The 144,179-nt window shown below is 35.7% G+C and overlaps 1 protein-coding gene across 1 annotated transcript; it reads left to right on the forward strand.

Annotated features, from left to right (window-relative positions):
• The first annotated feature begins 8,258 nt into the window (after positions 1-8,258).
• On the forward strand, positions 8,259-106,246 carry SLCO6A1 (solute carrier organic anion transporter family member 6A1). The gene is made up of 13 exons (XM_004420526.2): positions 8,259-8,790; positions 19,576-19,836; positions 25,383-25,568; positions 30,222-30,318; positions 39,446-39,564; positions 40,407-40,495; positions 52,716-52,860; positions 58,561-58,756; positions 77,065-77,218; positions 83,167-83,354; positions 98,825-98,889; positions 100,925-101,062; positions 106,060-106,246. The coding sequence occupies exons 1-13, from the start codon at positions 8,469-8,471 to the stop codon at positions 106,200-106,202; spliced, it is 2,103 nt and encodes a 700-aa protein (XP_004420583.1). The 5' UTR covers positions 8,259-8,468; the 3' UTR covers positions 106,203-106,246.
• Positions 106,247-144,179: the final 37,933 nt, after the last annotated feature.

Genomic DNA, 144,179 nt, shown 5'->3' on the forward strand with positions numbered 1-144,179 from the left:
TTATTTTTTCTATTGTTTCTCTTGCCCGGTCAGATGTGGTGTTTGAAAAGATGTTGCTAAGACCGATGTCGAAGAGCGTACTGCCTATGTTTTCTTCTAGAAGTTTCATAGTTTCAGGTCTTACATTCAAGTCTTTAATCCATTTGGAGTTAATTTTTGTGTATGGTGTAAGGTAAGGGTCTACTTTCATTTTTTTTGCGTGTGGCTATCCAGTTTTCCCAACACCATTTGTTGAAGAGACTTTCTTTTCTCCATTGTATGTTCTTGGCTCCTTTGTCAAAGATTAGCTGTCCATAGATGTGTGGGTTTATTTCTGGGCTTTCGATTCTATTCCATTGATCTGTGTGTCTGCTTTTGTGCCAGTACCATGCTGTTTTGGTGACTATAGCTTTGTAGTATATTTTGAAATCAGGGAGTGTGATACCTCCAGCTTTGTTCTTTTTTCTCAGGACTCCTTTACCTATTCAGGGTCTTTTGTTGTTCCATATAAATTTTAGGATTCTTTGTTCTATTTCTGTGAAAAGTGTTGCTGGTTGGAACTTTGATAGGGATTGCATTGAATCTATAGATGGCTTTAGGAAGCATGGACATCTTAACTATGTTAATTCTTCCAATCGAAGAGCATGGAATATATTTCCATTTCTTTGTGTCTTCTTCAATTTCTTTCAGCAATGTTTTAGAGTTTTCTGTGTATAGCTCTTTCACCTCTTTGGTTAAGTTTATTCCTAGGTATTTTATTGTTTTTGTTGCCATTGTAAATGGGATGGTATTCTTAATTTCTCTTTCTGCTACTTCGTTGTTAGTGTATAGAAATGCAACTGATTTTTGTATGTTGATATTGTATCCTGCAACTTTACCATATTCGTTTATTACTTCTAAAAGTTTTCTGGTGAATTCTTTAGGGTTTTCCATATATAAAATCATGTCATCTGCAAATAGTGACAGTTTCACTTCTTCCTTTCCAATTTGGATCCCTTTTATTTCTTTCTCTTGCCTGATTGCTCTGGCTAGGACTTCCAGTACTATGTTAAATAGGAGTGGTGACAGTGGGCATCCTTGTCTGGTTCCTGTTCTTAGAGGGATAGCTTTCAGTTTTTCACCATTGAGGATGATATTAGCTGTGGGTTTCTCATATATGGTCTTTATTATGTTGAGGTACTTTCCTTCTATCCCCATTTTATTCAGAGTTTTTATCATAAATGGATGCTGTATCTTGTCAAATGCTTTCTCTGCATCTATTGAGATGATCATGTGATTTTTATTCTTCATTTTATTAATGTGGTGTATCACGTTGATTGATTTGCGAATGTTAAACCATCCCTGCATACCTGGAATAAATCCCACTTGATCATGGTGTATAATCTTTTTAACATATTGTTGTATGCGATTTGCTAGTATTTTGTTGAAGATTTTTGCATCGATGTTTATCAGTGATATTGGCCTGTAATTTTCTTTTTTTGTGTTGTCCTTGTCTGGTTTTGGTATGAGGGTAATGTCGGCTTCGTAGAATGAGTTAGGGAGCTTCCCCCCCTCCTCAATTTTTTGGAAGAGTTTGAGAAGGATAGGTATTAAGTCTTCTTTGAATGTTTGGTAGAATTCACCAGGGAAGCCGTCTGGTCCTGGACTTTTATTTTTGGGGAGGTTTTTGATTACTGTTTCGATCTCCTTACTGGTGATTGGTCTATTCAAATTCTCTACTTCTTCTTGATCCAGTTTTGGAAGGTTGTATGATTCTAAGAATTTATCCATTTCTTCCAGATTGTCGAATTGGTTGGCATATAGCTTTTCATAGTATTCTTTTATAATCTTTTGTATTTCTGAGGCGTCTGTTGTAATTTCTCCTGTTTCATTTCTGATTCTACTTATTTGTGCCTTCTCTCTTTTTTTCTTGGTGAGTCCAGCTAAAAGTTTGTCAATTTTGTTTATCTTTTCAAAGAACCAGCTCTTGATTTTATTAATTTTTTCTATTTTTTTTTGGTCTCTATTTCATTAATTTCTGCTCTGATTTTTATTATTGCCCTTCTTCTAGTGATTTTGGGCTTTGTTTGTTCTTCTTTTTCCAGTTCCTTTAGGTGCACTGTTAGATTGTTTATTTGAGATTTTTCTTGTTTGTTGAGATAGGCCTGTATTGCTATAGACTTCCCTCTTAGAACCGCTTTTGCTGTATCCCATAAATTCTAGTATGTCATATTTTCATTTTCATTTGTCTCCAGGTATTTTTTGATTTCTTCTTTGATTTCTTCATTGACCCAGTCATTGTTCAGTAGCATTTTGTTTAATCTCCACGTATTTGTGGCTTTTCTGATTTTCTTCCTATAGTTGATTTCTAGTTTCATACCGTTGTGGTCAGAAAAGCTGCTTGGTATTATTTCAATCTTCTTAAATTTATGGAGACTTGTTTTGTGGCCTAATATGTGATCAATCCTGGAGAATGTTCCATGTGCATTTGAAAAGAACGCGTATTCTTCGGTTTTTGGATGGAATGCTCTGTATATATCTACTAGGTCCATCTGTTCTAGTGTATCATTTAAGGCCAATGTTTCCTTGTTGATCTTCTGTTTGGATGATCTATCCGTTGGTGTAAGTGGAGTGTTAAAGTCCCCTACTATTATTGTGTTACTGTCTATTTCTGTTTTTATGTCTGTTAATAATTGCTTTATATATTTAGGTGCACCTACATTGGGTGAGTAGATATTTATAAGTGTTATATCCTCTTGTTGGATTGTTCCCTTGATCATTATGTAATGCCCTTCTTTGTCTCTTTTTACAGTTTTTGTTTTAAAGTCTATTTTGTCTGATATGAGTAGTGCTACCCCAGCTTTATTTCATTGCCATTTGCATGGAGTGTCTTTTTCCACCCCTTCACTTTCAGTTTGTGAGTGTCTTTAGGTCTGAAGTGTGTCTCTTGTATGCAGCATATATATGGGTCTCGTTTTTTTATCCAGCCACCCTATGCCTTTTAATTGGAGCATTTAGTCCATTGATGTTTAAAGTAGCTATTGATAAGTATGTACTTACTGCCATTTATTAACTTTTTTTCCCTCAGTGTTTTAGTAGTCCTTCTCTGTTCCTTTCTTCTTCTGTACAGAATTGATGGTCTCTTTAGTGTGACCTCTGTCTGAAAGCTCTATTCTTTAACTCCCCTCCTCCCTCCTTTTATGTTTTTGATATCATATCTAACCTCTTTTTTGTGCATTTGTATCCATTACCCTCTTATCATGGAAATAGATAATTTTTCCTATTTGTGGTCTTCTCTTTTCCCCTTAAATCAGTCCCTTTAACATTTCTTGTAGCACTGGTTTCTTGGTGACAAACTCCTTTAATTTTTGCTTGTATGGGAAATTTTTGGTCTCTCCTTCCGTTTTGAATGATAACCTTGCTGGGTAGAGTATTCTTGGCTGTAAGTTTTTTCCTTTTAGCACTTTAAATATATCATGCCATTCTCTTCTAGCCTGTAAGGTTTCTGCTGAGAAGTCAGCTGATAGCCTTATGGGGTTTCCTTTGTATGTAACTTGACTTTCTCTTGAGGCTTTTAGGATTCTCTCTTTAACTTTAATTCTTGACATTTTGATTATGATGTGTCTTGGTGTGGGTCTCTTTGGGTTTATCTTGTTTGGGGCTCTCTGTGCTTCCTGTACCTGGATGTCTGTTTCCTTCCTTAGGTTAGGGAAGTTTTCATCTATTATTTCTTGGAATAGATTCTCTCCCCCTTTGTCTCGTTCTTCTCCTTCTGGGACACCTATAACATGGATGTTAGTGCGCTTGATGTTGCCCCAGAGGTCCCTTAGACTGTCCTCACTCTTTTTAATTCTTTTCTCTTTTACCTGTTCAGCTTGGGTAATTTCTTCTAGTCTTTCGTCCAGCTCACAGATCTGTTCTTCTGTATCCTCTACACTGCTTTTGAGTCCCTCTAGTGAATTTTTCATTTTCAGTATTGTATTCTTCATTTCTTTGTTGACATTCTCACTGAGTTCATCTATTCTTCTCCCCAGATCAGTGAGCATCCTTAACACTCTTAGTTTGAACTCTCTGTCAGGTAGGTTGCTCATTTCTGTTTCACTTAGTTCCTTTTCTGGGGTTTTGTCCTATTCCCTTACTTGGAATGTATTCCTTTGCCTCCTCATTTTGCCTCTTTCCCTGTGCTTGTGTCTATGTATTAGGTAGGTCAGCTATGTCTCCTGCTCTTGGATAGGTGACCTTATGTAAGTGATGGCTTAGGAGGCCTGCAGTGTACTTCCCTCAGTTCTCAATGTTCCAGGGGTGACCCCTATGTGGGTTACATGTGTTCTTCTGTTGTGGCCTGTTTGCTCTCCCTGTAGGCGCCCAGGGACGACGAGTTATGCTCCTGGCCAGCTGTTGTAATGCTCAGCTGCTTGTAGTTGCTGTGGGCCCTTCAGTCTCTTTATCAGGTGTGGGGATCCCCAGCACAGTTGGCTGCAAGTTCTAATACCATATTTGTGTTGCAGTATTTCTTTTAAGTGAGTAGGCCCCCAGCGTGGCAGGTTGTTAGGCTCAGGGCCTTATAATTGCTATAAGCCTCTAGCCTATTAGGTCTCTTGTCAGCTCTCTGAGGATTGCAGCTGGGTGGGGCTGGCCTCAGGCACAGGATCACCCAATTGTTTCAGGCTTTGGAAGGTAGGGGAAACCCCCTATGTGGGTCTTTGAGAAGCACAAGTCTTCTGCAGCTCACAAGCCCTGCTGCCCACAGGTCCACACACACAGTCAACACATTCCTGCCCCGTGTGTGTGCCCTGACCTCCCGAAGCAGACCCAGTCTCTCCACGGCGGGAGCCCCACACACTCCACTACTGCCCCACACTCTCCACCTGCTCCTTGTGCATGCCCTACCCCACTGAAGTCAGCTCAGTTGCCAGGCTGCAGAGAATCCAGTCACCAATCTATGCAGGCCCACAAGTTGCCTGAGGGCTTGTTGTTGGGTGCGGCCAGTCTCTAGGGTGGGCTGCCTGCCCTGGCTGAGCTGGATTAAATCGGTGCTCTAGCGGGTGGGGCAGACCCTGGGCTAGCAGGCCTCAGGGAGAACGCCAATGGTATCTGTGTCAGCATGCCCACACCAGGCCACAACAATGGCCGCCGCCAATGTCCCAGTCCCTGGAGAGGTCTCACCTCTCACCGACATGCACTCAGGGCCTATTACGTGAGTCTCTTTTCACCAAAGCACTATGCATCTTTCTTTCTGGTCATTTTAGGTTGCTTTCTGAAACGGGTGAGTTTGCGTGTGGGCCCCTTAAGAGCCGGTTTTTAATTTCTTTGTGAACCAGCTTTTCTGGGGGTACTCCCCAATGTTTTAGTAGCAGGCAAAGTCAGTTATTCTGCCACTTGTCTCGGTTTTGCTGGGTCCACAAAATGCCCCCAGCGGGGGCACTCCCTGGCTCAGTGCCCCGCTCCTCCAGGGAGGCTGTGTACCTTTGGGCAGCTCCCGGACGGCCGTGAGGCTGGCAGCTTGTGAAGGCAGCGTTTTTCCTCTCCAGAAGGGAGTTTCTGCCTCTTCTACCTCAGTTAGGATTGTCTGTTGTTGCAGGAGTTCCTCTTATCTAGTTTTCAGTTCTGTCTCAGGGGTAATTTTTCCACGAGTAGTTGTAAATTGGCTGCGTCCGTGGGAGGAGGTGAGTTCAGAGTCTGCCTATGCCGCCATCTTGACTTCCTCCTGCTGAATTAGTCTATGATATGTTTAGGTGTGTTTTTCTTTGTATTTTTCTCGCTTGGGGTTTTCTGAGATTATTGTATACATGGTTCTAAATCTTCCATTACTTTTATAAAATTTGTGACCATTATATCTTCAAACAATTCTTCTACCTCATTGTCTTTCTCTGGTACCTCAATTATACATATGTTAGACCATTGAATACTAATTTCCAGACATTGTATGTAAAAGAATATTAGAGACTGATGTATTTACACCCGGAAGCAATGATTCTTCTTTTGTCTGGCTATTAGTGTAGGTTTGTCAATGTTGACAGAAGTAGAGTTGGATTTTGGTTTTGTTTTTGCTATATTTATTGTCAGTGCACCACAGGCTTAAAATTCTTCTAATGGGACTGCAGCTAGCTACCTTGTGCTTTATAGCACAAGGGGTGCTTGAGGGTTTTTTGTCAGTGTTCCTTCTACGCCCTTAGCTTTCAGCAGGTCCGGTATGCCTGTGCCACAGATGAGGTCTCCCTCTGCTCTTTTGATCCACTTATATTGGTGGAGTGCTATTGCTTTTTACTCAAGCAAAGCTCATGATGGAAGCAGAGGATAGATTCCCCTGGTCCAGCCTCAATCTTAGGCCCTAAGTGCCTGAGCCTCAAGGGTGAGACTCTGCCTTGTTTTGGTGGTGGTTCTTGGGAAGGAAGGATGTTCTTGCCCTTCCATCTTTGGCAAATAGTTTTTATTTCTACCCTTCCCTCTGGTGGTAGCCAACTTTTGGGTGGACTATAAGACACGACGGTTTCCTTCCCCTCCCTCAGTGGCAAGTGGCTTGTGCTCTGTCCCTCTCCTTGTAACAGCAAACCTTTTCCAGGGATTCGAGGGCAAGAGAGTTTCCCGCCTCAATCCCAGAAGCAGAACTGCTTTTGCTTTGCATGCCAAAAGAGTCAGAAATATAGCCCTGGAGGGTAGGAGGGTGAGCCAGCATTCCTGCTTCTCCCTCAGTGTAGCCTACCACCACCAAATGCTTTCTTCATTGAGGAGAGCTCTCTCACCCTGTCAAATGGTAAAGATCTGGTAAGTGGGTATGGGTTTCCCTTGTTTCTGAGGTTCCTAGGGTTTCTAAACCATTATGCTAGCCCTCACTTAGTCTTTAAGAATTCAGTAAAATTTTGAGTGTTTTCTTCCTGCCTTTTATGGTTGCTACCTCTTCCTCCTGTGCTCTGCCAAAGATGAAACAGTTTGTGTGTCTCATCCTTCTTCCAAAGGGTTTCTTAAACTTTCGAATCAATTCACCTGGTTGCTTTGCAAATGTAGCTCTCCAATGGGCTCAAAAAAGTGAAAATTCTTTATATTACCCAGCTTTTTTTTTCTTATTTATTTATTTTTGGTTATTGTTGTTAGAATGGGGGTAACGTTTTGTTTGGCTCTCTATATTCTGAGTAGAAGCGAAAGTCCTAGTACCATTTATTTTGAACACAGTTCAAAGTAATGCCTTTGCTCTCAGGCAGTGCCCAGTCTGGTACCAAAGCACAAGAATAAGAGTCCCTCCCCTTTCTGACCTCCTAGGAATCCTGTTTCCTTTACGCTTGTTTATGTCATGAGCAATGTAAGGGGACATCCTAGTTGAGTATGATGAACATGGGAAAACTAGGGCATTGATCCTATTTATGTAGTGACCATATATTTGTCAAGCTAGGTCTCTTCATATGGGAAAAATAAGATTTCCACTTGCCAATGGCATATGGCTCTGTTGAGGCAAGTTCAGGCCTCAGGTCAGTGGTGGGGTCTGTGGTACCCTCCTTTCCAGCTCTTCTCAGTGGTTTTTCTCCCTCTTCTACCAGCCTAGCACTTGCTAGCAGCACAAAAACTTGTTGAAGAGCTAGACTGTTTTTGGTAACACAATGTCTGATCCATGGGAGGGAAGATAGTTTCATTTCTCCTGGAAAGTCACCTTCCCCATATGTATGGCCTAAATAACTTATATTTCTGCCTAAGGAAAGAAAACCAATAATGAGTTGCATTTTCATATTAAAAAAACACAAGTTTCATATCCTACTACTATTCTCCTACATTCTTTCTTTTCAGTAAGATTTTTGCACCTGAGAAAGTAAATCACACTTCAGGTCCCATCCTCCTACTTAGGGAGGAAAATATTAATCCTTTCTGTTCTTGGCTAGGGATAGAGTTTCTAGGACAATAATTTCTATGTGTAAAACACCTCAGTTTGGAGCATTCATTGGGACATTGTTTTATAATCTTTGCTGGTTTTTCCAAATGTGGTAGAAGTGCCTTTTTCATGTCTTCTGATTTCCCCTGGTCCTTCAACAATTTTCAAGTTGTTTCTAGTGAGACTATCCAGTTCAAAAAACACTATATTAAAATAAGTCTGGGGGAATTGAGAGACAGTTCCACTGTCCCATCATTGCATAGTTCTCTTCCCTGGCTTCCCAATGAAAAAGTATTAAACAAGCACTAGGATCCTTTGACTTCCATTCGAGTTACTCGCGCGCTTCCTGCCTGCGTTAGCAGTTATCCGAATCTAGTAGTACTACTAGCTTTTTTTTTTTTTTTTTTTTTGTGCCCATCCTCACGTGGAAGCAAAGACACAGCCTTGGAAGTTCTTCCAGGGCAACTGTCATCCTCCGAACGTTCCCTCTGGAGGCTTGGGCTGCAGGCGCCTCTGGTGGCCACCAGTTTCCCCAGGTCGACGCCCAGCTGGCTTTTCGGTTGGAGCCGGCGGAGCAGCCGCCACCGCGCCTGGGGACGACAGGCGCCCAGCGTGCGCTGCGACCCGAGCCTCGGCAGGCCACCGGCGGGCCATGGAGGAAGCCCTGGTGGAAGTGGAGCCCAAGGCCGCGCAGGCCCAGCCTCCTGAGAGCACCGCGCCCGGGAAGGCCTGGAAGGCCAAGAAAAGACCCCTGTATCTGACGGCGGTTCCAGCCGGCCTGATTAAGTTGCGCAATTTACCAAAGACAAGACACCGGGCTGGGGCCACACCCCCAGCTACCAAGAAACCTCGAGAACGGAATGAAAATTTGGAGGGGTCCTGCGGCTGGGGCTGTGTACTTATTCCCAGCTGTCAGCGTTTTAACAACATGCGCTGCTTCCTGATTTTCTACGGCATCCTGGTGACCTCTCAAGGTGAGCCTGGGCCGGGAGGGGCCGTTCGGGTGAGGCCGCAGCGCCGCAGGGGGCTGCCTGCGTGAGGGAGGCGGGAGACGTGTGGGGGGAGTGCCGTGTGGAGGCGCGGCTGGAGGCGGCCGTCCTCCCTAGTGTTCTCAAGGCATGTGTGAAATCAAAGTAGGTGAAGCTGGCCGCCAACTTGGGTTTGGGCTCCTGTCATTGCTTTGCTTCATCAGGCACCGCCTGACACAGTCCGCCCTCGCAGTGTGGGTGATGGGGGTCTGGCCTCCAGAGAGCCCGCTGGAGGGAAGTTGATGTTGAGTCATCTTCTCGCCAATCCTGAGAAGTTCAGAGTTGAATGGCTCGGGGAGTTAAAATAAAGTTGAAACAGTGTCTGTGACTACCATGTTGGTTCTGCTTCTGCCCACAATTTTGAGACACACTTGCCAAGTCACTTCCTCTCTGGATCTTGTTTCCTTATGTGTGAACTGAGGAGGTGGGGTGGAACCTCAAACAATCTACATAACAGAAGCCAAACTGGAAGGTAGTTATCTTTGCCCACACAGTTTGAAGAAGAATGTGAATTTGAATGCCTTTAGAGAGGGCGTGCACTGTCTACTTGGCCACAGCCCTCACCACTTCCATTACACCTAGATTCTTTACTAGCCTGTTTAGACTGATGGCATCGGGGTTTGCCAAACATGATCTTTTTTTTTGCTCTAAAATGCTATGTCTGAATAAGTGCAATAAAGAGGCTATATGTGATGAGAACCTATGAGAAGAACAAATAAATAATCGATTTGTCTTGAGATTATCAAAGAAGTTTTTTAGAAGAAGACTCATTTGAATTATACCTTGATAAATAGGTACAGTTCTGATAGCTGGGGATGTAGTTAAGGAGAATTTATTGAGTAAAGAAGTGAATGAATGAGTGTTTTGATAAATAAACAGATACAGAACAACCTGCTTTCAGAATGGTGAGTGACAAGTTTGGATGATGGTTTCACCTAAGCACCGAAAGGGATAATTGTATTTGTTTTATTCATTGTGTCTTCCCAGGATCTAATATAGTGACTGAGGCAGAAAACACACCCAATAAATATGTATTGAATGCATAAATGAATCAAAAAGGAAGGAAAAGACAAATTGGCAGCCACAGTTTGAAGGTCTTTAAGTACCAGACTGAGAATTTTGAAAGGATACTAAAAGGTGTTTACTTCCCACTAATGTACTGGGTGAAGAGTAAGGTGCTTTACAGGCATTATCTCACTTAATATAATCTCCTTCTTAGGTGCATAATGAGGAGCCATTGAAAGTTTCTGAACAAGTGGTTGACAGTGAATGGTTTTAGCTCTACTAGTTATTAACTGACTTCATACAAGTCAGTAGCTCAGTTCAGGTATAATATTAAGTCTTCAATTCATAAATATGGTGTATCTCTTCATTTATCTATTTATCAATTGATCTATTTATTACTTATTGTTACATTTTAAACAATTTTGAAATAATTTCAAACATACAGAAAGGGTGCAAAGGCAGTACAGAGAACTCCCCTCTGCCCAGATTCGCCACTTGTTTACATTTTACACGTTTGTTCCCTCACATTTTCTTTCCCTATACATACAAACTTTTAGACATGGTGCCCCATTACTGCTAAACACTCCAGTGTGCATCTTCCCAAAGTTAGGACGCTCTCCTACATGATGACCATACACCCCTCCCAGTCAGGAATATCCATGCACTTTAGTTTACACTACCATCAAATTATGAATTGGTGGCCCCACTCAGATGTTGCTAAGGGTCTCAATATTGTCTCTTTTTCCTTTTTGACCCAAAATTCTATCCAGGAAAACATGTTGCATTTAGTTGTCATATTTTAGAGTTCTTCTTTAGTCTGCAACAATTCCTCATTTTTCCCGTGTGTCTTAAGTCTACGCAAGTCTTAAAGTATATGGGTCTTTCGTTCCGTATGTTGAACTTCAACCTGAATATGTTTGATATTTCCTTATGACCAGACTCAGGCCATGCCTGTCTGCCTGCCTCCCTCACTTTATCCCTCCCTCCCCCAATCTGTGGTTTGGCTTTTCATTTTCTTACCTGTGTCTTTTTGATTAAAAAAAAGTTCAGTTTTGATAAGTCCAATTTATTAAATTTTTTTATGATTCATTCTTCTTGGTTCCTATTCAGGAACTGTGTAACTTATGGTCATGAAGATTTTCTGCTTTGTTGTCTTCTAGAAATAATATGGTTTAGTTGTTATGTTTAGGTCTCTGATCCATTTTGAATGAATTTTTTTGTATATGGAAAGGGTCAAGGTTCATTTTTTTGTATAGAACCTTTATTCCAGCATGATTTATTGAAAAGTCTGTCTTTTAACCCATTGAATTACCTTGGCACTTTTGTTGAAATTCTGATCTCTTTCTGAGTCTATTTCTAGCTTCTCTGTTCTGTTCTATTGACCTAATATGTCTATACTTATGCAAGTATTATATCACGTTGGTTACTGTGGCTTTATTGTATGTATTGAAATCAGATATTCTTCTGACTTTGTTCTTTTTAAAAGTTGTTTTGGCTATTCTAGATACTTTGCTTTTCTGTATTTGTTCATTTCCATAAAAAACTTACTGGGATTTTAATTGAAATTTCTTTGATTCTATAGATTTGGAGAAAATTGAATTCTTAATAATATTGAGTGTCTGATGCCTGACCATGGTATATTTCTTTATTTATTTAGGTCTTCTATCCCACAACTTAGCTAAATTAATTTATTAGTTAAAGGAGCCTTTTGGCAGATTCCTTAGGATTTTTTATATACATGATCATGTCTGTGAATTGGGACAGTTTTACTTTTTTCTTCCCAATCTGTATGCTTTTTATATCTGTTTCTTGCTTTGTTGCACTGGCTAGGCCTTCCAGTACAATGTTTAATAGAAGTTCTGAAAAGAGATGTTCATTTATTTTTCCTGATTTTAGGTAGAAATCATTTAGCCTTTCACAATTAAATATGTTAACTGTAGATTTTTTGTAGATACCCTTTATCAGTTTGTGGATATTCCTTTTATTCTTAGTTGGTTGAGAATTTTTATCATGAATGTGTCTTGAATTTTATCAAGTGTTTTTTCCTATATCTATTGAGACCATCATATGGCTTTTCTTATTTATTCTATTAACATTTATTCTATCACCATTATATATTGCATTTTTTTGATTTTTGGGTATTTAACCAACCTTACATTCCTGGGATAAACCCTTATTACTGGCTTATTATCCTTTTTATATATTGCTGGATTCAGTTTGCCAAAATTTTGTTGAGAATTTTTTTTTTATGAGACTGTTGGTCTGTAGTTTTCTTGGAATGTTTTTGTCTGTCTTTAGTTAACAGGTAATACTGGCCTCATTAAATTAATTGGGATATGTTCCTTTCTTTTCTCTTTCCTGAAAGAGTTTATGTAGGATTGAGCGCCTACACAAACTCAGAATCAATTTATCAGTTTATTGCCTCTCTATATCAGTATCAGTATCAGTTTATTGCCTCTCAGCTCCAAACTCATCCTTTTTGCCTGCTCAGTGATAACAGACTAGGGCCCTTTAAATATCCTTCTTTGCCAGCTGTCACAATGTTAAACTTCGTCAGTAGAGGGTATTTGAAAGTCACTGTGCAAGAAATTTTACTCCTTGGTTCGAGTGTGCTTGCTTGGCGAGCTCCTGCAGTGTGTGCAGCTTTCTCTGGCAGCAGGCTTTTGTAGTGCTTACATCTTCGCCAGTATCTGCCTCCTACAGTGCATGGTGGCCGGCAGCTTCCTCTGGCATCTCCTGTGAAGAGCTTTCCCCAGCACATAGGAGGAGAATTATCACAACGTTTCAGAGTATAGATTTCCAGCAAGCTTTGTGAGCATGGCACCCCAGGGACTTCTTGGTCATTCAGTAAACCATGGCTGTGCTGTCTTCAACAAGGTCTGGATTTTAGCCCTTGAGGGCTCTATCTCAGCTGAAGGGGGAAGTGGCTGTTCCGTAAATTGGCTATTTCTATATTCTTTAGCATTCTCTTTACTTCTTACTGGCTAATGCCTTGTCACTCTAACCCCCTATTATATATTAATGTAAAGATTATAATAATTCTTTACATTAAAATTTCCATGTTCGAATCATTGTGTGTTCTCTCTCTCCTGATTGGATTCAGACTGTTATGGAATTGATATCAGGAGTGGGCCCAGAAGATATACTAATGAAGATAGGATTTTAGGATTGGTTTTGTTATGCCTTTAGTCTTGAGTAAAACGCTGAGCTCTTTGCCAATGGGAGATGAGTAGTAATTCTTGGCATGCAGTGGCATCATAATTAAAGAAGCTATCACCTGTGCTTGATTGGGATGAAGTGCCAATTGAAGCATATACCTTGAAAGCCCAAGTGGCTGCTACACTTTACCTTATGATAGTAATGATGACTGTAAGGACTTTGGTGTTGGATGTAAACTTTTGAATGCCCTTAAGCACTTATGAAGAGAAAATGACAAACTCAGATCTGTTAACTCTCAGCTCAAGTCATGGTCTGAGAATTCAAGAGCTCCCATCAAAGCCCTAAAACAAGCTCTTATTTCTTTTAACCATAGAGCTGATATCGCTGTATATAAAAAAAAAATTTAAATTTATGGGTTGATGAGTTATAATGACAGTTGAATTCACAATCTCATCGAGTTTTCCTATATTTTTCCTTCTCTTATGTATCCAAGAAGAGTTGTTAATTTTTCAGTCTGTTCAGTTTGTTATGTGTTAAGACAGAATGGTAACTTCCAAGCTTTTTACATGTGAAATTGAAACTGTGTATAAGTTTTTGTGTGGATGTATATTTTCATTTCTCTGGTATTTATACCCAGGAGTGGAATTGCTGGGTCATATGGTAATTCTGTGATTAACTTTTTAAGTATGATGTAGGTTTTTCATATATGTACTTTGTCAGTCTGAAGAAGTTGCCTAGTTCATTGAGTGTTTTTGTTATGAAAGTGTGTTGGATTTTGTCAAATGCCTTTTCTGCATTTTGATGTTCATGTGGTTTCTGTCCTTTACTATATTAATATAGTGAATTACATTGCTTCATTTTCATATATTCGAATGAAGAAGGAGGCCTACAGCTTTGCACATATAATTTTTTTTTTTTTTGTGAGGAAGATTGGCCCTGAGCTAACATCTGCCAATCCTCCTCTTTTTGCTGAGGAAGACCGGCCCTGGGCTAACATCCATGCCCATCTTCCTCTACTTTATATGGGACGCCGCCACAGCATGGCTTGCCAAGTGGTGCGTTGGTGCATTCCCAGGATCCGAACCGGTGAACCCCGGGCAGCCGCACTTAACTGCTTGTGCCACCGGGCTGCCCTGTACATTTAAATTTTGTAAAACAGTCAAAATAAACATAAATAGAGGCAACTTATTTGAAGAGTTTTGCCTTGTGAAGTATTTGTCAAAGAAAGATTCTCTGAATGGAATATTTTGGCTGAAATATTTCAGTACAAAAATAGAACTGAAAATATTATTTAGTAGTGTTTGAGCTTACTAGATGCTTACATACTTCTAAAGACTGTTTTCTTGATTAAAATATTATGATCTACAGCGAAGAGTCATTTGGAGGCCTTAACAGCTTCAAATTTAACTATAGTCGTGTGCCGCATAGCAATGTTTTGGTCAATGATGGACTGCATATACGACGGTAGTCCCATAAGATTAGTACGATATAGCCTAGGTGTGTAGTAGATTATACCATCTAGATTTGTGTAAGTACACTCTATGATGTTTGCACAACGATGAAATCACCTAATGACGCACTTCTCGGAACATATCCCTGTCGTTAAAACAACGCATGACTATATTACATTGGAGGCCCCTAAGACCTCACTCAGGCTGAATGATTCATTAGAACGCCTCAGGACTCAGAGAAAGATGTTATACTCAAGGTTATGATTTATTACAGTGGAAGGATACAGATTAAAATCAGCAAAGGGAAAAGACACATGGGACAAAATCCAGAAGAAACTAAGCCCAAGCTTCTGTGTGTCTTTTCCCAGTGGAGTCAATGCACATGCTTAATTCTTCCAGCAGTAATGTGTGATAACACATGTAAAGAGTTGCCAGCCAGGGAAGCTCACATGAGCCTTGATGTCCAGGGATTGTTTTGGGGTCAATCATGTAGGCATGCAGCATCTGTGTAGCTGAGTGACTGAGTCAGCTACTCAGACTCCTTTACCCCACTCCCACATACACCACAAAAAGGGCATTCACCATAAATCATGTTTTTAGCATAAACTATCTGATCAACTGATACTGTGTGGCTCAAGGCCTCAGGCACGTAAAAGAACTCCTATCAGGCAGACTATTCTGAGGGCTCAGAGTTATCTCCCAGGAGCCAACCAAAGGCCAGTCTTGAAGACAGGCCTTTTTTGAGCAACTAAGGCCTGCTGAATTAACCCTTTACTGCAAAACTATAAAAAGCTACTTTAATGTATTGGAGCTAATTTCATGAGAACAATTAGAAATAAGACCATACTAAGAATATATTCTTCAGGAAAAAATATGAATAGCAATTTATCGGAGATAAGTATGGCTAGAAATTGGTTCAAGTATGTGAGTATGTATCAAGAATAATATTCCTTTATTTTTTAAATGCTGTGATATGTAATATAAAGATGTTTGAAAAGTTTTTGACTAAACTGTTAGCTTCACCAATGTAATAAAACTAATTTGTCTGTAAATTATAAAAATCATATGATTTTTTTACATAATACACCATACCAGATGTTGAACCAGGAAAAAAACAAACCCTTAAAGATGGGAATCTAGAATTGGTTATTTGACCTGATTGGGCTTGAAAGCAATGAAAACAGCAATATTTGTGCCTGTGGAAAATGGTACATTGGAAGTCCATGGCATATAGTGATTAAACAGTTATTTAAGTGTTGCCTGGGGTAAAGTTCTTATTGAAGGCAAGACTTTGGGAGACCAATAGCTTCTGCAGAATAGCTTCTGCAGTTGACTACTATGGTGAAACTTTTCACTACAGAATTCTGGGGTTGACTGACTGCTTCTGACTGCACTGGAAAGTTTACAGAAAGAAAATGAGAAAGTTAGGGCAAGATTAGAAAATATATGAGCTTCTCTGATGGTTCTGTGAGAATCTCATTAGTTTTAGCCACATACTGCATATTTTGAACAGTACCAATCCTTAGTCATGATTGCAGAATTACAACATAAGTTGAATTCATAGATTCACCGGATCACTTATGTGAGAGTTGGGGGCACTGATTGGAGAGAAGTGAAATCCTGAAATTTGGGATAAAGGCATTTTGGTGGAATTCAGTGAATCTGAGAACCATACACCCTGAAATCTTGAATGTTCTTTCCCAGCAGGAGCACCTGTTACTCCTGTGTCTGAAGAAAAAGCAATTCCTTGCTTGAAGACACTGAATTTACCTCACTTGAGTTAGGGAAATGCTGATTGCCCTCAGGACTTCCTCCCCCACTCTCCTGCCCCGTTGCTGCCAGACTTATAACTAGAATTAGATCTCAGCCTTCCCAGAACGACTAACATAGAGTCTATCCTGGGAAATGATATCTTATACACCAAAAATTTGCCTGACACTTCACTGGTGTCTCTAGGGACTGATTGGTTTGGAGTGTGAAGGGCTACCTCTTCTAAAATGAAGGAAAAGTTTCTTCATTTGTACCACCAACTATTAAGAAAGAAACATAATCTTCGGTGAACTTGTGGGTTTTTGAATGTATGCTATGGTAGCATTATAGCTTTACTCAGGGGAAGCCCTGAAAAATAGAGGAAAAAGGAAATCCTCCCAGAGGGCTGAATGTTGATCAGTACATCTGATTGTCCGTATTGCCTAGATACCACGCAGCCATTGCCTAATGGTTTGACTGTTTTGTGACTAGGAAGGTTAGGTAAGTGGTATGTCTCTCTGAGTGGGCAGAGTTATCCTAAGTGAATGTTCACCAGAAGAAATCCATTGCAGAGGAAGCTCTCAATAATGAAGTAGATAGATAACCATATGATGAATATTGGCCAGCCTCTTTCCCCAGCCATTGTATGTCTTGTTCAATAGATTCATGTTTATAGTGACAGTTGCGTCAAAGACAGAGCTTATACAAGAGCTGAATGCATGAATTTATCTTCACCAGAGCTGATCTGGCTATTGCACTGCTGAGTGTCTCATCTGACTTGCCACCAGGAAAAGTCAACACAATCCAGGAAATTACTCCATTCCATAGTGAAACCCACCAGCTACCTGGAGGCAGGTTGATTACATTGTCTGCTTCTATTATGAAGTGGGCAATAATTTTTCCTCACTGAAATAGATATTTATGTTGGATATGGGTTCTTTTTTTTATCACCATAGTTCTGCCAGAATGACTATAATTGAACTTAATGAATGCCTTATACACCATCATGATCATCTTATTTATTATCACATTGCTTTTAATGAAGGAACACATTTTATAGCAAAAGAAGTACAGCAGGAAGTTCATGTTCGTGGAATTCACTGATCTTGCTACATATCTCAATAACCAGAAACTCTTGGCCTTACAGATAATTATAATGTCCTACTGAAGATTCAGATAAGGCTCCAGCTGGGAGACAACAATCAAAATATTTAGGGTGCTTTCTTATAGAGTGAGGCATATGCTTTGAGATAGCAACCTATATATGTTAACTGAGGTCAAGAGGTAGAAGAGGAGGTGAATAGTGGAAGAAGAAAGTTACACATATCACCTGTAGTCTCATAACCATTTAGAGAAATAGAAACTTCATAAACGCATAAAATGCCTAGTAGCAACTATGCATTTTTCTCTCTTTATGCACTCACCCATACAAACATATACACATTTTTGTGTGTGTGTATATGTGTGTGTTCCAATTTTTATATTTTTTCTCTTTCTCTTTCCCTTACTATTTTACAGTGGGAGATAACTTTACAATTTGTCTCTAGGTTACAGAATATTCCTGAATTTGAAGGGGAATTAATACCCCAACCCCAGAGATGGACACAGTTACTGACAGGACATTTCTTACTTTGGCCAGTAGCCTCCTTCAGCACATCTAAAATAGAGTTGAAGAAAATTCTTCTCTTGGATGCAGCAAAGTTTTTATATCCTTTTCCCTGCTGGTCTTGGTCTGTCAAACTGTTGTGGTTCTAAGTCCAATTTATGGGTTTTTTTTTTGCAATATAATTCCCTCACAAATTTAGTTAGGCCCACTATATGTTTGCTTAATTATTTATTTATACATTTTATAGCTTTTTATACCATTTATACCTTTGCAATTTAGTTTCTATGTTAAAGAAAATCCATTCAGATTTGTGATTGAACCAGAAGGATTAACATTACCTTGAGATGGGTATGGTGACTGATTGGAATCTGTGTCTCCCTTTTTTGGGAAAGAGTGAGGACATCTTTGTTTATAAGAGTGATAATTGCAAAATGTTTGGCAGAAGCATGATGATGTTGCTATTAATTTAGTGTGGAAGTTAAATGTGGGAAGAAGGGTGAAAATGTATCCTGAGTTGTCCAAAGGGTGAACTCTGCAAGTTATTTGTCTGTTGGCCATAAACTCCATTGTTTCCCTATTGGACTCGCCTTTGCAAGGGAACTGGCTGCCTGTAAACTACATTTCCCAGACTTCCTTGCCAGCTGGCTTCCACTAGTTGTTGCCAGTGAGAGGCTGTGGCAGTAGGTTTGAAAAAGGGGCAAAGGAAAGCCTCCTTTTTTTTCCCTCTCTGTTTCTGGTGATGTCTTTGGCAGCAGCAGCAGTCCTGGGTGAGTGAAGGCTCCTGGATTTATGCTCAGGAATTAATGCAGCTCTATTAGCAGCAACAGTGGATGATTCAGTGGCACAGTGCTCAAGGGCTCAGGTTCTGGCTCTGGCAACTGCAATCGCAGCAGAAGCAGCAGGTGACTGTGAGCTGGCTCTCGTATTGTTAGCAGGACTGTGGGTCCTTGCTTCCTGCAAAAGAGGTAGGGATGGCAATTCCAACAGCAGCAGCAGCAGCAGCAGCCAATGCTCCAGCAACTTTGAGTGGCATAGATATCATGAATTTTGATAAGTAACTATTTTCCCTTTTCACTCCAACAAGTGTATTACTTTTGTAACCAGGTCTATATCAATTTCTTTTTGTTTCAAACATTTGGTATGATTATTTTTTCCTAGTTGGATGCTGAATGATAGAAGTGCACATATATTATACCATTTATTTAATGTTCAAGAACATGACAAACAATATTCTATATTGTTCAAAGATGTACCATTGTCAAAAAAGTGTTTAAAAGTCTCAGAAATGGTAAACTTCAAATACAGGATATGGCTTATGGAAGGAGAGAGAAGAGTGTGTTTGGGGCGTACATGTTGGGCTTCAACTATTTTGATGTTTTATTTTCTATTCTGGGTGGTAGATAAACAAATATTCATTAGATTGTTATTTATTCATTTTTTTAATAATTGAAATATAATATGTTAAAGTAAAAATCAATACTAAGTGAGCTGATTAAAAAGATCAGTATTCTTCAGTGAATTACTCATAAACATAGTTTAAAAATATCTACAGAAATTCAATTAGCAAATATTTCATAAAGGTTAAGGCCTATTAGCGTTTTAGAAAAGGAATCATTATGTGCTTATAGATCTCTAACATTCAGAATAACAAAATAAATTTAAATCAGTGTAAATTGTTTTGCTTTGTAGTGATTATAATGGTGATCTGTTTTCTCTCGTAAATGCATATTATTGCTTTCTTTTTTTCTTTTTACATTTTAGGTATTGTGTTTGGTCTTGTAGATCTGAGCATTGACACTCTTCAGAAGAACAATCGTCTGAAAACCATTGAGAATTTAGTGTTGTCCTCGAGTTATGATATTTCATCTTGCTTGGTAGGGGTGTTTATGGCATACTATGGAGGGAGAGGAAACATACCAAGATGGATTACAGTTTCTTCCTTTTTAATAGGGTTTGGATCACTTTTATTTGCTTTTCCATACTTTAGTGGTGAAGATTTTCCATTGAATGTAGAAACTGAAGGTAAGATTTTAAAAGATACTGTCATACATCAAATCATTATTTACTTAAACTATTGGCACTAGGAACTTAAAATAGACTGTGATACTTGTCTGGCTGTACATCCATCCGTTTGTATCTATTTATATGACAAAGTTTATTAAGCTAATTAATTGTAGCTCCCTAGTAACACGTATGCCATTCTCTCATCTTCTCACGATTGTATACACTTTCATGTAAGAGATGGGCTTAGGAAGAAGAAAGAAGGTTTTGGGGTAATTATTTTGTGAGATTGTTTTTCTTTTATCAATTTTCATATATATTGTAAATTTCTTGAGAACTTGGGTAATTCCTTATGTCTTCCACAATATGCTTTAATTAATCCCTTTATTTTGGCCTCAACACACATACACACAGCACAAATACAAACAGAAACAAACTTATAAACACAAAAAGAAAGGTCAAACCTTTTCTAGGTACTCCTACCATTTCAAAATGGGAGCAGCCCTTTGACGTAGGACTTTGAATCTAAAAAGATTGGTGGCATCTTCACTTTGTTCATTTTTTTCGATTTATTCCACAGTCTTTTTGCCACTGTCAGTAGATAGAGGCTGTTTAAAGTTTCATAGCACTATTTCTGACACTATTATGTAAGGTACTTTCTTGTTGTGTCTATGCGTATAAAAGCGTTGGAATGCATTTACCCATTTTGGCAACTTTAAACTGGGCTTTCACAAGACATGGCGGAAAATGGCATGAAGATGTCTTTGTGTGTGTGTGTACCTGTATGTACATGCTTATGATGTTTAAAAAGTATGTTTATGATGTGTGTTTACGATATAAGTAAAAAATAGTTCATATTAAATGCAATAATTTATATAACATATTAATATATTTATATACTGTTTAATTCATATATTAGACTATATAATATGCACATATGTTTATAATGTATTATATTTGTAGAATATAAATATGTAGAATTAATATATTTACTAATTTGTAAAATGTATTTGTAATATATTTGTTATATTTGTAGAATGGACAGCTGATTAAACTAGAAGATGACTTATGGAAAGAAGGGAATGGAAAATGCTTCATTCCTATTCTTCCCTTAACCCTGTTCTGGTCAGAGGGGGTGAAAAGTTATGAAGCACTGCTTGAGACAAATTAAAAATGCTGTTTGATCAGAACTCAATAAGGAGTCAGGGGAGTAGAAATAGTAGTCTTTCTTCCTTTGTGTCTTCTTTATATCATCTAGATTATACATACTTTATTTTCTGCTTGTGATTAGGAACATGCAGCTTATCAAACAGCACCTATTCAGTGTATTTACTGGGTGACCCTCTGGTATTAAAAAAGCAGAAATAAGCTAAATAGTTTTTGCAGTAGATGTCCTCATATCATACACTTATCTATGCAGATATTTTACTTATTTTGTTTAAACGTTTAGTTCTTTTGTAACTAGCTTTCTACTCTATGTTCACACCTCAGTTTTTATATATATATATATATATTTTTTTTTTTTGAATTTTTATATTCTCTTCTTTCATCCTTTTTTTTTTTTTTTTGGGTCCTTCCTCTCTTCTTCTCTAAATATCTCTCCTATTCTGTTCTTTTCTATACTCCCCGCTTAGCTGTTATGCTCGTCTTCCCTTATGAGTGGTCTGAACCTCTTTGGAACAGTCCATTTACCACCACCTCCCACTCCTCTTTCTTTGTTCCCCCGACCCCATCACAGTTTTCTATACTTATGACAAGTTGATCTTCAGCCCCCAAGCCTCAACCAACATGTGGATATCATACTCCACCAAATCCTTGAGAAGTTAAAACTGAATTTTCTTCACTAGTTCATGAAAACACTTGTATCACACTCTGATCTTTAGTTTCTAGATCTCTACATTTAATTGACCACCCAACGTACCCATGGTTGCAGTGCACTGTCACTTCACTGAGAACTTCCTATATATCTGTTGTCCCGCTCTTTGATTGTACCCACTAATTCTTCCAGCTCACTCATATAACAAAGATAGCAGTTCTTTCCTTTCATTGGAACCTTCAGTCTATTGACATGTACTTTCTCCCGTTACCAGATTCTCCTTGCTGATACTTTCGTTCATTTGTAGCTAATTTTAAGTTCCTTAATATGAAATATTAGAGTACTTCAAACATACTCTAATCATTATCTTAAGCTCTCTGTCCTATTGTCCTTTCTTAGTCCTGGCTTGGAATACTTTTGATCCAACCATATATTTTTCCTTTAGCTGGGCTGTTGATGAGTGTTTTAGAGAAAAATCACACAAGAGGACAGCTTAGTCCCACAATGAATTTGTTAATGTCAACCTTGATTATGCTCTCAAATGGATCCATTTCCCTTTTGATTTTTAGTCCACTCTGTCTTCCATAATTCACAACAAGGATTTTAGACTTTCCTCATGTTGTAGTTTGGGCTGCTATAACAAAGATATCACAGACTAGGTGGCTTAAACAACAGAAATTTATTTCTCACAGCTCTGGAAACTGGGTGTCCAAGATCCAGGCGCTGGCCCATTTGGTTCCTGCTGAGAACTTTCTTCCTGGTTATGTCCTCATACAGTGGAGAGACAGAAAGAGAGAGGGAGATCAAGCTCTCTTGTATCTCTTCTTATAAGGGCACTAATCCCATTCATGAGTGCTCCACCTTCATGACCTAATTACCTCCCAAAGTCCCCATCTCCAAATACCATTACATTGGGGATTAGGGACTCAATATATGAATTTTGGGGGGACACAAACATTCAGTCTATAGCATCTCGCTTAACTCTTCTCTTCTGTGTTGGATGGAAAATACATGCCATAATAGAAGATCGCCTTAACTTCTTACCATAGAAACTATAATTCCACCTATATATATATATGTGTGTATATATATATATATATTTTTGTTGTTGTTGTTGTTGTGGAAGATTGGTCCTCGGCTAACATCTGTGTCCACCTCCCTCTATTTTTTTTTATATGTGGGACACCTGCCACAGCATGGCTTGATAAGTGATGCATAGGTCTGTGCCTGGGATCTGAACCTGTGAACCCCAGGCCGCCAAAGCGGAGTGCGTGAACTTAACCACTGTGCCACCGGGCTGGCCCCCCAGCTATATTTTCATGTTGACATTCTTTACTTCTTCCTTGTTAAAATAAAAGCACTCTCCTCCTGCTAAACATCCCGTGCTCTCTTGCTCCTTGGGGACTTTATTCCATTGGTGATCTTCTCCCTCCTCCTTCTACAAATTCTCCCTCTCTTTTGGTTTCCACTCGTTGGCACTCAAATGTGCTCAAGTTCTTCCCATTCATAAACAACAAAACAACAATAGACATAATCCATAGTCCTCTTTTTATCACTTTGCACAACCTCCTCATTTTCATTGACAAATTGTTTGAAAGAATTGTCTATGCTTTCTGACTTTATCTCATATTCTTTCTTCAACCCACTTTAACATGGCCTCCACTCTAAACACTGCAACAGAATTATTTTTACCAAGCCACCAACATAATTTATTAATATTTAATATAATTAAACCTTTTACTTGTGATATTTCTTGAACTATTACCAATATTTTGTAGTGTTGGCTGCTCCCTCCTTCTTGAAATTATAGTCCAAACAAGGGATTTTCCTCCTTTCTTTTTTGCTGAGGAAGATTAGCCCTGAGCTAACATTGGTTGCCAATCTTCCTCACTTTTTTTTTGCTTGAGGAAGATTAGCCGTGAGCTAACATCTGTGCCAATCTTCCTCTACTTTTATATGTGGGTCACCGCACAGCATGGCTGATGATTGTTGTAGGTCCAGTGCCCAGGATCTGAACCCATGAACCCAAGCTGCCTAAGTGGAACATGCTGAACTTAACCACTACGCCATGGGGCTGGCCCCAAACAAGGAATTTTTTTTAACATGAAGAAGGGAGCTAAAAGATTGGTTTTATTCTATTGGTGGAAAACATTTATTTTCAGATGTTGGCATCAGGAATCTCAGGACTGTGATCCCTAGGAGAAAGGAAATAAACAAGTTTAATTTTCTAGGAGAAGGCAAGAGTAGTAGATTAGGGAAATATTTGATTATTAGGAAGATGAAGTTTGAGTTTAATAATCATGAGTTCAAAGTGAGATTTGTATGCTTGTGTGTTTTCCTCCAGCCACATTCAGCTTTAAAAGTGTGGATATAGAGTAGGGAGAAGAGTTTCATTTGACTAGGGTTGCAGTTTTATTGAGGGATTGCATGATATGAAAGATAGCAAGGGATTTAAATGTGTTAAGATGACAATGATAGAAGTAAGGGCACGAAGGGGGCATTGGGATAGTGAAAAGGAGCAGGATCAATGGATTATAGGTCCTGGTGGGTTTTAGGATTGTTAGAATTGGGTTACAAGAAGGAGTGAGCTGAAAAGATAGGGATGGTTTGAGTTTAGGATGCTTGAAATGGCGATTAAGGAAGGTTTGTAGTTATTGTTTTTGAAAATTTGAAATGAGTAGCTAAGGTAAGTGGAGTACAAGTACATGAGAGGAGAGGAGTTCAAGGAACTAAGAGGCCAGAGTGTGGGAAATATCACATTGATACTGATAGCACCGCAAGTTAATATGTCTATATAAAATTGTCATTGGTATTCTGAATCACAATTCTAGAGACCTCCTCCCATTTGACATAGAATAAAATATCATTCTATATGAGTACTGAACCAGCTGAAAATTGCCATTAGTGTACTATTTTGCAATCTACACTTTAACTAGTTTTCCACAATAATATTTTAACAGCATTTGTTAAATTCCAATCAAAATGGACACGATCAGAATGATCTGATAGCATTGCCTGGATCTACCAATCTAGTAACAAATGCAGTTCCAACAAACATTTATTTACTGTTGTTGTACAACCACGTGAGTAAAAAAAAGCATAAGAAACTGACTGTCACCTAAAGGTATTTAAAATCTTGTGGATTACCATATAATGATTAGCTCTAACAGAAAGAAATTTTTATTGTATAAACCTTGTCCTTATGAACCTGTGTTCTAGAAGTTAGTGAGTCTAAAATGGGAAATTATTTAATCAGAGTGACACAAAGTTAATGTGAAGATTGCTGAAGAAGTGGATATGGAACTAAACTCAGAAGGTAATCTTTGATAATTTAGATAATCTAGAATATTAAAAAATACTTTTATCCTGGGTTCAAAAGTCAGAGATACCAGATGCCAAATTTAAAAAGAATATGTGTGTCTGTGTATTATGTATGTGTGTGTATGTATATATACCTATGCACACGTGTGTATATGCATATAATCATGCATACACGTTTATATTTGGTTTATAATACGTATGTCTTTTCCAGTATTCCTACAAATTTTCTTTTATCATTACATTTTTCTGAGAACATGATGATTGATTGTAGAACTACTACATTCAATGTAAATGAAATGTTAACTAAAAGAAAAAAGCATAATGGTGGAAATAGCTTGTAAAAGGTAAAATATTTCATAAAAGATACTGCATATTGTTGTATGTTTAACTTTTGACTCATTTAACAAAAATATAATTATCTTTTCAAAAGATATTTGCCAAGAAATGAAGATAACCAAAGCTTGCAAGAAAGCTTCATCACCATTCCGATCAAAATATGTATCTTTCTTCATCCTTGGGCAGATTGTGCAAGGAATAGCAGGAATACCTCTTTATATCCTTGGAGTAACCTTTCTTGAAAACAACGTTGCCACACATTCAACTGGTATTTATCTAGGCAAGTTTTTTTCCCCTTCTAATGTGCTTGACCCATTTTGAATTTTTATTGTTTCTATATTTTGGTGTGCGTATGTAAACGGATATACAAGTGCTAATTATTGGCCCTTACAATAACATTGTAATAAATGACAATTGGTATGCTTAACTTCAAAATCACATTGCCTTGCAGGACATTTGGCCCTATCCAAAAACGCCCATGGAGACATTTGGTCCATGCCAAAAGATCCAAATATTTGGTTCTGTCCAAAACGTTCATTGAGACATTTAGTCCATGATTTGTTAAATAATACAAACATTTTACTTTGTTAAAATTTTATTAACATTATTTTTATTGTAATTCATGATGAATTTTGGATTTCACATTTTTTCTTTTCTTCCTCATCATGAAGTTCATCAGGGTTACTCTTAAGTCGATAAGCAATTGCTCTCAAGTATGTATTGACCTGATTATTGGCTTTATATTTGTTATATCTGTTAACAACTTCGATTATATGAATTTGATTTTGTTGTTATTGTCGTGAAATTGGTGGCCTCATTTGAGTGTGACTGCCAAGAACCTGGGTGATAACTTGTTTATTACTTTCCTGTTCGTCTTTTATCATTTCAATAAATCTCCAAATCGAAGGATGGTGCACTACCATCAGCTTTTGAAATTTGCTACGGCAGCCTTGCACTGTGGTGTTCATCCTGTGATTGCCATTACAGTGCTGATGTATAAACTTTCCAAATTTCTGGTGGAAATCTTGGAGCTTCTGGTCTTCTTCTGCCTCTGCCATGCCTTCCACAGACATAACTCTTTCAACATAATCCATTAGGTCATCTAAATTTTCTTCTGCATTCTCCACAATGTACTCAAAAGTTTCATTTACATCTTCCAAAGGCACAAATGAAAGTCCAGACAACATGGATGCGCACTTACGGGTGTTACTTTCTGTTGTCGTATACTTGTATGGTAGACCCCAAAAAGATATTTTTTGCCACAGTGATTGTGAGAAGTGAAATAAGCATCCTTGTACTTGTGCATTTGGTAGGAGTACTCGAATTGTATTCGTATTTGTAATCTCGAAATCCATCATGCGCAATGAAGTATTGATGTTGAGATTTCTTTCCCATGCAAATGCAAGCACTTTCTGATAAATATATATATATCTGTAAGTATCTTGTTGCCTCTTCATTATTAGTGCATAAATCAGAGGCATAGTATAACCCAATATTACACGGTGTACAGTAAATAACTGAGTGAACTATGTTGGTGCTGTCTTGAAGGTGCCATTACTGAATAATGTGGTACTGGCACTTAAATATCAAATATTGTCAAAAGTTATGTAAATAAGAATTCTTTCACCATCTTGAGCACTGATTTGTGCATAAAAAATGGTTTTCCCCATGTAGTCAATTTATACTCCTCTGAAATTTCAATTCCATGCAGTGAAATTGGGTTTGGAGGGCAATGCCTGTTTTGAATTCTATTTACCTGTCTCTTTAATGAGTTTCTTTCTGGTAGCATTAACAAGATGTCTTCATCATGAACGTTATGGAGAGTTCTTTGAAGTGCCTGCGATGGTGTTGCATTTGATTCTTCTGTCTGTTGTTTTAACCTATTCAGGGTTTTCCTTACTTCCCCTTCAATATCAGTGTTGTGCTGATGTTTTTCTGTCTCATTTTGCATGATTGTAATGTTATCCAAATCCTGATTAGTTGTACATTGGGCATTGCAGATTCTCCTCTCTTTACAGCACCAGCTTTTATTTCCATCTCTATTAAAGGAATGGAAATGGTAACAAAACCATTATAATGTAGCATTGGCTTTCCTCTTTGTGAGTATACTATGTCCCCTGTATTCTGCTGAGAATTTTCAAATCAAGATGTCATATTGCCAAGCAACAGAAAAAGGGTTATTTTTTTCCCCTTTGTAGCCAGCTGACCAATGGTCATTGGTTTACTGGTGGGGGAATCTTAGTAATGTCTTATGGATTTGACACCCAGTTCAGCTGGGCTGGATCAGTCGGTAGGTAGTCACCAGCTGAGGGCATGGTAGTGCAGCCTATAGGTAGATAAATGTGGGAGTCACATACACTAAAACCTCTAAAAATAGCAGCAGACGCTTTTTGCAGTCTACCATGATGTACCTTCACAGGACATTGATTCAAGGGAAACGTTGCCCATTAACCTTGGGTGATGGGATGGTTGTAGGGTGTTAATTAGATACCCAGTATCTCCCTCACGGTGGCTGTTATATCTGACTGCTATGTGGCAGGAGAGCCACATTTGTTCGCCTTCCGAACAAGTGAGATGCTCTGTGTTTACATCAACGTGTTTGCTGCCCATTTTACATTGTGGCTTGACCAAGTTCCTTCTTTCAAACTCTGCCTTTATTGAACCACCCAGCCACATCCAACCAAATGCCAGTGACATATTAATGAACCATGATTGGGAGATCCCGTCTTCTACTTGTTGTCCTCTGTACATTTTTCTAACTGTAGGACTCTTTCTCTATATGCATAGTTAATATAAATCTCTCTCTTCTGCAAGAGTCAAACCCTGACCCATCTACCTAACCCCGAGTACCATTACCAGCTAGGCTAATGAGGCAAGAAGGGTTATTATTGGCAATACAGCCTCAACACAATTATTGGACCAATAAAACATGATAGTATTTTTTATGTGTTAATCCTATAAACCTAAAGTATAAATAAATGTTATGGGCTCTTTGAACCCAGGGACATTTTCTATGTGTGGATGTTTTTGATAGGACCAAATTTCAAGGACCTCTTGGTGTGGACCAAGTGTCTCAATGGACATTTTGGACAGGACCAAATATCAAGGGTCTTTTGACTGGACCAAATGTCTCCATGAATATTTTGGACAGGACCAAATATCCACTAATCTCACATTGAACCACTTAATTCTGAGGAGCTTCTTGAGATTTGGAATTGTAGACAAGTCATCTGAAGATCACTGAAAAGATATAGAGCAATAGGAAAAATACATACTTTCTTAAGTAATAAAAACTATATTCTTTCCATATATATATATTGTGTTTATATATATTTGTCATATCAAACTATATAGGCTGCAGTTCATTTCTCTAGGGAAAAAAAATCTTAAATTACCAGATTGAATTGCTTGAGTAGCTGTATGTTTAAACTTTGGGAATATAGGTGGGAAGTTGCTGCCATCATGTCCAAAAGGGGATAGAAACATTGTTTCATGCCTCCTCAGTGATCGATTCAGTGTGGTGCTGAAATAATCATCATTATTGTACTAAGTTCTTTACATACATTAATTTACTGAATCTTTTTAGGGGACTCTGATATTTTGAAGTTAATGAAAACATAATCTGGTTCATCCTATCAGGGAGAGAAGTGATATGCTATTTAATTGACTACGGTGTAGTATCCTCTATTTATAGTGTTCTATGCTACTGTATCCGACAGTAAGTAACCCTGGGGTATATCTCAGAATAATCTGTACTTCCTTATATTGCAATAGCTTCTGGTCCTAGTAGATCATCTATTTATACAGAGTTATCTATCACTTTTGACAAAAAAATTTAAAGTGGTTTTTATATACTTATTGTGAAGATAGCTTAAAAGAAAATAGCATTTTGCACCAAAATAATAATTTTTCCACCAGAGGCAAGGAAAGTCATGTCAATAAACTAAAATAGATGATATTCATATTTATGCTTGCTTTTAGAAAAAAATTTTTTGCAGTGATTTATTAGTGTTGGCTGAGGGTGGCAACAAATCTGCTTGTTTTACTTTTGGTTCTACTGAATAGTAATGAAAACACATGCCTGTACACTGCAGAGAGAAGCTTACTTTATTTCCACCTTCTGCTACCCTGGCAGCTAAGGTGAAGAATGCAAAGGTGATGATTATGTTAAAGTATCTTGCTTTAGTACCATGAATTAAAGTGAAATAAGGTATATTGAATTTATATTTATATTAAATATAAATCTATTTATTTACAGTACATTAAATTTATAGATTAAATAAGGTACAGTGGATTATATAATTAAATTATCTGACTTTCTTTAATACATGCAATGGATGATATGTATGATTTATGTGTCAGCTTGGCTAGGTTAAGGCAATTAGTTGTTTGGTCAAACACCAGTCTAGATGTTTCTGTGATATTTTTTAGATATGACTAAGAAATGTAAATTTAATATTTATAATCAGTAGACTTTGAGTAAAGCAGATTACCCTCCATAAGTAATGAGTCTCATCCAGTCAGTTGAAGGCTTTCAGAACAAAGACTAAGGTTTCCCAAAGAAGAAGCAATTGTGTCTCCAGACTGCAACATAGATACTCTGCCTGATTTTTTCCAGCCTGCTGGCCTGCCCTGTGGATTTCAAATTTAATTATGGACACAAGGCTGTAACATTACCTCTTACCTGGATTTCTAGCCTGCCAGCCTGCCCTACAAATTTGGACTTGGCAGCCCCACAATTGCATGAGCCAATTCCTTAAAATCTCTCTTTCTCTCAATATCCTATCAGTTCTATTTCTCTGGAGGAAGAACCCTGACTAATAAAGTATGCTATGAAGCTTACAGAAGTAATCCATTTCAGTGACATAATTTTTGTCCTCTTGTGACAAAGCTGGCTTATGTAGTTGTTTGATGTTCGGTATTTATTTTACAGGCATTTTGGAAGCTTTAGGAATACTCGGATATGCTTTGAGTTATGCAATAGGAGCATCCCTAATTAAGTCCTCTGAGAATAGTAATTTTGAGAAAAAGTAAGCCATTTTCTTTCCTTTATTTGGTTCACATTGTGTAAAATATTTATTGGATACTGTAGCTTATAAATATATTTATTTAATTTGTAATAACCATATTTTTTAGAAAAATATATGTAAATGTGACTGATATGCACATATGCGTACATATAAATACATCTAAAATGTACATTTTTGTCTTTACTGCTTGAAATATAATTTAAAAAACACTACTTATAATGACAACCTTACTACTGATTCTGCATGTATCTGTTTAAAAAATTGTGGTAAAAAACATATAACATAAAATTTACCATCCTAACCATTTTTAAGTGTACAGTACAGTAGTGTTAACTATATGAACATTGTTGTCGCAGATCTCTAGAACTGTCTCATCTTACAGAACTGAAGCTCTATATCCATTGCACAACAACTCCCCTTTTCTCCACAGCCCTGGCAACCACCATTCTACTTTCTGTTTCTAAGAGTTGGACTACTTTAGATACCTCGTATAAGTGGAATCATGCAGTATTTGTCTTTTTGTGACAGGCTTATTTCTTTCTTTCTTTTTTTTTTTTTTCTGTTTCTAATACTCTTTATTTTATTTATTTTATTTTATTTTAATTTTTGGTTATTGCAGTAACATTGGTTTATAACATTGTATAAATTTCAGGTGTACATCATTATACTTCTATTTCTGCATAGATTACATCATGTTCACCACCCAAATACTAATTACAACCCATCACCACACACATGTACCAAATTATCCCTTTCACCCTCCTCCCTCCCCCCTTCCCCTCTGGTAACCACCAATCCAATCTCCGCCTCTATGTGTTTGTTTGTTGTTGTTATTTTCTACTATTTAATGAGGGAAATCATACGGTATTTGACCTTCTCCCTCTGACTTATTTCACTTTGCATAATACCCTCAATGTCCATCCATGTTGTCACAAATGGCTGGATTTCGTTGTTCCTTATAGCTGAATAGTATTCCATCGTGTATATATACCACATCTTCTTTATCCATTCGTCCCTTGATGGGCGCTTAGGTTGCTTCCAAGTCTTAGCTATTGTGAAGAACGCTGCAATGAACACAGGGGTGCGTGTATCTTTACGCATTGGTGTTTTCAAGTTCTTTGGATAAATACCCAGCAGTGGAATAGCTGGATCATATGGTAGTTCTATCCTTAATTTTTTGAGGAATCTCCATACTGTTTTCCATAGTGGCTGCACCAGTTTGCACTCCCACCAGCATTGTATGAGAGTTCCCTTCTCTCCACATCCTCTCCAACACATGTTGTTTCCTGTCTTGTTAATTATAGGCATTCTGACAGGCGTGAGGTGATATCTCATTGCAGTTTTGATTTGCATTTCCCTGATAGTTAATGATTTTGAACATCTTTTCATGTGTCTGTTGGCCATCTGTATATCTCCTTTGGAGAAATGTCTGTTCAGGTCTTTTGCCCATTTTTTAATTGGGTTGGTAGCTTTTTTTGTTGTTGAGATGCATGAGTTCTTTATATATTTTGAAGATTAAGCCCTTATCAGATGTATGGTTTGCAAATATCTTCTCCCAATTGTTAGGTTGTCTTTTTGTTTTTTGTTTTTTTTTTTTTTTGTGAGGAAGATCAGCCCTGAGCTAATATCCATGCTAATCCTCCTCTTTTTGCTGAGGAAGACTGGCTCTGAGTTAATATCTATTGCCAATCCTCCTTCCTTTTTTCCCCAAAGCCCCAGTAGATAGTTGTATGTCATCGTTGCACATCCTTCTAGTTGCTGTATGTGGGATGTGGCCTCAACATGGCCGGACAAGCAGTGTATTGGTGCGCGCCCGGGATCCAAACCCAGGCCGCCAGTAGCGGAGTGCGCGCACTTAACCGCTAAGCCACGGGGCCGGGGCCGGTTGTCTTTTTGTTTTGTTGATGGTTTCCTTTGCTGTGCAGAAGCTTTTTAGTTTGATGTAGTCCCATTTGTTTATTTTTTTCTATTGTTTCTCTTGCCCGGTCAGACATGGTGCTTGAAAATATGTTGCTAAGACCGATGTGTGACAACCTTATTTCAGTTAACATGTGCTCAAGGTTCACCCATGTTGTAGCATCTGACAATGTTTCCTTCTTTTTAAGGCTAAATAATATTCCATTGTATGTGTATACCACATTTTCTTTATCCATTCATTTGTTGATGGACATTTAGGTTACTTCCACCCCTTGGCTATTGTGAATAATGCTACAGTTAACATGGGTGTGCACATATCTCTTTGAGATTCTATTTTCACTTCTTTTGGATATATGCCTAGAGGTGGGATTGCTAGATCATTTGTTAATTCTATTTTTAATTTTTTTGAGGAACTTCCTTACTGTTTTCCATAGCGGCTGCACCATTTTACATTCCCATCAATAGTGCACAAGGTTTCCAGTTTCTCAACATCCTTGCCAACACTTGTTGTTTTCTGGATTTTTTAAAAAAATAGCCATCCTCATTTTTATGGTGACTGACAAACAATAATATACAACTAAAATTTCACATTCTTCTAAACTATTAAGACATCAATAATAATAAAAAACAAAAACAAAAACAAAAAATACAGCCATCCCAGCAAGTGTGAGGTGATATCTCATTGTGGTTTTAATTTTCATTTCCCTGATGATTAGTGGTGTTGAGCATCTTTTCATATACATGTTGGCCATTTGTGTATCTTCTCTGTAGAAATGTCTATTCACATCCTTTGCCCATTTTTTTTTTTTTTTTTTGGTGAGGAAGATTAGCCCTGAGCTAACATCTGTTGCTGCTCCTCCTCTTTTTGCAGAGGAAGATTGGCTCTGGGCTAACATCTGTGCCCATCTTCCTCTACTTTATATGTGGGACGCCTGCCCCAGCATGGCTTGACAAGCGGTGCATAGGGCTGCACCTGGAATCCAAACTCGCAAACCCTGGGCTGCCAAAGTGGAGTGTGTGAACTTAACCACTACACCACTGGGCTGGCCGTTTTGCACATTTTTTAATCAGATTTTTTTGTTGTTGTTGAGTTGAAAGAGTTTTTATATATTCTGGATATTAGTTCTTTATCAGATTCATGTTTTGCAAATATTTTCTTTCATTCCCTATTTGCCTTTTCACTCTGTTGATTATTTCCTTTGTTGTGCAGTTTTTTAGTTCAGTGTAGTCCCATTTGTCTAATTTTGTTTTTGTTGCTTGTGCTTTTGCTGTCGTATCAAGAAATCATTGTCAAATCCAATGTCATGCAGCTTTCCCCCTGTGTTTTCTTCTAGGAGTTTTATTGTTTCAGGTCCTATGTTTAGATCTTTAATCCATTTTGAGGTTTTTTTTGTATATGTTGTGCGATAAGGGTCCAACTTCATTCTTTTGCATTCTTTCATTCTTTTGCATATCCAGTTTTGCCAGCACCATTTGTTGAAGAGACTGTCTTTTCCTTATTGTGTATTCTTTTCGCCCTTGTCAAAGATCATTTGACTATATTTATGACAGTTTATTTTTGGGCTCTCTGTTTAGTTTCATTGGTCTATATATCTATATTTATTACCAGAACCATACTGTTTTGATTACTCTAGTTTTGTAATATATTTTGAAATCAGAAAGTGTGAGGCTTCCAGCTTTGTTTTCCTTTCTCAAGACTGTTTTGGCTATTTGGGGTCCTTTCAAATTTGAAATGAATTTTTAGGATTTTTTTTTTCTATTTTTGCAAAAAATCCATTGAGATTTCAATAGGGATTGCTTGAATCTATAGATCACTTTGGGTAGTAAGGATATTTTAACAATATTGTCTTCAACTTCATTTCCATTTGTTTGTGTTTTCTTTAATTCTTTCAGCAGTATTTTTTAATTTTCAGTGTGCAAGTCTTTTGCCTGGTACAGGCATACCTCAGAGATATTGCAGGTTCAGTTCCAGACCACTGCAATAAAGCAGATATCGCAATAAAGCAGATATCACGATAAAGCAAGTCACATGAACATTTTGGTTTCCCAGTGCATATAAAAGTTATGTTTACATTATACTGTAGTCTGTTAGGTTGATGATTTTTGCATCAATATTCATTAGGGATATTAGTCTGTAGTTTTCCTTTCTTCTTGTATCTTTGCTGATGTTGTTATCAGGGTAATACTGGCCTCATAGAATGAGTTTGGAGATGTTCCCTCCTCTTAAATTTTTTGGAAACGTTTGAGAAGGATTGGTGTTAATTCTTCTTTAAATGTTTGGTAGTATTCTCCAGTGAAGCTATCTGGTCCTGGAGTTTTCTTTGTTGGAGGTTTCTGATTACTGATTTAATCTCTTTATTAGATACATGTCTGTTCAGTTATTTTATTTCTTCATGATTCAGTCTTGACAGGTTGTACGTTTCTAGAAATTTATCTATTTCTTCTAGGTTATCCAATTTGCTGACATATAATTGTTCATAGTAGTCTCTTCTGATCCTTTTTATTTCTGGGGCATCAGTTGTAATGTCTCCTCTTCCATTTCTGATTTTTATTATTTGAGTCTTCTCTCTTTTTTTCTTAGTATAGCTAAGGGTTTGTCAATTTTGTTGATTTTTTTTAAAAAAACAACTACTCAGTTTTGTTGATTTTCTCTATTGTTTTTCTATTCTATATGTCATTTATTTCTTCTCTAATCTTTATTATTTCCTTCCTTTTGCTATATAGATATGTATTTTTAAAGTTATGTTTAATTATGTACTGGGAAGTGGTACCATAAGTGATTTCTTGCCTTTTTCTCTCATTGAGATGATGGAGTTAAAGGAGATATAATCTACCACTACAAGAAAACAGAGAGGTCCACCCTCCATTTCTGAAACTCTGGGTTTATATAAAGGTAGAACTAGTTAAAACTAAGAAACAGAAGCCAACTAGCCCGTCTTATTTATCGCCAACTAGCCAACTAATTCTATAATTATTTATTGCTACAGATACCACCTGGAAGCTCTCTTGCCAAGTCATCTGGGTTATTACCTTGCTAGTGTGAAGTTTTGGTAGCTGCCAGACAAATATCATAAAGGGGGACAAATAAGGTGTCAGAGAATAAGCTGTGTGTTGGATGTATTTTGTTTGACTCTCTAAAGTTGATCTCCATCTTTCTAAAATCTTCTGTACCTTCTTCTCTGCCCCGGGAGGCTGACCTGTATTGAGAGCCTCAATATAATCCCCTGCACTCTGGATTTCAGTTGGACTTGGCCAATGAGAAACACTGGCACATGAGAAGGCAGGAGCATATTAAGGCTAGGTCATTTATCCTCCCAGCTCCTTCCCTAGGAAATTGTATCCAGATTGGCTGTACTTCTATTCTGAAGGCCATGGTTCCTTTTACATTGCCCTCTCCATTATTAAGCACTGTTTCACTTGACATTCAGGCCTGTGGTAACAGCTTGCTACTGTTGCTCGCCCCAGAATTTTGTACTATGCCTTGTTCATTTCCCTAAACTCTGCCCACATCACTGGAAATAGTCTACTTGTCACTGTCCCTTCAAATTATCTAGTGTGAGTATACCATCTGTTTCCTACCAGGATCCTGACTGACACTGAAAATAGTATCAGAAGTAACAACAGGATTTCAGAACTAGGTTGCATATTTGTATGCACATATAACCTCCTTGCTGGGGGTAAAATGGACGTAGTTACTAAAATGATCACAGGTTGTGGAATGGGATTAAGTCCAGGGAAGCGCAAGATTGGGAAATTAAGTAGTTGTAGTATTTAATCATTCAGGTGACAAAAGTGATTTTAAGACTTCTGGGTCATATGGCTTCTTTTGTCAATACTAGAGAACATTCACAGGGAAAAGGAAACATTTAAAAGTGTGAATATTAACTTCTCTCACTGAGATAGAAAGGGGATAGCCACTATATTATAGCTCCACACAACAGTGGCTTAAAATACAGGAAATCCTTCTAATGCATAGAATTTTAGGCTGGTTGTCCACTTAGCATGGAAGGAGGGATGGCCTGAGGTATAACTTTATACTGATTTATGATTGGGTGGCCAGGGACTTAGAACAAGATCAGAAAATAGGTAACAAGGAGAATATGTGAATGAACATCTTTGAATGACTGTGTGAAGAGAGTATATAGTTTGGTTGAGGCTCTTTAGTCAGTTGAACAAGATAACCCATCCTGTTAATGTCAGTCAGCCTCTCTCTCTCTTTTTTTTAACCACCCTGGTACTTCCTCAAAAAGCCCATGTAAAAAGTGGCCATGGTGACAGTAATGGTGACTTTGCATGAGTGCAATAACATGGACTTCTTCACACTAAAGATACTCTCTCATGAAGAATATTTACCAGGATATGAGTATTACTACTACTGAGTATCCAACTTATCAGCAGTAGAAGTCAACCCCAAGTCCCCCATATGACACATCCTTGGGAGACAAGCTGTCATCAGGTTGATTACATTGGCCCTCAGCGTGATAAGTACCGAATTCACTCGTCTTACTCTGTGCTCTATTATCCAGAAATAGCTGGCTTGATAGAATGGTGTCATGGCTTGGTGCCCTCCACAAATTTTGGTGGAGCCTTTAGGGTTTTCTATATATAATATCATGTCACCTTCAAAGACAATTTTACTTATTCCTTTCTGATTAGGATGCCTCTTATTTCTTTTTCTTGCCTAATTGCTCTGGCTAGTACGTCCAGTGCTATGTTGAATAAAAGTGAGGAGACTAGGCATCCTTGTCTTGTTCCTGATCTTAGAGGAAAAGCTTTCAGCTTTTCACTAGAGACTATGATGTTAGCTGTGGGCTTGTCATATATGACCTTTACTATGTTGATGTACATTCCCTTTATACCTACTTTGTCAAGATTTTTTATCATGAATGGATGTTGAATTTTGTCAGGTGCTTTTTCTGCATCAGTTGATATGATTGTATGATTTTTATGCTTCATTTTGTTAATGTGGTGTATCTCATTGATTGATTTGTGGATGTTGAACCATCTTTGCATCCCTGGAATAAATCCCGCTTGATTGTGGTGTGTGATCCTTTTAATGTATTGTTGAATTAGATTTGCTAATATTTTGTTGAGGATTTTTGCATCTATGTTCATCAGGGATGTTAGCCTGTAATTTTATTTTCCTGTAGTATCATCTGGTTTTGGTTATATGTTTTAATTTAACATCCAATTTCAATTTATTTTTGTGTATAATAAGAGGCATAGGTTAAGCTTCTATGTTTCCCTCAAAGTGATATCTGATTGTACTGATAACATTTATGGGTCATTCCATGTTTTTTTTTTTTTACTACTTAATTTTTTACTGATGTTAAACACCATCTTTATCATAAATTAAAATTTCCTGAATACAAAGGTTTTCTTCTTGTCTCTCTAATCTCTTCCCGGATATATTTTTCTATTCCCATGCCAAGACTACAACGTTTTAGTAACTAAAGCTTTATCACATGATTTGCTATTTGGTTGGAAAAGTCCCCACTGATTATTACTCATCAAAAATCAGGGGCTATTTTTGCAAAATTACTCTTCCAGATAAATTTGATAACCTCAGGTTACAATCAAAGCATTTTGATTTGAAATACTTGAATTTATGTGTCAAATTGGGACTAATTCTTACCTTTTCATGCAGGAATATGGTGTGTTGCTCTATTTACATGCTTTTCTTTTATGCCCTTCAATAAAGTTTTATGATTTTTCTTTATTGAAGATATCCCATTAAGCTTATTCCTAGTTATTTCATGTATTTTGTTAGTATCGTGTATGGAATCTTTATATTATTACATTTCCTAATCAATTATTTCTAGTAGGAGGAAAATCTATTGATGTTTGAGTTTGTCTTCTATATATGTCACTTTATTAAATTCTTTTCATTACACTTTGTAGTATTTTTAGTTTATTTTCCTCAATCTTCTAGGTACTCAATTATTTACATATATATAATAATAACATTATATGTAAAATAATCCATATAATTAGAATACATAGCTGGGTTCAAAGTGAAAAAAGAAAAAAAGGAAATTTCTGAGAATTATGATCGATGAGGAAACACATAGCCCTAGTGACAATCTGGAGTTGAAACTTCCTAGGCATAGCATAATCGAATGTACATGCCTACTGGATAATGGAAATCGAGATTGCAAACCTGTGTCATTATAAGTTGGAATTTGTATCCCTGAATAATGTAGTAATGGATAAGGAGTTGTCCCATCAATGAATAAAACTGAGAATATTCTCCACATTCTGTGAAAGATGAGGCCTATTAGTAAGCTACTCACCACATTTCTGTTGGCGGTAGAGTTCCCTGTGAGAAACCAGCACCTCCAAATCTGTGGTTCCTATGGCTGTGGGCATGTTTTCACTCTCGCTGGTTGGACGAGGTCCTAAAAATGTGTGGAACTGAAGACATTGGTGGCTGTGTAGTAATCAACTTCCCCGAATCTCCTCCCTAAATGATACAAAATAACTTCACAACTATGAAAATTCTCTACAAAATCATGGCCTCAGTATTATTGAAGACAAAGAATACTGAAACTGCAAAATAACTGTGAGTGGAAAGAGAAAATCAGCAAATCCCAGCACAAGACCCTTCACATTCCCATCCCACCCTGCCCACTGCAAAGCTGTGTGGTTTGCAAAGGCAGACCAAGAAAAACTGCAGGGAAGAGAGAAGGCAAAGGCTAACAGAGTCTTAAAGGTGTTTAGATATGATCACTAGAAGGGTAATTCATGCTCACTCTGAAGTTCAAAGAAGGGACTATAAGAAAGATTTCAAAGTTTATGTGATTTAAATGATCAGATGCCAGATTGTGCAACCTAAAGGGCCAGGCTTGCCTTAAAGGGCTAGGTGCATAATTAAAGGGGTAGGAATGATTTTTAAAGCAAGGATGAGATTTAAAGGGATGGTCTTCCAAATGCATAGCTTCTCTTGGAGAAAAAAGTTAAAAAGGAGCAAAATTACTCTTTGCCACCTGAGTGGACAGGGGAAAAGAAGGAAAAGGGAAAATTTAGGGTCCTGCATGACAAAAGAGAACTACGTAATTGGAGGACTCACAACCATTCACTCTCAGCAAAACAAACAATAGAGAGAAATTAACAGAAAATGTTCTATTTCTCTCTCTCTGTTTCTCTCTGATATCGCTTTGTTTGTAATAAAATACACAAAGTTGAAATTTTTCATTTTTCTCTGTTAAAGCGTTGACAACAGTGGTAATCAACACTGGCTGAAGACTTGGTGGATTCATTTTGTTTTTGTCTCAATTATTACATGGTCTACATTAATACCATTGTCATGTTTTCCACCCAGTATACGAGGTAACTGTAAAAATATAATTTATTATGTTAAAGGACAGTAGATTCCTCAGCCCCGCCCCCATCCCTTATTTCAGAATATGGCTGTGACTACATTTCTTTCTGTCATGGGTTTCATTTGCTAGTATTATTTGAACAAGTGAAGCCACCTGCAGCCAAATATTATTTATGTACCAGACTTTCATTAGTACATATTTTTGCTTCTTGTCATTTCTTTTTAAAAATGCTTTATATCTAGAGTTCATAAGTTTTCTTAATAAAAAGAGGCATATTTAATTCTATTTTCCTAGCTTTATTTAATACATATACTACCTCATAGAATTGTTGTCGGATAAAATAATTGTTAAAATTCTTTTGGAAACATTAAGAAAATATACGTAAAATTAGAGAAATCAAATACTCTCCTAATGGTAGTACATTTCATTGGCACAAAATATTTTTAGTAATAGCAAAGGTTACTCTTTCATATTTTAGGGCTGTGCTGTCAAATACTGTAGTTACTTGCCACATGTGGCTATTTAAATTTTAAATTAAATTAAATTACAAATCCATTTACTCACCCGTAGGGGCTACATTTCAAGTATTTAATAGCCACATGTAGTTTGTGACTACAGTATTGGACAGAGCAGATATAGAAAATTTTCATTATCACAGAATGTTCTTTAGGACAGCATTGTTTTAGAAGAATGTGACTTGCACTTAATTAGATTGACTTTAGCTTGTTCAAAAATAGCTCACTTGCCATTCAAAGACAGACTGGTTTTATTAAGATGTATACATGTGTTTATATATGTGTTTTAGTTATTTGAACATGTCATAAGATTCTTTTACTTGTTAACATATAGGTTCAGCAAGGATAAAAGCTGGGAAACATAAACAGCCTAAAGATCAGGAATTTGGAACTAGTATCAAGGATTTATTTGCTACTATTTGGGTAAAGTAAAATATTTTACATGAACAAGGCCAATTAAGTTGACCTGTACAGTTTTCTAATAGTGGATTTAAGAAAATAACCCTAAAGTGTTCAAGTTAAATCTGAGTGGGACTTAAAGTCTTAATTAACCTGTGCATTTTATAGATAACGGAAAATAGGACCCACCTTACCTAAATGGCATTGCCAAGAACTTGGCTAGTGTCAGATACTGGTACCAAGTATTTTCCTTCTTCTATTTCTTTTAATTTTACTTTTAATTATTTTGTGTTTATTTTTTTCCTGCAGAAATAAATAAGACATTTACTGAGATGACATGCAGGTATTAACATTATCTTTTTATTATGTTTAAATGACTTAGAAGAGAACTCTAGAAGTTAATAAATATTCTTACAAACATATTTTGTGGAAAATATCTCATCTCAGTATCAAATGGAGAAGAATTCTTTGTTTTTCTAGGTGAGAAACAGGGCATACAATGCAGACATAGTGGGGTTAAAAAAACTCAACTTCTAGATAGTGATTCTGTATTCGATTTGTTTTCTCTTCTCCTATTCATAACTTCATCCTTTATGTTGCCTGTAGAATTGTATTTCACACATGTAGATTTTATCAAGTCATTTTCCAGATTACTTGGTAGATGAATTTCACATTCTTTTAGTGGGACTTTGAAGACCCTTTGTAATAGCGTCAACTGAATTTTTCTACTTCAACTCAGAATTTTATTGCTATCTCCGCCACACAGCCACTTGCTCTTTCCTGGAAATATTAGGTACCTTTATAATTTTGTACCTTTGTAGATGCTAATCTCTCTACTTCAAATGTTCTTTCTCTTCTCCATTGGGGAAAAACCTCTTTGTCAAAACTTGTCTTACATTCCTAGGCAAAATGATTTTCTGCTTCCTTAATGCTTTCATAGATCTTTGTTCAAAATCCAATCTAATCTAATATACATGGGAGATATATATAGTGCTTTTTGTTATGTTAGTCTAATTCTTCTTGAAATGAATAGGTATATTGTGTAAAATCAGAAATTTTGTTTACTTGTTTTCATTCAAACACAAAAATGTATTCTTTTTATAAAATTGTGAACCTTTCCTAGTAATGGATTATAGTTCATTCAGATTTTTATTTAATTTTGATTTTTGCCAAAATATTACATGTATATATTTTAACAATACAGAAATAAATTAGGTATAACCTCTTTCAGATTGTTAAAATTTAAGATACAATTGATAAAAGACACTTTTTCCAGAAAATTTAAGCATGAATGTTTTAAGTTTTTTCTTTTTTTAATTACTGCCAGGCAAGAAACAAAAACAAGCCAATTCCAGTATTTCTTTCTTGGAAATAGAGTGTTTTGATTATTATTTGTTATGATACAGAAGAATATAATGCCTGGTTAACAGTCTTAAGCTTCTGACTGACACCTGTCTGGGTGGATAACTAGAAGATATCTTAATCTTTTTTAAAGTTTATTAGAAGGTAGGACTTCCAGAATGTCAGAATGAGGACCTTGGAAAATCTTCACCTCCAAAAACAGTGGTTGAAACTGGCAAAATTGTCAACAACCATTTCAAAACTCTGGACATTAGGACTACACTTTGAAAATCACTGATCTAGTTTATCAGAAACCTTTCTACTTACCCTAATTCTGAAAGCACAATTTCAGAGCAGGTTCTGCGTATGTCATTGGCTTGTACATTTAGTGCATGATAGATGCCTGTCTTAGGAAGAAGGAAGGTTCGGTAAGCCATAAATAACCTTGTGATGTTCCTAACACATTGCTACAAGGCAGGCAAGAGCAAAACGATAGTCAAGAGTGAAGTTGCCTTACTTTAAGCCCACCTGGACTTTATGTAAACAGTAATTGGAGAAATTCCTATTTTCAACTTATCAAGTAAGAACCTGCATGTAATTTAAATGGAATAACTTGTTACTCTTTCAAAAAGTTAGACTACTTTTTTGTTACAACCTGATAGAACTGTACCCATCTAATTTCTGAATGAGAACAATTGAACAGTTGTTGAAGCCCACCATTTAAAAGGATCCTTAAATAGTTTTGGGGGCATTATTATTTTATGTGCCTTAATTTCTATTGTATAAAATGATGGTAATGATAGTACATACCTTATACATGCACTTAAAATTAAATGTATTAACATATGTAAGGTGCTTAGAACAGTGCCTGTCATATAGTAATATAATAAAAGTGATTGCAATTTTAGTTTTTCTTATTCATCTCTTTGTTATTGTGTAGTGTCACCATGCTAGGTACTGAAGATATAATAGTTAACTAACACCTTTGGCTTTATGGAGCTTGTGTTCTGGTGTGGGTCTCAGATTTAAAAAAACCCAACAAAACACAGATTAAAAACAGCTGATTAACAACTGAGTAGAGAAAATTCTGTGTGAAACCTACTTTGGAAATGGGGTAAAGAAGGCTTCACTGAACAGGAGCGTTTAAATGGAGGAACCTAAAGCATGAGGAGTTAGCCATGTGACGAATGATCATTAAGAAAATTCCAAGCACAAGAGACACATGTGGAAAGACCTTGAGGCAGCAAAGATTTGGGTATGTTCAGTTTAGAGAAGACTGTGTGTTCGGAGCATATTTGCTTGGTGGGGAGAGTGGTAGAATAATAGGCTGGAGAGACAGGCAGAGGCTAGCTCATGAAGGTCCTTGTGAAACATTGTAAGAACTTTAGATTTTGTTCTTAATGCAATAAGAAGTCACTAATATATTTTAAGTAAGAGAATAATATGAACATGATATGAATTTTGTTTTAAGAACTTTTAAACATGACTTTGTGTAAAAATGGATTAAAGTGGGATAAGAATTGAACAGGCAGTACAGTTTGGATGTTGTTTCAGGAAGTTTTCCCTAGGTACTATAAATGGTTGAGTTTTTTATTCAGCTATGGTATATGAGACCCAATTGCAGGAGTCAATTAAAGAATCACTTGGCATTTATAAAATTCAGGGCTACCAAGGATGGTTTGTCAACATAATCTGAGTTTCTGGAGCCTTAAAAAAAGCATGAAAATAAATAAAAGGCCTAAAATATGGGGAAGCAAATGTTCTAAAATCTAAATATAGACATGTAATTTTAAGATCCAACAGAAAAGCCCATGCATCTAGGCTCTTGCCTTTAAAAATTGTACCAGGCTGAGTTTCAGAAAGAAAACAGAGGGATAATGGGCTATACCTTAGGGAGCCTACTAGATTAAAAAAAATTCCCACTGTTTGCCTTGTTACATGGTTTAGCACCTGCCAAAGCTGAGCTTCTCAGTAGAGTATATCTGTTAAGCCATGTTGGTGAAATTAAAGTAGAGCATATCTTCCCTGATAATAAAGGAGTCAGCTAGTGTTCTCTGCTAGGTTGGTGTTTGCTCATGAGTAAGTTAAGCAATGAAGATTATTAAAGAATTCATGCGAGGAAGAGTGGAGTTGAGCAGTGAGTAATGGTTATAATCCCTCATCAGGTAAGGGTAGAGATGCTATGACTTTCCGGGAATGAGTAGGAAGTAGAACTAAATGTGTTTATGCTTCTCTATGGTAGATCTCATAGGTAGAGAGATTTTTCTTGGTAGAGTCTGTTATCTTCACCTAAGCCTGAAGGTCAGGTTGCACTAAAGACTGCCCACCCAAGAGTAGTGTCCTATTCTCCTTTGGTAAAAAGTCTTAGAGAGAACTAGCTATAGCCTTCTGTTTGTGCTCCGTGGTATATCCAAAGGGTAACAAGGCTAATGGTGAATCAGGTCTCTCCTCATCCATAGGTTCTAATCTGTTAGCAGGCCTACCTACTAGTAGGACTACCCAGCAGAGAAATGATATATCATTTACTACTGGTGAGACCTTATGCAAATCTCCATATTTCTTTGATTCTAAGACACACTTTTTTCCTTCACATTTTAACATCTTTGAAATTGAGGTATATATTAAATTGATGGAGTCTTGAAATAACTGTAAGGTAGGATGTAATTGTGACATAGTAGATCTTGCCTGAGTATGGGCAAACTTGGTCATGGATGTTCATATTATCATTACTCTATTTGAGTTATATACTTCAGTGGTGTTGTCCATATTGAGTGCAACTGCTTTTTAGCTCTTCAAAAAGATGATGCAATATTTAGACATTGAATTAGAAAGTTATTGCATATGTAGAAAGACAAAAACTGTAACAGGATATAATTTTGGTATTAGTAATGCAAATACTTGCTGTTGGAGCAATGCTCACTAGTTAACATTTTCTTGCCAAGTAATATCCAGGTGTTTTATGAGACTTAAGTAAAGAATTTCTACAAGTAGAGATAGCTCTATTGTTCTTTTTTTGAGATACCTGCAAAAGGATTGCCTACCACGTGCCAACCTGTGCAGCTGAGTCAGGAAAAATTGGCAAGTCCTTCTTAATAGATCTAATATGTTTCAAAAGCTTGTGATACTGATATCTGTAAAACATAGGACTTCCCTTAAGGCATTGTATCATAATGTAAGTGGCAGTGATTTTTTTTTCTTAGTGGTACATAAAATAATAGTGTCTCTTACAATTGGTGGCATTTTAGATTCAATGAAATATGGTATTTTAACCTTTCTGGGCCTTACTTCTGAGCTAGAGAAATTGATGCAATAATGGTACCTCCCTCATAGGAATGTAAGGTATATAGATCAGTGCATAGCCCATAGTAAAGACTCAATAAATACATGAATAATATGAATGCCTACTTGAGATGTTTCTGATTTTAGATTAGGGAAGGAAACTGCACAAAAAATTAGAGAAAAACTTCATAGCAAGATTTTTCTTTTATTTTGGTAAGAAGAGCAGGTTATCAACTAGAAAATAAGAAAATTAAAAAGACTAGTACGAGGAACTTGATTGAAGAAAGGCCTATTGTCTTCCTCCTCTACCAGTCCTATAGTTCAGTACTTTCTGGTTCATGACACTTTGTTGGTATTGTTTGCTTGAAATCCAATGACTGTTTATTTTTATTTATTTATTTTTGTGAGGAAGATCAGCCCTGAGCTAACATCCATGCTGAATCCTCCTCTTTTTTTTTTTGCTGAGGAAGGCCGGCTCTGAGCTAACATCTATTGCCAATCCTCCTCCTTCTGTTTTTTTTCCCCAAAGCCCCAGTAGATAGTTGTATGTTATAGTCACACATCCTTCTAGTTGCTGTATGTGGGACGCAGGCTCAGCATGGCAGGAGAAGTGGCGCGTCAGTGCGCGTCCGGATCCGAACCGGGGCCGCCAGCAGCGGAGCACGCGCACTTAACTGCTAAGCCACGGGGCTGGCCCGCCAATGATTGTTTAGAAGCTCCTGATATAAGGACTGATGGAAAATCATTCCAGCAAGCAAGGTATAAGCCAGTAGAATGTATCACTATCATTATAAGACATTGACAAACAGCTGGTTCAAATAAATACCTCATAACTTTCTAGGCATAGATGTTTTTTAAAAGAGTCTTCTTTACTTGTCATGCATTTTTATTAAAGGGAGCTATTGAAGTGGCTGTTTTTAGAATAGATTCTCTCCACTATTACCATATTTCATTATATGTTTTATATATTTATATTATATTTATATTATTTTTATATATTATAATAATATATTAATATATTTTTATATATAATATATATATATTACTTATATAAATATCATATATTTTAGAAAATTCATCAAAGAAAAGAGTTTTATTAAAATGTCAGTAAAAACAATTTTTATAGTTTTAAAATAGATAAAATGAACACAAGTAAAATAAAAGATAAAAAGCTAGAATGGAGACAAAATATTTAACATTTTTATAAAGTTATAACATCCATGAGATAAAAAGCTATAAATATGAAGGTAGATGGAATTAAGCTTGAAGAACAGAAAGTAGAACAGTGAATAAGAACAATAGCTGTCTGTCTATAGCTGTAAGAATATAATGGATTAGAAACATGTTTTAAAAGAATAAAAACATAATGCTTGGAAGTTATGGTACTAAATCATGGAAAAGAAAAAAACAATGAAGTTAAAACTGGTTAGAAGCAGGTAAGGAATAAGATTTTTATAGGGGAAAAGCTCCTTTTAAATGTGTGGGCAGAGAGATCAACATTTTTACCCTCTTTTTCTTCATCTCATGCCTTAAGTCACATCCCTCGTTAGTAGGGAAGATATTTACATATTAGGACGCCAATGAACAAAGAAGTGTCAATGAATGTTATGATAAGAAAGAACTTTGTGAACTATCAAGGACCAAATGAATATGAGGTGTTCTTCATTGCTTGTGTGACTGTTAATGGATAACAGAATATATCAAAGGAAGCCGGTGTCCAAATTATTTAGGTATTTTATTATTGGTAGTAAAAATACTGAATTTCCTTTGAAAGCAAAATAAATTACTATCAGAGAAAGTATAATCAATGTATATTTAATGTAAGTAACATGATTTTTAAAAATATATTTATCACTTGTATTTATGTCAGGACATTTTCTACTAGTTTTAGTCTCTGCGTTGTCTACTAGGTTTGGACTCTAAATAAATTGGTTTTCATGGAAGTAGAGTAGGAGATATTCTAGCATGGAAGGCTGCAACATTTTTAAACTTGCAATAAGCAGCATTTTTTAGGTGAAGCATTTTACTTTTATTGACAGATTCATGAAGATAACCATTACTTATTTTCTATGGCTAATTATAGATATTTACCATAAAGAATCAAGACCAGAGCAAGTGAGAAGTTAAATTATCAAGCAAAACACTTGAGAAGTTCGAAGAAGTTTATTGGTATCCTCCTCAGCTTATGTTTTCCTCCTATTTGTCTGCAGACACCAAGGCCTTTGACTAGCAAGATCAGTGTCTCCTCTTATGCAACCTTGATTAGGGTAGGAAGTAGATTAATGCTTCACATGAAAGAAAAAGTTCTAGAATTAATTGGGACATTGTAGGCCCGGTCTTTAATGAACCTTGGTTGAGCCTTTAGAACTCTTTCCTTCCTGCAACATTTCTCTGCGTTGGTTTCCTTATGAACATTTGTTTCCTACTGCTACTTGAACCCTGGCCTGAACCTTGTCTACTTTTCTGTGGCCTCTATACCCTATACTTTATATTTTGCTGATCTTGTCCTTATTTCAGACTCCTACTAAGTAAGCACGTGCAGAAGTACCTAGCCTAGTTTTAAATCACACTCCTAGACCAGCGTGACCCTCTGGTGTGGTAAAGACCCTGGTTGTAGATAAACTCTGTGATGGCTTAGGGCTAACTAAGAGCCACAGTACTGTAAGATATGGCTGTTGCGTAAAACTATCTGCTGCTGTGCAGAACTACCTCCTTTGTATATCAACACCTACCAGAATTAAGCCTGAGTTCACTGCGTGAAACCCCTTAGATACTGATTTGTATAACTGGCCTTCTTCTTTGCCTCCCATATTTATATCTAAGAAAAGAAATCGATTTTTTGTTTTAAAGCAAGAAAACTGGGTCATTTTATTGGAAGGGAACGTATTATATTCTGTGTGTTTGTTATGCTCACAGTTCCTATCTGAATAAAGTGCCCAGAAGTGTCTCCTTGTGCGTTAGTGGCCATGCCCTGTATGATGTAGTTCAAATGTCCTAGCTAAAACTAGGTCTGAGATCGGCACTTGAGCTCAAGAGAGCAGTCTTTAGATTTCCCAAAAACCTATTAAATATCGTTATCTTGAGAACAATGTCCGATAGGGATACCTTGCTATAAACTGGCTGACTAATCTATTCAATGCCCCTTTCTTGGGAGAGTATAAATAGGAGAAAAAGACGGAAACTCAAACAACACAGCTTTCATAAATTGACACAGAGAAAATGAATCAGCAAAGGCCATTGAGATAGAGAAGCAAACGGAGAGAGAATAGCCAGTAGCTATAATAGAAGTAGACCTAGACACAATAAGCTGACAGAAAGAAGCTGACTATCTGGGCCTTTGAAGCAATCAAGACAAAGCAATGAAACTCTCACTATGAAGCAGACAAGATAAGCTGCCATCTTAATCTGAATGATGTTCTATTTCTTTATGAGTGCGAATTGTTTAGCTACTGAGAAAGTGTTTTTGGCTTCTTACTTTCCTATATAATATTATAAGTCACATCAACTGAATAAACTAATGAGTCTCTTTATTTTAATCCTAAAGAACCTAAACACAAAAATTATCTAGTGCAGTGGTCCTCAGTGTGATTCCCAGACCAACATCATCATTATCATCTGGGAATTTGTTAGAAATGCAAATTCTTGGCCCCATTCCAGATCACTGAATCAGAAACTCTGGAAGTAGGACCTGGAAATCTGTGTTTTACACCCTCCAAATGATTCAAGGTACACTAAAGTTTGCAAACAACAAATCTAGTAATCTAGTGTGGCCCTCTTTATAAGTTATGAAAATAATGTGTATTCTTGACTGGGCACCTACTATGTGCCATAAATTGCACCAAATTATTATATATATTCAATTCTGATAATCACCCAGAAATATAGATATTATCATTTCTATTTTACAAATGATGAACTAGTAATTTAAAGAGGAGGAGTAACTTTTCCAAAGACACATATCTTTGGACACACACGCATACATACACGCACACATATATGCACACCCACATACGGGTGGCTGAATTGAGGTTAAGAATTTAATATCTCATGTGTCTGACTAACGCCATTGCACTGTCTACTATTATGTAATACTTCCTAAAAATGAGATATGTAAGGATTATGATTTGCTCATTGTTGCTCCAAAAATCAGTTTCAGAGCCAAGACAAAACCTAGATTTGCTGTCCCTTGTTCTGTCTGTTTTATGTAATACAGACTGCCATTTCATATAGAATCATGGAATATTGCTGTAACTTTCATTAAAGACTGTGCTTAATATTCAATTCTCATAATTATTATGAATAAATTAACATTTGCAAACTAGAAGGACCTACGAAAGAGCTATAATCTGCTAATTGAACAAAATCTGAATGTACAACATAAAATAAACATAAAATTAAAAAATAAAATATTCAAATAAATAAGAATATTCAAAAAGAATAATAAAGTAAAAAGTAATCACAAAACTATAAATAATTCAGGAACTACTTTAACAGAGCTGCTCAAGAACCTCATGAAAAAATTTAAAACTAGGGCCGGCCCCGTGGCTTGGTGGTTAAGTGAGCGCGCTCCACTGCTGGCGACCCGGGTTCGGATCCCGGGCTCGCACCGACGCGCTGCTTCTCTGGCCATGCTGAGGCCGCGTCCCACACACAGCAACTAGAAGGATGTGCAGCTACGACACACAACTATCTACTGGGGCTTTGGGGGGAAAAAATAAATAAATAAAATCTTTAAAAAAAAAAAAATTTAAAACTATATGTAACAGTATTAGAGAAGACTGGGATAAATTGAAAGATATACCACGTTAATGGATGAAATGACAACTTTCATATATGTGATTTCTTTCTCAAATAATCTATGAATTCAATGCAGTATAATCAATACTATGTAAAGAATTTTGTTTTTTTAGCAAATGGCAAATTGATTCTAAAATTATTATGGCAGAATAAGAGCGTGAATAGATAAAGAGCATTGGTCCTAGTACACGTTAAGACAGGCTACAAAGCCATAGTATTAAAAACAGTATAGCATTTCCTCAGGACAGATAAATAGACCAGTGGAACAGAAGGGAGGACTCAGCAACAGGTTAATGTATATAAGAACTTGCTATATGATAGAAGAGGCACTGCAAAGATAGTAATTCAGTAGATATGATGACAAATTTGGTTCTCTATATGGTGAAATGAAGTTTAATCTCTACTTCGTATCATGCACAAAGGCAGTTTCTAAGTTTCTAGGTTAATAAAATGTGATTAGAAAAAAACAACACAGTTAATGTTAAAAACGAAAGAAATATCTTGTGACATAGAGGTAGGAAAAGTTAAACGATTGTATTAGCATAAAATATGAAGTAAAAATTTGTGGATTAGAGTATATCAAGTCAAAGATTTCTGTTCTATGAAGGAAACTGTAGACAATGTTAAAAGATGAGTGACAGATATCTAAATCCAATAAGAGATTACTATTTAGAATAAACGTGGAATTCTTGGAACATCTACACAAGAATTTCAGGAAGCCTGGTAGAAATATGAATAAGCAGTTCACACACACAAAAGAATCCTAAATAGCTAAGAATTATATGAAGAAACAGTCAGTTACATTTGAAATTAGAGAATACAAAATAAAGTGTTGTGATACTACTTTACATTCATCAGCATGGCAAAATTTTGAAAGCCAGCTAATGATGTCAAGTGTTTGCAATTATGTGGGGTATACCAGTTAACTAATGGTTACATCACAAATCACCCCAGAACTCAGTGGCTTAAAATAATAGAACATCTATTTTACTCTTGAATCTGCAATTTGGGCAGGGCCTGCTTTCAGCTCTTCTTGTGGTCAGCTGGAGTGATCCAAGTCTGGGGGTTGGAATCATCTGAAGTTTTGTTCACTCAAATATTAGCTTTTGATACTGGCCGTTTGCCTGAACATCCACACATGGCCTCTCCATCTGGCCTGGGCTTTCTCAAAACATGGTGACTGAATTCAAGGACTGGAGTCCTGAGAGAGTGAGAGTTCCCAGCAGAAGTCATATTGTCATTTTATGACCCAACCTCAGAAGTCATGCAGTATTACTTGCTTTGTTGAGGCAGTCAAAAAGGCCTTTCCAGGTTCAATGTCTCTTGATGTGGGAATGGCAAAGTTCTGGAAGGGGATGGGGAACTGGAAATATTGCTCTGATGAATTTTAGAAAGTGAGCTGTTACATGAAGAAAATGAAACTCGCCTACATTTTGGTGGGAGTGTAAACTCCTACATTCTGGAGAAAAAATCCAGAGAAATAATGGAATGAAGTATGCCAAATCTCAATGCCCTGGCAATCCCTTTCTAAGATATATACCTCCAAAGACACTCTATCCTAGGTCCTTACGGGTGCATGCACAGGGATGTTTAATGTAGCATTGTTTGTGACAGTAGGGAGTTGAAGTCAACCCAAGCCTGTAACCCTATGGGAGTGGTTAAATGTGCTGGAATTACACTATGTAAAGTTAAATAGCACTCAGAAGATGAATAAGACGAGTATGCAGAATATGATTAGATTTTAAAAACAATGTTTAGGGCTAGAAAAAGAAATTTTGTAAGTTAATTAAAAAATATACAAACATAAAACACCACCAAATATTTTCAGATATATACATATCCAGGAAATACACATATTAGTTTGGAAGTAAATATTTTAATGTAATTTACTGTCATGTTAATTACTCTGTGTAGTGTAATAGTATAATAGGTAATAGTAAAGCATCACTACAGATTCTGAATAAGTTCAAAAAATATACTATAATGGAGAATTTAAATGACTTCTTTCTTTATGTATATGGAATTCCCAGGAGTAAAATACTGTAGAATCTTGACTGTAATCCTAGTGATTTTCTTTGAGTGTTACTTAAATTTTCTTTGTTTTGTTTTTTAGTTAAATAAAGAGATTTGCTAAGGAAAAAATAGATGAGGGGCCTGCCTGGTGGCATAGTGGTTAAGTTTGCACGTTCTGCTTCGGCGGCCCTGGGTTTGCTGGTTTGGATCCTGAGTGCGGACCTACTCACCACTCATCAAGCCCTGCTAAGGCGGCGTCCCACGTAGAAGAGCTACAACTCCACAACTATGACACACAACTATGTACTGGGGCTTTGGGGAGAAAAAAGAAAAAAAGAGCAAGATTGGCAACAGATGTTAGCGCAGGGCCAATCTTCCTCAAAAAAAAAAAAAAAGTAGTTCCTTGTGAACATGCCTCTTAAACTGAGAGGAAAGCGTGTCTTAGGGAGCAACTGCCTAACCTTATAAAAAAAAAAAGCAAAAATAGATGAAAGTAAAGGGAAATTCTAGATACCTGATTAATGATATTTTTCCTTAATCTTTCTAGAAAATTGCCAGACCCACAAATAAAAATTATAGGTGGTATGGTGATCAAATTACAAATAAAAATCGTTCAAACACTACATGTCTTTTATCGTATGTATATATTGATGAATAGCAAATTTATGTTTGGATTTTTATATATGTGCATTTTCAGTTCAGGTTGGGAAAGGTAAATTTTTTGTGGATTGGTCATTAACATATAGGTGAGTATATCTATTCCTCTTTACCTAACAAAATAAAATAATTCATATGTAACTTATTTATATTTCAGATGCTGTTGAAGAATTCAATGTTTGTGTGCCTATCTCTGTCCAGAGCTTCAGAATCTTTAATTATGATTGGAGCTTCTGAATTTTTGCCTTTATATATAGAAAATCAATTTATGCTAACACCCAGTGAGGCAACTACACTTGCAGGTACTTTTCTGCTCATTGTACTTATTTTGAAATTTTTCTGTCAAGCTTTCTTATATGTATTTATGAAATATTTTAAATAAGCTGAAAGTAGAAGGAGTATTAGCGTTTGCTTGAATTTTAAATATCTAAATACTGTTTGCTCAAATTTTAAAAATGTGAGCACTTTGCCATCATTGCATCAATATTTTTTAACACATAGACCCTTCTAAGACTCCTGCACCCCTCCCTTATCCTATTTCTCTTCCTCCCTCTCGATAGGTAACCACTCTTCTAAAGTTAGAGTGCATCCTTCCCACACGTTTGTATATTTTTACTGCATATGTGCCTATCTATATACAGTCCAAAATTCATGTATCATTTTGTACATACTCTTCTATTACTTTCATCTGAAATTATGTTCATCAGATTCATATTGATCTCCATTTAATGCATTTTAACTGTGCTGTGGGATTCTATCTTATGAATATACCACTATTTATTTATCCATTATCATATTAATGGCCATGAAGTTGCCCCCAGATTTTTCACTCTTCCAAACAATGTGTTAATGAATAGGCTTGTACATGTCTCATTGTGCACATTTGTGAAAGTTGATCCAGGTTTAGACATTGAAAGGGAATTGCTGTTGTGTACATCTTCAGTTTTACTAGATATTGAGAATTGGCTGTCTAAAAGAAGTTACAAATGGAATGAAATGTTTTAAGGTTCTGGCATTAATGAGAAAGTGGTAAATGTAATCATTTATTTTATGCTGTAGAAAGTCAAGGATGCATGCTGTAACTTTTAGGGTAACCAGTAAAAGAATAATAAAAAGAATAGCAAAAGAGTATATTAATTTGAAAAATTTGATTGATGATAAAAAAGACAGAAGGAACATAAAACATACGGACTAAATAAAAAGCAAATGTTAAGATGTGCAAAAACATTGACTGTCAGTCTATTATTAAGTTTTGTGATGGAGGGCACACCGTTGTCAGACTGCAAATAGTTCAAAAGCCAAAAACATGACACAGTTTCAAGGGCCATAATGACAAATTTTTCCATGAGTACACCACATTGTTTGCCACTCCGATTAATCTAATCACCAGAGATTGGGACTAAATCCATTCAATTTGTTTCATAAAGTATTTAATTAAGGCTAATATCAACAGGATAAGGCCACCTGCAGTATTGGCCTCAACCACGCCAGCAAGGTCCTGGACCCAGCCAGCTAAAAACAACACTTGATCCTCAAGGTCTACCTTAGAAAGCAAGATGGCTTTCTCCTTAAATTTCTCTACTGACCTTTCCACTTAGCCTGAGGTATTAATGCAGGTATAAGAGAATATATTAGCAATTGTATATATTCTACCTTGGCCTGCAAAGATGAAGTTTTGGGTAATTCTATTGTCCATAACAATGCTGATCAGTGACTGAGGCTGACTAGAGTGCTGGATTTCCAGGGATTAGGTGGTGTCATTGATTATTTCAACTAAAGTCAGGGACAAATTTTGTACCACCTTTTTAATTGGATTACTCTTATCGTAGAGAGAAATTGCCCTCAGGGTACATATAAATAATGTGTCAGTAATCCCTCCAGAGAGCACTCCTAAGTAACCAGGAGAAACTTCTTTTAAGAGAGATTTCCATAGTCTTTTGAGGACTGTATGATCTACTGGTGGTATTTCTTTAAACACTTGAAGATCTTATGACCACTCCTATGACTGGATACCATTTCCAGTTGACAAGTAAGGCTTGTCAAATAGTTGAGTCTGATTTTGTCCATCTCCAAATGAGAATATCAGTCCACAGAGTCACAAGGCCTCCATGGGTCAGAGCTTCGGTTTTGACAAGAAGCCAGTAGTAAGCTAAGAGTTGCTTTTCAAATGTAGCTGTCTCAGGGGGTCGATAATTTCTATACCCTAAGGGATGCTTCCTAGTGGAGGCTGCCTTTTTTTTGCAGAAGCTCCAGCACACAAAATCATCAGACATGGAGACTTGTAGCTCAAAGGAGTCATTAGGTTTGTGGTACCTTGAAGTAGAGGGTATCCCACAGCTTGCTGTGTAGCTTCCAGTGTAGGTCTGTGGATTACACTCACTGTGGGTTGGCTGATAATAAAAGACCAAGTAGAATGCCCAAGTGAGTCATCTACTATCTCCAATACTCAGTCCAAAGTGATGCTAGGCTGCCTTTTGTTTGGGGACAAGAGAGACAACAGTTTTTCCTTAAGTGCCGGAGGGATCGAGCATTGTGAATCTGTCTGCATAGTCCGTGAAAACTCTATGAGCAGTCTTCTGGTTTCTGCTTTATCAATCGCCCTTGCTGATGAAGGTGTGGTAACACCAAAGTCAGAGCCATTGAGTCTGAGGCTTCTGACCCTCCAACTGACTGAATATCCTCTCTGTGTGAAAGCTTTGGGCATCAGAGGGTAGTGGTAGTCACAATAAATCCTGACTTAGCCCCTTGTAGTAAGTGGCAGAGGAGTTTGGGTACCCCTGAGGGAGTACTACAAATGTGTATTTGTGGCCGTGCAGCATGAAAGAGAATTGGTCTTTGTCTTTGGGTGCTACTGGGATACAAAAGAAGGCTTTGGTGATGTTCAAGACAGCATATCAAGTGCCACCAGTCTGTGCCATAAATTTAGTTACACCACAATATCTGGAATGTACAGGGCTATAGAAGCAACAACTGAATTCAATTGATTGTTAATCCACTGTAAACCTCAAGCCCTTGATAACTTCTTTCACTGGACGTATGGTCTGTTGAATTGAGATACTGCATCTCTTACTACCTCTGCTTCCTTTAAGTCCATAATCAAAGCTGGGACTTTCCTTTCTCCTCCTGGGATTCTATGTTGTTTCTATTGGACCACACAAGAGGAGACAGAGAGACAGTTTGGGTAGCAATTTATGTGTTCCACAGTCACTTTTTTTTTTCCTGAGGAAGATTTGCCCTGAGCTAACATCTGTGCCAATCTTCCTCTATTTTGTATGTAGGTTACCACCACAGCATGGCCACTGACAAGTGGGGTAGGTCCATGCCTGGGATCCAAACCCAGGCCGCTGAAGCAGACCGCACCAAACTTAACCACCAGGTCATGGGGCCAGCCCCTCCTCTATCACTTTTGGCATCTAGGAGCATATATGGTATAAGCTTATAAAATATAATTACCAATGATATGTTTTGAAATTGGAGTCATAGGATTAGTATATGGAAACCACAACAAAAGTACACTGAAATTGTCCAAAGCCTCACCCATAAGGTCCTTTTACCTCATTTTCTGAGGCAGTAAGAGTCCAAATTCTATTGAGTACCTCACCTGTGGTTTCACACAAGAATATGTCTGTCTTAGGGAAATCTTCCTGAGAGGGTCACAGCTACCTTATAGCACTGAGGACACACAGCAAAACAACTCTGAGATCTTTTACTTTTGTCTTAGAATGGATCCAAGGTTAGCAGGATAGACTGTAGGAGGAGCTGGGCCCTCAGACGTCTCAGCTATTACCATTTCACCTAACAAGCAATTATGCACTCCACTCCCGCATCAACCAACCAAATCAGCTAACCTTCTAATTAGTCACCGGTTTCTGTCCATAGTGGTTGTAAATTTCCCTCCTTTCCCACGCGTGTAGTTGCACGTCTCTGTAACTGTTATCTGAAATCAGGAGGAATCCTCTGTCCAAGCAAGATGAATCTTAGTAACAGCTGTTACAATGGGGCAGACCTGAGGCTGATGGCCAGATTGGCAAGGAAGTCCCTTTGCCTAGAGGAGAGTTAATAACAACCATTACACCTTCTGGGGAGCTGTCTTTAAATCTTCAGCCTGTGGCCACCTCTCCAGTTCTTCATCATTAACAGGCTAAGTCATGATGTTCCCTACTGATTGCCAGTTATTTCTCTAAATGCTGTTAATTGGCCTATGAGGCTCTTATTCTTCTTCTTACAGAAAACCATGTCTCTGTCAACATCCCATCTTTGTCACCAAAAGTCCTAAGATCCATGAAGGGTTTGAATTTTACCCTGCTTGAAAGCTCACAAGTTAGTCTACCATAGTTTCATGGATGCTAGCAGAAAACATAGAACTCCTTGGTCAGAGAAGGAAAGTTTATGACTCACAGCAATAGCACTAGTTAGAGTATCTCTGTGTGTGTGTGTGTGTGTGTGTGTGTGTGTGTGTGTATGTGAGTTTTCTGAGCCACATTTCCCCTGGGGTATGTGAAGGAGAGCCAGTGACATCTGCACACACAAGATTGCATTACAGGAGTGGATTGCATTACATTCCCTGGTCTTAGGGAACCCAAATCTTTTATGATGGACAGTAATCATGCTTGCCTTTTGATCCAGGGAGAGACTTTATCTTTATTATACTTGACAGCAAGCATGTCTTCTCTTAGTTCCAGAGAGGATACTATCTCTGTCTTCCAAAACTCTAAGCAAACCTGCCCTCTGTTCTCAAGGGGGACACTATCTTCATTATCCAAGGCTATTCACTATATAAATATCCTTGAAAAGATAGAACAAAGAGCAGTCAGTGCTTCTGCTTAAAGGATATACAGCATCAGAGGGTAGTGGATAATTGTTGCCCAATAAATAGAATAGTAATTATATTACATATAAATAAAGATTGTCAGATTGGGGGAAGAATCCACTATGTTACCTACAAGAGGCACTCCTTAAATACAAGGACGTGAAAAGGTTGAAAGTAAAAGGATGGAAAAAGTTGTACTATGTGAATACTAACCAAAAGAAAAAGTGGTATAACTATAATAATTTTAAGGCAAGAGACATTACTTGTTATAAAGAGAGATCATCTATAATGTCAGAGGAGTCAACCAGTGTAGTAGATAATACAATTATATATGTGTATGCCCTCAACAACATAACTTTAAAATATGTAAAATAAAAAATTGGGTTAATTAGATATTAGTGATATTGGATCAATTAGATATCCTTAGAAAAATGATAAATCTTGACCTCTACCTCACTACATACGCAAATACCAATTCTAGATGGATTTTAGATCTAGATGTGAATGGTAAAACAGTACAGCTTTTTAGAATAAGGCATAGGAAAATATCTTCACGGCCTTGGAGAAAACAAAGATTTCTTAAACATGATACAAATCACGTAACCATAAAGGAAAAAAATAAGTGGTATTACATTAAAATTAAGAACTGTTCACCGAATGTCGGCATAAAGAGTGAAAATGCAAACAAAACAATCTTTTCAACAGAAATATTCTACAAAGGATTTGTATCCAGAGTATGTAAAAATTTCTGACAATAATAAAAAGGCAGATAATCCAATAAAAATGGACAAAAGACTTGAACAGGCATTCTGTAAAAGATGATATCAATCAGCCAGTATTCATATGAAAATATGCTCACTTTCAGTAGTTTTCAGGGAAATGCATATTAAAACCACAATGAAATACTATTACCCTTTCACCAGAATATCATTAATACTCAGGAGCAAAACTTCACAATCACTGCCCTAGAGTCCATTAGGCCTATAGCTTCAGCCCCACTCACAAATTTGTTTTTCTCTTAAGGTTCAGCTTTGTTGAGATGTTTATTATGCTTTTAAATTTTCTTTTTATTTAAATCTATGTTTGTTATATGTTTAGAGCAGAGTGAATTGCATCAATGTATGAATTTTCTGTACTATCTTTAGCTGATTACACTTTAACTGTGTTTTCTCCTCCTCCTTCTTTCTTTTAGGACTTGTTTTAATTCCAGGAGGTGCACTTGCCCAGCTTCTGGGAGGTATCATTGTTTCCATATTACACATGTCTTATAAAGCACTTATGAAATTTATAATGGTTACATCTACTATATCACTTGTACTACTTGCATTTGTAATTTTTGTACGCTGTGATCCAATACCATTTGCTGGGATCAATGAAGATTATGGCGGGTAAATATAATTTCGTATATTAGATTTTTACATCTAAACCCAACAACATATTTCTCAGTCAATTAATAATTATTCATTTAGTAATCCTTATATATTCATGTCATTCTTGGAATTATTGAACATGTAAAAGAAGTATAAAGTATAGTTTCACCTTTCATATTAAGGGCAGGAGTATCATAATGATAGCTTATAATATGACTGCTTATGCATTTGTAAAGTACTAAAGAAAAAATACATTGAAATGATTCAGAACCTAGAAGTAGAATTTTGTATTAAAGTGGGTAGCAAATAGGAGACAGTACTAATGGTACAAAGCCAGTCTTACCTTGTGTTCCTGAATTGGTGTGTCTGCCTTCTTATAGACATCAAAGAATGGAACTGAAGTACCTCTGAAAGTATGCATGAGTAATGTCTTCTTTAAGCTAAATATGCAAAAATTCAGAGAACTGGGCAGAGATTAATGTTAAATACAGGGGAACAGTACTGGAATTGAGCAAGTAAAACCAAAGAACTGAGCAAGTAAAATAAGAAAAGAAAATAATACTCCCATTTCCAGCTACAGTGGAGTAGCTTATGGCAGATCAATGCTCTCGCTGAGAACAACTAGAAAGCTGAATAAAGTGTTAAAAAATTTGTTCAAAGGCATCAAAAAGTTGTTTAGGCAAGTAGGGATTTAAAGGCCCAAATCCTGAGAGAGAGGCAAATCCTTGAGCGGAGAAGCAACCTTCTGCAGTTACTTTTTCCCCTAAGTATATTTGCTAATTCTGGACATTAGAAGAAGCTGAGAATTTGGGCAAAGAGTCTGGGCAAAAAGCATCTAGTTAGATGACTAGAAACCAGCACAAATTTTTGACAGACCTATGAGCCTAGAGAAAAAATTAGGGCCTGGAGTGGGGCAGGATATCAGAGAGAAGAAGGCGGTAGACAAATGAGACAGCAGTCTGTTGGGTTTTCACTCAGTACATTTGCTGAATTATGAAGTGAAGAGGCTGAAATCAAGCAGAAATCTTGTAAAAAGGGGAGAAAAATTTCAGCAGTATTGTGTTGCTCTGTAGATAACAGTTCGAGTTTAGAATGTGCTAGGGAGATGAACTGTAGTGAACATCACATTCTCTCAATTGATATCTCTGTAAGGCTGTGACATAGGCGTGAGAGCCTTTCTAAAGTGCTATAGCCTTGCCAAGAGTTAATTTGGTCTATAATTGGATTAATGTGGTCAGCCAGCACTGTAGCAGCAGAAAAGCAGCCTCAACACTTTGAAAGAATGATACCATTCAGAGCTGTAAAGTGTCTTAGGAGAAGGTCTTGCAATAAAAACAAGTTACCAGGCAGGCCAAAAACATGGCCAAAAACTATGACAATAGATTAGACCCACAGGGGATCCAGATATTGGCATTATCAAATAACAACTTTAAAATAGTATTGATAGGTGCAATAATACAAATGACTGTGAATTTTTCATCAGAAACCATGGGTTCAGAAGACAGTAGAACAATATCTTTAGAGTCCTGAAAGAAAAGAACTGTCAACTCATAATTCATTATCCAGTGAAAATATCCTCAAGAATTAAAATGAAATAAAGATATTCTCAGGTGAAGGGTAACTAATAAAGTTTATTGTTAGCTCTAAAAGAAATGAGAAAGTATCTCTTCAGTCTGAAGTAAAATGATGCTAGAGGAAACTTGAAACTTGAAGGGATAAACGAAGAGTAAAAAAATGATAAAGATATGAGTAAATAGACTAATTTTTCATCTTAAGTTTAAAATATATATGACTGTTGAAAGCAAAAATTATGACATTGTCTGGTGTGGTTTTTAAATAAGGTAGATGTAATACGTATGACAACTGTAACCTAAAGGGAGAGGGTAAAAGGGCCTATATGGTTTAAGACTTATTCATTTTAAATGGAGTGGTAAAATATCAACTTGAATTAGAAAGGTAAGTGTTTATCTATGTATGTATGTATATATATATGTGTGTGTGTATATATATACATAAAAGTATACATAAGTATATATATGTATATAGTTTAGGTATGTGTGTGTATATATATATGTATGTATCTATGTATATATGTATTCATAATGCTGCCTGTTTTTGTATGGTCTGCAAACTAAGAATGGAATAGGACCTCTAGTTTCTACTCTGATATATAAAGAGCTTGTAAGTCATCACTCCTGTTCTCACAACAAGAAAAGAGTTGAACAAATTAAAAATCAACAACTCTTTTTAGATTAATCAGAGACTTGAGATCACAGGACAAGCTGCTGTCCCCGAAACTAGAGAGAGAAGCAAATAGAATTGCAGTTTACTGGGAACAGAAGCCATTGGAGCTGAACATTAAACAGTAATTGACTAATTGCTGGAGGTGGAGCATGGACTAACTTGGAGTTAAAAACTCCTGGGGGCCCAGTCTTGGGGGGACTTCCCACACTTTCATGACTCATATCCCAGTGCTCCGTCAGGTTCTCACGTGAAGTTGAGAGAAAAATGCTCTTGTGTTTTGGGTGGGGAGGAGAGGAAAAGTAACCATTTTGAAATATTCCCCAGAGAAGTCTGCTCTTTGTAACAAAAGCCTGCCCTCTAGGGAAACTACTTTACCAGAGTTTTCGCTTACCAAACTTTATAAGGAGGGCAATCAGACAAGTCAACCCCCTCTACCTTCCTGTCTCATGTAAGGGAAAGAAAAAAAAAGGTTAAGAAAAACTTCTGAAGGTAACAGGGAGACTCAGGAATGCCCAGTAAAAAAAAATCCATAAAGCCTAAGATTTAACAATAAGATTATAGAATGCTTCCCCTCCACAATACATTACCACCTTATCGACATATATCTAGTGTAATAATAGGGATTTACAACTGAAAGAACTGCAAGACACACTCTATTTAATAAAGAATTTCTGGGCCGGCCCCATGGCTTAGCGGTTAAGTGCGCGCGCTCCACTGCTGGCGGCCCGGGTTCGGATCCCGGGCGCGCACCGACACACTGCTTCTCTGGCCATGCTGAGGCCGCGTCCCACATACAGCAACTAGAAGGATGTGCAGCTATGACATACAACTATCTACTGGGGCTTTGGGGGGAAAAATAAATAAATAAAATTATAAAAAAATAAAAATAAAAAAATAAAGAATTTCTAGTGAAAGACAATAGGGAAGACAAAAGGAGGATACCACAGAGAGTTGAGGCCTCTGATACCTATAGCTACAACAAACTTTAAACACAGCATAACTCCTAGACAAAAAAACATAAAACCTCACATTAAAGGCCTGTTTACCTCAGTGCTTGTTACCTGAAACATAATGTCTGGCTTTCAACTAAAACGTTATAAGGCACTCTAAAAGGCGAAAACTAAAAAGGTGACTGAAAAGGCAAAGCAAGCAACAGAAACAGACTCAGATATGGCAGAGATTCTGGAATGATCAGAATGGGAACATAAAATAATTATGATTAATATGCTAAGGGCGCTAATGGAAAGAGTGGACAACATGAAAGAAAAAATAGATAATGTAAGCAGAGAAATGGGAACTCTAAGAAAAAAATCAAAAGTAGATTCTAGGAAGCAAAAATGCTGTAATGGAAATAAAGAGTCTCTTTCATGGGCTCATCAATAGACTGGACAGGATTGAGGAAAGTATCAATGACTTTGAAGATGTGTCAATAGAAACTTCTCAAACTGAAAAACAAAGAGAAAAAAATGAAAAAGCCTGGAATATAATATCCAAGAACTATGCAGCAATTACAAAGGTATAACAAATATGCAGTGGAAACACCAGAAAGTGAAGAAGGAGAGAAAGGAACAGAAGAAATAAGTGAAGAAATAATGGCTGAGAATTTTCCAAAATTGATGACAGACACCAAGCCACTGATCCAGGAAGCTCAGAGAATACCAAGAAGGATAAATGCCAAAATGTCTATACCAGGGCATATCATATTCAGACTGCATAATCAAAAAACAAAGACAAAATCTTGAAAGAAGCCAGAGGAAGTAAAACTTAACCTATAGAGGATCAAAGATAATTTATAATAGACTTCTCGTCACAAACCATGCAAGCAAGAAGAGAGTGGAATGAAATATTTAAAGAGTTGAAAAAACCCCCCATCAACATAGAATGCTGTATGCAATGAAACTGTCCTTCAAAAGTGAAGCGAAAATAAAGATATTCCCAGACAAACAAAAAATAAGGAAACTGTCATCAGTAAACCTGCTTTGCAAGAAATGTTTAAAGAAGTTCTTCACAAAAAAGAAAAATATTAGTCAGAAATTTGGATCCATATAAAGAAACAAAGAGCATTAGAGATGAATAAATAAAGGTAAAATATAATCTTTTAGTTTTCTTATTTTTAATTGGGGTAATAGGTAACTGTTCAAAATAATAATGGCAATAGGGTATTCAGTGATTATAGTTTATGGAAGTGAAATGAAGAACAGCAATCTTATAAAAGAGGAGGGAAGAATAAGGTACCTGCACTACTCATGAAGTGGTATAGAGTTATTTGAAAGTGGACTTAAATTACTTGTAAATGTATATTGGGAATTCCAGGGAAACCACTAAAGCGTTTTTTAAAAGAAGTATAATTGCTATGCTAACAGATAAGAGAAAATGGAATCTCATAAAATACTCAAAACAAGAGAAGGCAGAAAAAAGAGGGAAAGATGACAGCAAAAAAAGAAGGCAAGAAAATAAGAAAGAAACATTTGTTGGCATATAATTGTTTATACTAGTCTCTTATGATCTTTGTATTTGTGTTATATCACTTGTAATGTCTCCTCTTTCATTTATAATTTCATTTATTTGAGTCCTCTTTTTGCCTTGGCAAGTCTAGCTAAAGGTTTGTCTATTTTGTTTATCTTTTCAAAAAACCAGCTGTTAGTTTTGTTGATCTTTTCTGATGTGTTATTAGTCTCTATTTCATTTATTTCCACTCTGATCTTTATTTCCTTCTTTCTACTAACTTTGGGCTTAGTTTGTTCTCTGTTTCTAGTTCCTTGAGGCATAAAGTTAGGTTGTTTATTTGAGATCTTTCCTTTTGTTAATGTAAGCATTTATTGCTATGAACTTCTCTCTTAGGATTGCTTTTGCTGCATCCCATAGGTTTTGGTATGTTATATTTCCATTTTCATTTATCTCAAGGTACTTTTTGATTTCTTCAATGACCCATTGGTTGTTCAGTAGCATGTTGTTTAATCTTCACATATTGGTGAACTTTCCAGTTTTCTTCTTGTAATTGATTTCTAGTTTCATACCATTGTGGTTGGAAAAGATGCTTGATATGATTCTAGTCTTTTTGAATTTATTAAGACTTGTTTTGTGGGCTAACATATGAGTTGTCCTGCAGAATGTTCTATGTGCACTCCAGGAGAATGTGTATTCTGCTGCTGTTGGATGGAATGTCCTGTAAATGTCTGTTAAGTCCATCTGGACTAATATATAGTTTAAGTCCAATGTTTCCTTGTTGATTTTCTGTCTGGATGGTTTTTCCATTGTTGAAAGTGGAGTGTTGAAGTCTTCCAATATTATTGTATTGCTATTTCTCCCTTTAGGTCTGTTACTATTTGCTTTATATATTTAGGTGCTCCTATGTTGGGTACATAAATATTTATAAATGTTGTATTCTCATGTTGGAATTGCTCCTTTTTCATTATAAAATGACCTTCTTTGTCTCTTACTACAGTATTTGTCTTACAGTCTATTTTGTCTGATATAAGTATAGTTACTTCAGCTTTCTTTTGGTTTGTATTTGTATGGAATATCTTTTTCGATCCCTTCGCTTTCAGTCTCTGTGTGTCTGTATGTCTGAAGTGAGTCTCTTGTATGCAGCATATAGATGAGTCTTGTTTTTTTATCCCTTCAGACACTCTATGTCTTTTGATTGGAGAATTTAGTCTGTTTATATTTAAAGTAATTATCGATAGGTATATACTTATTACCATTTTGTTCATTGTTTTCTGGCTATTTAATATTTCCTGTGTTCCTTTCTTCTTCTCTTTCTCTTCCTTTGTGGTTTGATAATTTTGTTTAGTGGTATGCTTAGATTCCTTTCTGTTTATGTTTTGTGTATTTGCTATAGGTTTTTGCTTTGTGAATAGGATGAGGCTTGCATAAAACATCTTATATTTATAACAGTCTATTTTAAGCTGATAACAACCTGCAACACATATTAAAGCTCTAAATTTTTACTTTCCCCCCACATTTTATGTTTTCCATGTCACAGTTTATATACCTTTTTACCTTGTGTATACATTAACAAATTATTGTGGTTGTATTTATTTTAAATAACTATATTAACAAAATGAGCCTTATCTATAACTATAACTTTACCTATAACTATAATAACTAGATGAACCTTACCATTCAGCCAGGCCTGAGCTCTAGGTTGTTTCTCAAACCTTTGTGATTGTCCACGCCGCCTTCTTTGTTCTTAGTGGCCACTAGCAGTTGAGGGTGTGCCAAGACCTGTCATTGTCCCAAAGGGCAGGATTGCAGTCAGCACCCAGATGCAGGCGGTAGTTAGGAAAGTAGGTAGTTAGGACCGTTCCATGGAGAAACTGAGAGGTGGGCTTTTTTGCTGGCTCCCTCTGTGCTGGGCCTGAGTGTATAGCTGCAGAGGGGTTCTCCTGTGCTTGTTAATAACTGCTTCTTTGTTTACTACAACCCTGTGGGACTCAGCCCCAGTGAAGACAAGCCCTATCGGCTGTCAGAGCCAGGATATCCAGGGGCCTGTCCCTTGGACAGCAGCCACAAAAGCTGCTGCACCATACTTGTGTACAAGCTCCTTCCAGGCAGATGTTGGTGATTCGTAGTGGGCTGGCGTGAGAAGGCAAAGGTGGTGTCTGATGGCTTCCCTAGTCTCTGGGGAGGATTGCAGTCAGCTGCTAGAAGCCTGCTAAATTAGAAGCCTGACCCTTAGGCAGCAGCTTTTAAAGTATGCAAATAGGCTTCTTTCAGGGAAAGACTGAGGGTTGGAGGTTTTTTTGCCTGCTTCCTCTGTGCTGAGTGCTGGGAGGATAGCTGGTGAAGAACTGTTTGTTTGCTACAGTCCTGTGGGACTTGTGAATATAAGCCCCATTGACTATCAAAGTCAGGCGATCTAGGGGCTCATCGCTTGGGCAGCAGATGCAAAAGTTGGGGGCACCAGCGTGTGTATAAGCTCCTTCCAGGGACATATTGAAACTTTGGAGCAAGCTTGAGTGTGAAGGTGGAGGTGGTGTCTGCTGGCTTCTCTGGTCTGGGAGAGGATTGCAGTCAGCCCCCAGGTGCGTGCTAAATTAGGCCCCAGACCCTCAGGCAGCAGCTTTTAAAGTATGCAAATAGGCTTTGCTTTGGAAAAGACTGAGAGATGGGTATATTCTGCCTGATTCCTCTGCACTGAGCCCTAGGAGGATAGCCACAGTGAGTCCTCAGTGAGTCCTCCTGAGAGCCTATTAAGAATTATTTCTTTGTTTGCGATAGTCTTGTGGGTCTTGTGGCTGCAAGCCCCATTGGCTTTCAGAACGAGGTGTTTTGGGGGCCCATCCCTCAGGTGTGAGTCTTAAAAGTTGGCACACTAGATGTGAGGTCCAAACCCTTTGCTCTTTAGGGAAAAGTTAGGAGTTGGGAGGTCCCTCCTAACTATATGGCACTGTGCTGTGGGTGGAGTTTATGGTGAGAGTGCATTCCAGCTTTTCCTACCCCATTTCAATGTGGGAATTTTCTCATTTGCCCAATGTGTAGGAGGCACTCAGCTAGTTTCTGGATTTCTTTCAGAGGGAATTTCTCCATGTGTACCTGTAGATTCAGTCTGTCCATGGGAAGAGGTGAGTTCAGGAGGCTCCTATGTTGCTGTCCTGGAGAGAAACCAGGGTAGTCATTTTAATAAATGAAGCCAGAATCACTGAACATTCACATGCAAAAAAAAAAAAAAAAAAAAAAAAAAAAATTCAAGCAAGCCAGCAAAAAAGAATCTGGACACAGACCTTATACCCTTCACAAAAGTTAACTCAAAATGGATCATAGACCTAAATGTAAAACACAAAACTGTAAAACTTCTGGAAGATAACATAGAATAAAATATAAGTAGCCTTGGGTTTGGTGATGACTTTTTTTTTTGGTGAGGAAGACTGGCCTTGCGCTAACCTCTCTTGCCAATCCTCCTCTTTTTGCTGAGCAAGATTGGCCCTGAACTAACATCTGTGCCCATTTTCCTCCACTTTGTATGTGGGACGCCACCACAGCATGGCTTGATGAATGGTGCATCAGTTCGTGCCCTGGATTCGAACCTGTGAACCCTGGGCTGCCAAAGTGCAGCATGCGAACTTAACCACTAGGCCACTGGGCCGGCCCCTTGGTCATGACATTTTAAATACAACACCAAAAAAAGATGTATGAAAGAAAAATATGATACATTGGACTTCACTAAAATTAAAATCTTTCTCTGTGAAAAACGCTATTAATAGAATTAAAAGACAAGCCACAAGCTGGGAGAAAAATACATATTTGGGATAGGAAATATCCAAAATATTCAAAGAACTCTTAAAACTCATCAATTTGCAAATAAACAACATAATTAAAAATGGCCAAAATGCCTGAACACTAAAGAAGATATACAGATGCTGATAAGTATATGAAAATATGCTCAGCATCATATGCCATTAAGGAATTGCAAATTAAAACAACAATAAGATACCACAACACATCTATTAGAATGGCTAAAATTAAAGAAACTGACAAAATCAAATGCTGGTGAGGATGTGGAGCAACCAAGACTTGCATTCAGTGCTACCAGTAATATAAAATGGTACGTCACTTTGGCAGTTGGGTAGTTCCTTACATAGCTAAACATAGTCTTGCCATACAATTCAGCAATCATGCTTTTAGGTATTTACGCAAATGAGTTGAAAATACATGTTTACACATAAACCTGCCAATAAGGGTTTATAGCAGCTTAATTCATAATTGCTAAAAATTGGAAACAACCAACATCCTCTTCAACAGGTGAATGGATAGATAAACTGTAGTACATCCATACATGGAATGTTATACAGTAATAAAAGAAATGAGCTATCAAGCCACAAAAAGACATGGAGGAGCCTTAAATGTATATTGCTAAGTGAAAGAAGCCAGTATGAAAGGCTACATAATGTATGATTCCAACTATATGACATTCTGGAAAAGGCAAATCTATCGGTTCATCAATTTTAAGAAATGTACCACACTAAAGCAACATATTAATAATAGGTGAAACTGTGTATGGGGGAGGAAAGGTATATGGTAACCCTCTGTGTATGCTTAATTATTCTGTAAACCTAAAACTCTTCTAAAAAACAAAGTCCATTAATTTAAAAAAGAAGAAAAATGTATAACAGACAATACAAGGTTTATAAAGCCTAATATATTTACTATCTGGCCCTTTACAAAAAAAATTCATTGATTCCTAGTCTAAACCTACCTATTCGAAGGCAGCAATGTCAGATTGGATAAAAAAATTAAACCCCAACTAAATTCACTTGACATGACACCTACAACAAATAATGACATATAGTTTAAAAGTAAAAAAGGTGAGAAAAATTATACATATAAACACTAAAAAAAAGAAAGCTAGAATGAGTATATTAATATCAGACTTCAGAACCAAGAAAATTACAGGGATAAAGAGACATTACAAAGTGATAAATAGTCAGTTTACCTAAAACAACAAACAATTCTATTTGTGTATGCAGCTAACAACAGAGCCTCAAGATATAAGAAGGAAAAACTAGTACAACTAGAAGGAAAAGGAGATAAATCCAGAAATATGCTTGGAAACTTGATCACTTCTCTCAAGGGGAATAAAGAAGTACTGAATAGGGGCCAGCCCAGTGGTGTAGTGGTTAAGTTTGTGTGCTCTGCTTCGGCGGCCTGGGGTTCGTGGGCCCGCATCCTGGGTGCAGACCTACACACTGCACATCAAGCCGTGGTGTGGTGGCGTCCCACATACAAAATAGAGGAAGATTGGCACAGATGTTAGCTCAGGGCCAATCTTCCTCACCAAAAAAAAAAAAAAAGTGCTGAATAACACAATCAACCAACTTGAACTAATTTATATTTATGGAACGCTCCAATCAACAATAGCAGAAGGCATATTCTCTTTGAGTACAAATGGAGTATCCATCAAAATAGAGCATATTTTGGGCCATAAAACAAACTTCAAAAGTTTGAAAGAACTGAAACTATAGAGTGTGTCTCCTACAACAATGGAATCAATCCATAATCAATAACAGAAAGATAATGGGAAAATCTCTAAACACTTGGAAACTAAATAATGCACTTCTAAATAATCCATGGGTCAAAGAGAAAGTCTGAAAAGAAATTAAAAGAAAATACATTGACCTGAAAGAAAATGAAAATACCACATATCACAATTGTGGGACACAACTAAAACAGTATTGAGAAGGAAATTTATAGTACTAAATGCATACAGGAAAAAATATGAAAAGCCTCAAATCAATAATCTAAGCTCCCACCTCAAGAGCTTGGAAAAAGAAGAGCAAAATGAACCCAAAGGAAGAGAGGAAAGCAAATAATAAAGATACAAGTAGAAATCAATGAAACAAAAACCTGGTTCTTTGAAAGATCAATCAAACTGACACATCTCTAGCAATATTGACAAAGAAAAAAAGCAGAGCACACACAAATTATTATCAGGAATGAAACAAGCAATAGTATTATCCCCATAGATATTTAAAGGATAATAAGGGACTACTACAAACAACTCCACGCACATAAATTTGAGTTACATAATATGGACTAATCCTTGAAAAACACAAATTGAAAAACTCACCCAATATGAAATAGATAATTCAAATAGCTATAAAAGAAACTATTAAAGAAATTGAATCCACAGTTTATAAACTCCCCTCAAAACATTTTCCGGCCCAGATGATTTCACTAGAGAATTCTACCAAACATTTAAAGAATTAACAGTGATCCTACACAATGTCCTCTAGAAAATAGAAGAGGAGAGAATACGTCCTAATTCATTTTATGAGGTCAATATTACTCTGATAGCAAAATCAAAGGTAATACAAAAAAAACGGATACTATAGACCAATATCTCTTGTAAAGTTAGATGCAATAGTCTCAACAAAATGTTAGCAAATTGAATCCAACAATGTATAAAAAAAATGTGTCTTTTTGGTGTGTAGCATTCATCATCTTTTCTATTTGAGGCTCATTTAGTGCATATATGATTCAGGACCTTGCCTTCCTCTAAATCAATCAAAGGGAGATAAATATTACTTTTCTCATATTCCTGATGTCAACAAGGATATGACTTAGGCTCAGCTGATTGGACTGCTCCCTCAAGATTTTGATTTTTGAGAAAGTAACACAAAAGTGCATGGTCAGTCATAGATTACCTGCAGCAGCCAAGGCAAAGCTGCGAGTACAGCAAATGCACCAGGTCCTGAGGGTTGAGGGGGTGGGGAGGCATCTTGCTAAGAACATTAGTCCTGTGCTGTAATCTTGCTTGCCTTTTTTGGGTTCTTGATGGTTTTGAGAATCTACTTTTCTAGGCTTCTTACCCATTCTGTGAGCTCTTAGACATTCTTTTAATAAATTCATTCACTTTGATTATCCAGACTTAGTTTCTGCTGCCTTTATTCATTCAAATATATAGCTTATAAATCAAAAAGTAATAATCCTAAAAATTATTTTGATAAAAGCCTCTTTTTCCAATGATTAATAATGTAAAGATGTAAAACCCTTTGATTTCATTCTAAATTTATATTTAGAAATTGTTCTGGACCTCCACTTTTAGCCAAGATGGGATAACAGATTTCCCCTCCTACCAAAAACAACCAAAAATTTGACAAAAATTGAAACAACGGTTTTCAAGACATAGGCATCAGTCAATGAAGGACAGTGATATATGAGAGATGGGAAACATTCAAGGTGAGCCCTACGGTTCGTCCAGCTTACTGCCTTAAGAAAGTTTTGAGGTTGTGGCACAGGGAGGTGGAATCAGACAGATTCTGGCAAACTTCCTGAGTTGAGGTAATGGAGTTGAGAGTTCAGAGAGACCAGAACAGCTAGAGTTCACAGGATAGTGTATCAGAGGACATATCTGCAGAAGATACCCCTCAAGTATGCGTCAGAGGACTAATTATCATATGTGTGAGGAAAGTACCTGGCTACCAAAGAGAATTAGAGGAAGAGCTACCAAAAGAATTAAAGGAAACAGTGCCCACCGCTCACACAGGGTTGGGAATAATATCTATTCTCACCAGTCAGACTAGGAAACCTCAAAAATCACAGAGCATAAAGTATACAGAAGGATCTTGCCTCAGTAATGAGTAATAATTAGCTCTAAAGTAAAATTAGCACTACTCTGGTTCTGCCTATTAAATCTTAGAAGCAAGATCCAAAAAAGATAAAGTGAAATTTAGAAGGTCTGATAGCCAATAAAAAATTATGAGGAATTCAAAGAAGCAAAGAAATACAACCCATAGTGAGGAGCTAAACCAATTGATCAAAATGGACCCATAATATACACAGATGTTAAAATTATCGGAGAATTAATATCAGGATATTAACACAGTATACTATATGTTCAAAAGTTAAGTAGAGGATATTTCTAAAAACCCAAATTGAACATATAAAAATGAAAACTAGACTGTGTGATAAAAATACTCTGTATGAGATTAATGATAGATTAGACATTGCAGAATATTAGTGAACTTGAAATTAATAACAATAAAAACTATCCAACAGGAAACAGAGAGAGAAGAGAGAATTAATAAAATGAACAAAGCAGCAGTGACTTGGACAACTTCAGGTGGCCAACTATATTTGTATTGGAGTCCCCAAAGGAGGGGACTTGGGAAAGAAAATATTTGAAGAAATTATGACCAAAACTTTAAAATTTCATGTAAACTATAAACTGACAGACTTAAAAAACCCAGCAAACCTTCAGTACAAGAAACATGAAGAAAATTACACCATAGTACATAATAATCAAATTGCTCAAAATAAGAGAAAAGAGAAAATCTTAAAAGCAGTGAGAGGTGGGAAAAATACTTTATATACTAAGGACCAAAGATAAGGGTAACAGTAGATTTTATATCAGAAACAATGCAGATAAGGACAGTGGAACAATATTTTTAAAGTAGCAAAAGAAAAAGTCAATCTATAATTCTATACCAAGCCAGAATATCTATCAAAAATGAAGGAGAAAGAATTTTAGGTGTAAAAAATGTAAGTAATTTTTGATCAATAGACTTACACTATATAAAGTGTTAAAAGAAGTCTTTCAGGCTGAAAAAAAATGATATGAGATGAAAATATGAACTACACATAGCAAAGAAGAGCAAAGGAAATGGTAACTGTATATGTAAATATTTTTTCTTATTTAAATCATGTTAAAAATAATTGTTTAAAACAGATTAACATGTAATATTGGTTTATATGAAGTGCTATAGTATCATATATTGGAATACTGTTAAGTTAAAGATATATAGTATAAACCTTGAAGCAACCACTAAAATAACAATGAGTCACAGCTAATAAGCCAACACAGGTTAAAATAGAATTTTACACAAATATTTGTTTAATCTCAAATTAGGCAGAAAAAAGGAAAAAGGGGACAAAGAAGAGATAGGACAAATAGAAAACAAATATAAAGAGGATAGATTCAAACCTAACCATATTATTAATCACATTAAATGTAAATGGTTGTAACAGCTCAGTTAAAAGGCAGAGAATCTCCAATTTGATTTTAAAAAAGCAAGACCCAACTATATATGCTGCATAAAAGAAATGCCCTTCAAATATGTACACAAGTAGTTCATGCATGAAAGGATGGGGCAAGATGTATCATGTTAACAGTAGTCAAAAGAAAGCTGGAGTATAACATCAGACTAAGTAGATTTCAGAGCAAGCAGTATTAACTGGAATAAAGAATGTCATTATGTACTATAAAGTAGTAAATTCCTCAAGAATTCATAGCAATCTCAAATGTTTCCTGACTTACTGAAAGAGCTTTAAAGAATGTGGAGCAAAAACCTACATACTGCAAGGAGGGATGTAGAAATCCACAAGTATAGTCAGGTATTTCAATATCCCTCTCTTAATAACACAAGTGGGCAAAAGAACCCAGTGATGATACAAAAGATTTGAATAATACTGCCAACCAACTTGACTTAATCGACATTTGTAGAACATTTCATCTAACAAAGCAAAATGCACATTCTTTTCAAGAGCACATGAAACACTTACCAAACTAGACCATATTCTATAAAAGAAGTCTCAGTAAATTTAAAGGATCAAATCATACAATGGAGTTCTGTTTTCTGACCATGATGGAATTAAATTAGAAATAAATTAATAAGAATGATTTCTGGAAAAGCCCCAAGTATTTGGAAACTGAATAACAAACTTTTTTTTTTAAACAGTTTTATTTATTTATTTATTTATTTATTTATTTACTTACTTACTTACTTACTTACTTACTTACTTATTTATTTGTGAGGAAGATCAGCCCTGAGCTAACATCCATGCTGATCCTCTTCTTTTTGCTAAGGAAGACCGGCTCTGAGCTAACATCTATTGCCAATCCTCCTCCTTTTTTTTTTCCCCCAAAGCCCCAGTAGATAGTTGTATGTCATAGTTGCACAGCCTTCTAGTTGCTGTATGTGGGACGTGGCCTCAGTATGGCCGGAGAAGCGGTGCGTCGGTGCGCGCCTGGGATCCAAACCCGGGCCGCCAGTAGCGGAGCGCACGCACTTAACCACTAAGCCACGGGGCCGGCCCTGAATAACAAACTTTTAAATAACTTGTAGGTCAAAAAATTTCTTCAAAAGGGAAATTGGAAAGTATTTTGAAGTGAATGAAAATGAAAACACACATAACAAAATTTGTGGAATGCTGCTAAAGCTGTACTCATGGGAAATGTGTAGCATTAAAAGCCTATATGAAAAGAAAAAGGTCTCAAACCAATGACATTGTCTTCTACCTTAAAAACTAGAAACATCAAAGCAGATTGATCCCAAAGTAAGTAGATGAAAGGAAACAATTGAGATCAGAGCAGAAATCAATGAAGTAGAAATGAGAAAAACAATGGAGCAAATCAATAAAATCACAGGTGATACTGAGAAGATAAAATTACTAAACCTCAAGAGAGAGAAAATTACCAATACCAAGTGTTAGATATCTGAGGTAGGGTTAGTATAGATTCTACCAATATTAAAAAGACAATAGGATAATATTATGAATAACTTTATGCCCATAAATTTGACAATTTCTGTGAAATGGATAAATCCTTTCAAAGACACAAACTCACTTAAGGAGAAATAGATAATTTATATATCAAGTAAATAAATCAAATTTGTAGTTAAACACTTTCCCACAAATAAAACTCCAGGCTTATATGGCTTCACTGGGGAATTCTACCAAACATTTAAAGAATATCTGATTTTACATGACTTCTTCCAGAATATTGAAAAGGAATGGACACTTCCCAACTCATTTTTTGAGACTTGCATTATCCTGATATCAAAATTAGACAAAGACATTATAAAAAAACTATAGACCTATATCTCTCATATAGATGCAAAAATTCTTAACAAAATTTTAGTAAATTGAACCCAATAGTATATTGAAAGGAAAATAAATTATGATCAAGCAGGATTTATCACAAAGTTTCAAGGCTGGTCTAAATTTGAAAATCAATCGATATAATCCACCATATTAACAAACTAAAAATCAAAAAAACATTATAACCTCAATAGACACCAAAAAGGCACTTGACAAAGTGCAACATCTGTTTCTGATAAACTAGGAATGGAAGAGACTCTGTGAAAACATACAGCTAACATCATATTTAGTGGTTATTATGGACTGAATGTTTCTGTTTCCCCCTCCCACCAAATTCATATGTTGAAGCCCTAATCTCCAATGTGATGGAATTAGGAGGTAAAGCCTTTAGGAGACAGTTAGGTTTAGATGAGGTCATGAGTGTGGACCCTCCATGATGGGATGAGTGTCCTTACAAAAGGAGAAAAGACCAAAGCCTTCCCTCTCTCCACCATGTGAGGATATACCGAGAAGGTGGCGGTCTGCAATCCAGTAAGAGAGCCCACACCAGACACCAAAGCTGCCTTTGATCTTGGACTTAACTTTTAGAACTGTGAGAAATAAATATCTGTTGTTTAAGCCATCCAGTGTATGATATTTTGTTATAGCAACCTGAGCAGACTAAAATGATGATGAAACATTGAATGATCAGGAATACAAAAAGGATGTCTGCTTCCAATACTTCTACATTAACATTGCACTAGAGGTTCCCACCATTATAATACTGTAAGAAAAATAAATAAAAGGCATCAGATAGGAAAAGTAGAAGTAAAATTGTGTTTATCTGGAGACAACACATTGTCTATATAGAAAATAAAAAAACCACTGTAACTAATAAAATAAGTTAAGCAAGTATAGGACACAAGATCAACATGCAAGAATCTATGGTATTTCTATATACTATCTACAAATTAGCAGAAATTCATATTAAAAACAATACTGTTAACAATAGTATCAAGAAAAAAGAGATAGTATAGAAGAAAAGATCAATATACAAGAATCTATGGTATTTTTATGTACTACCTACAAACAACTGGAACTTGATATTAAGCAAAAATACCATTAGCAATAGTATCAAGAAAAAGAAATACTTAAGGATAAATATGATAAAAGATGTGAAAGCCCTAAAGACTGATAACTACAAAACAGTGCTGAGAGAAATTAAAGACCTAAATTTTTAAATGGAGAGAGATCCCGTGTTCATGGGTTAGAAGACTCAATATTAAGATGTTAATCCTCCCCAAATGGATGTATGTATTCAATGTAATCACAATAAAAATCTCAAAAGGCTTATTTTTTAGATATTGGAAAAATCTAGATATGCAAAGGACGTAGAAAAACCACATACAATTCTGAAGAAGAACCAAAGTGAAAGACTAACTCTATTTGATTTCAAGACATTATAAACTTACAGTAATCAAGAAAGTAGTATTGGTATAAATATAGACAAATAGATCAATGGAAGAGCATAGAGAGTCCAGAAATAGACTCACATATTTATGGATAATTGATTTTTGACAGGGTGCATATGCAATTTAGTGGAGAACATATAGTCATGTTAACAAATGATGCTGGGGAACAAGTAGATATCTGTATGTAAACAAGTGAACGTCGATCCATATCTTGTACCATATAAAATAATTAACTCAAAATGATTGTAGATGTAAATGTGAAATATCAAATTCAAAGAATATAAGAAAAATTTTTATGAATTTGAGTTCAGCAAAGATTTCTTAGATGTGACCCCAAACACATGATCCGTAAAGAAGTATATTTATAAATTGGACTTCATCAAAATAAGAACTTCTGCTCTTTGAAAGATCCTGTTAAGAGAATGAAAAAATAAGCTATTGACTGTGAGAAGATATTTGAAGATCATATCTAACAAAGGACTTGTTACCAGAATGTACAAAGAACTCTCAATGCTTACTAATAAGAAAACAATCCACGAAAATGGACAAAAGATTTGAACAGATATTTAACTTCCTACAGATGGAAAATAAGCACATGGAAAGATGCTTAACATCATTTGTCCTTATGTAAATGCATATTAAAAACCAAAATATGAAACTATTATATTGCTGTTAGAACGTCTAAAATTAAAAAGACTGACCATGCGAAGTGTTGGCAAGAAATGTAGAAAGCAACTGAAACTCTTATACACTGCTGGTCGGAAAGTAAAACAGCACAACCACTTTGGAAAACTGACAGGTTTTTAAAAAGTTAGATGAATACCTACCATATGATCCAAACATTCTACTCCTTAATATTTCCCTAAGAGACCTAGAAGCAAATGACCATACAAAGACCATATAAAGACCAGCTGCATGAAAGAAGCCAGACAAAGAAAGTGCACATACTGTATGATGCCATTTCATAAAATGCCGTGAAATTCAGACAAATGAATAGTGACAGAGAGTAGATCAGCAGAAGCCGGGGGTGGAGGAATTACAAAGGCGCACAGGGGAACTTTTTGGGGGTGATGGTTATGTTTGTTAACATGATTGTGGTGATGGTTTCACAAGTGTATACATATATCAAAAAATTTCAAATTGCACACTTTATGTATAATTTATTGTGTATCAGTTATATGTGAATAAAGCTGTTAAAAAAGAAATTATTTCAAAAATCATACTTTTATGGATCTCATTGGTATCTTGACATATACATTAATAAGTATAATACAGTGGTATCATAATTATATTCCGTCTCTTGTTTTACAGAACAGGGCAGTTGGGAAACCTGACAGCTCCTTGCAATTATCATTGTAGATGCTTATCTACAGTCTATTCTGCTGTATGTGGAAGAGATGATATTGGATATTTTTCTCCTTGCTTTGCAGGCTGTACAAATGTTAAAACATTAAACAATCGCAAGGTACTTATTTTTTATTTTGCTTCTTCCTCTCCAATAAAATATTTAACTTGCAGATGGTGTTTACATTTTACTCCTAGCTCTCTATAAAAGCTTTTTTCCCTTTTTAAAAAATTTTAAAAACAAGAAAAGAACATTTGCTTTATGTGGTCATAGTACAAAGGGCTTATGGGAATTGGGAGTGGAAAAGATACTTCTACATTAAAACATACCTCCATATGTTACATCATTCCATTTTTTAGTTTTAAAACAGGAAGTGACTATCATCCACCTCTTGCCATAGCACAGGTGAAAGAAACAGTCTAAGAGAATATTTGTCTTCCACCTATGTAGTTTATCTTCGTTCTGTCCTACCTATTAGCAGCACCCAATCCACCAAAATCTTGAGACCACAATCTTTCCTGCTCCAGTGGGTTGACAAATACTATCCTTGTGGTCACTGTTCACTCAGTTTTTCCTTCTGAGGAATTGAAAATATCTATGCTATACCTTCTTGCTGTCTCTCTGTTTCTGCCCCACATTAACTCAGATGTGGCAATCAGTCCCTTTATTGTGTGCCAGAGATTACCATACATACAAGGCCTTTATAAGCATATCACACTTTCCAGAAAGGTAAGAAAGTTAGAGAAGATTTATATGGCAGCAATACAAATGACTGAAAATTGAATATGTATTATCCCTGTTGGTCCTTTGACATTTGACATCCAGGACTCATTTTAAAATTCCCCTATTTGCTCATCTTTGGGGTCATAACCATCAGAATTCCTTATTTCCCTACGCCATCTACCAACCTCCAGACAATTTTCTTGTTTTGTCATGCAGAGCAGTTGACTACCCTGCTACTAATTTGACTCCAGGTTAATTATCTTATATTCAAAATTGCATAAATGGGCTTTTAGCTGAATAATGGACTGTAACTTCAGCTTCTCCCTTTTAAGTGGCACAGAAGTAGGGACCCAGGCCTTGAAACTTCTGTGTTTTTTTCCTCCCCTCTCTGGCTAGTTTTGTGAGAGAGAGCAAGAAAGAGGTTTATTTCCTGACCGATAGGCGTTATATGTACCACCTCCCTTAGTGGCCATAAAGTCTTTTATTAGTTATGCACCTACATAACAATATTATTTTCTCTGTTACACATGGATCATTTCATTACAAGATATTAGCATACCTGACCAAATTTAGTTTCTCATAGTCATGTTTTCACTGGCTTACGATTTAGTAATATATCTTCAGTTTTTTACTGAATATTAATATGAAAAGGTTACAGACTCTAAAAAAATCCTTCTTCTTAAATGTTACATTATATGTTTAAAATGACTTTTAAAATCTTTAAAATATGTTCCCGTGGAAAGCTTTAAATGTAATAGGATAGCATAATGTACTCCTATATGCCAATTCCCATCTTCAACAATTTATTAACTTATGGAAAATCTTACTTTATACTCCTATTTACTTCTTCTCCTCCATTTTAGTTTGAAATGAGTAAAAGATTTTTTAAATGCTCGTGTTGTCACTACAGTATAAAACAGAACTCTTTGACCTTGGTGTTTTGATCCCACAGGATGTTCGAGAGCTAAAAAGGCCATCCACTATACAGCGCCAATCCCTCTTTCTTTTTCTGGGGAATCCCTGTAGGGATTTTGTTTCTATTTCATAAAAATCTTTGTAATTTCCTTGCATTACGCTAAGGAATAATTAATTCATAATGAGTAGCAGTGATATAAATAATCTATAAAATAGTCACTCAAACTGTGTGATAACATTTGATACTGAATCAAAATTGAAAGAAGAATAAAACGTTTTTGACAAAAAATTAGATCTGTTAGAAGTTTCCCAGGACAATTAGCCTTGAAAAAATAATAGCTCTGAAGGAAAACTGACAGTAGCAGAAGCTATGATTAGTACAGTTTGATATGGATGGAACTGACTAATGGATAAAATATGCATTCACTTCAAATGGGAAAGAATTGATACCAATAAAAATAATTTTAACAAAATTAAAATTAAAAAAGAGAAACATTGTATATAAAAAATGATCATGTATCTAAATGGGGTTAATGGAATTCCCTCTGGAAATATTTTTTCAATGAAAATATGTCAACTTTGAAATAATTCTGTTTAAATGTTCATGTTCAAAACATGATCAGGGTCAAAATGAGTTATAATTGGATGCTCTTCAATTACACTTACGCAAAAGTTTGCAAGAGGAGTGGTAGGAAATACTATACCTATGAGGATTACTAAGTTTCTATAGAAAATCACAGCTGTACTAAAACTGAAAATAGATATCTCTGCTCTTTGTATTGATAATATTCCTGGACAGTTTTACCTCATTGAGACCCACATGTATTCTTCTTATTCATGCTACCAAAGATCTTCAAATTTCCTTACATAGATATGAAGGAAATCTTGGGCTTTTCTTCATGATCTTCTCACTGGGACCAGTTCTTTTCGGCAGCTGATATAGCTTTCATCATAAAATAGTAGGATCAGGGCTTCTTCCAGAGGCTGCTCTAGTCCAACAGGAGCCTCATTCTGATTATCTCTAGAGGGGGAGTCAATCTCATCCAAAGCAATGAGGATTATAAGAAGCCAGGCTTTAGGGTGTCTTTCAGTTGAAACATCCTTAGAATATTTTAACTTCATTTACTCACCTCCCACCTCTTTTTGTCATATATTTTATTTCTTCATATATTGTAAATGACACATACTATTATTACTGTTGTTTTCTATAGTCAGTATGCACTTATATTTATCCATTTTCTTGCATTTCCATGCTCTCATATGAGATTATTTTCTTTCCTCCTGAAGAACCATATTTCACCTTCAGTTTTGCAAAAACTGTTTTCACTGGGTATGGAATTCTATTTTGGTGGTCATCTCACCCTAGATGTGGTTTTCATAATATTTATTTTGCTTAGATTTCACAGAACATCTTTAGTCTGTGGATTTACGTCTGTCAGTTGGGAAATTCTCAGCTATTATTTCTCCTTCACTCTTTCCTCCTTTTGGACTGGGGGAGAGGGGGACCATGTATTAGTTCGCTATTGCTACATAACAACTTACCACAACCTCAATGTCTTTAAAGAATACCCATTTATTAGCTCACAGTTCTGAGGTCAGAAGTCCAGATACAACATGACTGGGTCCTCTGCTCAGAGTCTCACAGGCTGAAATCAGAGTGTTGGTTGAGCTGCATTCCTTTCTGGAGGCTCTGGGAAACAATTCGCTTCCAAGCTCAGTCAGGTTACTGGTCAAATTCAATTCTGTTGGGCTATAAAAAATGAGGCCCTTGTTTCCTTGTTAGCTGTCTGCTGAGGGCCAATTTTAGCTTTTAGAGGCCATCCCCATTCTTTGCTGCATGACTCCCTCCATCTTCAAGGCTAGCAACAGAGAATCTCCCTTATGTCATATGCTTTGAATCTCTGACTTCAGGAAATGTCCAGTACCTTTTAAGGCTCACCTAATTAGGTGAGATTTACCCTCTCTTTCTTAAAGTCAACTATGTCATGTAACATAACTTACTAAGGGGAGTAAAATTCATCAATTCACAGTCCTAGGGATTATACAGGCTTTATACAATAGTGGGGTGGGAATCTTAGGTGCCATCTTAGAATTCTGCCTAACACAGACTACAAATAGACCTTTTGACTGTGTCCCGTACTTTTTTGCTCTTTTCTTTATTTTCCATCTCCTTTCATCTATTTGTTTAAATGTAGATATTTTCTATTGATCTGTCTTCCAGTTACTAATTCTCTGTTCTGCAGTGTCTACTCTTATGTTAAACCCATTAACTGAGGTTCTAAGTTTACTTATTGTATTTTTCAGTTCTAAAATTTATGTTTTTTGTAGAACCCAAATCCCTGGTGAAATTCAACATCATTTAAGATATTTTAGCCATTTTTCTCCTCTATTTCCTGGAAAATATTAATCTTAGCTATTTTAAAATTTTTCTATTAAGTCCACTATTTGGATCACCTATGAGTCTATTTATATTTGTTCTTCTCTTAATTTTAGGCCAATTGTTCTTGTCATTTTGCATGCTTTGTAATGTTCTATTAAATCCTGAACATTGTATATGAAAAATGTCTCATAATATAATTATACAATTGTCTATTTCTCTCTTTATTTTGGCTTTATGTGTTTTCAAGCTCTGTTATTATGTGCATACACATTGATAATTGTCATATGTTCTTGATGAATTGTTTCTTTTATCTTTATAAAATGTCCCTTTCCATCTCTGGTAATACTCTTTGCCTTAAAGTCTGTTCATATATTAAATAGTCACTCTAGCTTTCTCTTGCTGGCGTTGCCATGGTGTATCTTACTTCTCATTTTATTTTCTAACTAGTTGTGTCTTTATGTTTAAAGTATCTCCTGTAGCAGGCATATAATATGGTTTCGCTTTTTCTTCAATTCTGTTAATTTCTGTCTTTTAATCGAAGTTTTTAGACTACTGACATATATTGTAATTATTGATATGGTGGATTTAGGTATACCTTCCTATTTTATTATTTGAATTTAAAAAATATTTTACTATTTAATGTTAATATAACTTTTGGAATTTTGGTTATATTTCTTTGGATGTAACTTGACAGTTCTTCTACCCTTCCAGAGCCTAATATCTTGTGATTCTACCCTCTGTTCACTAAACCTTCTTCATTTTTTCACCTTTCCCCTTAGTCAGCTTAGGTTCTATGGCTTGCAACTATTTGTTGTACTGGATATCTTTCATCTGACCTTCAGATTTACTTTTCACTTTTCTCTGCCCTCCTCATTGTTCTAGGAGACTGAACTATAGCATTAAGAGCTCCTTTGCCCTCTGGCTTCTGATTGGTTTAAGATAATAAGGATTCCTAGCAGAAAATCAGAAAGATGGGAAAAAATCAAACTGACATGATTTTTGGATCATCGTTTTCTGAATTACCCAGATTCAAGCCATCTTTATTTCTTCTTGTTCCTTCGCTAGTAACCTAGTTCAATATTTCTGTTGAATTTATTACTGTTATTTTTTAATTTAGTTGAGATTGGGTGCATTCAGGGTGGTATGGCTGTAGACTTTTTAGTTTAGAATCTTTTCAATGGATTAATAAATCGCTAACTGGTCGCAGCATCTCCAAACTCTGTTTAATTCTTCTTAGAAAATAACACTTATTCATCTTCTTTGAATTATCAACCCTACAACAACAACCCCAAATTTTCGTTGGTTCCCATGCAGGGTTATGTTATGACTTTCATTGGCTCTAGACACTTTTACCTTTGTAAGCCCCTTCCTTCACTAAAAATATAAAAATAAAAAAAAAAAGGAGAGAGAGAGATTTAATGTACAACTGTATTGGTATGAAGACAAATATGATCCAGGCTGGATTCATTATATTTATTTTTTTCTTTGATTTTAAAAGGCACTAAAATTAAAACATTTTTATGTGGCCCTGAAAGTATTGTGGGCCCTAGGCACTGTGCCTACTCTGCCTAGTAGATAACAGCCCTGTCACCATTACATACAAAATAAAATCCTGTCTTTTCAGCATGGTTCTAAAACCTTCCACAACTGAGTAACTGTCCGTATTTCAAATCCCAGCTAAAATTCCATTTTATTTACTACATTTTCCTTAATTGCCCTCACTTCATAGAGCTCTCCAACAATTATTTGTGCAATTGAAAGTAAATATTTTTGGTGAAATTTCTTAAATTAATAGAATTTATCCTAAGTAACTATAATTACACACACACACACACACACACATGATTCTTTGTTAGGTAAAATACCTTGGACTTATCATTAATGTTGCATTTGTAAATAATGAATAGCAGATTTAGTGTAATGATATTTACTAATAAAACTGGCTAGTCTCTCTGCAATTATTGATTTGATTTTTATCTTTTACAATAATAAGAGTTTTTGCTTTATGACTGTATTTCTAAAAGGTTGTTTCCTATCTTCATTTTCATAGACATACTACAATTGTTCTTGCATTAAAGAAGGATTAACAACTTCAGATGAAGAAGGTGATTTTATTGATGCTAGAGTTGGGAAATGTGATACAAAGTGCTATAAATTACCTTTGTTCATTGCTTTTATCTTTTCTACAATTGTATTTTCTGGTTTTTCTGGTGTACCAAACATCCTGACCATCCTTCGGTACGTATACATTTATTCAAAATAATTATTCATTTAATACATAAGAAAGGCAATTTTAGGAAGATTTAAAATATTGTTGTAAATGATTTACTCTTTCCTTTCAAGGTAGCAGCTGCTAGTGGGTAAATTGTTACATTGTCAAAATTTCTGTATATGCTTAATTCCTGTTTTAACTAATTTATTTGCCTGAGTGTGTGGATATCACATTTAGTTTTAATTAATTAATTAAATTTAATTTAATACTTGGAAAATTCATATATACAAAAATTGTTACATTGTCAAAATTCATGTATATGTTTAATTCTCTATTTTATCTAATTAATTTGCATAAGTCTATAGATATTACATTTAGTTTAACTTTAAAATTAAATTTATTTCTTAATTTAACATATGCAAAATTCATAAATGTAGGAAAATTCTTAATTATAACATAGATGTGATTATAATTTTCATTCATTGTGTAAAGATATTTATTGATGATTTACTTTTATGTTAGCCAATTGGACCATGAGAAAACATCAATAACAAAGGAACATAACTTTTAGAATTTTAGAATTTCAGTCCGTAAGTTTATTATTATTCTAAATTAAACCAACATTTGTTATTCATTTGTTCTTCCTGAACATGTGAAATATACTTAATATTTATTATTATCATAGTAGGAGAATAATTGAACATAATTTTCAAATTATTTTTTTTAAGAGGCTAACATAAACCTTTAGGTCATGAGCAATTTGCCGAACCCTAGGAAAGCAGACTAGAGGACATGAATAAATATACGCAAAAAAAATAAAATCTGAGTTGGGCACACGTGGTTTTTGTCTTCAATGAACTTGCAGTTTAGATGGGAGAAAAAATTTGACATATCATTACAGTGAAGCAGCTTTTTTATTCATTTATCTGTGTCTGGCACTGAAACTACAAAGACCAATAAGATATGGACTTTGCCTTTAAGTTGCCTAGAGTTTAATAGAGGGAGAAAAACATATAAAAATAAGTCCAGTGAATACTTAGAAGTGCCTTGATTAAAGCCTGAACAGACTGGTCTGGGAACAAAATGGAGAAAATGGTCATTTTTATCTCGGATGATTTGGAAATTCTAAGGAAGGTATGGCATTTGAACTGAGTCATGAAGATAAGTGATTTCTCATAATGCAAGCAGACTGGTTCTTAACAGGAAAGTGAAAGTAGGCCAAAATGTGTGAAATATCTTAGCAAGGAGTTTTTTATGACAGGAGTGAATGAGACAAGGAGATTTGAGCTCAGTAAGGACCTGATTATGGGAGGCTTTCTTTGCCATGTTAGCGTGAATGATGTTATCCTGTGTATACCTGGAAGCCATTGAAAACAGTAAACCTCAGAAGTAAAAGTGATCAAATATGCATTTAGGATAGAGTTCTTTGAAGATAGTGGGGAAGAAGAAGCTGAGAGGGAAAATTGGAGAAAAGAGAAAATATTTAGAAGACTACTTTGTGGAATTTATCCCTATTAAGAGATAGAGATAATAGAACATATTTGAGAAATAGTTTGGATAAAAAGGCAAAATTTTTAATTTGATATTCCTGGTACAAAATATGGAGAAATTTAGGACTATGTCCAGATTTCCAATCTGGGGAACTAAATGAATGATAATCCATTAACTGAGATAGGAAATTCAAGGAGAAGAGAAAGCTGAGATTGAAGATAGTGAGTACAATGTTGAACATGCCTTATTTAAAATTCATGTGAAACATCCAAGCAAATATTCTCGGCAGTGAGATGAGAAAGATGATGATAGTAATTTTCCAGAAGTTTAGTTCTGAATCTTCTCATTTCTCCTGGTAACTATACAGAGCAATAAGGAGAATAACACACACACACACACACACACGCACACACATGCATATACCGTTGTTTCAGTACAATTATGAGATGATAAACAAAAAATGACAAAGTTGAAATTGCATGTAAGTATTGCCAAAATTGTAGCAGAACTAGAAGCCAGCTTGTAGATTCACAAAGATGTTACAAAGAATAACAGGAAATGTGAAGAGTGTCTCAGTATTGACAGATCTCAGATATCTGCAGCATATATTTCTGCTCAGAAAGGAGAGGGCCCTACCTTAAGATGGAAGTTCTGGGAGCAGGACCTGGGGAGATAAGTCAAGGCAAAGTCTTTCTGGAAAGCATGAGAGAAACGACTTGGAAAATGCCTAGGAGGTCCAGACATGGCAGATCTCAAAAAGTGCTGCAAGGTATACCTTCTATAAATGAATATATAACCTTGGAAAGCAAGAAATGTGAAGAGATCTCAGAAGCCCAGGGCTGGCGGTAGAAGTTCTTTTGAAACAGGTCAAATTTGGAGAAGCAGAGAGGGTATAACCACACATAGGAACCATAGTTAAGTCTTTTCCTATATCCACAGAGGAGATAACTCTTCAGTTTTGAAGCTTGGAAACCCTGGCCCATGTTCCATCCCCATACTACTTCTGCCTGTAGTTTAAGAAACTTCATCTCATTCAAATATGAGTAAGTAGAAAAGGAAAAGGTTCTTCCTACATATAAAATAATTATAGTGAAAGAAATGAAAATTCTTAAGCATTATTTTACTATAGACAATGAAAACTCACTAGAAAAATGCTACTACAAATCAGATAACAAAAATAAATGTAACTATATGTAAGTTTAAACTACAAAAATTAAACAATCATGGCTACAAAACAAGGAAAGAATAGCTAGAGGAAGGAGTCTGTGGAAAGAAAACAGACAGAACTCAGGAAAGAAATAAAAGGCAAAATAATTCAGAAATTAAAACTAAATTATAAAGCATACAAGGAAGAAAAGACAACATAGAAAGCATGTATGGGGCATAGAAAACAAACAAAAAGAAATAGAAATGGAGAATATAAAATAAAAATAAGAAAACAAGTATTAGAGAAAAGAGGCAAATATAGAAGATAGGAAAAGGAGATCCAACATGCATATAATTGGAGTCCCCAAAGAAGAAAACCACTACAATCAAACAATAAATATTTAAATTTATAGTTAAATTAAACTTCACTGAAATAATGATATTTAATAAATACTAAATAGTAAGTAATAATGATAAATAATGAATAGTGAAATATAATAAGATTTGAATTTACATATTGAAATGGCACATCGAGTATTTAGGGAAATTGATCCAGAACAATCAACACTGAGATATACCGTAGTAAAATTATTGAATTTAAAGGTGAAGAAATAATGCTTTTGTCGTCTGAAAAAAAGAGAAAGCAAAAACAGTTTGGCATCAGATTTCTCAGCAGCAACATTCACCTCCAGAAGACTGGAGAAACACTTAAAAGATTCTCAAGGAAAGAAGAAGTGAGCTCATTATTTCATCATCAACTGTTAAAATTATAAATAGTTTTGATATGGAAGAGCCCAAGAAATGTTGTTATGAGATACTCCTTAAGAATCAACAGCAAGGCAAGTTATAACCAACCAAGATATGATTGGGGGAACTTTGATAAAGGTCTGATGGTGAGCATTGAATAAATTAAGCTAAATGGATTTAACAACTTATATATATATATTTTTTTTGTGTGTGTGAGGAAGATCAGCCCTGAGCTAACATCCATGCTAATCCTCCTCTTTTTGCTGAGGAAGACCGGCTCTGAGCTAACATCTATTGCCAATCCTCCTCCTTTTTTTTCCCAAAGCCGCAGTAGATGGTTGTATGTCATAGTTGCACATCCTTCGGAGTTGTTGTATGTGGGGAGACATGGCTTCAGCATGGCCGGAGAAGTGGTGCGTCGGTGCATGCCCGGGATCTGAACCCGGGCCGCCAGTAGCGGAGTGCGCGCACTTAACCGCTAAGCCAGGGGCCAGCCCCTAACAACTTATATTTAACCTAATATATTTTACTAAATATAATTAATTTATGCTAGAACTAAGCTGAGCATAAGTGTGGCAAAATAGAATGAAATGTAATATGCTTTGATAAAGTAGAAATTATGCAACTAACAAAAATGGGAGAGAAAAACAGGGTAGAGATCAAAAGAAGGGTAAGCTTGCTGGCTGCCTAATAGATAAATGAGGAGTCATGCGATATCATTTTAATAGACATCTTAATGAAGCATAATATATATTTAGAAGAGTACACAAATCATAAGTATAGAGACTGATGAATTTTTACAAAGTGAACACATCTATGTAACCACAATCCAGTTCAAGAAATTGATAATTACGAGTATTCCAGAAGCCCCTTCCCCAACTCCTTCCTGTCTCTAACCCCTTCATCCCTAAAGTTTATTGATATCTTGATTTCTATAATGAATAGGTTAATTTGTTCTGTTTGAACTTTATGTATGCTCAGGAGGATACAGCACATAGTCATTTGTGTCTGCATTGCCTTACTCAACAATGTGCTTATAAGAGCCATTCATATTGGTGCATATAACATAAATTCATTTTCATTGCTCTATAGCAGTGCTGTCCAATCAGATTTTTTTTAAATGATGGAAATGTTCTGTATCTCTGCTGTCCAATTTGATCGCCTCTAGCCACATGTGCCTATTGAGCATTTGAAATGCAGTTAGTGTGATTGAGGCACTGAACTTTTAATTTTACTTAGTTTTAATTGATTCAAATTGAAGTAGACACATATGGCTAATGGTCACCATATTGCACAGCATAGTTTTATAGTAGTCCATTGTATGAATTTACTAAAATTTGTTCTACAGTTAATGTTGTTTCCAATTTAGGGTTATTAAGACTATTGTTTCTATGAACATTCTTGTAGTCATCTTTTGGGGAACATATGAATATATTTCTGTTGAGTATATATATAAACAGCAGAATTGCTGAGTCATAGTTAAGCTTTTTAATAAATTTTAAAAATATTTGCACAAATTCATTCTTCTAGCAATCTATTGCTCATTGTTTTTAAACTCAATTTTGATGTGTCTATGTGTGTGTGTTGATATGTCATTGTGATCTTAATTTCCTTATTCAGAAGACTAATGCTATTGGACATATTTTCATTTGTTTATTAGCCATATGAATATGTAAGTTTGTCAAATATCTATTCAGTTCTTTTGTCTATTTTTACATTGGATTGTAGTGTCTATTGTGTTGTCTATCTTTTTATTATTGATTTCTAGTTCTTTATATATTCTTTACATATACTCCAAGTGGGAGTCATTTGTCATCTATATTTGTGACAAATATCTTCTCCAATTCTATGGCTTGCCTTTTCATACTGATAATGGCATCTTTTGAGTGAAATAAAGTTTTAATTTTAATGCCCTGTTTAAGTAATCTTTGCCTAATCAAAATCATGAGAACATGTGCTATGTTATTTTAATAAAAGATTATAAAATCGACAATTCAGCTGGAAATTTTTTTTTTGTATAAATTAGGGATCCAGGTTTATTCTTTTTTATATGGATCCTAATTGAGTCAACACCACTTATTTAAAGGCTATCCTTTCCCCACAGCAATGTACCAACTCTATATACAGGGGTCTATCTCTGCATTTTATTTTGTTCCATTGGTTTGTTTGTGCATCCCTACACCAATATTACACTGTCTTAATTGCTGTATATTTATTGTGAATATTTATATCAGTCTTTGTTGTAAGTCCATCTTCAATGTTATCTCGGCCCTTTGTATTTCCAAGTGATTAAAATTACCTAGTCAATGTCAGGAAAAAGCATGCTGAGTTTTCGATTGGAATGCCTTTGATTCCATTTGGAAGAATTGCTATACTTACCACGCTAAGTCTCTCGATCAATCACTTCCTTCATTTAATTAAGTCTTTATTTATTTCTCCCAATAATGTTTCATAATTTTCATTTTCAGGATGGAGGCCTTATACCTCCTTGATTAGATTCATTCCTAGGTAATTGATATTTTTGATGTTTACTGTAGCATTATATAATATGGTTATTGCTGGTATGAAGAAATGCAATTCATTCTTATGCTTTGACTTTGTATTCTTGACTGTGCTCATATTAATTTCTAATAGTTAGTTGGTAGATGATTTCAGATTTCCTATGTACATAATTGTGATCTGCAAATAATTATTTCTTCTTTTCCAACCTTTATACCTTTTTTCTCTTACATGGATTAAGCTATTGTGTACAATGTGTATAGAAGTAATGATAATTACTAACCTTGTTTTTTATGCTCATCAGGACAAAATCTTTTGATATTTCATTGTTAGATATGAAATTTGCTATAAATTTCACCGTTAAGTGTGGTATTGATACCATCTTTCAGAATAAGCCAGTTTGTTTCCATTCTTAGTTCACTAAAACTTTATTTATTTATTTATTTATTTATTTATTTATTTATTTATTTGTGAGTAAGATCAGCCCTGTGCTAACATCTGCCAATCCTCCTCTTTTTTTTTTTGGCTGAGGAAGACTGGCCCTGGGCTAACCTCCGTGCCCATCTTCCTCCACTTTATATGGGACGCCGCCACAGCATGGCTTGACAAGTGGTGCGTGGGTGCATGCTGGGGATCTGAACCGGTGAATCTGGGGCTGCCACAGTGGAGCATGCACACTTAACCACTTGCGCCACCGGGCTGGCCCCACTGAAACTTTTTTAATTAACAGACTTTGAAATTTATCAAATACATTTGATGCATCCATTGAGATAATCACAATCTGATACTTCTACTTTATTCTAGGACTAAATTGGATTTGTCAGTAGCTTTATTCATTCTGCTGATATTTTGTTTAGAATTTTTCATCTGCGTTCATGAATAAGGTTGCTTTATAATTTTCCCTTCATATTAATGTGCTTGTTAGGTTTTGGCATCAGTGTTATTCTGGCCTCATAAAATGAGTTGAGGAGTATTTCCTCTTTTCCTAATAGCTCGACTATTTTATGAACATGTGGTATTATTATTATTTTTGTTTATTTTTTTTTTGCTGAGGAAGATTCACCCTGAGCTAACATCTGTTGCCAACCTTCCTCTTTTTTTATGTGAGCCACTGCCACAGCATGGCCACTGACAGACGGATGGTGTGGTTCCACACCTAGGCACCAAACCCGGGCCTCCAAAGCGTAGCACACCGAACTTTAACCACTGGGCCATTGGATGGTGGTATTATTTTTTAAATTAAATCCTTGGAAGAAATCACTTGTGATGTCACTTAGGCCTGGAAATTTCTTTGTGAGAAGGTTTTGAATTAAAAATCGAATGTCTTTGTGTGTGTGTGTGTGTGTGTGTGTGTGTGTGTATGGGACTAGTAAATCTTTTGCTTTATCTTTATAATTTCCATCATTTTACTTTTATGTTTATAATATTTTTATTTTATTTACATATATCCTACATTGATATATACCTTTTCTATCTGAGTATGAATTTAGCTGCGTCCCGAAAGTCTTGATATATATTTTTTCTCATTCTTTCAATTTAAATATGCCTTTCAAGGTATTTTTTTAATTTGAATGATGTGTTACTTAGAAGTGTATAGTTTAATTTCTAAACATTTCGAAATTTTCTTGTTATATTTTAATTTATGTTTAGATTGAGTCCACTGTGTTCAGACAACACATTTTTATGGTTTCTTTCCTTGAAAATTTCTTTACATTTGCAAACGGTTTAAAATCTTTGTTTATTATGCTGGATTTGTCTATTGTTTTATTTCTATCATTTTTGCTGTATATATTTTGAGGCTTTATTAGTTGAAAACAAATTTAGAATTGCTACCACTTCCTGCTTTATTGATCCCTTTATCCGTATGAAACATTCCTCTTTATCTCTTGTAACTTTTTGTCTTAGAGTTACTTTTTCTGATTTTAATATTGCTTCATCAGCTATATTTTTATTAGCATTTGTATAATATGTACTTTTCCATCCTTTTACTTTCAATCTTTCTCTGACTATACATATTTAAGGTATATCTAATATCAGCATACAGGTGACTTTTTAAAAAAATCCAGTCTAACAATTTAGTTTTTTAATTGGAGTAGATAGACTATTAAATTAAAAATAATTCCTAATATGTTTGGGTTTTCATCTATCATCTTAGTGTTTGTTTTAAAATTTTTTCTGTTACTTCTTTTAGTTCCTTTTGTTACTACTTTTGAATTGATCAAGTCATTTTTAGTTTTTGTTATTTTGCTTCTATTATTTTGCTAGTAATGTATTATTTTATTCTTCTTGAAGTAGTCACCTAAGACATTACAAGAGTATATATGACTCATTCAAGTTAGATGTAAATTAGTACTTTTGCCACTTCCTGGATAATACAAGGATGTAAGAATACTTTAACTCCATCAAGTCTCTTCCAACCTTTTGTTTTTGTTGTCATGTATTTTGATGCTACATGAATTTTAAATCCTAAAGGATGTAATTTTATTCACTGTATATTTAATACCATATTATCAGAATCTCTTCCTTTTTTTCCCTGCATTTCTGTGCCTTCCTCAGGGATCATTTCCTTCTTCCGGAAAAATTTCTTTTACTGTGGGTCTGCTGAAAATAAATTCTATTCAATTTTTTTTGTTTAAAAATGTCTTTAATCCACCTTTATTATAAAATTATATTTTGGCTGTTTATGGAATTCCAAGTTGGTGGTTATTTTCTTTCACTCCTTTAAAAAGAAATATTTAACTGGCTTCCTGACTTCTCTGAGAACATTTTATTGCCGTTCCTTTGAATGTAACGTGCCTCTCTCTCTAGATGCTTTTAACATTTTCTCCTCATCTTTGGCTGTCAGCAATTTTACTATCACATTCCTTAATGTGGTTTTGTTTGTATTTATGCTGCATGGAGTTTTTAAAATGTCTTATGGCTTTAAAAGACAGACAGGCTTGTCATCTTTTCCTGTTATCTATTAGGATGGTAAGTGTATTAGTTTGCGATGCTGCTGTAAAAAGGTACCACAAGCTAGATGGCTTAAACAACAAAAATTTATTTTCTCACAGTTTTGGAGAGTAGAAATCTGAGATCAAGGAGTTGCCAGGGTTGGTTCCTTCTGAGGGCTGCAAAGGAAGAATTTGTAATTATTTTTAATCATGTGGGATTTTGTGTACCAAAAACAATAGAGGCTCTGGACATTAATAACTCCAAAAAACTTTTACAATAGCTTTAATCAGGCAGCTAGTATAGGGACAGTTCCCTGTAATCCAAACAGGAATTTAGCTGATTTGAGGATGGGTTTAAGTCTTTAAAAGACCTTATCAATTTCCAGATTGCCTTTATCCCAGGGTATAATCTTTCAAGAGGTCCTGATTGAAAGAAAGGTATGTTAAATGCAGGATACTTCATTCTTGGTGAGATTTAAACTCCATTGTCTGTCTTCCCAGTTTCATTAACACTTCCAAGAGTAATATTACCAGTTCTTTTTACATTGTATTGGAAATAATAGACAATACATTTAGACAAGAATTCAGTGCAGCAGCAGGAAATAATAAATAGTATACACGTAGTCACACACACAAAAACAAATAAATTTAGTTTAAAACATTTTTTAACCTATATTAACTGAAAAATGAAAACAGATTAAGGTCTGTAGTCTGGTTAACAGTAATGAGCCAATGTCAGTTTCCTGGTTTTAATATTGCATCACAGTTATAGAAGGTTTCATCTTTGGGCAATGCTGGGTGATGGTACATAGGATGCTTTGTACTCATTTTACAACTACCTGTGAGTTTCAAAATAAATAATAATTTCAAAATAAAAAGTGAAAACCAAAATGAAACACACACATATATACAGACACCCCCGAATGTCACAAAAGCAGACTAACTTGAAAATTTTGGAAAGACATATCCCAGATTATTGGATAGGAAGACATAACACCACCAATATATGAGTTCTTCTTAAGTTAATTGATAATTTTAATGTGATAATGAAAATACCAGTAGAATTATTGAACTATAAAACCTGACTCTAAAGTTCTTATGGAAAAAATAACGGCAAGAGTATCTTGGGAATCTGAAACAAAAGCACAATAATGGAGGCTTAGCCTCATAAGCTAAGATGAACCAGAAATCTCAATAATTTGAGCAATACAGTATTGACTTATGAATAGACTAACAGTAAGTTAGAAATAGATCTCAACTCATATGGGAACTTAATATATAATGAAAGTGAAAAATAACTGCATCAAAGATGGACTTTTTAGAAAAGGGTTTGGGTATAATGGGGTAGATTTGGGGGAAAAAATATATCTGGAGGCTCATGATACAGCAGAAAAAACTCAAATGGAACAAAGATTTAAAGGTACAAAAATAAACAATGCAAGTGCTAGAAAAAACATTGGCTAATTGCATTATTATCTGTAAAACAGGAAGGTATTTCTTTTTTTTTTTTTTTTAAAGATTTTATTTATTTATTTTTTCCCCCCAAAACCCCAGTAGACAGTTGTATGTCATAGCTGCACATCCTTCTAGTTGCTGCATGTGGGACTCGGCCCCAGCATGGCCGGAGAAGCGGTGCGTCGGTGCGCGCCCGGGATCCGAACCCAGGCTGCCAGCAGCGGAGCGCGCGCACTTAACCGCTAAGCCACAGGGCCGGCCCCAGGAAGATATTTCTAGCTATGACTCAAAATCTAGAAGTCATGAGGGAAAGACTAATAAATTTTAGTCCATAAAATTAAAAATAATAAGCAAAGCAAAAGTCAAGCAACAATGAATATATGCAACTCATATTCTATAAAAAGATTAATCCCTCTAATAAGTAAAGCTGTTTTAAGATTAACAACCCAATAGAAAAGTGCAAAAGCGTCAAAGAAAACAAAATACAAATACAAATATGAAAGGATGTTCAAAATACAAATACACCCATAATGAGGAACATAGAAATTAAAATTTTAATGTGATAATATTTCTTACATATTCAGTTGACTGGGATAAAACTTTGATAATAGAATCTATTTATGTGGCTGTGTAGAACCAGATACTTTCATAAGGTGCTTGAAAGAGCACAAAATGGTACAACTCCTATGAAATGGTATCTGTAGTACCTAAAAAAATTGCAGATATGTTTACCCTTTATCCCAGCACTTGTGCTGCTTGAAATCCTTATTGCAGATATCCTGCAAACAGATATCTTTACACCTGTAAGGTCATCTATATTATGTACATACACATTATATTTGTAATATATGTATAGTAAATATAATATATTATATATATAACAAAAAACACTGGGATAAAAACTAAGCGTAAAGGAGCAACAGACTGGTTGAATAAATGATTACATTTCTGCACAATGCAATGTAATGTAACTAAAAAAATGACTAGGGAGAAGCTCTATGTTCATATAGGAAAGGACCTTAAAGATGTATTGTTAATGAAAACATCAGGTGCAGAACAGTGAATATAGTATGCTACTTCCTGTGAAGAAGAAGGGAATATAGATCTATGCATTTATAGTTATTTGTGTTTGCATAAGGAAACACTGGAGGTATAAACAAGAAAGTAATTAAAATGGTAACCTCAGGGGGTGGAGTAGAAATGGGGGTAGATGAGGGCAGGGGTTTAAGCAACCAAGTCTCTCCAGTGTGTTCTCTTTATATTGTTTTGCTTTCCAAAGCATGTAGTTATACTACAAATTCAAACACTGGAGGTATAAACAAGAAAGTAATTAAAATGGTAACCTCAGGGGGTGGAATAGAAATGGGGGTAGATGAGGGCAGGGGTTTAAGCAACCAAGTCTCTCCAGTGTGTTCTCTTTATATTGTTTTGCTTTCCAAAGCATGTAGTTATACTACAAATTCAATAAAGTTGAGTTTTTTAAAAAGTACAATAAAAGTCAGAGACAGAAATTGTGAAATCATTATCAAATAAGTGATAATTAAAGTCATGGAAGTGGGGTAGGATGGAGTAGTTCGCAGCATACCGATGCTCCTACAGAGGATAACCAAAGAAGCTGGGTTAAATGATAAAAATCATATATTTAAAGGCACAAAGTGGCAGAGGACTAGAGGGATTAAAATTCCAGAGACAGCAGAAGCTTGTAGAGGCAAATTGGGGATCTAAAGCTGTCTCTGAGGCTCTTGTCAATTCTTGACAAGGGCTCAATGCTGACAGTCTGGATGAGGTCCAGGGGGAGGGTCACTAATGGGGGACAAGTGAACTGGCAGAGTTTTTGGTAATCACATGAAGCCAAGAAAGACAAAATTCTTTTTCCTTTGGAGAAATTTGCTGAAATCTGAAGGCATGTGAGGCTTAAGTCTAAATAGAAAAGTATCATGATTTGTCTGTGTTTCTCCATCAAGGTGCTTGTTAAGAAAAGCTAGTTCTTCAATTCTTTCCCTTCCATCCTTCATTATTTTAATATGCTTATATCTTCTCTTCTGTGATAGTCACCATGGATTCAAACAAGAAGGTAGATGAACACCTTAAGGAAAAAAAGTGAAATAAAAGAGAAACAAAAGCTGCCCTGATGGATATTTGAGGGTGGCAAGACAGACGGCAAATGAATGTAGTTTCATTAATAAATATTTAATTGTAATATTAAAACATACTACGTAGAAAATGTAGAAAAATGCAATGAGAAAATTATAGTACAATCTAACTTGGTCAGGGGATTCAGAGAGGGTATCCCTGAGAAAATGACATTTAAGCTGAGCTCCAAAGGAGGGGGAATGAGTATTTCACACGGTGGGAACAACATATGCCAAGATTCCTAGTGAGAGAAGTGGCTTTACAAGAGTGTCGTATTATAGAAGGTCGTGAACAAGGAGGGTGATGATGAAGGCTAATGCTGTGAGGTGGCATGTGGTGAGACTGATGAGAGCAGACTGACACTTGTAAATTTTTTTGCGATTCTAGATTTTATCCTAAAAACAATGGGAAGCCACTGAAGGATCCTAGTGGGGCAGTGACATAATCAGAATTTCATTCTAAAAATTCGCTTTGGGGCCAGCCCTAGTGGCCTAGTGGTTAAGTTCGGCACGCTCTGCTTTGGCAGCCTGGGTTCGGTTCCCATGCACAAACCTACACCACTGTTCTTTCAGTGGCCATGCTGAGGCAGCGGCTCATGTACAAAAACAGGAAGATTGGTAGTGGATGTTAGTGCAAGACGAATCTTCCTCAGCAGAAAAATATTCGCTTTGGCTCTTGTATAGAGAGTGGGTTGGAAGGATAATGATGGTGGTTGGGAGATAAATCAGGAAGTCATTTCATTTTTTTTCAGGCAGAAGATATAGTTTAGGAATAGGCCAGTGGAATTAGAGGTGAAGACAATCAGAGAAAGAGATAAGGAAAAAATGTGTTATTAAAAATCATAGTATTTGATTATTGATTGTCTGTGGTGAATATGGAAAAGGATGGTATCAAGGATGCCTCTTTCCAGGTTTGGGGCTTGAAAACTGCATGGATGGTGGTTCCTCCTCTTGTGATAGGGAGCACCAAGGGAAGAGCAACTTTTGTGCAAGACAGGAACTTAAATCTAGAACTGATGTCTCATAAGAAAGACAGAATTATGGACTGAATATATAAGTTTAGAAGTTGTAAGAGATAGTGGAGGCTGCCTTTCACATTTTGAAAGAGTACTAATAAATTTTTTGTTTACTCCATGAAATTCTTGAATCATCCTATCATAGCCTCACTTGTTAGACAAAATACAAAAAAGCAGTGTTAAAACATAGTAGTTTTTCATTAAAAATTTGTTTTTCAATACATATTTATTATTTACTTTTGGGCTGTTCATTTAACCTATTTTAGAAAATCCTAGGAATCATTGATCTTTTAATCTTGTTTTGTAAATCAGTTAGAAAGATGGTTATAATCAAGCTGAAGATACATAGATACTTCTTAATGATTATACTTATGAGTTATGGTCAACTCTATATATGCCTCCGAGAGCACCAGTATCATATTACATATAAGAAAACTACTTTGCTGAATGAAGCAGAACACTCCAGTATAGTTAGGCATATGAACATTTCCACTTTCTACCAAAAACTTTATACTAAAATGTGGTTCTATAATGTGACATTTTACTTCTTTTACCTTTAATAAATCTGCTCATAATAAAAGTGTAAATTATTTTTTATTTAAAAATTTAATTATCATTTGAGAATTGGTTAATTTGTTTTCATTTCCCTAGTAGTAAACATTTGAGGAAGGAATATATATTTTTAGCAGGTTGATATGGGTGGAATTGTCTCACTTTTTGCAAAATTGTCACAAAATATTATACGTATGCTACATTTTAATAAATTGAGTCATTTTGGATGGAAATATCGGTCATACTATTTTATTGTTCAAGTTCTAGAACAAAGAAACAAAAGATAAACATAGAGTTTATTTAAAATGTCCATTCAAAACGTAGCTCTTACATTTTTACTTCCTAAAATGTTCAAAGGTTATTTTTTACCGCATTTTCAATTTATTTTACAGACTACTACTATGTGATGTAATGCATTATTTTTCTTTTTCAAACAAATACTTGGTTTGACTAATAGGCAATACAGAGATCTTCCTTCTTTATATTTAGGAAAGTTATTTTTTGTTTATTTTAGCTTTTCGATAGTGAGAGTAACAGGAGGAGTTCTGGCAGACCCTCAAATTAGGACAGTTCAAGTAAGGTTGAATAATGTGGCTATTTAAAGTGTGGGCAGGGCCGGCTCCGTGGCTTAGCGGTTAAGTGCGCGCGCTCTGATGCTGGCGGCCCGGGTTCGGATCCCGGGAGCGCCCTGAGGCACCACTTCTCCGTCCAACGCGAGGCCGAGTCCCACGTACAGCAACTAGAAGGATGTGAACCTATGACATACAACTATCTACTGGGGCTTTGGGGGGAAAAAACTGAATAAATAAAATCTTTAAAAAAAAAAATAAATAAATAAAGTGTGGGCAGAGTATAGGAATCCCAAGGTATAGCACAGTGCCTCTGGTCTGTTACCACCCCAGGCCCAAAGGGAAACAGTGGTAGGAAGGAGATAGACCTGAGAGGGGACCGCTTTGCCTGGGGACCCAGTCAGCCTGACTTAACTCTGCAGGGAGGGAGCCTGGGAGTGAAGATATTGACCTCACTTTTCTTCCTCACTGCAGAGCGCCCCATTGCAGAACCCAATCAGATGCCAGAAGGCAAGAGAGCCTATTGATGTAGTGCATTTAGGTTAGCCTGCCAGGGCAGAGAGCAAGGTAGAGAAAGGTAGAGAGTGGATCTCACAGGGGCAAAAAGAAGAAATCTAAAACAATGGGCATGTACCACAGAATGAAGGAAGAGAAGTGTGAAAGCTAGTGCTAAGTTTTTTCCAGCAAAGGAAAAGGAGGCTAGGGCAGAGAGTGTGGGCCATAAATGCTTGCTCCTTGTGAAGAGCAAGCAGCTTTGGAATCGGTTGGCAAGGGGCAGAATATGGAGAAATGGGAGAAGTTGCAGTTCTTTAATTCAACCAAGTTGAACTGTGTCAACTGGCTAAAGATTCTTAGTCTAATTAATGCACAAGAAAAACAATTTAACCTTGAACCTAGCAAATATTCTCTGTAGCTAATAATGATGTTTTAATGATATCATTGCTGTTCGCTTGCAGGACTGTATCTGACAAACAACGTTTTGTGGCCTTGGGTATGACCTATGTGATTTTGAGAATATTAGGTATGGACTTTTGGCAATTTTTTGTTTCACTGAATTCTTTCTTTTTTGATATGTGTGTGTGTCTACATGTATATGTAGAATTTCAAATAAATAATAATGGTAAACTGACACAAAACAAGTGAATGGTGGAGCTGCTTCGCAGAATTTAGGAGATACTACTTAATGTAAAAAGACAATACCTAATGTAAAGTCCATTCTAACTGTCGTATAAAATATGCGTTAATATTATATTCGATTAGAAGAGAATCTATTTGATCAGAAGTATATTCATCAAGCTCATATAAGTGGTTTGGTAAGCTGAAACAAAACACATAAGCACAGCAACTATACATCGCTTGCATGTTTGGGAAGTCACTAACATAGACTAGCGCTTTTAAACATTTTCATCACCAAAGATACTGAATATGATGTTTTTAAGAATTTATGTCCAAAGAACAAATTGATTTTGCTGAGAGTAAGGCACTCTGTACTTCAGGTTTTCTTAAAATAGCAAAAACTAGCTTTCAAATCCACATTATGACTATATTAGGTCCTCTGATTCAAGAAGTTGATTAAAAATATGGATAGAGTAAGGAAACAAGATTGGACTGGATTGAAGAATGAAAGACATACGATAAATGGAGTTAAGAATGTAGAAAAATCTAAGTGTGGCTCTGATGGGGATCAGGGACATGATTTTATAGCTGGATCAATTTGCGAGGTTAAAAATGCCTTTTTAATTGGGAAAATGAGAGCATATTTTCATGAGGGACAATGATCCACGAGATAAAGTCAGACTTGTAATGGAAGAGGAAGCATAAGAAACAGCAAGAGCACAGTTTCCTGCATCGGAAAGGAAGCCAGTGAGGCTGATGCATGTTTGAATAGGTGACGGTGGAATAAGACGATATTTTAGACATAAGCTGTCTCTGGGTCTTGCAGAGTTTTGCCATCAGAGAATTTTAAGCAGAGGATGGATATTATCTGATTTACATTTAAAAGATAACTCTGCTGCTGGAGAGGGAAATACTTATAGAAGATAAATGTGGAGGAAAAGAAAAGGGAGGCTTTTGCTGAAGTCTGAGTCAGAGTTATATTAAATTGGATTGTGGGGGTCGTAGTGGAGACAGGGAGAAATCAACATATCCAAGATATGTTTGGAGTTAGTGTTAGAAAGATTTATCACAGGTTGTAAAAATATGGTGGGAAATAGAGAAATAGAGAAAATGAGTAGTAAGCTTAGGTTTTTCACCTTGAGCAACTATAAACAGTGAGACTGGGAAATCTGGTGATAGATAGTGGTCTATGGCAGGAATCAAGAGTCGTGAGGCATAGGAAAGTGTCTCCAGGAAGATGGTTGTTCATTAGACATGTCAGTTCTGAGAACTTGGATCTAATGTCTTTGAGGTGGCTTTTTTTTTTTAAAGAACTGTTCATTCACTTTTAGCTGAAAGTGACATTGTTGCTGAGGAGATGTTATCTCTGAGAGTGTAAGGAAATTTCCCTCGTGTAGCACACAGCTGTTCTTCTGGATATGAGGTCATCTGAATCTAGGGCTGCAACAAATGTAGCAAAGCATTTGCATTTTCAGTTGTTTCTTCCAATATCTTGATAAATAATAGATACACATTGTATTACGAAACTAATTTTTCAATGGTTGAGAATTTCCCAATTTGAAATCTTTGAAGGTATACTGAGTTCATAAAATCAATATTTAGTTTCTCTGTTTTAAACACTTTTCCCTAAACTTTTCACTCAAAAATAAACAAATTTTGAGATGTCAACTAAATAACAAGATGCACACCATTCTAAAAAGATGCAAATCTACTAATTTTTTTATACCTACAGGGATAAGGATTTTTCAAAGGCACAAAATCATTGTTTTCAGTTATTAATAATCCTACCTATAAGTAAATTCTTAGATAATTTTAAATGATATGTTTACAATGATGATGATTAAATATATATGTATATGTTTAATTTGAGGATAAAAATCATTCTGATCTCACCCTATAGTGTTTTCATGGAGAATTTACAATCATTGCCTTTTTCATAGGGACTATACCTGGACCAGTAGTTTTTAAAATTGTAGGAGAAAGTTCTTGTATCTTTCGGGATGCTGGACGCTGTGGAAACTTAGGAAGTTGTTGGATCTATAACAAGACAAAAATGGCCTACCTATTGGTTGGAGTATGTAAGTGACATCTGTTGAAGAAGTGTAGAGAGTAAAATTGTTTTAAAAACTTATGCTTGTTTATAGTAAGGTACAGCGATAATAAACTGAATAAATGCATAATTGATGATTAAAGAAGCCTTATATTATTGTATAGAAAATATTTTAGAAACTAAAGTACTATAGAATTTATGTAAATATTTGAGACACTGCATTAAATACACAATTGTTTTATGCTATTCCTGAATAAAGGGTGATAATTAGCAGAATTTCAATTTGGGAAGTAATTTTGCCTGTGTGCATATGCAACCAACTTGCTTGGCCTTGTGACCCTTTCCATTTCCAAAGTAAAAATGGGATAACTTAAAAAAAAATTGTACACCACTAAAGAGCATCAGGATACTCTTACTGCAACTTAAATGTAGATTTCAATTGTCTTTTGCTCAATGATATAATAGTGCTGGGCACATAGAGAGCATTCAGTATTTGTTGAATAAATAAGAGATACATGGAATTGGAATGCTATGGTGGTATAACCTATGGTCAAAGCATTGGGAAAGCCTAGATATGTTTTGTATTACTTTGGAAAGTTCCCTAGATCTTCCTAGATCTCAATTTATTCATCTGTAAAATGAGGATGTTGGACTACATAATTTCTGAAGTCTTAATCAGCACTAACATTCAATGATTTTATTGTGTAGATACTATCACTGTGATAAATGTTTAAAAGTGTTTATATGTTTTGTAATTTTACTGAGTGTGTTCAGTAATTCAAAGAACCATTTAATGATAGACTCTAATATTTAACAGTAACAAATACCTGTTTGATAAACAGTATACAGCAATGCCTTCTAATGCCTTTCTAATTCAGAAATCAGTTATCCAGCAAGCTTAGTCAACATTGAACACTGAGTAAAATAAAATTAAAAAAAGTTGAAGTCGGGCCGGCCCCGTGGCTTAGCGGTTAAGTGTGCGCGCTCAGCTACTGGCAGCCCGGGTTCGGATCCTGGGCGCGCACCGATGCACCGCTTCTCCGGCCATGCTGAGGCCGCGTCCCACATACAGCAACTAGAAGGATCTGCAACTATGACATACAACTATCTGCTGGGGCTTTGGGGAAAAAAAGGAGGAGGACTGGCACTAGATGGTAGCTCAGAGCCGGTCTTCCTCAGCAAAAAAAGAGGAGGATTAGCATGGATGTTAGCTCATGATCTTCCTCAGAAAAAAAAAAAAAAAGAACAACAACAAAAAAATTAAAGTAAAATGACATTTAAGAAGTCAAATTAATTTCTCAGAGATAATTCAACAAAACAAGGCATTGTTCTTAAGGAAGTCCGCTTAAAACACTGCTGAGCCTTTTAATTTTTGTTTTAGATATAACTGTAACATGCTTAACTATTTTTAAACACAGCACATAAATGAGAAAGTTGATGAACTACCAGAGATCCTGCTAAGGAGATAATAATAAAGAACATAAGGAATTACAGCAGAAAGGGCAAACACAGGAAACTGCAATAGGAATACACGTTTGTGGCAATTTAGTGTCAACTAGTACATTTTGAACTATATTCCATGAGTCATTTGAATCAGAATCACTTGCAATGCTTGCTAAAAATATAAGTTCTGAGGCCCTGAATTAGAATACCAGGGATTAGTGGTAGACATGTGTTTTATTTTTTTTAATTTTTTGTTTATTGCAGTATTTTTAATAAAGCACCTCAGGTGATTTTAACCATGGTAAACTTTGAAGACAACTGTACGAGAGACTCTCAAGCCGTCCTGTCCCATATGGTAGACATTAACTACATGTGGCTGTTTAAATTTAAATTTAATTAAATGCAATTAAAAATTCAGTTCCTTATTAACAATAGCCAAATTTCACATGCTTAGTGGTCACATTTGACAACTCTATTGGACAGTGCAAATGTAGAACACTGCCATTGTTGCAGAAAGTTCTATGCACATCACTACTCAAGAGCAAGGCTTATTCAACAGGAATCCATGAACCCTAGCAGCCCACGTTGAACTTTAGTATATTTTTGAAATCCTAAAACTCTGTTTGTACATTTGTATGTCCATTTTTATTTTTTACCTCTCTGGAGAAATCTGTGGCATTCATCAGAATCTCAAAAGTTTTGTCATTCAAAAAAGTTAGTAAAAAATTTATTATATAAATCCATCAGGTCCCTTTGGTAGCAAGGAAATTCTTGCGATATTTCTCAAATCTTGTTTTCATTGGGATGATTTATTAAGTGCCTTTTACCTCAAATGAAGGATTCCATCAGCTCTACTTTATTTGCAGTAGAGAGAATGATTAAGTCTCTTGCAAACATTTTGTATTTTAACTTGTCATGTTTACCACTTTCTCAGGTTTGCTTTTTTTGTAGAATTTTTATTGAAATATAACGTTATATATATATTAATTGAGTAAAGAGCATATATTATAAATGAATAGCTCAACACATTTTTATAAAGTGAACACACCTGGAATTAGCAACCATATCAAGAAATACAATATATTGAAATTAAGTGAATTTAGTAAAGTTGCTTAATATACAATCAGTATACAAAAATCAATTGTGTTTCTATATACTAGACACAACCAAACATAAAAATAATATAATAAATACAATAACATCAAAAACCCAAGTATCAAGAAAAAATCTATTAAAAGTTGTATAAAACCTCTACATTGACAACTACAAAATTTATTTGAGAGAGATTAGAACCTAAATAAATGAAAAAATGTATCATGTTTATAGATAGGAAGATTTTCAAATGCCACTTCTAAATTAAGCTGTAGTATCAATGTGATCACAAACAAAATCCCAGACGGTATTTTATTTTTTAAATTGACAAGAGAATTGAATTCATATGGAAAGTCAAAGGTTCAAGAATTATTAAGAGAATCTTGAAGAAGAAAAAAAATTGAAAGATATATGCTACAAGATACCAAAATCGATTATCAAGCTATAATAACTAATACAGTAGGGTATTGGTGCAAGTGTCATCACACTGACCAACGGAACAGAGAATCCAGAAACAAGTTCACACATGTACAGTCAACTGATTTATGACAAAGGAAGGAGATACTGCAATTGTAAAAAGATGGTCTTTTAAATAAAGGGTAATGAGTCATTTTATATATGCATATTTAAAAAAATGTATCTTGATTCCCACCTCACATCATATACAAAAATCAATTCTAGATGCATTACAGATCTAAATGCGAAAGATAAAACCTTTTGAGAAAAATAGGAGAATATATTTATGACCTTGGAGTAGGAAGAGATTGCATAAACAGGACACAAAAAGCACTAAATATAAAAGAAAAATCAGACTATATTAAAGCTAATACATTCTGATCATCAAAAGAAATAATGAGAGATTGGAAGGATAACCACAGTGTAGAAGATAGTGAAAAAGGTGAAAAAGAACTAATGTCCAAAATATATAAATAACTCCCACAAATCAATAATAGGCAAAGGATAGATAACTTAATAGGAAATTGGTAATAGACTTGAAAGAACTCTTCCCAAAAGTAGATAATCAAATAGCCAATAAACAATGGAATGGATAAATAAATTGTGATAAAATCAACAATGGAATACTATACAACAATGAGAAGGAAAGGTATACAACTACATAACATATGGATGAATCACAGAAACATAATGTCGAAAGAAAGAAATTGGACACAAATGAGTATGCACTGTATGATTCCACTTACATAATTTTGACCTTCTATAAATATACTTCAAAAACAAACAAAACTAACCCTTTTGGGTTAGTGACTTTGAGCAAACATGAGGGGGGCTTTTGGGATGTTGGTAATGTTTTGTTCTTGATCCAGATGCTGATCACACTGTATTTAGTTTGGGAAAAAAGTTTCAAGTCATACTTTTAAAAAAAGAGAGAGAGAGATATAATTAACATTCAATTAGCATAGATCTTAGGTGTCCAGTTTGATGGCTTTTGATAATTGAGTGCACCTGTGGAACCAGCACCCAAAACAAGCTATAGAAATTTTTCCTGTGCCCCTTTCCAGTCAATTTCCGTCTTCCACAGATAAACGCCTTTCAGATTTCTATTACAGTATGTTGGTTTTGCCTGTTCTAGAAATTTATGCAAGTGGAATACTGTGTATACTGGTGTTTTTTTCTTTGTTTTTTTGTTTTTTTTTTGTCTGTCTTGCTTAATATTATGCTTTTGGGAGATTCATCCATGTTGTTCAATAGCAATAGTTTGTGCTTTTTAAAAATTTCTGAATGCTATTTCATTTTGTGAATATACTGCAGTTTATCCATTCTCTTGTTAAGGTATATTTGGGTTGTTTACAGTATTTGGTTGTTATAAATAAATACATGAAATATTGTGTGATTATAAATGACATTGACTCATTAATGTTTCCTATTTTATCTTTTGAAACCACTGTAATTGATATTGTCAGATAATTGATATTGCTTCTGTAAAATATTTTTTACTTTAATTAACAGGATCATTTTCATCCAAAGTTTAAGTACTTTTATATAACACTTATAATATATTAACTTCCTGAAACTTGAAACATGAAAATGAATTTTAAAAACCCTACATAATCAATTAATTTTTCTAAAATATTTCTATTTATATTTGGAAAGTGATGAATATTTCAGAAAGAGTAAAGCTGCATGAAGTGACTTAAACAGGTTTCAGTTCCTATTGACAGTTAAGTTTTGAAAGTAGAAATGTATTTTTATGTTTTAGACTTAATACATTCTGTGAAATAATAGAACACTTTGCATTTTTCTTCGGCTATATGTTTAAGAAATCTAAAACATTTTGTAAACATTTAAAAAATCTCCTTTAAGTAAGTTGATATAAGTTTATGACATTAATTACATTTTACAATTGGGAAATTGATACCTTTACAGGTGAAATATATTTACCTTTTTTTTTAGTAAATAGAATTCTTTCCTCAAACATTTTTACTCTAAATACATTGACTCATCTGATGGTTGTATTTTTTTTTAATTCAGGCTTTTTTTGCAAAATATTTACTATCTTCTTCACTGCTATTGCATTTGGCTTATGCAAATATTTACCAAAGGAAAACAGTGACATCCTGCCTACACTTGTGAAGCATCTAAAAGTAAAAAAAAAGGAAAGAACTGATTTATAACTATATCATCATTGTGTAAGAATTACACATTGTCAATCCATCAATGAAATATTATATTAATAAAATTTAAAATAATTATATTATAGTTACATGTTCAATAAAGGAATGTGATTCATATGATCCTATAAATTTTATTATATTTTGAGTACAAATTTAATAATATAGTCTCTGTGTTTTGTGTTTTTAAAAGATATTATAAGATACACATTTAATTCTTTCAACAGAAAGATAGTACTTAGAAAGAAAAGAATGAAGTGGAAGTGAGAAAATATGCATAAGTTGATTCTGACTGCAATAATGTATGGCCTTTGGTTATGTAGGATGACAGGTTTCATATAGTTTATTCTTGTTACTTTTTATTTGGGCTGTGAATGTTTGTCAATAATTTTTCAAAATAAAATTAGATGTGCCAATCCAGTTCATATAATAAAAATTTAAATTAAGGTCATATTTATTCTCCAAAAGAAGGCTATTTTAAACCTTTTAAAAATTAACATTTTATTTATCTTTTATTTGATGATGGAGAGGTTTCCTCAGAAAATTTCTCTGGTCAATTGGCCAGTTTGCAATACTACATATTTTCATGCTCCTTTAATTTTAGTAGGCATAACTTTTGATATGATCATATAATGCTCTATTTTTACTTTGACTTGAATTTTATTGGTAAAAACTACCTGATACCTGAATTGATATCCATTTTTGTGCTTTTATATTTCATTTTATGATTAATCATAATTATTTCTTGTAGAGAAATATTCAAATTTGAATGTAGAAAATGTGTCAACCATTTGTGGAATTTTTCTTAAGCTTAAATGTGTTTCTATAGGAAGTTTTTCTTATAATTATTTTATACATCCTTGTACATCCATCCAAATTATATAGCAATTTTCCAAATATTGGAGTAAGAATCAGATTGGTATAAAACAAAAACTTCTCTACAATGTTTCTTTGTTCTCTTGGGAGAAGGAACAACTGACAAAATTTCTCCTTTGTTATTCACATGAGTCAGTGACCCTGTGTGTCAGTGCAGACGTGACCCTATTCACGGTCACTGCTGGCAGACGGAAATGTGAGGCAGTAATTCATATCTTACTCTGTATTTTTCTTCCTTAACTTCAACATGCATTTATGAAAATCTATAAACTAGTCTTTTTGTGAAACTCTACTTGAATGCTTCACTCTTCTCTGTTTGAACCAGCAGGATTGTAGAACGTCTGAGGATCAGAGTGTGAAAACGGAGTTTCTCTTTTAAAAATTCTACAATATCTGTTGCTGTGCCCTACAATCAGAAAAGGAAAATCACACATGATGTTTACCTAGGTAGTGGAAATGTATCTTTGGTGATCTGTATTTTCATAATAAAGTATCTTCTTGCGAAACATTTCTCATATATTTTTAATGTATATAGGATTTTAAACATCAGTGTACAATATAGATTTTTCTAGAGAATTAAAGTTGAACAATTTTAGGTTACTTATATCCTTTCTTAATATTCTACTGTCTAAAAATATTTGAAAATTTATACAACTAGGAAATAATGTAAAACAATAACATTCGGATCCATTTTGAAGGTGCTTGTAATATGTGTGTATATGTATTCATACTTATTATCTCTCTATTTTTTTTTCCAGAAAATAAACCAGCAAAGGTATAGTAAAAATTATAATAATTTGGGGGGTAGTGTTAAGCCTTCAAATTTGAATATAGCTTTTTGCTACAACAGAACACATGGTTCTATGTCACAAACCAGTTCACAGAGGATTGGTAAATAGAGAAATGAATTTAAGTATAAACCAGAATTTCCATTTGTTAACACCGATTTAGCAGCTTTTGAAACAATCAAGGGAAGCTTTCTCACTATTAAAGAGAAAAATCTTAGCAATAAATGAAGTCTTAAGAGAAAACAGCTAAAAATCCTGCCGAGGTACTTTCCTTTGGAGTCAGTTTTGAATGATTTGATGCTATCAAGACTCATTTTGCTTTCTACAATGTTAATGTATCTAGTGAAACTGCAAGTGCATGTGAAGAAGCTGCAAAGATACTTCTAAATATCAGATTTTAAATTTTTGATGAAACTGATCTCTATTGAGAATTTTTGCCCTCAAGGAGCTACATCTCAAAGGAGGGAGGTGAGACCCTGCATTTAAACCTACAAAGGATTGATTGACTGTGGTCCTGGGTGAAAACACTAGTGGAGATTCATCAGTGCTAAGTTTTATTACCATTGTGATAGTTTTTGTTAGGACTCTGGTTACAAAGTTGCATGGGTTTTTGAGTGGTTTACCTCTGCGATATTTTCTCTACGAGCCTAGTTATTTCTGGTGCTTGATTTTGCCTCAAGGGACATTTTAAAGGAATGCATACATAATGTTATAGCAGAGATGCTTATGTTTTAGAATTGATGAGTTTATTTGTGCTCTTCAAACTGCATTTTCTCCAAAGTCTTAGAATAATTACTATGAAAATCCTAGTTCCTCAATCTTTCTCTTTTCTGGATTCTTATCTATATTGGATTGAACGTTTCCTGTTTGAAAATTTAGCATTTAATCTTCCATATGTAGTCTAGAAAAGTATCAAATTTTGATTTATTATTGGCATATTTGCCTTTTCAGGCCAAAGAGTTTACTCTCATTTTTTTTCTGTTTTATTAAGGTATAATTGACATACAACATTGCATAAATTGAAGGTGTGCAGCGTAATGACTTGATTTACATATATTGTGAAGTGATTACCACAATAAACTTAGTTAACATCCATCATCTCATACAGATATAAAAAAAAAAAAGAAGAAAATCAATGTTTTTTTCCTTGCGATGAGCAGTCTTAGGATCTCCTCCCTTAACTTTCAAGTATACCGTACAGAAGTGTTAACTGTAGTCATCATGTTGTACATTACATCCCCAGTACTAATTTGTCTTATAACTGGAAGTTTGTATACTTGACCACCTTCATCCTATTCCCCTACTCCCCAACCCCTGCCTCTGGTAACCACAAAACCGATCTCTTTTCTATGAGATTTTTTTGTTCTTTTATTTGTTTATTTGTTTTAGATTCCACATATATGTGAGCTCACACAGTATTTGTCTTTCTCTGCCTGACTTATTTCACTTAGCTTAATGCCCTTAAGGTCCATCCATGTTACTGCAAATGGAAGGATTTCCTTCTTTTTTATGGCTAATAGTCCATTGTGCATATCACAACTTTTTATCCATCGAGGGACGCTTAGGTTATTTCCATGTCTTGGCTATTATAAATAATGATGCTATAAACATAGGGGTGTGGATATCTCTTTGATATAGTATATTTGTTTCTTTTGGATATATTCCCAGAAGTGGAATTACTGGATCAGAAGGTAATTCTATTTTTAATTTTTTGAGCCACCTCCATACTGTTTTCCCTAGTGTGCCAGTTTACAATTCCACCAACAGTGCACAAGTGTTCCTTTTCTGCACATCCTCCCCAGCATTTGTTATCTCCTGTCTTTTTGATGATAGCCATTCTAAGAGGCATGAGGTGATATCTCATTGTGGTTTTGATTTGCATTTCCCTAATGATTACTGATGTTGAGAATTTTTTCATGTACTTGTTGGCTATCTGTATGTCTTTGGAAAAATGTCTATTCTGATCCTCTGCCCTTTGTTAATTGGATTTTTTTTTTGCTATTGAGTTGTTTGGGTTCTTTATATATTTTGGATATTAGCCCTTTATCAGATATGTGATTTGCAAATATTTTTTCCCATATCTTAGATTGTTTTTTCATTTTGTTGATTATTTCTTTTGCTGTGCAGAAACTTTTTAGTTTGATGTCGTCCCACTTCTTTGTTTTTTATTTTGTTGCTTGTGCTTTAGGTGTCACATCCCAAAAATCTTTGCCAAGACTCATGTTAAGGAGCTTTTTCCCTATGTTTTCTTCTAGGAATTTTGTGGTTTTCAGTCTTACATTTAAGTCTTTAATCCATTTGGAGTTAATTTTTGTGAGTGGTGTAAGATAGGGGTTTAGTTTTATTCTTTTATATGTCTTTTTCCCAGCACAGTTTATCGAAGAGATTGTGTTTTCTTCATTGAGTATTCTTGGCTCCCTTGTCAAACATTAGTTGACTGTATATGCATAGGATTATTTCTAGGCTCTTGGTTCTGTTCCATTAATCTATGTGTCTGTTTTTATGCCAGTACCATACTGTTTTTGATTGCTACAGCTTTATAATATAGGTGGAAATCAGGAAGTGTGATGCCTCATGCTTTGTTCTTCGTTCTCAGGATTTCTTTGGCTATTCGGGGTCTGTTGTGGTTCCATATAAATTTTAGGATTGTTTTTTCTCATTCTGTAAAAAATGCCACTGGACTCTTGATAGGGATTGCTCTGAATCCATAGATGGCTTTGGCTAGGATGGACGTCTTAAGAATATTAATTCTTCCAATCCCTGAACATGAGAAAGCTTTCCATTTATTTGTGTCTTCAGTTTCTTTCATCAATGTCTTGTAGTTTTCTGTGTAAAGATATTTCACCTTCTTGGTTAAATTTATTCCTAAATGTTTTATTGTTTTTGTTGCTATTGTAAATGGGATTTAGTCTGATGTTGAATTTTTCAGTTCAATTATTATATTCTTCAGCTCTATAATTTCTATTTGATACTTTCTTATATTTTTTATCTCTTTTTTTAAATTCTCACTTGTTTCATAGATTATTCTCCTGACCTCAGTGTGCATCTTTATGACCATTATTTTGAACTCTTTATCAGGTAAATCACTCATCTCCCTTTCATTAAGATCCATTTCTGGAGTTTTATCTTGTTCTTTTGTTTGGAACATATTACTCTCTGTCTTCATTTTCCTTTATTCCCTGTGTGTTGGTTTCTGTGCATTAGATAAAACAGCCACCTCCCATTCTTGACAGAGTAGTCTCATGTAGGTAATGTACCTTTTCGTTCAGCGTGGCCCAAGCTCCTAGTTTTCTCTCAAACATCTGTGATTGTCCAACCTGCCTTCTTTGTTCTTAAGGGCTCCCAGTAGTTGAGGATACTACCAGGACCCATTTTTATATGGGTGTTTTCTTGTTCTCCCGATGAGTGGGAGTTGCTCAGCTAGTTTCTGGATTTCTTTCAGAAGGAATTGCTCCATATTTAGGTGTGTCCATGAGAGGATGTGTGTTCAGAAGCCTTCTTTGTCACCATCATATTTATATTTCAGGTTATCAGTATCTCTTAGTCCACACCCTCACCCCGGCGGTGGGGGGGAGGGGCAGAGAGCTTTGGCCTTTGGAGAAGGAGAGAGAAAATGGAAATTTATTCCATATGTCTATTTCATATTTTTAATTTCTATTTTAAAATCTACTCCATATTTTTTCAAAATAGAATTTTTTGAAAGTTTCCTTGATTATTTATATAGGGATTATTTGTATTCTCTCTAGTATTATGCCAACACAACAGACTACATATAGACCTAGTGGTAATGATAAAAAACATATCACAGAAGTTCTGGACTTGGAGCTGCATGGAGTAATTTGATAAGACTTTAGGATTGTCTCTATATGTAGAGGATGTGAGTTTTTTAAATGTAGTTTTGGCTTTTTTTTTTTTTTTGGTGAGGAAGATTGGCCCTGAGTTAACATCTGTTGCCAATAATCCTCCTTTTGGCTTGAGAAATATTGTCTCTGAGCTAACATCAGTGCCAGTCTTCCTCTGTTTTGTGTGTGGGATGCCACCACAGCATGGCTTGATGAGTGATGTGTGGGTCCATGTCCAGGATCCAAACCTGTGAACCCCAGGACGTGGAAGCAGAGTGTGTGAACTTAACCACTGTGCCACGGGGCTGGCCCATGTAGTTTTGGCATTTTTAAAGTGTATATGTAGGAAGAAGTTTGTGAGTGATTGCTAGGAGTAGTGGCAGACACTTTTGATTGCCTACTCAATAGCCTTTTGCACAATCCTTACTTCCTTGGTGTCAGAGCCCCTAGTTGATTGTTTGTCCACTCATATGGAGGCCAGGTGATAAAATGGAATGATGGAACTTAAGTGAACTTGATGTGAAACACAAGGGAATCTGAGCTGTACAAGGGGTAAACTTTACCATATGTGTCTCTGCACTACTCATGTATTCTCAGTGTTCACTGTTCTAGTACACGCCAAGAGCATCTGTGACTCCCCACCTTAGAGGTTTCTTTCAGCCTGTGAGTAAGGGAAGGCCAGAAGTTTCAAAGAATTAATGCCTCCAGGAGTTGCCTTCAGCCTTTAGGGGAGTTGGAGAATAATCATGAAATATTCCTTGCCCCTCAGGTGAGAAAATTCTGAGGCGTGTTGCACATGTTCTCCCAGAGGTCCCTAGAAGGATTGGGCCCCACATACCTTTGGTAATAATCTGTGCATTAGTGCACCATCTGTTGGCTTCTTTGCATCATTCCCTATCTTACTTCCCATTCCTCCTCTGGTGCCCCTAGTGGTCACTTGCCAGATAAACCACTTGCACTCAAATCCTTGTCCCAGGTTGTGCTCCTGGGGGAAGGCTGTCTCAGAGAGGTATGATAATGTCTTGTACTTTTAGTTTTTGTCTCTTTCTTCTTCAACCTCCTGTAATTTCTGCTTTACAAAAGCAGTTACTGTGTTTTTGGTTGTATAAATGTTAATAACTGTGTAGTTCTTCTTTTAATGCCTTTGTTCTGAATTTTACCTTGTCAAATATTGAGATTGTAACACCTTTCTTTTTAGTTGCATTTTCGTGTATATTTGTGCCTACTCTTTTATTTTATTTGTAATTTTTCTGAATCTTTTTGATTGAAAAATGTTTCTTAAATAAAGCATAGCATTGATCTGTGCTTTGTACATCAATCTGCCTGCACATGCAGTGAGTTACATTAGAAGGGAAGAACCCTGTGCTTACAGAACCCAAGTATTTTATTTTATTTTTTTATAATTTTTATTTATTTATTTTTTCCCCCCAAAGCCCCAGTAGATAGTTGTATGTCATAGCTGCACATCCTTCTAGTTGCTGTATGTGGGACGCGGCCTCGGCATGGCCGGATAAGTTGGTGCGCGCCCAGGATCCGAACCCGGGCCGCCAGCAGCAGAGCGCGCGCACTTAACCGCTAAGCCACGGGGCCGGCCCAGAACCCAAGTGTTTCATACTGGATGCATAAAAGTATTACAGAATTCATGTATTTTATATCTCTTTCAGTATAAAATGATTCCCGAAGAATATAAGATGCAAGAAGGAATTGTGAACAAAGGAAAACTTGGCTCAATCTGAGCAAACTTGGCTGATTAAAGAAGCAGTAGTAGCAGTAATAATAATGACATTAATAGAAAGTATAAATAATATTAATGAAAGTGAAAGACCTTTTTCTATTGCAATATTCTTTGCTTTACATTCTCTTTTGTCTTATAATATCTTATAATAATATAGCTTTACTAGTTTTTTTATTTGCCTGTTATAACTTTTCCCATATTTTAATTTTTACCTTTCCCATGTCTTTATATTTTAATTGCACTTTTTCCATCCAGTGTGATAATATCTGCATTGTAAATGGCAAATTTAAACCATATACTTTAAACATAACTATTAATATATTTTTAATAATTTCTACTACCTTGCTTTTACCTTTTATTTCTCCTGAATTTTCTATTCTTTGTTATTTTAAAGTAAAATGTTAGCTTAGGTTTCACTAGCACCGTGTATAGTGTGTGGACACATCATTCCTCATGCCCAGAGCTCTGTAGGGTAGCCCCTACCTCCCTGCAAACAGTTCCCCCTTGGCCACCTCTTGGGCCTAAGTGTGTGCATGCTAGTGTGTGGTATGACCACCAGTTGATGGATTTAGGGAAGAGGAAGAGGCCAGTGTGGGTTGAGGAAGCAGGTTCAGAGCTACTGGATCAGGAAACTCCAAGTTCTTCGAGTTCCTGGAGTATTCCCTTGGCCTCATGGACTCCTCACCCAGTAGGAAGGGAGGAAGCTGGAGCGGAGTGCATTAGGTTTCATAAAGCACAGACCCCAGGGCAAGGGTCCTTCTTGCCTAGGTCTAGGGCAATACTGAATATATTAATACACATACATATTAAAACTTCTAAAATTCAGTAAGCAAAAGACAAACTGCTAATGGAAAAAAAAAATGGGCATTTCATAAAGGAGGAAACACAGCTGCCCAATAATCATATGAAAAGATATTTGAACTAGTTAGTAATCATGAAAACACAAATCAAAAACAATAAAAATGCCATTTCGTACTCGTTAGAATTGAAAAAATTAAAAAAACATGACAAAATCTCTTGTCGAGTATTTGGCCGAACAGGAGCTCTTAGACTGCTGGTGGAAGTGTAAAATGGTACAAGCATTGTGAACAGCCATTTAGTGTTATCTTCTAAATTGAAAGTGTATACCCTGTATCCCACTCCATTCCTAGGAAATTCCATTCCTAGGAATATATATCTTAGAAAATTCTTACATATGTTCAAAAAGAGACATGTTCAAAAATGTTTACAGAAGCATTGGTTTATATTAGGAAATAAGGGAAACAATATAAATATTGATAAGATAATCCTTAAATACATTGTGTTATATTTTGTAATGGAACCATACTAATATGAAAGCAAATGAAATTGAAGTGTAGCTATCAAAATGAATAAATCTTAAAGATAAAATTTTGAACAAAAAAGATAAATTGAAGGTTATATATATCAATGTTTATAACATGTATTATTATATTGTTTATGGGTATATACATCTGTAATAGAATTATAAAGAAGTTTAAGAGAATCATAAAATATCAGTTGTAGCAGCAAAGGTAACATGCTGCATTGCTTACATCCACTGAGGGAGAAATAAGCTCTTTCCTCAAATTGGACAAGGAAAAAAACACTCCCTTGGTTCAGTTTGGTTAGATGAATTTGGTTACATGCCCATCCCTGGAACAATAATAATTGCAAAGGTAATAATAACCAGTTTGACTTAAATTTGAGCTCCTAAATTAATCATTGCCAAGGGGAATGTAATTGCTATCATTGAATGGTTTAATCAGGTCCTACCTCTGGAGCTGGAGATGAGATCAGCTTCTCCTAGGTCCCACAGGCAGTTTGAGAGAGGCATATATGATGAACAAAATGGAATTCTTTTAGGAAGAAGAAATTTGTAGGAGTTAAAGTTTTATAGTGACCAGGACTACAGTAGTAACAGTGGGATTAAGGCTAGAATGTGAATGTTGAGGGATGAGGGGTGAGAGCGGGGAGGGAAGGGGAGAGAGCAAGAGAAATTAAGCTTGCTCCCCTTGTAGCCAGCTTGTATGTTTTGATACAGAGTGTTACATTTATTAATATGTGGCACAGAGGAGGAATGGAGGAGTTGGAAGAGGAGATGAGTTCAGTTTGGACATATTAATTTTGAGGTACCAATGAGGCAGCCAAATGCCATTTGACAGTTGAAAATACAGATATGAATCTGAGGAGAAAGACCTCAATTGGAGTCATAACTGGGGATCATCAGTATAAAAAGGATTATTTGATCCTTGGAAAAAGATAAATTTGCCCAAGAAGAGAAAAGAGCCTACTACAAACTGAGGAATTTTGAAGAATATAACATAAAAGAAATGGCTAGAGGAAGAGATTAAGAAGGAGAAGAAAGGAGAAAACCAAGGCTGAAATCAACACAATAAAAGGCAAGGTAAGAGAGTAGATGCAGATGATGGGAGCAGTCAAAACTGTCACAAGTTGCAGAGAAGTCATGGGAAGTAAGCAACGAAATCGTCTATTGGATTTAGCAACAGAGAGATTGTTGGAAACCGAGATGAGAGAAATTTCAGAGGAACTGTAGGAGCAGAAGCCAAATGGCAGTAGATTAAGGAATATGTTGGAGAGGAGCGATTGGATACCTTGAATGTAAACAACTTCTTCTGTAAGTTTAGCTGTGAATAGAAGATATAAGACAGTAATTGGCTGGAGTACTGAGGTTTGTTGAGGGTGGTAGATGTGGTGGTTGCTGCTGTTAGTGTGGTGGGTGAAGGATGAGCATATTCAACATCTGTGAGAAGGAGCAAGTAGAAAGAGGTTGTGGTCTAAAAGCAAGAGTATAATCAACTGAGCGAGATTACTCAGAAGGGGATAGGATGGAGTCCAAAGCACAGGAAGAAAGATTAGCTATAGTAAAGAGAAAGGACTTCCTTCTTCTTTGCAACAGAGGGCACAAAGGAAAGAGAGGGTGCAACCGCAGGTGATTTTGTAGGTTTGATGGCTGGAACTTCCTCAAGCCACAGGATCTTCTGAGTGTGTCTCTTTTCTCTGTCTTTACAATCATTTCCTCATGACCTAATCTTTGCACCCTATGTTCTGTTACATAATCAGCATGATACCTCCTAACTTATCTCTTGGCCTTTTCTTCTTCCAACCCTCTCTCCTCCCTGCTGTGAAAGGAATCTTTCAGAAATGCCAATCTAATCATGTGATGCAATGAGTTGTAATTGTTTACATGCCCAGCTCATTTCTAGATCATGAGACTTTGAAAGGTAGTATTGTGTTGTTCATTACTCTGTTCCCACTCTTTTTTATATAATATACTTTCAAAAATATTAGTTGAACGAATGAATGGCTAGTGACTATCTTTAATGCCATTGTCACCAAAGTCTTTGTTTTTTATGGAGATTCTCAGATGATAGATTGCTGAATACAAGTATAAAATCTTCTATGGGTCTTAGAGAATTCACAATTAAGATCTCAGGGACTTCTTTTCAAAGCCACTTCCCAACTTGCTCCAGCCTCACTCATTTGCATATCTCCTATTTAAAAGCTCATTTCAGCAAAGTTTGTTCAATTGTAGGTTGAATTGTGTTCCCCAAAAAGGTATGTTCAAGTCCTAAGCCCTAGTACCTGTAAATATAACCTTATTTGGAAATAGCATCTTTGAAGATGGAATCAAGATGAGGTAGTACTGGATTAGGGTGGGCCCTAGTCCAAAGACTGACATCCTTATAAGAAGAGGGAAATTTGACCACAAAACTCACAGCGAAGAACACCATGTGAAGAATGAGGCAGAGATTGGAGTGATGTGTCTACAAACCAAGGAACACCAAGGATTATAGCTAGGAAGAGGAAAGGAAGAGTTCTTCCTTATAGCCTTTGGAGGGAGCATGGCCTTGCTGATTCAGACTTCTAGCCTCCAGAACTGTGAGAGAATAAATTTATGCTGTTTTAAGTCACCCAGTTTGTGGTACTTTGTTGTGCCAGACAAAAAAAAATATATATTTATGCCATGCCAAAAAAAAAAAAATATATATATATATATATATTTGTCCTTGCTTAGATTTATTTCAAGAATCTTATGAAACTTCCAACTAGATAAATCTTCTCACTTCCTTAACGAAAGTTTTTCACTCTCACCATCCAGGAAGCTATTCTTTCCAATTACCATGCATAATTCAAACAACAATGCTGCCCTAACTTTATTATCTTTAGAACAAAAATGCACTTATCTCATGCTTTTTTTTTTTTTTTAATTTTATTTCCTCAATGACTTTTTTTTTCTTTTTCACTTCAATGTTGTTGTTTGACTAAGAAGAAAGATTCTAAATGACATTAATCTGTTTAAGTTGCCATGAATGACACTTAGGAAACAATCACTAAGCAGGTGCTAGGGAAGATTTGCCAGGAGTCATGGACGTGACGTAAGAAATTTCACAGGGGAAGTCTCCACGCTAAGTGATTTCAGGAAGATCACACAAAAAATAAATACTGTGAAATGTTCCAACTCTAAAACTGCTTCACTATTGACAAAAAATAGCTTACACAGGAGTTTGTTTTCAAAATGCAATGGTACACTTTTACTTTTTATCGAAGCTGGAGATAACAAAAAGGTAAGTTAGCATTTCTTTAAACACGTTTTATCACCCTAAAGTCAGTGAAAATGTAATCCTTTTTTTCAGTAGTAAACATTTAGGATGGTGTTAGAGCAAACAAATATAATATTTGAACTAGATTGCAATGAGTAGATTTATCTCAATTTATGTAAAAATGTTTCAAAAGAGTATATATAAATTGAACTTTTGTGTCGTGAGTTGGCAGATGAAACTACTGTTTAATTATTCATATAATATCAACGAAGGCAATTAAGGATAATAAAAATCAATGAGATATAGTTTCTGTTTTTCGCTTACTATAAAATATTGCAACAAGTTAATTTCTCTTACTTTTTATCTGAGATAGATTTATTATATGGTGATGAATTATCTAAAGTGGTTATGGTCATATTACTATTTTTAACATGTAATTCTACTTTGTGTAGGCAAGTCCAGACTCAGGGATTGCCAGTATCATTTAGGAAAAATAGCTTTTTGTTTACTTTAGCACAGGGAGAAGGAGGGAGATAAAGCGAGTTAGGTGTGAATGCCAGTGGTTAATTTCTTGTGCAAAAGCAGAAGACTATGGGAGTTACTTCTGGCCCATACACTCTTACCCCTCATAAATCATGAGGAATTTTGTTTATTGGGAGGTGGTGGGTAGAGGAGAAGAGGGAAATCAAGAGTTACCCCCTGAAATCTGTGTGGCCTAAATTATTGGTCATTTGCCATCAGGAAAGACAATGGATAGGACTGCTATATCTTTTGCTGATGTGCTGGTTACATCCTTGCTGTTTGCTTGCAGGTATCTGACAAACGGCATTCTTTAGCCCTGGATATAAAATTTTTATTTATTTGATTATTGGGTATGGTTTGTTGGCAACTGTTTATTATTTTTTTAACATATTGGTATAACTCTATGTATACTAAGAAACATATTTGAAATAAATAAGATGTAAATTCGAAAATATGTGTGCTTAGGAAATAGCTTTTTAGAATTTAGCAAAGATTTTTCACTCTTTGAAGAAAAGATAATGTAAAGTTTTCCCACATTGTGATGAAAATCCACCCAAGATAATCGATAAATGCAAGTTATTGACTAGCAGTATATTTGACAACAGAGACTGTGCTTATTAACTGCTTGTATGAGCAGGGCTTTCAACAGTCTCCTTTCTAGAACATTCAAGTACTAACTAACTTAGAATGGTAGTTCCAAACCATGTCACCAATAAGGTTGTTTTTAATTTTTCTCTTCCTTTTCTTGTGGTCTGTTACTTGGAAAGATTTTTGTCCAAAAAAACAGACTGCATTTATTAAAGAAAATCTTATGTAGTTTTTTGGGGGGTAAATATGCCGTTTTTATTAGTCTTTTTTGTCCAGCTTTATGGAGGTATAATTGCCATATAACATTGTGTAAGTTTAAGGTGTACAACATAATGATTCGATAAATGTATATATTGCAAAATGATTACCACAATGTTTGTTAATACATCCATCCCCTCACATAGTTATAATCGTGTGTGTGTGTGTGTGTGTGTGTGTGTGTGTGTGAAGAACTTTTAAGCAACTTTCAAATATACCTTATAGTATTATTAATTATGGTCACCATGTTGTACATAACATCTCTAGAACTTATTCATCTTATAAGGGAAGTTTGTACCCTTTGTTCACCTTCACTCATTTCCCTCCCTCCCCACTCCCTGGCCACCACCATTCTACTCTCTGCTTCTGAGTTTGACTATTTTAGATTGCACACATAAGTGAGATTACACTTCTCTGTCTGACTTTTTACACTTAGCATACTCTCCTCAATGTTCATCCCTGTTATCATAAATGGCAGGATTTCCTTCCTTTTGTGGCTGAATAATATTCCATTATATATTAATTAATATGTATATACATAATATATACATATAAATATATATCACATTTAAAAAATATTTTATTGAGGTCATATTGGCTTATAACATTGTGTAAATTTCAGGTGTACATTATTATATATCAGTTTCTGTATAGACTGCATTGTGTTCACCACCAATAGTCTAGTTTTTATTGGTCACCATACATATGTGCCCCTTTACGCCTTTTGCCCTCCCCTCACCCTCTTTCCCTCTGGTAACTACTATTCTGTTTTCCTTATCCATGTGTTTATCTTCCACACATGAGTGAAATCATATGGTGTTTGTCTTTCTCTGGCTTATTTCACCTAACATAATATCCTCAAGGTCCACCCACATGGTCGCAAATGGCACAATTTTGTCTTTTTTATGGTTGAGTAGTATTCCATTATATATACCTATATATACTGCATCTTCTTTATCCATTCATCTGTTGATGGGCACTTGGGTTGCTTCCACATCTTGGCTATTGTGAATAATGCTGTGATAAACATAGGGATGTGTAGGTCTCTTTGAATTGTTGATTTCATGTTCTTTGGATAAATACTCAGTAGTGGGGTAGCTGGATCATATGGTATTTCTATTTTTAATTTTTTGAGAAATCTCCATACTGTTTTCTGTAGTGGCTGCACCAGTTTGCATTCCCACCAGCAGTGTATGAGGGTTCCCTTTTCTCCACATCCTTTCCAATATTTGTTATTTCCTGTCTTATTAGTTATAGCCATTCTGATGGGTATAAGGTGAAAACTCATTGTAGTTTTGATTTGCATTTCCCTAATAATTAGTGATGTTGAACATCTTTAAATGTGCCTGTTGGCCATCTGTATAACTTCTTTGGAAAAATGTCTGTTCAGATCCTCTGCCCATTTTTTGATCAGGTTGTTCATTTTTTTGTTGTTGAGTTGTGAGTTCTTTATATATTTTGGAAGTTAACCCCTTTTTGGATATATGATTTGCAAATATTTTCTCCCAGTTGGTGAGTTGTCTTTTCGTTTTGTTCATGGTTTGTTTTGTCTTGTAGAAGCTTTTTAGTCTGATGTAGTCCCATTTGTTTATTTATTTATCTTTTGGTTTCTCTTGCCTGAGTTGACATGCTATTCAGAAAGATACTGCTAAGACTGATGTCAAAGAGTGTACTGCCTATATTTTCTTCCAGAATTTTATGGTGTCAGGTCTTTCATTTGAGTCTTTAATCCATTTTGAGTTAATTTTTGTATATGATGTAAGATAATGGTCTACTTTCATTCTTTTGCATGTGGCTGTCCAGTTTTCTCAACAGCATTTGTTGAACAGACTTTCTTTTCTACATTGTATATTCTTGGCTCTTTTGTCAAAGATTAGCTATCCATAGATGTTTTATTTCTGGGCTTTAAATTCTGTTCCATTGATCTGTGCGTCTGTTTTTGTGCCAGTACTCTGCTGTTTTGATTACTATAGCTTTGTAGTATTTTGAAGGCAGGGATTGTGATACATCTAGCTTTGTTCTTTTTTCTCAGGATTGCTTTGGCTGTTCAAGGTCTTTCCTTGTTCCGTATAAATTTTAGGATTCTTTGTTCTATTTCCGTGAAGAATGTCATTGGGATTCTGACTGGAATTGCAGTGAGTCTGTAGATTGCTTTAGGTAGTATGGACATTTTAACCATCTTTATTCTTCTAATCCACGACCTTGGAATATCTTTCCATTTCTTTATATCTTCTTCGATTTCTTTCAATAATGTCTTACAGTTCTCAGTGCATAGGTCCTTGACCTGCTTGGTTAAATTTGTTCTTAGATATTTTATTCTTCTGGTTGTGATTGTAAATGGGATTGTCTTCTTGAGTTCTCTTTCTGCTATTTTGTTGTTAGTGTATAGAAATGCAACTGATTTTTATATGTTGATTTTGTACCCTGCAACTTTGCTGTAGTTGTTGATTATTTCTCATAGTTTTCTGGTGGGTTCTTTAGGGTTTTATGTATATAGAATCATGTCACCCACAAACAATGAGAGTTTTACTTCTTCCTTTCCAATTTGGATCCCTTTTATTTCTTTTTCTCACCTAATTGCTCTGGCCAAAACCTCCAGTACTATGTTGAATAAGAGTGGCAAGACCGGGCACCCTTGTCTTGTTCCTGTTCTCAGAGGAATGGCTTTCACTTTTTCTCTGTTAAGTATGATGTTGGCTGTGGGTTTGTCATATATGGCCTTTATTACATTGAGGTAATTTCCTTCCATACTCATTTTATTGAGATTTTTTTTTTTATCATAAATGGATGTTGGATCTTGTCAAATGTTTTCTCTGCATCTTTTGAGATGATCATGATTATAGTCCTCATTTTGTTAATGTGGTGTATCACATTGATTGATTTGCAGATGTTGAACCATCCCTGTATCCCTGGAATAAATCCCACTTGATCATGGTATATGACCCTTTTAATGTAATATTGTATTAGATTTTCTAATATTTTGTTGAGGACTTTTGCGTGTATGTTCATCAGTGATATTGGCCTGTAACTTTCCTTTTTTCGTGTTGCTTTTGTCTGGTTTTGGTATCAGGGTAATGTTGGACTTATAGAATGAGTTAGGCAGCATCCCATCTTCTTCAATGGTTTGGAAGAGTTTGAGAGGGATAGGTATTAAATCTTCTTTGAATGTTTGGTAAAATTTACCAGAGAAGCCATCTGGTCCTGGACTTTTGTTTTTTGGGAGGTTTTTGATTACTGTTTCAATCTCTTTACTTGTGATTGGTCTATTCAGATTCTCTATTTTTTCTTGATTCAGTTTCGGGAGCTTGTATGATTCTACAAATTTATCCATTTCTTCTAGGTTATCCAATTTGTTGGCATATAGCTTCTCATAGTATTCTCTTATAATCTTTTGTATTTCGGTGGTATCCATTGTAACTTCTCCTCTTTCATTTCTAATTTTGTTTATTTGAACCTTCTCTTTTTTTCTTGGTGAGTCTGGCTAAGGGTTTCTTAATTTTGTTTATCTTCTCAAAGAACAAGCTCTTAGTTTCACTGATCCTTTCTACTGTTTTTCTAGTCTCTAATTCATTTATTTTTGCTCTGATTTTTATTATTTCCCTCCTTCTACTGACTTTGGGCTTTGTTTCTTCTTCTCTTTCTAGCTGTTTTAGATATAGTTTAAGATTACTTATTGGATATTTTTCTTGTTTGTTGAGGTAGGCCTGTATTCCCTCTTAGTACTGCTTTTGCTGTATCCCATGAGTTAGTATGTTGTCTTTTCATTTTCATTTGTCTTCAGGTACTTTTTGATTTCTCCTTTGATTTCTTCATTGATCTAACGATTGTTCAGTAGCACGTTGTTTAGTCTCCACTTATTTGTTGCTTTCCCAACTTTTTTCTTGTAGTTGATTTCTAGTTTCATAGCATTGTGGTTGGAAAAGATGCTTGATATGATTTCAATCTTCTTAAATTTATTGATTGCCTTGTTTCCCAACATATGGTCTATCTTTGAGAATGTTCATGTGCACTTGAGAAGAATGTATATCACATTTTCGTTATCTATTTGTCCATTAATGAACACTTAGGTTGCTTCCATATCTTGACTATTGTAAATAATGATGCAATGAACGTTGGAATGCAGATATCTCTTGGAGGTAGTGATTTCATTTCCTTTAGATATATACCCAAAAGTGGAATTACTGGATTATATGGTAATTCTATTTTTAATTTTTTGAGGAACCTCCATACTGTTTTCCATGCTGGCTGTACCAATTTACATTCCTACCAACAGTGCACAAGGGTTTGCTTTTCTCCACATCCTCACCAACACTTGTTATCTCTTCTAGCCATTCTAACAGATTTGAGTTGATATCTCATGGTGGTTTTGATTTGCATTTCCCTGATGATTAATAATGTTGAGCACCTTTTCATGTACCTGTTGCCTATTTGAATATCTTCTTTGGAAAAATGTCTATTCAGATCCTTTGCCCATTTTTTAATCAGACTGTTTAATATTTTGCTATTGAGTTGTATATGTTCCTTATATATTTTGTATATTAACCCCTTATAAGATGTATGGTTTGCAAAAATTTGCTCCCATATGGTAGGTTGTTTTTTATTTTGTTGCCTGCGTCCTTTGCTGTGTAGAAGCTTTTTAGTTTGATGTAGTCCCACTTGTTTATTTTTTCTTTTGTTGCTTGTGCTTTTGGTGCCATTGTACCAAGATCAATGTCAAAGAGCTTTTTCCCTATGTTTTCTTCTAAGAGTTTTATGGTTTCTGGTCTTACATTTAAGTCTTCAATCCATTTCGAGTTAATTTTTATGAGTGGTGTAAGATAGGGGTCCAATTTCATTCTTTTGTATGTGACTATTTAGGTTTTCCAGCATCATTTATCGAAGAGATTAAGTTTTCTCCATTGAGTATTCTTGATCCTCTGTCAAATATTAGTTGACCATATATGCATGGGTTTATTTCTGGGCTCTCTATTCTGTTCCCTTGGTCTATGTGTCTGTTTTTATGCCAGTACCATACTGTTTTGATTACTATAACTTTGTAATATTGTTTGAATTCAGGAAGTGTGATACTGATTCAGGAAGTATGATCAGTCTTTCTGAAATACTGTACACAGCTTTGGTTTCCCCATTATTGCCTATGAAAATCCCAAACGAAGCACTACTGACCTAAATAACTGCCTTTTTTTCTGCCTGTAAATATATAAATGCACCTTTTCTTATATACATAAAAGGTATATCTCTCCTAGTATAAAGCATGGAGAACCCACACTGGAGCAGTGACTATGGGAAGAATAAGGAAAGAGGGAGAAATATATTTCTGTAATTCTACTTTAAAATTAAAATTCATTTTTTTCTCAGAAACAATGTTTATCCTAGTAATTAGGCATAGCTGGAATCTTATTATTTCTCCTATAATTCAGATAGACTAAGAGTTAAACACACCCTTATGATATAGCCCAAGAATTTGGCCACTAATTAAATATTCTCATCTATTCTTCTGAAATATTTCTGGATTTCCGAAACTAGGTGGAATCACTCAGAGTGTTATAACTTTACTATTCTTTTGTGGCCATCAGAATCAGGGAAGTGAAAACAGGGCTAATAAAACCAGAGCTAATATCTGGGGCTCCTGCAGCCAGATACCAGAATGAACATGGACATTTACATTAGAACATTTTGTAGTTAGTTCGCATCGATTAGCATGGGCATGTACCTGAGACATTCCTCTAATTCTCATTATGATTGATGATTTATATACACTGTGGAAATACGTCACCCCTTCAGAGTATGAACTATTATCTACTTTATAAAGCACGTGCTAAAAATGTCAGATTCATAATTTACGTTTCATGTATGTTGTTTTTTTTTAAATCAGAAGAATGATAGGATTAGCTAAAAGTTTGTTGACATACTTTACCATGTCACATATCTTTCACTTATCTTACCATGCGGGTAATGTGATTCAAATTTTAAATTAGCAGTTTCAAACTGTCAGTGATGGTTTTCTCTATAGCTAAAAATTTCTTCTTAGAAATATATTTCAGAGGAAATTAGGAAACATATACTAACATTGTTTTTAATTTAATACTATTATCTTAATTCTGGCCCTAATGGAATTGCCAGGCAGATGAGTCAGTGATTTTTAGGGCTACTTGTTTGCAAGCCTCAGCCCCGCCCTGTTGCTGTCTGTCGCAACCTCTCATGTTGTAGCAGGTATTATTGTAAACACAAACTAGAGGAGCGAGCATGATTTGATTTATTATTTTCTCTAATTTGATTCTTTTCCTAGGGGCTGTAAAATATTCAATTTCAGACCATACTGGGAATTCACAGTACTTACTTGGAGCCCAAAATTGCCTCTAATTTTCAGATCATTATTTTTGCCATTGATAGCTAGAAGCCCACAGTTGTATCTTGAGGGTAGTGGCTCAGCTAACACAATGCCAATCAGGGCTAAAGGCTGGGAGTAGGGTGTTTGCCTAGGCCAGGAATCTTGGTGCTTAGCTTCTCTCGATGCTCTAGGAGTCTCAGTGCTCTCAGCCTCTCTAGGTGCACCTTGCAGCCATTCCCCTCTGAGGTTTGGCCACCTTTTATCTAGCACTGCTGAGAAAAGTAGTAGAGTGTAGGCCCCTAATCTTTATGTAATCCAGCAGCCTCTATCCTGCTTTGCATTCTGAAAGAATCTCCTCCCCCCGCCCTACCTCATTGAGCTTGCTCATGCTTTAGCATAATTCCTTCAGGAGCTCCAGCTTTCTTGAGTTTAAAAGCCAAGAAAGTAGGTTATTTGCTACTACTTTAGGTTCTATAATACCAACTTTCTCTGAGGGGAGGGGGCACAAAACATAGTTCCTTCCTTAGAATGAGAAGAAAGAAAAACTACAGAACTAACAAATTAATCTCACAATAAATGATCTTGCTTATCAATTTCGTTTTCTTTATTGTGGTAAAGCAGGGTTTGTTTGAGTTGGCTACCGTGGAGATACCTTGGACTTTCACAAAATCAAAGTTCTTTTCTTAAGAAATTTTAACAAAATAGCTCCACAGAAAAACAGGCCTAGCATGAATTTTGTACATATTCCCAAATTCCCAAATAACCACTGTCCTAAACGAGATTCCACATATTTATGAAACTAATGAGGAAGTAGGTTTTCCTATCATCCATAATAATCTTTTTCCAGTGCTTAATAACCCTCACTCTGAGAAATATATTATTCATACAATACCATTAATAGAGTACCTGCTATGTGTCAAGCATTGTTCCAAGGGAGGGATATACCAGTGAGCAAAACAGATAAAAATTCCTGCCTTCATCATGCTTATGTTCTAGTGCATTATGATTTGAAATGACATATCTAGTGGAATAAAGCTGAAAACACATGTCTATATTTAAGTTTAATTAATGAAATATTATCCCAATTTGTAGGCAATAAACTGGCTATTAACATATAAAAGTATTTTTCATAGGTACTATTTCCTGGACCAATTATTTTTGGTCTAGCAATAGACACTTCTTGTCCCTTGTGGCATACTGAGAGTTGTGGAACTAAAGAAGATTGTTGACTTTATGACAACATCCAAATGTCCTATGTAATGATAGTTATAAGTAAGCTTTGACTTTTTTTTATAATTATAGATTAAACAACTTGCTTACAAAACTAGGCACCAAGTAGGTAATCAACAAGTTGGCTTTTTAGTAACTGAGAAAGATTTCCATACATAAGAAGGAAATTTTTAAGAAAAATTTAAAACTACAGAATATTGCTTGTTACATTGCATTTACAAAATGTGTGAGTATGTTTCTGACTGATTATAAATAACAGCGTTTTTTCATTTGGAAGTATCTTGTCTGTCGAAATACTTAATTTAATAATATATAATAGATGAAATAAAATGAGTTCTATATGGATGTAATCTATGTGACAATAATAGCACAAATGAAAGGGCAGAGAATGGAGCTACATTGGAACAAGGAAATGACACCAGACAGTGACTTGAATCCATGGAAAGAAATGAAGAATATCAGAAATGATATACATGTAGTTAATAAAAAAAGAAAAACTGTATAAATATATTTTTTTCTCCTTTGTTCTCTCTCTCTCTTTTTTTTTTCTGCTTGGGAAGATTCTCCCTGAGCTAGCATCTGCTGCCAATCCTCTTCTTTTTTTTTTTTTTTTCGCTTGAGGAAGATTAGCCCTGAGCAACATCTGTGCCAAGCTTCTTCCACTTTGTATGTGGGACACCACCACAGCATGGCTGGTGAATAGAGAAGGTCCGTGCCCGGGATCTGAACCTGCAAACCCAGGCTGCGGAAGTGGAGCGTGCAGAACTTTAACCACTTGGCCACGGGGGCGGGCCCTCTCCTTTGCTCTCTTGATTTCTATAATATAAGATTTTATAAAGCAATAATTTTAATACTATGTTGATGGGTTTTAACACACATATATAAGCACAAATGATGGAGGATGGAACAGATCTATATTGAAACAAAGTTTCCATATTTTGCTGGAATTAAATTAGAGTTGCTCTGAAGTAGCATTTAAGCAGAGATCTAAGTAAAGTGAGATGTGAGACATAGGACTATCTGAGCAAAGAGTGTTTCAGACAATTTGTACAAAAGACTCTAGGCAGATGTGTTGGGTTTATTGAAGGAACCAAGAAGTCTAGAGTGGAGTCAATAATGGATTGAAACTCATTACTCAATCACTTCAACACATTCAGATTTTTATATACATCATGTGATTCTTAATAATTATTGTATTATTAGTCAAGTTCATTATTTCTTATTTATGTTCAGGGATAAGGAAAATGTCAAAAAAGACAAAGGAAATGGTGATAATATATAATTGAGGAGTCCAGCTCCAGGCCAAAATCCTATATGTAATCTTTTATGTCCAACCATGTGTAATTACAAAGGCTTTATCTAGAAGGCCTCATGGGAGAAATCTGCCATCTTCACACCAGACTTAGTACACAGTCTGGAGAGAGTTACATTCAAGGATTCAGCCCATCCCTTGGCCAGCCATGCTGTTGTGCGTATCTACATTCCTAGCCCAAACACCTCAATTTGGAGGCCTCTTTATCAGGGGCCCTTGGCCAAGGCCTCTCTCGGGTGCCTCTGCTGAGACCACATTATTGGAAGGCCTTGAAGATATTTTTCTCCATTCTAACTCAGTGTTCAGTACTTTTCCATTTCTAACCATCCTTTCTCTCCCTTCCCCCAACCCCTGGGCCCAAAAAATGGCAGAAGCCCTTTTTTGGGGGGCTTCCTCAGCAATGAGACGATCCTCAAGTCTGTGCTGATCCACCTGACCCTTGGCTGATGCTATTCCACAGGAAGAATGGAACACTTGTGGAGCAAGTGCATTCTCATGTTTAGCCTTTTGCTTATACTACAGTAACTTGACCGTTACTTTCATTTTGGCTTGTTGTCTTAATCAGCAATTCAGACACCTGGCAGGTTAGCTCTCTCCAGCTCAACTCAACTCTTGAGAGTAATGTCTTTCTCTTAAGTTAATGTCACCCAGTCTAGATACCTGTTTAGATTTCCATCCTTTATGTTAAGAATTACATATGCTCATATATGGTTTTCAGACATTACAATCTTTGCTCATAGGAGAGGCCCAGTACAGGATCTAAAATTTTGCAAGCAATGAGATCAATTACGTTATGTGCTGTGAACAAAAGCTGTAATAAGGCAGAGGCAAAATGGAAGTTAGAATTTGATGGCCAAGATATTATTATATTAATGCTATGGTCTGAATGTTTGTGTCCACCCCCACCCCCACCAAATTTGTATGTTGAAATTCTAATTCCTAATATGTTGGTATCAGGAGATGGGGCCTTTCAGAGGTGCTTGGTTTATGAGAGTGGAGCCCTCACGAATGGGATTAGTACTCTTATAAGAGACTTCATAGAGCTCCCTAGCCCCTTCCACCATATGAGGATACAATTACAAGTCTGCAACCCAGAAGAGGTCCCTCACCTGACCATGCTGGCACTTTTATCTTGGATTCTGGAACTGTGAGAAATAAATTTCTATTGTTTATAAGCTACCCAGTCTGTGATATTTTTTATAGCAGCCTGAATCGACTAACACAATGACTAACTTTATCCCATAGATCTGAATCAAGCAAGTTAGGTGAGAATTTGATCTGTAAAAGAGTAGGTGAAAGAAACAAGACAGCAGTCTAGTAGAGGGTTCCTAAAACCTTTTATCATCTCTTAAGGGGTAAAAGAGTAGGTGAATGAACAATGAACAATGAACAAGTGGAATTTGACATTAAAAACACAATACAATCTACACTAGCACCTAAAAAAATGAAATTCTATGGTATAAAGCTAACAAAATAGTTACAATGTCTATATGAGGAAAACTACAAAACTCTGATGAAAGAAATAAAAGGTCAAGGGCCAGCCCCGTGGCTTAGCGGTTAAGTGCGTGCACTCCGCTGCTGTCGGCCCGGGTTCGGATCCCTGGCGCGCACCGCTTCTCCGGCCATGCTGAGGCCACGTCCCACATACAGCAACTGGAAGGCTGTGCAACGATGACATACAACTATCTACTGGGGCTTTGGGGGAAAAAAATAAATAAATAAAAATTATTAAAAAAAAAGAAATAAAAGGTCTATGCAGAAATAGAAGTATAATGATGTACACCTGAAATTTATATGATGTTATAAACCAATGTTACCGCAACAACAACAACAAAAAGAAATAAAAGAAGAACTAAATAAATGCAGAGAGATTCCATGTTCATGGATTGGAAGACTATATTTTCAAGACGTCAGCTGTTCCCAGCTTGATCCTTAGATTCAATGCAATACCAATCAAAATCCTGGCAAGTTATTTTATGGATATGAAAAACTGATTCTAAAGTTTATATGGAGAGCCAAAAGACTCAGAATAGCCAACAAAATATTGAAGGAGAACAAAGTTGGAGGACTGATGCTACCCAACTTCAAGACTTCCTATAAAGCTACAGTAATCAAGACAGTATGGTACTGGTGGAAAAAAAGATCAATGGAACAGAATAGAGGGCCCAGAAATAGATCTTCATAAATATAGACAATTGATCTTTGACAAAGGAGCAAATGCATTACAATGGAGCAAAGATAGTGTCTTCAACTAATGGTGCTGGAACAACTGGACATCCATATGCAAAAAAATAAGTCTAGACACAGACTTGATACACAAAAATTAACTCAAAATGAATCACAGACCTAAATGTAAAATGCAAATCTACAAAACTCATAGAAGATAACATAGAAGAAAATCTAGACAACATTGGATATAGTGATGGCTTTTTAGATTAAATATCAAAGGCATGATCTATGAAAGAAATAATAGATAAGCTGGATTTAATTAAAATTAAAAACTTCTGCTATGCAAAAGACAATGAGAAGACAAGCCCACAGACTGGAAGAAAATATTTGCAAAAGACAAATCTGATAAAGGTCTGCTATCCAAAATATAAAAGAACTCTTAAAACTCAACAATAAGAAAACAAACAACCTGATTTAAAAATGAGACACAGACCTTAACAGATATCTCACCAAAGAAGATATGCAGATGGCAAATAAGCATATGAAAAGATGCTCCACATCATATGTCATCAGGAAAATTCAAATTAAAATAACAATGAGATACTACTACACACAATGGCCAAATTCTGGAATACTGACAACACCAAATTCTGATGAGAATATGGAGCAATAGGAACTCTCATTCATTGCTGGTAGAAATGCTAAATGGTAAAGCCACATTAGAAGACAGTTTGGCAGTTTCTTATAAAACTAATCATACTTTTTTTTTTTTCAGGGAAAGATTCGCCCTGAGCTAACATCTGTTGCCAATCTTCCTCTTTTTTTTTTCTCCTCCCCAAAGCCCCAGTGCATTGTTGTGTATCCTAGTTGTAAGTCCTTCTAGTTCATCTGAGTGAGTCACTGCCACAGCATGGCAACTGACAGATGAGTGGTGTGGTTCCATGGCCGGGAAAGCAACCCAGGCCACTGAAGCAGTGAGAGCACCTAACTTTAACCACTAGGCCATCAGGGCTGGCTCATAACTAATCATACTCTTACCATGAGATCCAGCAACTGCACTCCTTGGTATTTACCCTAAGGAGCTGACAACTTATATCCACACAAACACCGGCACATGGATGTTTATAGCAGATTTATTCATTCATTTCCTCCACGAAAAGACATGGAGGAAACTTAAATGCATATTACTAAGTGAAAGAAGCCAATCTGAAAAGGCTACATACTGTATAATTCCAAATATATGATATTCTGGAAAAGCCAAAACTATGGAGACAGTAAAAAGATCAATGATTGCCAGGAGTTAGGAGGGAGAAAGGGATGAATGGTGGAGCACAGAGGATTTTATGTCAGTGAAACTGCTTTATATGATACAATGGTGGATTCGTGTCCTTGTACATTTGTCAAAACCCAAAGAATGTACACCACCAAGAGTAAAAACTAAGGAAAATTATAGACTTTGAGTGATAATGATATGATGTGTCAATGTAGTTTCATCAATTATAACAAATGTATCACTCTGGTTGGGGATGTTGGTAATGGAGGAGGCTATGCAGCTATAGGACAGGGGACATGGTTTATATGGGAAAACTCTGTATCTCCTCTCATTTTTGCTGTGAATCTAGAACAATTCTAAAAAATAAAGTCTATTATAAAAAAAAATTTACTCTTGTCCCATCAGACTTTTTTTCCATATGATTACTCATTGTTCCTTCCTTTCTTCCTGATATAACTCTTATAGCATTTATCTATAAGCCACCTTTCTGCTTATTTCATGATAGGTATGGCTAGTTATGCCTTTATGTGGATGGTTTGTCATCCTTTATGTGGATGGTTCCTCTGATCCCTAAAACAACTTTTGGGTACAAAGAAAAAGAGCCGTACATAAAAAGAGCTATTTTATTCCTCTGAATATTCTCTCTTTCAAGTGCATATATGCCTTGCTCTCTATATGGTTATAAATAAAATATAAGAACAAGTTTATTCTGCAGAATAATGTTCAATATTTATTTTTCCTTTCACTTTGCATCCAATATTCTATAATTTTTCTTTGATTCAGCAATGCTGACATAATTATTCTATTTTTTGATTAACGTACTTCTTAATACTTTTTGGTTCTAAAAGCATTGGATGCAGCAGGGAGCAGTTTTTTTAAAGATTTTTATTTATTCAGTTTTTCCCCCCAAAGCCCCAGTAGATAGTTGTACGTCATAGGTTCACATCCTTCTAGTTGCTGTACGTGGGACTCGGCCTCGCGTTGGACAGAGAAGTGGTGCCTCGGGGCGCTTCCGGGATCCGAACCCGGGCCGCCAGCATCAGAGCGCGTGCACTTAACCGCTAAGCCACGGGGCCGGCCAGGGAGCAGTTTTTTTAAGGAGAAATAAATTATAGGATGACCTAGGAAAACAGGATTTACTTGTTCCAGAAACTGATACTGAAATGCATATGGTGATGTATTACTGAATTCATTTTTCTTCTTCCTTGTCTCCAAGACTAAAAGGAAAACATATTATGTTACTTTGTTCCTGTGAACTGAAAAAAGGAAGCTTATTAGTTCTTATAGTTTTTTAAACATGAATTTTATATAAAAGTCATTGCATACCGTAATAAGCATTATCTTTAATTAGCAGGTACACTGAAGCTGTACAGATGTTTTTCATATCCTATTGTGGTTGGCAGAAGGATAGCCCCTCAGAAATGTCCATGTCCAATGCCCGAAGCCTGCGAATTCGTTACGTTACGTGGCAAAGGAGAATTAAGGTTGCCAATGGAATTAAGTTTCTAATCAGCTGACCTTAAAATAGAGAGATTTTCCTGGATTATATCCAGGTTAAATGTAATCACAGAGATCTTGATACGTGCAAGGGGAAGCAGAAGACTCAGTGTCGGAATGATGTGATGTGAGAAAGGCTCAACAGCCCATTTCTTGCTTTGAAGATGGAAGGGGGCCATGAGCCAAGGAAGGTGGACACTTTGATTTTAATCCAGTGAGATCTATTTTTAATTTCTTGCCTTCACAACTGTAAAATAATAAATTTGTGTTAAGTTACTAGTTTGTGGTAATTTGTTAAAGCAGCAATAGAAAACTAATACATCTATCATATTCGTTCTCAAAAACTTACAGGAATGGCATTGTCACAGAGATAATATTCATCAAAGATTCAATTCCCTCCCCTCATTTACATTTTCCAGTCCCCTTGAAGTTAGATGTTTCTCATTCTGGCCAATGAAATGTGAGCAGAAGTGAAATGGGTCACTTTCAGACCAGATTCTTTTCTTCTGTATGGTTCAGATGATACAACTACAAGATGGTATCTCCTCAGTCAACCTGGGCCCCTGAGTGCCTATGTATAGCATAGCAAACACTCTCAAATCCTCGTTGAACATGTATTGGAGCTAGAAAGAAATTTTTATTGTGTTAATCCACCACAATTTGGTAATTTGTTACTGCAATGTGACATAGTTTATCCTAAAAAAAATACAAATAACAAATTCTAGCTTAGTAAAAATATTTCTACCAGGAACTAAGTTTCTCTAATTTCTAGAGTTTGGGCTTACAGATGGAGTTTACAGAATTTAGATTTTGTGGCTAATATTGCCCTGAGACTGTTACATCCCATCTGGACTTTTAGCACACAAGATTTATAATTCTAAATTGTGCTCTCTGGCTAGTGACTGAGACGAAGACTGTGTGTCTTATTGAAAAGAGCCATACATTCTTTATGGACAATGGTCAGTAGCAGAATAAGATGCAGTTATACAAATTAACAAGGTTGTTTTATATTTGCTTAGAGGTAACCCTACCTCTTTGTGGAAGTGCCTGGGGTAAAGTCTACAGTAATGCTTAGCAAAGAGTCAATATTTTTCTCAAAGAGCTCTGAGCCTCTCCCATGCCTGAACAAATACTTTTTTGGCAGTTCAGAGTTACCTGCCAAAGAACTAAAAGTTATGATTTTATCTTAACCTAGAGGTTTTTAAAGACAAGTTGTTGTCATTTGGCCCAGTCAATTATAGAAGAACTTTAGTGTGAATCTGTTATATAAATGAACCAAAGATGGCCCTTAGATTGTTTATTTCTTCACAGTGGTCTGTTAGCTCAATAGACCATTGGTACCAAACGAAAATTTTTACACATGCAATTGTTTTCAACATAGCCCAAATAAACAGATTTGTAGTCATTTTGAGCCCACCTGCTTTGCATATTATGGGAAACTGTGCCCAACATCTGCCAGCCGTAGATAAAATAAACCTTGTAAAAGACCCAGAGCCGCTGCTGCTATTTGGAGCTCTCTGACCCAGACTCCCTGCTAGGCTGCTGAGTGACATCATCTAGACATGTAAGGCACCTCTCTGATCCCCTTCTGGATAGTGCTTCTCATCTCTTCCCCTGTGCTGTAGCCTCTGGATGGTATCACGCTCTGAGGGACTTCCCCTACATGCAAACCCATCAAGGGGTTGCCCAAATAGAGCTCATATGTGCTACTGCCACCTCATGGTCATATTTTTTTCCTTGATCAGCCCTGAAATCCCTCAAACTCACTATAGGTTCTTACAGAATCTCTGATTTTGTCTATCGTTGCTGGGCCCACTAATTGTTAATTGCCAAAAGTGCCTTCAAATAGCTGAGAGAATTCAGTAGTTTAATGGAATTACTTAATATTATCCATTTGGATTATGGTGAATGATCATCCACCAAAAACCATGGTTTTACTTTGACATAGATATTAAGAAATATTTTTTTCTTTAATTTATTTGGCAACAGGTTCAGATGCTTTGTAAAACTTTATTTTGGTTTAGAGCAAGTTCGTGAACAGAAATATAACTGCTATTGGGCAGGACCTTGTGAGCACATTATAATGCAGTAATTTAGACCATAGACTTTGAGAGTCCAGGGTTTGAATTTCAGTTTTGTTACTTAATGATATAACTTTGGGCAAGTTATCTAACATATGTAAGCCACTTTCTTCACTGGAAAAATAGGAATGACAATTGTATAGAACCATGGGTCTTAGTTATCTATTACTACGTAACAAATTAATACAAAACTTAATGGCTTAAAACAATGTTTATCATCCAGTTTCTGTGAGTCAGGAATCTGGGTGCACTCTACCTGGGTTCTGTGGCTCAGGTCTCACTGGGCTGGAATCAGTATGTCAGCTGTGGCTGCAGTCATCTCAACGCCTGCATAGAGGAGACTCTGCTTCCATGCACAGTCATGCGATAATCATGTGGTTGTTGGTAGGATTCAGTTTCTCAAGAGATGTTCGACCAAGGGCCTCAGTGACTCACTGGCTTTTGACCAGAGGCCACCCTCAGTTCCTTGTTATGTGAGCCTCTCCACGTGGGCTCACATCATGGAACTTGCTTCATCAGAGCAGCAAGCAACTAGAGCCACGTAGTAAGTGCAAGCAAGATGGAATTCACAGTCTTCTACAGCCTAGTCTTGGAATTGACATCACATCACTTTTTTAAAAAACTAAACTACAACTTTATTCAGATTTCACCAGTTTTTCTACCTATGTTCTTCTGTTCCAGGATCCCATCCAGGATGTCACATTGCATTTAGTTGTTATGTCTCTTTAGTCTCCTTGATCTGTAATCATTCCTCAGTCTTTCCTTGTGTTTCCTGATCTTGACTTTTTTAGAAGAACTGATAGTTATTTTGTAGAATGCCCCTCAATTTGGGTTTGCTTGGTATTTCTTCCTGATTAGCTTGAGGTTTTGCATTATGAGAAGGATAATACAGAAGTGATTTGTCCTTTCCATTGTATCGTATCATGGGTGCATGATGTCAATATGTATTGGCAGTCTTAACCCTGGTAATTTAGTCAAGATTGTATACACTAAGTTTCACTTCAGCAAAGTTACTATTTTTTTTATCATCCCACCACCATCACTTTTGACATATCCTGTTTGTTAGAGACAAGTCACTCCATCCAGCCAGTACTCCCAAGGGACAGAGGTGACATAATGGGGTAAATATCAGGAGGTAAGGTTCATTGGCAGCCATTTCAAAAGCTGCCCATCACACTATGAAAAGTAAGGTAAGGATACAATGCTGACTCCTAGCTATTCTCTGTGTAGCAGAATGGAACTCTGCCCAGTCTTTTTGCGCCATCCTCTCATCTTCCGGCGCTACTTCAGACAATACTCCACTGCTATTCATAGGATTTTCATGGCCAATTTTTTTGAAAGTGGTTGGCCAGATCCTTCTTTCGAGTCTGTCTTAGTCTGGAAGATCTGCTGAAACTTGTACGCCATGGGTGGCCTTGCTGGTATTTGAAACTGGTGGCATAGCTTTCAGTATCACAGCAACAGGCAACCACCACAATACCACAACTGACAGATGGGTGGTGTAGTTCCCTGAATGGGAAACAAACCTGGGCCTTGGCAGTGAGAGTGCTGAATCTTAACCACTAGACCACCAGGGCTCACTTTCTCTTTAAATATTCGGATAATAAATGTAAAAATGTTTGAGGACTACAGAAATGATCTCTAGTGTTTAAGTTTGGGAGAGCCACAGGTTGGTCCCTATTGGCTGGTTGGAAACTATTTTCCAGATCAGTCTCTAGTGTCTGGTGTCATTGTAAGTATCCTGTGGGTAATTTTACTTTACTGCTTGAATTTCGCCTTATTCCTTTATTTTTTGCCTTTATTCTTGACTTTTTTTTGGCAGGGAAATATAGGTATAAGTTTCTGAACCAGGGACATTATAAAAGAATGTATAATTGGATGCAAAACTTTGACACCAACAATGATGCTTGAATATTATGACACACATTATAGTAATTAATTAATGTTTATGTTGCAGTATTTTAATGCTAATGGCATACCGTACTTACTGATTTATTATGCTTCCTTTAGTAAGTCTTGCATGGCAGCATGACATTCATTCAATATACCTTTTATATTCAGGTCTATTATTTGGGAAAGTATTCGTTGGTGTACAATTTTATGTGCCTTTCTGTTTTCTGACTCATCCCACTCCATAAATGACCTCAAAACTATGTAGTACTTTCAATCTGGCTTCATGTCTTGTTTTCTTACTTCCCACCCACATCCCAGAACTGAATCTTTCTTTCTTTGCTAACAGGTACTTTGAATGCCTTAGACATAAATGGAAAACAAGAGTCAGGGTAAACAGCACATAAGAACCCTGAGACATCTATTGTCTTTTCAGTCAAGGAGTCTTAAGAAAGGAAGGTAGTCACAACCAACAAACATCTTAGCCAGTGAGCTTATGAATGGTTCCAGTTAGAATAGAACACAGTCCATTGGCCTGGCCAAGGCCTGGATGTAAATAAACATAAGGTTGCTAGCTGTGGGAATAGGATCAGGAGAAGGAATAAAAGTGGTCTCAGGAAAAGACAATAGAATTCTAATTATGGCTCTGACACTAAATAGATGTTTGATGAAACAAATTTTAACTAAGTTTGTACTCTTGTCAGTATTTTATGAAAAGTGGTCTCAGGAAAAGACAATAGAATTCTAATTATGGCTCTGACACTAAATAGATGTTTGATGAAACAAATTTTAACTAAGTTTGTACTCTTGTCAGTATTTTATGAAATTAATGGATGATTACAGAGTTTTAGAATCATTGAATTTCAGATTTGGAATGGGCTTCAGTGGTTGTCCAACCCAAATCTCTATAGAATGAGTGCCTCCCACAGTATTCCTAACAACTGACGACCTAGCTCCTCCAGTGATAGAGAATTTATTATCTATTGAAGCAGTCTGTCCCATTTTGTACAGCTTTAATTCAATGGGTCTTAAACTTTTTTGTCTCAGGACCCATTTATACTCTTAGCATTTATTGAAGATCACAAAGAGCATTTGTTTGTGTAGGATATATGTATTGATATTTATCATATTAGAGATTAAAATGAACCATTTTAATAATAATTCATTTAAAAATGACAATAATAAGCCCATTACATATTAATATATTTTTTAAATTGAATAATTATAAGCCAGATACAGAAAGACAAGTACAGTATGATCTCACTTATATGTGGAATCAAAAAAAAGTTTAACTCATAGTAACAGAGAGTAGAATGGTGGTTACCAGGGGCTGGGGGATGGGGGAAAAGAGAGGTTGGTCAAAGAGTACAAACTTTCAGTTATAAGATGAATAGGTTCTGGAGAGCTAATGTACAGCATAGTGCCTATAATAATAATGTATTGTATTCTTGAAATTTGCTAAGAGTGTAGACTTCAAGTATTCTCATCTCACACACACACACACACACACACGCACACAGGTAACTATGTGAGATGATGGATATATTAATTAGCTTGATGTGGTAATCATTTCATAAGGTATACATATATCAAAACATCATGTGGGACACGTTATATATACACAATTTTTATTTGTCAATCATACCTCAATAAATCTGGAAAAATAATTATATTTTCAAAAATTATAGTGAGAAGAATTGAATGGTTTTATTTTTTTCAAATCTCTAATATCTGGCTTAATAAGGGGTTCTTATGTCCTCTTTTTTGTAATATGACATGTCAAGTAGCCTCTGGAAAACTTCACTGTACACTTGTAAGAAAATGAGAATCTAAAAGGCAAAGAACATCCCAGTATTATTTCGAATATAGTTGTGAACTTGCAGACCCCTTGGAAAGGTCTCAGATTGCCCTTGGGGTTCCTGGATCACATTTTGAGAACCATTGCTCTAATTATTTATAAAGAATTTTCTTTATTTTGAGCCCACATTTTCCTTCTACTTTCAAGCTCCTTTTATTAATCTCAAGAACCATAAAGGATAAATCTGATATCTGTTTCAATGCCCCCAGTCAAATATTTTATGACAGCTATCTTGTTACCCCTACATCTTTCCTTCAGGATAAACTTTCATAGTTCTTTCAACTAATTATCATGTCACAAATTTCAATTTTTCTTTCCATCTTAGTTATATTATCCTTGGGCCTGCTCCCATTAGTCGATGGTTCTCTTGGTGCAACAATTAGGGTTGAATACAATATTTCAGTATAGTCTGAACGGTGTGGAGTAGAGAGAAAATCTTAACTTGGATTCCGTGTCTCTTAAATTCATATACATTCGATCCATATTTTAACTTGTTGACGTTCAGTCAAATCTTATTTTACAGTTTTGATTTAAGTTGATTTATAGAATTTTTTTAACCTATGTCATCTTGTTAGATATGGATCATGGTTTTAGCTTGTGGATCCTGATGCTGTTATACAAAGTATTCATAGTATTTGTGGCAGATACAATGCTATGTGTTCACCAAATTGTTTTATTTTCCTCCTGGGCATACAGCACAACCACATACTGACCCCCCTTGTCTCTAGGTAGGGTGGGCATAGGACTGAGTTCTGGGCAATGGGATGTAGGCAGAGTGCCATGTGATTCATCTCAGTGCTGGCCAGAAACAGGCAGTACAAACACGTGCACTCTCCCCAATCGATTTGCTGCAAGGAAACTCTGAGAGAACTAGAAAGTGGGAGGAACTTGGATCCCTGAGTTCACCATCTGGAGGAGAACTTTCCAGGAAAGCCTGCTAAAGAGGAGAATCCACATTGAACCTTCCCTGAGCCAGAAAGAAACTTATTTATTGCTTTAAGCTCATGGGATTGTTTGATAGCCTATCTTAATACATGTTCTCAGCTTTTATTAAAATTCTTTATGGTGACATGAATCTGTTATTCAATCACTGTTTTGCCATAGTCATTCAATCAAAAAGCACTGTACTACATCAACTGTACTAACAGTACTGCCATTTACCCCACATTTATTTATCACATCCACAAGAATATAAGATAATTTTTGGTAGATGCCATGGGGAAATTCAGATAAATGATGAATTATGCTAGCATCATAGAATGAGTTGGGATGTATTCCCTTAGCTTCAATTTTCTGAGAGAATTTGTGTAGAATTGGTATTTGTTCTCCCCTAAATGCTCAGAAGAATTGTCTACTGAGGTCATTGGGCCTGAGGTATTTTGTGGGCAGGTTTTTAACCACAAATTCAATTTCTTTAATAGACATAGGCTTGTTTAGGTTATCTATTATCTCTTGAAAGATCTTTTGTAATTTGTCTTATAGGAATTTTGTCCATTTCTTCCAAACTGTCAAATGTATAGGCATAAAGTTATTTATAACTGTATCCTTTTAATATCTGTAGAGTCTGTAGTGATATCACCTCTCTCATTTTGATATTGGTGATTTGTGTTTTGTTTCTTCTTCTGGTCGGTCTTGCTAGAGGTTTACCAACTTTATTTATCTTCTCAAAGAACTCCGTTTTCATTTCATTAATTTTCTCTATTGTTTTTCTGTTTTCTATTTTATTAATTTCCTCCCTGATTTTATTATTTCCTCTATTATATACACTTGGGGTTTCATTTGTTCTTCATTTTTTAGTTTCTTAAGGTAGAAACTGAAGTCATTGATCTGAGAGCTTTCTTCTTTTTAACATAGGAATGTTATGTCTTCCCCTAAGTACCACTTCAGTAGCATCCTATCAATTCTGATGTTTTGTTTTTATTTTCATTCAGTTCAAAATACTTTCTAATTTTCCTTTCGATTTTGTCTTTGAGGTGTGTTATTTGGAAGTGTGTATTTGGAAGTTTCCCAGATATCTTTGGTATTGGTTTCTAATTTCATTCCATTGTGATCAGAGAACATACTTTGTATGACTTGAATCCTTTTAAAATTTTTGAGACGTTTTTCATGGCTCAAGATCTGGTCTATCTTGATAAATGTTCCATGTGCACTTTGAAACGGTGTGTAGTCTGCTGCTGTCGGTGGGAAGTTCTATAAATGTCAGTTAGGTCAAGTTTGTTGACGAGTTGTTCAAGTCTACTACACCTTTTTGATTTTGCATCTATTTGTTCTATCAATTATTGAGAGACAGGTACCAAAATCTCTGAGTATAATTGTGGATTTGTCTATTTTTCCTTGCAGTTCTATCAGTTTTTGTTTCCTGCATTTTGACACTGTTTTTAAGTGCATAATTGTTTAGGATTCTTAAGGCCTCTTGATGAATTTACCCCTTTATCAGGAATGTCTCAGATAACTTATCTCAGATAATATTCTTTGCTCTGAAGTCTATTTGGACTGTTGTTAACGAACCCATTCCAGCTTTCTTTTGATTAGTGTAAGCATAATATAGCATTTTCAATCTTTTACTTTTAGCCTATTAGCATTTATATTTAAAGTGTGTTTCTTGTAGGCAGTATTTAATTGCCTACAAGAATAAAAAAAAAAAAACTTGTTTTTTTATATCAGATGTGATCATCTTTTCCTTTTAATTGGAATGTTCACTCTATTTACATTTAACGTGATTATTAATATAGTTTGGTCTAAATCATCACCTTGTTACTTGTTTTCTTTTTGTCTTATTCATTTTTCTTCCCTCTGTCCCCTTTTTCTGCCTTCTCTTGGATTAACTGAATCTTTTTTATGATTCCACTTTATTTCCTTTCTTGACTCTTGTTGTTGTTGCTATTTTAGAGGTTGCTCTAGGGCTTATGATATAAGTTATTATCATGTTCTACCTTTGACATAGTATCACTTCACATATAATATGATACATATGATATATCACTTCACACATAAGACATTTACAATAACATACTTCCATTTCTCTTTACCTGGCCTTTGTACTATTGTTGTCATACATTTCACCTTTATGTAACTTATGAATCCCACAGTACTTTTTTATTTTTGTTTCAACAGTGAATTATCCTTTGAAGAGATTGAAATCATAAAAAAAATCACATATATTTCTCCATGGGTCTTAAGCTCCCTCTCCTCATTTCTCGTGCTCTTTATACCTTTGTATAAATCATTATTTCCACTAGGTATCATTTTCCTTCTGCCTGAAGGACTTCTTTTAACATGTATGCAGGTGCTCTGGGTGATGAAATTTTTTTTTTGATGTCTGAAAACTTCTTTATTTCACCTTCATTTGGCCTTGTCTGAATACCGGCCACCTTCCCTCTAATCCCTTCTGATGATTCTTTCCCTGGACTAGGATAGTTTGTTTATACACATGTGCTATCTGTACTCTGCTGAGTACTTGAGAGGACCATTTGCACATCAACTCTGTGTAGCTTTCTCCTCGCCAGTACTCTGCTTGCACCTTCTAGTGGTCTTGGTCTCCTTGAACATTTAGCTTTGTCTCCTCAACTCAGAGAGTCTTCTGGGTTTCTGTGGATCTCACATCCTGCCGCACCCTTCCCACATCCGTCACTTGACAACTCTCTCAAGACAGTAAACTGCTCACCTAGTTTGCTTTCCGTCTCTTTGAGATCACTGTCCTTCACTACCTGATATCCAGTGTCTTGAAAACCTTTTTTTCCTGCATATACTTTCTCTTTTTCTTTTGTGTGTTTCAAGTGGAGGTTAAATCCAGTCTCTGTTAATCCATCTTGGCTGGAAGTGGAAGAGCCTCCACTGGCTGTACTTTTAATGCCAGTTTTTTATATTCCATTTTATATTTTAAAAGAGTTTTGGGGCCGGCCCTGTGGCTTAGTGGTTAAGTGCGCGCGCTCCGCTACTGGCGGCCTGGGTTCGGACCCCGGGCGTGCAGCGATGCACCGCTTCTCCGGCCATGCTGAGGCCGCCTCCCACATACAGCAACTAGAAGGATGTGCAGCTATGACGTACAACTATCTACTGGGGCTTTGGGGGGAAAGAAGGAGGAGGATTGGCAATAGATGTTAGCTCAGAGCCGGTCTTCCTCAGCAAAAAGAGGAGGATTAGCATGGATGTTAGCTCAGGGCTGATCTTCCTCACAAAACAAAAAAAAGAGTTTTGTCTTTGTTTCACCACTGCCTCAGAAGTTTTTACCTCTTAAAGTCCTTCAGTATTATTATCTCTTTCTAGTTTAGCAAATTTTCATCTCCTCTGATAAGTTGGAGTATGGAGATCCTTGTTTGTACCTTCTCTTCACCCAAAGAGTAGACAGTTGATTCTGTGAATTTTCTCTGATGCTCACTTAAGCAATTCTCTATTTTCATATCTCTCTTGTAGAGTAGGAAATCTTTGCCCTTGTCCTCTAGGTGCATACTCTGAGAGCTTTCACAGGTTGTAAAGTAGAAATGTAAGGTTGTGTTTTTGTTTTTATTTTGTTTTGTTTTACCTACATCTACTGGCTTGAACTCTGTTCATTAAAGCCTTTACTTGTATTTACAAGTAAATTATTTTGCTAATTAATAGTAGCCTGCTAGCTCCCTCAACCTTACACTAGACTTCTCCCAACTCACAGTAAATTGTGAAAAGATTATTGTGAAAGAATATATGAAAATTCCCCACTCACCACTATCATTTTATCTGTTATTGGCCTATTTCCTGCTTCTGATTGCATTGAGCTTTTAGGTGCATTTGACATTAATCTTCCTAGAAGCAGGATCCTGGAACAAATTACATCTTGATGTCCCTTATAGTTCTATAAATCTAAATTTGAATAACCTTCATCATTACTTTCCTTTGTTAAGAAATGGATAGTGGTTAAATTGTGGGTGTGACAGGACTCAAGATTTGCAGTATGGCTGTTTCTCTATTCTGTAAAGAGGGCCTTTTGTCATATTCATTGACATTATGATTATGTATATCTTATAGAATCATAGCATATTGAAGACTGTTTCCAGGCATCAAAATCAGATCTTGAGTAGAAAAGAAATATGTTTTAGAAATAATATCCTAATTACTAATTTACAGTAGAATAATTTCTTCTAGTTTAAAGTATTTCTTTTTTTTTTTTTTTTTTTTAAAGATTTTATTTATTTTAT

This window comes from Ceratotherium simum, chromosome 4 (assembly GCF_057802395.1).
Source record: "Ceratotherium simum simum isolate JZ-2026a chromosome 4, ASM5780239v1, whole genome shotgun sequence".
In the NCBI taxonomy this organism is placed as follows: domain Eukaryota; kingdom Metazoa; phylum Chordata; class Mammalia; order Perissodactyla; family Rhinocerotidae; genus Ceratotherium; species Ceratotherium simum.

Excerpts from the sequence above, each read along its gene's own strand:
- SLCO6A1 (XM_004420526.2), top strand. The coding sequence starts at position 8,469 with ATGGAGGAAGCCCTGGTGGAAGTGGAGCCCAAGGCCGCGCAGGCCCAG. Across the intron at positions 39,565-40,406 it reads TTTTCCACCCAGTATACGAG|GTTCAGCAAGGATAAAAGCT; the intron begins GTAACTGTAAAA and ends GTTAACATATAG. Across the intron at positions 101,063-106,059 it reads CTACCTATTGGTTGGAGTAT|GCTTTTTTTGCAAAATATTT; the intron begins GTAAGTGACATC and ends TTTTTAATTCAG.